This window comes from Hyperoodon ampullatus (assembly GCF_949752795.1).
Source record: "Hyperoodon ampullatus genome assembly, chromosome: 16".
Lineage (NCBI taxonomy): Eukaryota > Metazoa > Chordata > Mammalia > Artiodactyla > Ziphiidae > Hyperoodon > Hyperoodon ampullatus.
The window spans coordinates 63,324,338-63,468,516 of NC_136929.1; the positions used below are offsets into that span (position 1 = coordinate 63,324,338).

The window sequence follows — 144,179 nt, forward strand, 5'->3', positions numbered from 1 at the left end:
CCCCTTAAGAGAAAAAGGATTTGTGATAAGTCCACATGGACTTGACCTGGATCAGAGGCCCTTCTAGGAGCCAGCTCCTCTGCCTGGTCCTTCTTTCTTTCTTTCTTTCTTCCTTCCTTCCTCCCTCCCTCCCTCCCTTCCTTCCTTCCCTGCATTGGGTCTTCGTTGCCGCACGTGGACTTTCTCTAGTTGCGGTGAGCGAGGGCTACTCTTCATTGCAGTGCCTGGGCTTCTCATTGCAGTGGCTTCTCTTGTTGTGGAGCATGGGCTCTAGGCATGTGGGCTTCAGTAGGTGTGGCATGAGGGCTCAGTATTTGTGGCTCGCAGGCTGTAGAGCACAGGCTCAGTAGTTGTGGTGCATGGGCTTAGTTACTCCGCGGCATGTGGGATCTTCCTGGACCAGGGCTTGAACCTGTGTCCCCTGCATTGGCAGGCAGATTCTTAACCACTGCGCCACCAGGGAAGCCCGTGTCTGCCTGGTTCTTATGGTCTGCATGCTCTTGCTACTGCGGCCCTGGCCTCCTCTCCCTACCAACGAGCCAACTTTGTCTCAACCCTGTATACTTAAACTTGGAAGGAGCCCATCTGGCTGGCTTAGTAATAACCATAGTCCATATTGGCCAGAACCATCCTTTTAGGCCACCTCATGATCCTGTCTGTGGATGGCTGGCCCTGGGATCAGAACCTCTGATCCTTTTTATTCAATCCTGGTCAAAACTGCCCCAACCAGTCCAGGGCAGCTTCCCTGAGCTAGGGGCTGTAGGCAGGTCAGTTCCATCTAGGAGGAGAAGTTGGGTCTGGAAAGCACTGTCTACCCGACAGACATGTCCAGGGTACATAGTTTTTTTAAGACAGAAATTGAGTCATGGTACCCCTTTCTCATCATCATGTGTTTTTAATTCTTAAATTCTTCGGGATTCCCATTTTTTAAATTTTTATTTTGGCTGTACCATGCAGCTTGTGGGATCTTAGTTCCCCAACCAGGGATCGAACCCCTGGCCCAAAGCAGAGAAAACCCCGAGTCCTAACCACTGGACAGCCAGGGCATTCCCCCAACCCATCACCTATTGTGGTGGTTTTCAATAAGCAATATTTAGGATGCTTCTTGGCCTTACCCATAACTACCAAATCAGTGGCATGAAGAATAGAGCTAAGAGGTTGCTTTTTTTTTTTTTTAAGCAAAGTTGCCAAAGTTTCCAAAATGTGCCTTGTTCATTTTCAGTGAACAAGGCTTAGCATGCTAGCCGGCAGAGTTGAAATTCAATAAATGTTTGATGAAAATATAACAGAATGACAAGGTTTTCTTAAACTATCCCAATCTATGAAAACCTCCACCTACTTTCTTGTCCTAAAGATCTCCCCAAGCTCAGGTCAGTTTTCTTGATTCCCCTCACCTGAGGGACGGAGAGCTCAGCCTCGTCCATGCTGAGCCGCCCACTCTCCATCCAGTTACAGGTGGAGAAGGGATCAAACCCCCAGATCTCTCCCTCAGTTCCACCATCCTTGCAAACATCTGCTCGGCACATTTGTAAGATCATTTTATAATGTATAAGCATAGAGTGGGCTAAATCCAGATTCGGGGAGGAGGTGTTCCACTAATGAAAACATAATATACGGAACATAGTCTTATGAGAAGATAATAGTGGAGCACTTTGCATCTTCTGAAGCATCACTTTCCTGTCTTCCCCAAGAACAATGGGGTTGAATTCGCTTCTATGTGCAGGATTAAAAGAGCTAAAAATAGATCACACAATTTCTCCAGGGTGATCTTGTTTTAGAACACAGTGTTGATAATGATCATCTTCTTCTTCTTCTTTTTTTTTTTTTTTTTTTGCGGTACGCGGGCCTCTCACTGCTGTGGCCTCTCCCGTTGCGGAGCACAGGCTCCGGACGTGCAGGCTCAGCGGCCATGGCTCACGGGCCCAGCCGCTCTGCAGCATGTGGGATCTTGCCGGACCGGGGCACGAACCCGTCCCCTGCAATGGCAGGTGGACTCTCAACCAGTGCGCCACCAGGGAAGCCCAATCATCTTCTGTTTAAAAAGCCTCTCCCCACCCCTACCTACCCCCCAAAGCCCTCCATAGCCCTGCACTGATTAAACGGCAAACTTTATCCCTTTGTACCTTTCCATTTGCTCTTCTCCCTGTTTAGAGCACCACCCCCCCTTCTCTGATTGGGAAACTCCTTACCATCCCTGAAAGACACAGCTCAGCACTTGGCTGCTGGGGTGCCTCCTCCCAGGCGGTGCAGCACGAGCCCCGGACTCCCCGCTTGCTCCCACGGGGCAGTATGGCCCAGTGTCCGTGCAGCAAACAACACTTAATCACTGACACGGGTAGCCTGGCTCCATGACCAGCTGTGCCACTGTGTGTCAATTACTTACTGCCTCTGTGCCTCAGTTTCCCCAACTGACAGCGATTGTAAAACCCAGTTCCCAGCCTATAAGGTTGTGCTATGTTGTACAATATAGTGCTTAACACAGCGCCTGACACATAATTAGCGGGAGCTAAATGTTAGTTCTCATTCATAAACACTACGTAAGGAAGCATCAGTGAGTATCTTGTTGAACAACTATGCAATCCTAGGTTTTCTCTAAGTTAGTGGTAAGCACTCAGCATAAAGAAAATCAGGGCAACTGCTTTTTATATCAGGGTTTCCAACTTTACCTACCTGTAGGGGTTGTGATTTCAAAACAAGAAGCCCCACATCCCCATTCAAGACTGGATAAGCCATAATGTGTTTGTAGGTGACAGTCTATTTTTATTCTTTTTTTGAGCTAGGTATTTTAGTCTCGCTGTGGAATGCAGATGAATATGAGCTCCTTCATAATAAGGATCTGTACTTTAATAGGCTTGGTTATTAAAAAAAAAAAAAATTGTCCTGTCCCTTCCCTTCCCCTAGAGCGTGAGCTGAGATGTAAAGTTGAGTTAAATTTATAACGTGCTTCTGACCTTATGAGAAATAGGCCCTGGAGACAGTTTTCAAGTTGTCTAATTCCTGCGAAATTATAATGGGTAGGTTTGGTTTTAGAAGAACTGTCAGTTAAGGCAGCTTTTCTTCCCCTACAGTATGACTAATAATGGCAGTTATTAAAATTGAAGCTAAAATACCTAGAATTAAGATTTTGGCAGAACATACTGAGACATTCCATGGTTTTGGACATTTTAAGTATATGCCTTGATGAAATGTTCACTTCTCACTTAACAGATTTTAAAAGCAAGAGGTGGAAATAAGTGACAGAAATAAAAGTTATATGACAAATGTATCTTAAATGCTCCTCCAGTGAATTTTAAAATTAAAAGTAGGATAAGGGAAAAAAGTCTGAGTAGAAGGTCAAGTCTAAAGGATTGAAAACAGCTTAGAAAATCCTTGAGGAGAGTATTTCGGGAAATTTAAATTTCCTGCGAAGCTTTGCTCTCTGTGAGGATCTAATACTTTGAGAGTGGTTTTCACTGTCAGGGCTAATCTTTCAAACCTGGCACAAGATTATGAGTGAAAACGTTTCACTTGGCCCATTTTTGACATGAAGCTATCTCTAGTTTCCCTCTGGCTTTCAAAAACAGGCTCGCCCATCACTGACTGAAGTGGAAACCCCGAATCACTGCGTATCTTCCCCTCTTGGGCCCTTGGGACCTTTCAGCGCAGACCAGGCTCCAGTTGGCTGTGGAGCGCTCTTGGACGCCCGCTTACATTTTCTCCCCTTTAGTGTTGGCTAGGAGTAGACAGAGAGCTCTAGGCCATATGGGCTCCCTTTGCCCTAGTTGGCTGCACATTCTACCCAAATACAATGAGAAAAAAATGGTTTCTAAATGCAAATCGTTGTTCCAAAATTATTTTCCTATCTCAAACAGGGCTTGCTTTATCAGGGACAAAAATCTTTCCCCACATTTAATGAATCATCACTCCAGTTCCAACTCTTACCCCCCTCCCCACCTCTTTGCCTTACTTCCTGTCCCGTCTAGTAGTTCTTCCGTCTCCTGATCTCCTATGACATGGAGTGTTTGTCCTTTCTCCTTACTGGGATTTTGGATTTTATCATAACGGCTATTCAGCAATCTGCCTCCATAATTATTATCCATTGTTCATGAAAATCCAAGGCATAAATTTCCTTTAAAGATGGATCCATTCCCAAAGCCTACTTCCTCCCTTTTTCTGAAGTGAAACAAAGGTTCTATTTTAGACTAATAAGCAGCCTCAGAGAGGGTGTGAAGATCTAATGGAAATTCTCTCTTAACGAGTATATTTACTTATTAAATAAAAATGATCCAGTTCCCAAAATGAAACTGATAAAGTTTTTTCACCCCAACTAAATACTGGATAGAGTGAAAGATATAAATTAATCAAGATGTTTAATGTTAAAATATGCCTATACAATGAACAATAATAAAAATGGTGGAGCATCTATTACTCTTAAGTATTTATATAGTATAAAAATTAGACAAATTTTAAAGGCTCATAAAAGACTCTCTCTCTCTTTTTTTCTTTTCTGAGTTATCTTTTCTCAAAAAGGTAAGTGAACCTTTTTTGCAAATGGACCACTAATGTCACATACCAGTAGGGGGCACTAAAACATTGCTGTTAAACGTTATAAAAGTGTTATAAAAAACACTTTTATCAGAGTGAAAACGGGTTTTTGGGCAACTTATCTTTTGCCCCATCAGGTTAATTGGAAAATGATGGAGGAAGATGGCAAGGGAGAGAAACACAGTTCAATTAGAAGATCAAAGCTAATAAATCATCTTGGCTAAATTTGCAGAGAATCATTTTCTGTGTAAAAACTAACGTGACAGCTGTGTAATATGTTTGGAATCAGTGAACTTCTGGACACAAGACTTCATGCTGGCTCTCTGATGCCCCATAACAGCTGTGGACAATTACGTATGGGGATCCCTCAAACGGAAAGAAATGGCAAAACTCAACTGCACGTGGTCTACTACGCCTTGTGGTGGTCTAGGACATGTAACTTTAAAGCCTAGATTGTAATAGCTTTCAGTTAGATGGTAGTTTGGGCTTGGACCCTTTGGTCATTCACTTGAGGTGTGGCAAGAATATACCATGGGGAACGGCTAGATGACATTCTCAGGTGTCGGGTGCCACACTGATCTGGTCAGTCTGGACCACTGGGCTCCCTGCTCTTTACTGGCAGGGACAACCCACGTCATGAGGTGAATGAACATCTGGTCCTAAAAAAAGTGAGTGCGCTGGGGCTTCCTGGTGGTGCAGTGGTTAAGATTCCGGGTTCGACCCCTGGTCCGGGAAGATCCCACGTGCCGCAGAGCAACTAAGCCCGCGTGCCACAACTACTGAGCGTGCGCTCTAGAGCCCATGAACTACAGCTACTGAGCCCATGTGCCGCAACTACTGAAGCCCGCGTGCCTAGAGCCCGTGCTCCACAGCAAGAGAAGCCACTGCAATGAGAAGCCCGTGCACCGCAACGGAGAGTAGGCCCCGCTCGCCGCAACTAGAGAAAGCCCGCGAGCAGCAGCGAAGACCCAACGCAGCCATAAATAAACAAACAAACAAAATTTTTTAAAAAAGTGAGTGCTGTGCTTCTTGGATTGTTTATTTCCATGAGAGGGAAAAGCAAGCCCGTGCATGTCCCTTTGGCTATGCTGCACAGCTAGAGATTGTGCACTGAATTTAGCCTGGCCTGCGGCATTCTTGTCATTTATTTTGCAAAGTTTCGTAGTATGGAAAGGAACCAGCAGCACAGGGGGAAAACACTCCTACGGCTCTGACTATGTGAAGATGGCTGTCAAACACAGGGCCCAGCCCAGCTAGTGTCCAGTGGGGAGGGGGAGTGTGCTCTGTCCCTGCCGAGACGCTAAAAGCTCCCTGGGCGAGGGAATTCAGCTGCGCGGGGCACGAGAGGAGGGTTTAGATCCAGGCATGGGAGCAGCTGCAGTCATGTGAGCTGAGAGGAATGCAAGCGTGTGTGGGCAGTGTCGATTTCAAAAGCAGGTTCTCCGAACAGTGTTTCCCTCCCCATCGAGAGGCCCGGGCTAACCTTAGGACTAGGAAGGGAAATAATGAAATGTTGTCATCAGCCCAAACAGGTGGACGGCAGAGGCATGGACAATGCGGATGAGACCAAGTCTGAGAGATGGGGGTGACCACCGACTGACAACTCACCTTATCAGTTGTGATTCCAAAAGGCCCAGGCTGCGGAAGGCCTGCAAGGGAGCCACAGAGGTTATCTGCATGGCCAGTATTTACAATCTGGGTGGACCGGATCCAATCGCGACATCTGAGGCTGGTCTCAGGAAAGGCTGGTCTGGCGTTAGGGTGCCTTCAGCCACATGGGCCTGGAGGGGTTGGGGGGTGGTGGTGGGAGCTTGAATGCACTTTGGGTAGCTGGGTGTGGGAGGGTGGGACCTCATGCGGGTTCTGTAGGCTCCTGAGGGGACCACCAGAGGATGTGGTCTACCCTCGCCTTATTCAATAGGCTGGCCTTCCCATTCTTTCAACGAGCCGCACACAAAAATGCCTTTCATCCAAAGGCTGTTTTTCCTAAATGTGATATTTCTCAGGGCTCTCCAGAAGCCTAGTGCAGGTGGGAGAGAAGACCTCCAGGGGCTAGGGAAGGGAGAGTGGGGCCCTCTTTACTGGTTTACTGAGGTCAAGGGGTAGTGGACCTGTACGGTGAAGTGAGCTGAGAGGAATGCAAGCGTGTGTGGGGGTGGTTGAGCCCTCATGCACTACAGATGTAAGACTAACTGGAAGCGGAAGTAAGCCTTTGATGGAACGGAAAAGCCATGGTGGATGGTGGGTTGCCACTCAGCAGAGAGCCCCTCTGAATTATCTTTGAAAGGAATCTCAGACCTTGTAACCAAGTCTGCAATGCGTGGGGCTAATCCCACCTGCAGGCACTTTCATATAATTATCTCAGTGGAGCCTCACAGCAGCAGGTAGTCTCATTCCCATTATTCAGATAAGGAAACTGCCTGGAGGAATAAGGAGTAAGAGTTTGAATCTGAATTTAGGTCCTTCAACCTTCCAGGCTAGTGATCCTCTCACCACACTTCACTGCCCTCTGTTGGGTTGGTGCCGGAGGGGTAACAAGTATTAGATCTACTTACTAAAGAAGCCACATGGATCACTGTTTAAGAGCAAAGACTCTGGAGCAGACTGTTAGCTAGGTGACCTTGTGCAAGTTGCTCAACCTCCATGGGCCCCCATTCCCTCTTCTGTCAAAGAGCGCCTCCCCCACAGGGTTTGTGAAGATGCAATGAGTTTATATGGTACAGTGCTTGGAAAATAGTAAGTTCTAGATGAATGTTTTCCTCTAATGCTGACCATGCTTCTTGTTCATAAACCGTGCATTAGCAGCATGGATTTTGTTGAGACTTTGCTCTCAAGTTAGTGCTTTATTTGCTTAACTGCATTTTTGGGTTAGGGCCCTTTAGTCCCTCAGTGGAATGTTAAAAATCTACCCTAACCTTTGGAAAAACGTAACTGATCCTTTAGCCAGTGGATTAGTTTTCTAGGGCTGCCATGACAAAATACCACAGACTGGTTGGCTTAAACAACAGAAATTAATTTTCTCGTAGTTTTGGAGGCTAGAAGTCCAAGATTAAGGTGTTAGCAGGATTGGTTTCTCCTGAAGCCTCTCTCCTTGGCTGGTAGTCAGCCTCCTTCTTTGCTATGTCCTCACATCATCTCTCTTCTGTGTGTGCTCACACACCCCTAGTGTTTCTCTGTGTGTTCACATTTCCCCTTTTTATAAGGACACTAGTCAGATGGGATTAGGGACCACCCTAATGGCCTCATTTTAACTTAATCACCTCTTTAAAGGCCTTTTCTCCAAACACACTCACATTCTGAGGTTCTGGGGGCTTCGAAGTATGAATTTGGAGGGGTGGATGCAATGTAGCCCATAACAGTCAGGTTCTTCAAACCCCCCAAATCTAGATGCACTAACTTCAATCTAAGATTGTAACAGGTACTATTTAAAGGGAGAAGTTGCGAGCTTGGGAGCAGTGTGATGACTGGTAGATACCAGTGGGAGTGCCATGTATGGGTATCGCAGCACACTCAGGATTTTAAATCGCATAGGATATCACGATTTAAAACGTTCCCCTAGCTTTTCTCTCCTGTTGTCGTTCTCAGCTGCCTAAGAGAAGAACGCGGTGCAGGGCAGCAGATGGAAGTGAGTGTGGACTAAGGAACACAGGTGTCCCCTCACCTGGGTCCAACTCAAGAAAGGCCTTTGAATCTCTCTGGGAAACAAGAGAGAGTACTTTATCCATTAGGACCACCTTAATAATTTCTTCATCACGACCCATTTAAAAATAATATTTCCATTATGACCAGTTTAAGAATTTATCAGCAAATGTAGCTATGAAGGTCCTTCCTAATAAAAAACTTTCACACCTTTAAGTGTTTGGGGGTAACATTTACATTACAAATCCTTACCTTGACTGTGTAATTTTAGCAACTTCTTTTGTTTCTTAATTTCAGGTCTTCCTGATTCCTAATTTAAGAGGTTTCCATGGTTCTCATCAATTTTTGTTTATCAGTGACTAAATTTGTTGTATGTTTTAATTGGGTTGTGAAAATAAGGTGGCATTTACGATCTTTTAATAGAATCCTGGTGTGTACACATAGGAACGTGAGCGTGTACGCCCTCAGGCTTGCACATGCGCATGTGTGCACACGCACACACACACAGGGTGACACAGTTTTACAGTACCGTTGCCAAGAATAACTAATCTAGGAATAACTGCAGAATCTGATAATACAGGTGGTGTTTCTTGTTAAAATAATTTGTCTACATGAACAGACATGAATTCTTTTTAATTATAAAAGTGAACGTTAAAATTAAGCTACTGCCTTATTCCTAAATATTTCTTTTTTAACTATCAAAATCACTTTATTCTCTCTCATACGTAAGGCATTAAACCTGAGAAGATTGGAAAAAACATCATGAATTACTCTTCACATGACTTCCTAAATAAAAATAGTTCATGGTTCAAAGTTTGAAAGGCAGTTTATCTAAAAGAAAGCTTTAAAATTACTAAAGCTAACCTTAATCAATTGCCTTAACAGGTAGTTAATCAAGCATTTAGAAGCCAGTTTCTAAATAAGTATTTCAATAGTCTTAAAAAAAAAATCAGACCTAGAAAAAAAAAATTGGGGACCCAGAAGCCATTATATTCCAATTCCCTTTAAGTAGAATACTTTTTCTCGTTTCTGTTCTGTATGTTTTTGTTTTCTTTCTTCTCCTTTTTTTTTTTTTTTTTTTTTGAGAGCGCTAATGTCATAGGACTATTCTGTTTTCATGAGGAAGTCACTTGTCTCCAGTTGTTGTTTCTTGGAGACATCTAACTCTTACAAAACATGCTGTGGTGTTTGAGTGGGTTTAGTTTTTTAAGAATTTTGCCCCCCAAAAAGAGCCACAGAAAACCAAAGAATACACTGTATCAATTCTCTTCTGCAATTGTTTTAGAGAAATTTGCTCTATTGTTAAAGTTGTGCTGCTTTCTATGATAACACTATCTGTTAAATGAAGCTGCCAGAATCATCATCAGCTAAACTACCAAAATGAGTCAGCTAACTTTATTTTTAACTGCTTTTTAATTGCCTGCTGAGACTATCAAGCATAATGTAAGAGGATTTTTAAAGCCTTTATAGCAATGTTTTGGTATATCAGGCCATATAAAAAGGTGCATCAATGGTTCAGAATTCTCAAGTCATTTCCATGAATTTTTCCTTTTAAAACTCAGCTGTAGGGCATGGATAAGTAATAAATCCCTGAGATTGGAGACTTTTCCTAAATTCTTGCTATGACATTCCATGGATGTTATACATACTATCTCTGAATCCACAAAGAATCAGTTGGATTTGGGCAACCGATGTGCAAAACATTTGAACATGAAGGAGCCATAGCAGGATTTAGAACAACTATCAGTGATTTAGAAATCATGTGTTTACCTAAGCTGAAGTCATTCGTATAGTAACAAAGACCTACCCACGAGGTTGTACCGATGTCAAAGAACAAACATTTCATCCCTGTTTCAAAGCACTTTAAGACATTATTTTAATCCTTACAATACCTCTTTGAGGTATGTAGGTGGCAAGTAATATCAAGACAAAATTTCAAAATGCAGAATAAATTGAACACTACCTAGGGAATAAAAGAACTTCAGTTGATCGTGCTTTGTTGATTTTCTGCTTTTCTTGGAAGACCCATTGGTGATTTCATTTTATCATATTTTGCAGGTAGGGCCAACATCACAGCATACTTGATAAAACAGCTACTGTGATCTATAAGAGAGCCACTGTGTTTCCAGAGCTTTCTACTCACACTATAGCCTTGGCTGGAGATGAGCGAGGGACACACGTGATTTGCTTTCCTATCCAGGTGGAGGCATTCTGCTCCTTTCTCCACCCTACGTCCCCAGGCCTTGTCGGTCTGTGTCTGCAATAAGAAGTAAAACATCAAATCAAGTATCAAATATACAACTATTGAAGAAAAGAGATAATATAGTTGGATTATTATACTGATTTTACTTGACTATCATACAAAATTATGATTATCTGCTGACTCTCACAACTAGATGCACTGGCTGATTAAAACTAGGACATCTCCTGAGCATGGGAAAGCATGGAGGGGTGATTTTCCTTTCGTGATTCACTGGCAATTTAAACTGACTGGAAGGAAGGTAGCCACAGATAAGCTCTTCTGACTAAGAGCCTGTGGGTCTTCTGACTGTAGTCTGTGGGTCGTAGAGGCTGCCAATAGGTCTCTGTGATGGGAAGCTGAAGACAGGAGAACACAGCCTAAACGCTTAGCTGAAGTGTGTTTTATTCATGCTTTTTATGAAAACTGGGGGCATTAAGATAGGAACCCATCCCCTTCCCAAAGTAAGTTTTTCTAAAGGTGCTTTACAAATATTCCTGATATTTTATGCTCACCTGGTGGTGGAGAGGGCACTTTCCAATTCACTTTGAGGTGGAGGAACACAAGGGTTTTGTTTGTTTTGCTCTTAATTTTGTTTACTGTCTCATGAAAGTAAACCTTATGGCTTTGATCAATACCCAGCACGTTCAGCAATAGAGCTGGATTCAGTAGTGTTGGAATAACGTAAGGTCCCTCATTTGAATTGTAAAATATATGTTCACTTGTTCTAAGCTAAATCTGAGCTTCTGAAACTCATACGAGGAATGGCTTTTAGATAGAGATCCAAAGCTAACCACTTTCTTTGGTAGGGACAGAGCTCAGTAGAGCCGGTGAACTTGGTTTGATGTGCTTTATTGAGGATAAGGAGGGCTTCGGAAAGAGTTCCAGATGAGCCGACCTTTCTGGAAGGGCAGGTTGCTCTTACTGTAGAGGTCTGAGGCTGTCTGTTCAGATAAGCAAGTGCTAATGGCTTGAAATCCCCGACGTCATTTGTGTTATACAAATGCAAACGTCAGCATTATTATTGTCATTTATATTCTATCTCTAGGCTTCTTTCATTAACATAAACTAAACTGGTTTCAGGCAGAGCTGATTGCTGACAAAGATCCCTCCACCTCCCAAAATGTTCCAATGTCAATTTTCTGGAAAAAAACCTGAATCATCAAATTAACCTCTGGTTAATTTCTAGGGCTCTAGAAAAATCCCAACATTTCACAGAGGCAGAAGGTCTGTTAACCAGGAGATGAGCTCTGTATTTTGATAACAGTAGGGTCAAGTCTGATTACAATTACATAAGCTTCTAAAGTGCAACATTAAGTAAGTTTCTTAGCTCTCTGTACCTCAGTTTCAATTTCTGTAAAATATGAATCATAATAATTCCTACATTATTGGTTGGCTTTGAGGACTGATTCAGATAATAGCTATATAGTGCTTAGTCCATAATTACTGTTGAAAAATGGTAGTTTTTATTAACACTGGGGCATAAAGAAAATGTGTATATTCTGCTTCTGAGTAAAAAGTGATTTATGGCTTAGAAATGAAAACATTTTGAAACGAGAGATATATATTTATATTTATCAATATACATATCCTCTTGTTTCAGATGATACATAAATCTGAAAAATAGGAGGGCGAGATCTCACCGAGCCTAGTCTCGGATTGTGGGAAGAGTTTTTCCAGGTTGTAATCTTCTGGAGTGCAGGCATGCAATGTAGCTGTCAAATGTTCTGTTTTCAGTTTGTTGTTCAAACACAAAATTATTTAAAGTATATAACGGCATCATATGAGACAAATCAGTTTTTTCCTCCAGCATGGTATCAGTGATCAGCTAACTGGAAGTTCCATTTTAAAATGTTAAACCTTAGAATATAGGATATTTCAATGTGTTTTAAAGGCTGTATTTACCACAAAATAAAAACCTGGTATTATAAAAACCTGGTATTCCAGAGAAATACTATTCATCTATGTTTACTCTCTGGCATAGCAGACTTTGCATATGGGTGGGCTGTGTTGAGTGAGCCAAATCTGAAATTTGATAAACTCTTACCTCCTGTTTTTACACCATAACTGACACAGTCAGTGACTATACTATACATGTCATATTAAAAACACATGTACTCTGACTATACAGTCATTACCTCTTGTTATTGATTTTTATCAACAAATGACAAGCAACATGGTTAGTTACTATAAAATGCTGTTTCTTCTTCCTTCATTCTTTCATTACTGTCGTGGACTCCCAGGGGTTTACAGTCACATTTGACGCCCTTTCTGGACTGTAATGTTATGGAAATAGGGCAATTTGATTGGAAAAAACTGATTATAGTAAAACAGCAATTAATTCTTACCACTTAACTTGAACATTCATACATGTTAGTTTTCCAAGTAAATAAGTAGAACGCCTTGTTAAACTTCCTTTCTGCCAAAAATGTACTACCATCTGTGATCTACATGGCAGCTTTTTCTTATTTAATACATATGTCCCCCCTTTTTTGGGAAGCATGTTAAGAGCTTTAATATGACATGAAACAGAAATAAAATAGTGAAAACACATTGTGTTTCAAGCATGAGTGCAAAATTCAGATTTGTGATATTCAAAGAATTTGGGATTTCATGTGCCATCCATTAATTTTTATGGCAACTCTCAGTCCTTAATGTTAGAAAAAAATTTAATTGTAATGTGCAGGCAGTTTGGAGTTTGGGAGAGTAATTTTATTGTCTCAAAGATAGTTAAAGACCTAGTGTTTAAAATAGGCTGAATTTCATTAAATAGTCTGAAAACCTCCAGTTAGAAAGGTGAAGTGAAAAGCAATGCAATACAAAGAAAGAGTTTTGGCCTGAATGCCAGGAGGTCTGAATCCTGGCCCAGCTCTTCACTAACTGTACAGCCTCGGGCAAATGACTTAACTTCTCATTGTCTGTTTTCTTACCTGTAAAACGAGGGGTTTGTGTGAGACCTGTAACAATCACCTATAAATCCATCACCCAGATGTAACCACTGCCAAAATTTTTTAGCTGACAGTGGTACCTCCAACCTTTTAAATATTGTATCACCAGCATTGTCGCAATGCCATTATGTATGCTTGGTCCACTTTATCTTAAATGACTATATGTGATTCTACCTTACAGGCATTTAACCATTCTCTGTTGTTGGTCATTTAGATTATCTCCAAATACATTTTTAGTATTGTTGTAAGGACCCACAGGTAGTCTCTCACTAACACTTAAAGCAAAGGAATAGAGTTTATCGAAGCTGACACACATCTTCATAGCACAATAGAAAATGTTGGATCTCTGGTTTATGATTTGCCCAATGCTTCTCTCCAGTTACAGATTAGTCAGCATCATCTTTATTTGTGATAGACAAATAATCTGACATATTCCATGTCTTTTGTCCATTTGGAGCAAGATCATCCCAATCCCAAGGCCTGGTGGCCAGAGCTCATACTCCCAACACCTGCAGACATTCATTTATTCAGCTTTTCTACCTCATCTTATTATTTTTCTTCAAAATGGTGACTATGATAATACATCAATTCTTTTCTGCCTTAGCATTCCTTGTATCTATCAAATACTTTTTTGTGTGTAATTCCTTCAAATAAATATTGTCAATATGCATTCCTGATTATTTGAAGAGTGACATAGTCTTAATTCTGACATCAAATATCATATAAAGGAAACTAAACTATTTGTGACCTCAAGGAATTTGCCATCAAAACAATGTACTCTGAAAAAAAAAAAGAAAAACCAATGTACTGTGTGATGCATGGCACCTGGCCTGTACATAGGAGGTGCTCCACAAGTATTTGCTGAATGAATGACAAAATCCGAAGGAAATTACCCCTCGAGAAAAATAAATGGCTACTTCTGATATTGCTATAACTACCACTTAATAGGCCAGGTTTCACGACACTGGTTTAAGAAGCTGAAGCTGTGTTGTTTCATATCATTATTTTGTATGGGCAAGTTGAAGAAAGCCTGTTTTAGGTTGATAGCAATACCTCCTCATGATTTAGACAAAATATTGGAAATGGGCAGTTCTGGGGAAGGGAAGGTGGAGTATGAAGTTAAGTGCTGTGACTGAAGAATAAGCATCCAGGCTTTTTACTCATTAACTTGGACTTAAATTACCTATTTTTTGATAGGTAAGAATTTAAACCAGAGATCAGTGTGTTGGTGGTGAGGGGTAAATATAGAAATTTCTGCCTGAGATTTGATCAAAGGGAACCATCCCTCAGTCTTCCTGTCAAGGATGATGTAATAATTACCCTGAAAAGAGGAGGAGGAAAGAATACCACATTGGTTTGTGAGATGGGCTTTGTGAGGCTAAACTTCCTTTTTCATTTTAATTGTCCTTACCTGACAAAATGAAACATTTTTCTTCCCAGTTTGGCCACATGAACCGATGATAATGATTCACACTTACTTACTAATCGGTGAGAATCATTAGAAAAACCCTTCTAAGCAAACAGCTACCACAAAAAAAATACTGAAGGAGAAAAAAACCTTTTTCTCTTAAGCAGAACTAGTGCCAACCTAAATCCTTTGCCATGCTTCAAAGAAAACGTTTACATTTTTGACTAAAAAAAACCCCAGACCACTTCTTTTGTAATCTTTTTATTATCTTACTATCACTATCATTTTTTTGTGTGTCTGCTTTTTAAAAATCTTTTAAATCAAAACTTCCAGCTCAGTGGAGTTAATCTAAGTAAAATTACTAAAATCTGTGGGATTGGCTGGAGAGAAATACACCACAGTTTGATCGTGGTTATCGCATATTAGGATTACAGGGTATTTATAATTTTCTATCTGTGTGTTGAGAAGATTATGGATGGGAAAGCAAGAAATTGAAACCCTAGTTCTAACAGCACCACTGTTATTTGTGTGAACTCGGGCAAATCGGTTAGCTTCTCTGTGCCTCGTTTTCCTTACCTATAAATTAAAGGGACCACCAGGATGATCTCCAGGTTTACTTTCAACTTTATCATTCTCTAGATCTAGCTGAAAAGAAAGTTCAGCTTGATACAACCCTTAGGGAGGGCAATTCGGCAGTGTCTCAAAATTACAAATGCAGTTAACTGCTGACCCAGTGATCTCTTTTCTGGAAATTCCTCCTATAGACATACTTGCACATATGCAAAATGAGTTATATAAGGTTATTCACTACAGAAGGGCTTGTGACCGCTAAAGAGTAGAAACAAGCCAAATGTCCACCAGCTTGTATGAGTAGATTGATACATACCACGGTATTTTAGGCAGCTGTAAGAACCTTTAAATATATATTTTTAATTTTTTGGAACCGCGTGTCAGGGACATTGGTGCTTGTAGGTACTCTGGGCCTGCTTCAAGTCAAAATTTCAAAAAAGACCAAAGAAAAGCAAATATGTCACTTACAGAAACAATTAGGTAGGATAGCTCAGAAGATTTCAAGGATCTGGGGAGAAAGTTTGTAAGAAAACCCTCTTAACCAAATACTTTCCTCCAACTGAGGCCGTGAAAAACCGGAATTGAAATGAAGGCAAGGCCAAATTTGCAGCTGGCTTCCTCTGCCAAGAATGACCCACTAGGGCACCGCCTATTCGCAGGGTGCGGCCGTCTGAATGGGGGCTGCCCCTGCAGAGTGCAGTGGCAAAGGTTGAGGGAAGCAGTAGTTCTACATTACGGCCTTCCTTTCAGCTCGTCTGGGTTACTGAGGTCCCCAGTGGCGGGCAGAGGAGGCCCGAACAGTCCAAATTTCATAGTAAACGCAGAGACCGCAAAACGAGGGTGGGAACCAACCCTAGCTTCCATCTATCAGCCTCACAACCTCCACCCTGCCCCCTTATCACTGGGAAGCTGTTGTGATAAGCGGATTATGAAGAAATAGGAGTTTGGACGAGTGAGAATGTCAAGGAGGAATACATCTTTCAGTCTTTTCAAACTTTTGTAAACGAGGCCTCATTTTCTTTAGATGCCACTTTTTCAACTGAAGAACCACCTGTCAGAAAAAGGGATTTTTTTTTTTTTGGAATTGGGAGCTGTCATTTCGGACAAGATATTTTAAACCCTATGGTCAATCTTCCATCTTAAGTGACCCCATCCCTCTGAAAGGAAATGCCTTCCATATTCCTCCTAAAAAAAAAAAAAAAAAGGCAAAAGAAAACAAAACCTGACGACTGTTTCTTCTGCTCCCTGAGACACAAGGGCCATTGTCTTCTTACCTTTTGCCCCACCGATCTCTGCAGGACGTCCTGGACCTGGAGCCCAGATGGGGGAAGGTGGGGTGGGTTGATGGACGCACGGGGCAAGCGGCCTAAAGGAACACCTGGGAGTGGGGCAGGGCTGCACCCCAAGGCTTTGGTCCTCTCCCCTCTTCCATGTTCACTTCTCGACACCTCAGCACCTCCATTCTAAATAGCAAAGAAATGGCAAGCAAACAGTTAAACTGAACTAGGGTGAGTACTAAAGTGACAAGGCTCTCACCAAATGCTCCCCTCTGACCCCTTCCCCGTCGCCGCGGACTGACTCAGTGGACAGAGTCTGAGATTCCCGCCCAAGGGAAGAAGGCACGAGGATGAGAATGCCTTTGGGCCCGAGGGCGCGTGTGAGGTAGGACCATCTTCGGCCCGCGCCAAGTCCCCTTCTCTCATTTCTAGTTAAGTCAAGAATGGAATGAACCCGGCTGGTGGCTGCTGGGCTGGACAACTGGCCCCCGTCTACACCAACCGCAGAGCCTCAACCCGCGGGTGCGGACCGGTGGGTTCCCGGCGCGGAAGCTGCAGCGACTGCGTCCTCCGCGCGGACTTGACTGTCAGAGCCCCTGCCCCGGGGGGCGTGTGCGGCTCGCGCGGGGGGCCGGAGGACTCGACACGTCGCAGGGAAAGGAAAACAAAACAAAACAAAAACAAAACCCACCGACTTCCCCACGTTTCTCTGCAAAGAAATCGTAGGCAGAGTCGAGAGGGGGCGATTGAGCAGAATGCAGCGAGGCCGCCTCCGCCCGCCCGCCCGCCCACCCAGCGCCCCCGGAGCGCTGAGCGTCCCTGGCCCCCGCCCGGCCCGGCTTTGGGCCCCGAGCGGAGGTCGAGGCGAAGCGAGCGACTCATTCCACTCGGGCTTCCCGAGTACTCTCTGCTCCTCAGTAGTAAACAAAGTGTCGCCGTCGCCTCCACGTTGGTTTTCCTCATAGCAGTCAAAACACTGAGAGGACGAGAGACTCACAGAAACACTCGAGAATTACCAGAAAATAATAACAGAGAGCTTAAAAAAAACAGAGTGAGAGAGCGAGAGTGTGCGTGTGTGTGTGTGTGTGAGGGAGAGAAAAACACCCCACTACCCCCCACCAACCCACTGCGGCCTCCCGGTGGAAAACCGGGCCCCGCCCAGGCCGGCGTCCACTGGCTGCCTGGGCGGAGCCGCCGCACGCTCATTGGCCGCTCGGGCTGTCAGTCAGGGGCGGGCCGGCGCGCGCGCCGCCGCGGGCGGGGGACGGCGGCAGATCCAGTAAGTCGGGCGGCAGCGTAGTTGCTGCAGCTGCCGCCGTCTCCGCCACATTCAACAGGCAGCAGCGCCACGGTCGCGCAGCCCGGGAGAGTGAACGGTCCGCGGCGTCCGTCCGTCCTTCGTTCCGCGGGCCGTGTCAGCAGGAGCGCGACGCCGGCGCTGCCGGGGCCCGGCGACTCTGGCCTGCCGTCCCGTCCGTGCAGCGGACCCGGAGGAGCCTAGATGTTGATGGACCTGTGAAGTTAAGTTCTGGGCTCGCGCTTCCACTCTGCCGCCGCGCCTTCCTCCGGGTTTCCGTCCGCTCGCGGCACCGACATCAACCCCCGCCCGCCCCCCGCCCCCGGCCCCGGCAAATCTCGGACCGGCTCTTCTCGCTGTCTCCCCTCGGCCCCCGGTGCTGCGCTCTCTCACTTCTTGGCAGTCCCGCGGCTGGGGGAGGGGCGGGGGTCACCATGGCCGAAGCGCCCCAGGTGGTGGAGATCGACCCGGACTTCGAGCCGCTGCCCCGGCCGCGCTCGTGCACCTGGCCGCTACCCAGGCCGGAGTTTAGCCAGTCCAACTCGGCCACCTCCAGCCCGGCGCCGTCGGGCGGCGCGGCCGCGAACCCCGACGCCGCCGCGGGCCTGCCCTCGGCCTCGGCGGCCGCTGTCAGCGCCGACTTCATGAGCAACCTGAGCCTGCTGGAGGAGAGCGGGGACTTCCAGCAGGCGCCCGGCTCCGTGGCGGCGGCGGCGGCGGCAGCCGCGGTGGCGGCGGCGGCGGCCGCAGCTGCCGCCACCGGGGGGCTGTGCGGGGACTTCCAGGGCCCGGAGGCGGGCTGCCTGCACCCGGCGCCGCCGCAGCCCCCGCCGCCCGGGCCGCTGTCGCAGCACCCGCCCGTGCCCCCCGCCGCCGCCGCCGCCGGACCGCTAGCGGGGCAGCCGCGCAAGAGCAGCTCGTCCCGCCGCAACGCCTGGGGCAACCTGTCCTACGCCGACCTCATCACTAAGGCCATCGAGAGCTCGGCCGAGAAGCGGCTCACGTTGTCGCAGATTTATGAGTGGATGGTCAAGAGCGTGCCCTACTTCAAGGATAAGGGCGACAGCAACAGCTCGGCTGGCTGGAAGGTGAGTGGCCTCGGGGCTAACGGCCGGAGCGGGAGGGGGGCTCGGGCAGCCTGCCTGCCTCCTCCTGAGGTCGCGGTGGGGCAGATGAGGGGGCGGCTGGGCAAGTTTGCTTGGCCTGAAAGTGCAGAGCACGCGGTCAGTGCGTGAAGGGAGCGGGCGAGAAGCGCCAGGGGTGGGTCGTGGGCTTGCCCCGGACCCGTCGGGGGACCGGAATAAGTGTCTCTGCGCGCGCTCTAGTGAGAGTTGGAGCGGGACGGGGAAGGGGCTCGTTGAGACCTAAGGGAGTGAAAAAAGTACGCCAAGAAGTGGACCTCTGAGCGGGCAGAAAAGTTCGCCAGTGGAAGGAAAGGGGGTTTCACTGGGAGCTGCTCCGCCACGGCCCGCGCGGACTCGTGCAGCTGCTGCTTTTCTTCCAGGACCTCGGGGGTGAGGGCGGCTCTCCTTCGCCCCCGCGGCGCGCGTCCTCCTAGCCCCGGGACGCCCCGCGGAGCCGTTTCCGCCGCGCTGGGCTGGGGAGAGCGCGGCGAGGGGCCTCGGAGCCTTGCCGCCGGGGGACGGGGCTGCAGGTGGAGGGGACAGGCAGGGCGCGAGCCGGGAGGCCCGTCGGGGATGGCCGCGCAGATTTTGGAGGCCGGTGTGCATTTTGTTTTGTTTTGATTTTATTCGAAGTGGCCTCGAGTGCGGGGGGCCGGGAGCGCCCATCCCGAGGTAGCGCCTCCGACACGTGCGAAGGGACGGCCACCGCCTGCGGAGCGCCGGCGCCCGGCCGCGCGGGGCGAGCTAAAGTTCAAGTGTGACCCTCGGCGGGGGCGGGAGCTGGCGACGGCGAGGGAGGGGCAGCGGGCGCAGGAAGCGAGTGCCTTTAAAGGGCCAGCGCGCCCTGGCCTTGCGTGCCTCCGGGCCCTGCCGCGGCGCCGCGCGGCCAGTTCTTATCTGCGCCGGGAGGTACCCCCAAACTTGGCCTCGCCCAAGGTTCAAGGTCTTTAATTAGGCGAGGAGAGGACCCCCCCCCGGATGACCAGGGCCGGGGGCGTGTATATTCTCTTGCTTTGCCACCTCGGTGCCATCGAGCACGGAGGTACGGATCCGAGGGGCAAGGCGGGGTGCTTTGACACTAGTGTTTTGGGGGAGTTGGAGTGGAGGTTCGAATCTAGGGAACTCCTGCCTGCATGGAGGCCTGTAGAGGAGGTGCCTCGCCCTTTCTGCCTTTCTGAGAGAGAGAGACAGACCCGAGGAGAGACTCTGTGTGGGCAGGCACGTCCCTACCCCGAGGTGGAGAAGGCCCTGGGGCCCTCGGGAGGTCAGGCTCGGGGCTGGGGGTGCGGAGGCTTACGGGCCGTGCGTTCGCACTGCGGCTGCCAGAAGCTGCCAGTTTCTCACTGTCACAGGTGGAAGGATCGATGCGAAGGTTCTCTAGTTGAGCTAAACTCCTTCCTTACCCCTCATCTGGACTGTACAGCATAATCCAGATTTTCCTTTGCTGCGCACTTGTTACACCAAGGTGGTTTTACATACACTGTCATCTTTGTGGTTAATGTGTATAAAAACGGTTAAGTTAATCACATCGTATTAAAGTTCCTGGAGAAGGAGTCAGGATCTTATTTTTTTCCAAAGTGTATTTTAGAGTAAAGGCATCACTTATAACCTCATTACTAGGCATTACATGCAATTTTACCAAGTGCTTCAAAAAGGTAAAGTGCCTCCTTACTTTAAGCTAGGTATATACTCTTTTAAGTCAGAAAATCGGGGTTGCCTGCCAAATCCAATTTTACTTTAACATTTGAATTTAAGTACTTGACTGACTTGTTTATTTATCAATCCTACTTGAGCTGTTACAAAGCATTTGCTGTTAAAAAAAAACACTTTTTTGTTGTTGTTGGGCATTCAAAGTACAGTGTGTACTTACACCTTTTCTCATGTCCTTGGAAATGGATACAGCCTGCTTCAGCTTGCTGGAGTGGCTTTCTTTAAAGATAGGGAAAGGCAGAGTTTGGGGATTATTTTTAGTTTTGCCTCTCAAATGGCCTTAAGTCAAGGTATTCTTAAACTATTGTAGGAATATAACTTAAACGTTTAAGCTTTAGTGCTTTTTATAAAGATAGATTCTAAGGCCAAATCCTCCCCCCCTGCCGGCCATTTTTATTAGGTTCTTTACCTGTTCTAATTTTTTCCCCAAATGCAATTGTAATTTTTTTTAAAAAAATTACTGGTCAGAGCTAGAAGATCTATTAAATGTTAGTGAGAATTATCTGTCCAGAATTGGAGGCCAGGTAGCAGCTCCCAGTGGAAACCTAGTGGAGCTTTGGGAGAGAGCAGGCTGCCATTCTCAAGTGAGGAAATGTTTCAGGTGCAATCAGAGTCAGTTGGTGCAAGTCAGATTACAGCAAGCGCATTTTCACTTTGAGTAAAAGGGTATTTTAAGAAGAAAAGAAACAACCTGAAGTGTTTCTAACTCATAGCTAGTCTTCTGGTTGGAGTTTTCATAAAAATGAGTTACTTGTTAAAACGAAGTTTCACTCTCAGATCTGAAAAACTTGCTTGTTTTAAACATTCATAAAAAGGAGAAATTTTACTATGACTTTTAGCTTAAAAAAAATTCAGTTCTAAAATGCAAATCGACCAAAACTTAACTGTTTGAGGACTGAGGAGAGGCTGCTTTGGAACTAAATTATTTCCTGTGATTTACTACAGGGAATTAGACTGAATCTTTAAGTAAATATAGTTTCTTGTGCTTTACTTCCTGGGGCCTGCCTGAGAATTTGTAAGTCATTTGCATGGGACAAAATAGTTGGAAAGCTGTTAAAAAGTTCAAAACCTTTTAGTTCCTTCAACACTGGTAGTATTTGTGGAGTATGCATTTTGTACTTGTAGGAATGGTATGTTAAATCTGCTTTACAGTTGGTTAGAACTGTCATAAGGTTACACACAAAGTGGAAGGTGAGACTTTTGGAAATCCCGGGATCTTTTAAACCATGTACAGTACTTATACATAGTGAAACTTCATTTCCGTGACCTGTTATTTTTCCCCCCCCGTATAGAAAGCTTTCTAGAGCTTGGGAAGTAATATTGTGAGCTCTGGCTCTGTGTTTTGTGTTTTTGTTTTTTTTAATAGTTGTTTTGAGTTGACTCTTGTTTTGTGCTTTGAAATTATTTGGAACACAATGTAGATTAAAAGAATGCTTCAACAGTAAGACTTAACACTTGTTAAAATTTTAAATTGTTTTATTATGAGATATCACAGATATTCTTTATTTTGGAATAAGGTTTCTTTAATTTGGTCTGTGAACTGAGAGTGCATTTCCTCGTATTTAAAAATTCATATCTATTCTATTATTAGGGTTTGCAACCTGCAGGTGAGTAATTTAGCCACAGAGGTTCCATGGCAGGGATGATGGCTGCTTTCTTGCTGCACTGTCACGTTTGACAGAGTCCGGGTGAGGATTACTGAAATCACCTTACAGAAAACCTTTTTTACAGTTGGGTGAAAATGTCAATATATGTATTTGGGGAAAGGAGCATGAGGAAAGAGAATTGGGAAAGGGCATAATACAGCGAAGTATGCTCTAAGGCTGAAAGTTATGTGGGACTGATGTGACCATGTCTCATGCCTGAGATATTTTGTTCAGAAATTCCCAAATCGTTGTCAAATATGAATACCTTAATTGCTCCTCATAAGAACTTTATTTTTATTTTACTTTCGGTCTTGTGGCACATCCTTGGGGAGATGTGGCAGGAGGGGTGGCTTCTATTTTTGAATGATACTCAGCTTTGTTTTTCTTTTTTTAAAGTGGCAGACGTTTGAATACTGGAAAGAAGGCATTTTTAATTCTCATGTAAACTTCAAAAAAGATTAAAGTTTGTTGAGACACTCCCTTCCCGCCCACTACTGAAAGGCCATGACGTTGGCAATGGACACAAATATCGCCAGCTATCATGAGCTGCACAGGGGTCTTCTAAGTGGATGTATGAAATGGGGAGGGAGGAGCGAATACTGAGTGGTTGGTTAGAATCCCTAATAGGGTGCCAACTTTTTGCTTGCCCTTTCGCTGTAACCTCTTCATCCAAGCTTCTAAACTGTAATTCTGTGTGGCTTCCTAAGAGAACATCTGTCGGTATTGGCCTGGAATTTCTTTGGGAAGCCCTAACTATTTGCATTTTTCTGGAACGCTCTGCCCTTGGAAACTACCCAGTACCCTGGCATCATGGGAATTGACTGCCGGTTTTTTTGTCTTTGTGTGCCATCACTTTGGGGCTTCCTGGAATCCTCTCAGAAAGGCAGTGTAAACCCCATGGTGATGCGAGAGAGCAAAGGAGTTTGCAGTTGTGCTCTGCATGGAATGAGCAGAGTGGGTTCAGCCCTGCTTCTCTGCACCTCAGGACTTGCCTTGGCCTTCATAGTAACAAGTTGCAGAGACTTGCCCCCGCGCCTTGGGTCAGATGACCACCTTTTCTTGGTGCACACAAAATTCTGAAGTTGATGCAGTTGTTCCTCAGTTGTGAACCAGAGAAGACCAGATGAACTTGAAAGTGCTTATTTTGGTGTCTGAGGGGTAAAGGCTTGTATTCCAACGGATACGCTGTATGCGAACGTACAGTGTATACATACAATGCACAGTAAGGTGTAGGAGGAGTCCCCCTTTTCGCTAATTCCTGATAAGGACCAACAACACTCAAGTCAGTGGCACAGAACTTCTTTGCAGAGTATTACTACTTTTTTTTTTATTGGGGTCTTCTATAGAGCATAAGAAACATGCCAATGAATATTTGAACATTATTGATTTCATATGGTTCAACCTTTTTTTTTTTTTTTTTTTTTTTTGTGGTATGCGGGCCTCTCACTGTTGTGGCCTCTCCCGTTGCGGAGCACAGGCTCCGGATGCGCAGGCTCAGCAGCCATGGCTCACGGGCCCAGCCGCTCCGCGGCATATGGGATCCTCCCAGACCGGGGCACGAACCCGTATCCCCTGCATCGGCAGGCGGACTCTCAACCACTGCGCCACCAGGGAGGCCCTGGTTCAACCTTTAAGGAGAACTTTTTTTTCACTGGCATCCCAGTTTACTCCACCCAGTCTGCCTATGGTTTATTGACTTGTGGGTTAAGCAGTGCAAATAATGAATCTTGCCTTCCTTACCCCTTCCCCCCTGGCTCTTTTATCCGTCCTCATACAGCTTTGATATAACCAAAAGAAAAGAAAAGAAAAGCAAGCTAGTTTTGATATTGGGCCACGTAACATTGAAAAGCTAGATCTGCAGCGTTTTTCAGTTTATTTAGTGAATTTTCACCTTAAAGCATTACTTAAATAAGGACATACATTCAACTTGTGTCCTTTTTTTCAGGCCATATACCTTATAGAAAAAAAAAAAATAACAGAGCTGCGTGATGAGCTTCTGTAGCCCCCATGTCTGGGTTTCTGATGACTGCCGAAGCTGCACTCTTTATGGTCTAAGTTCTTCTCTTTTCTCAGTTCTCCCTTGACCTCTCTGTAGAAATCCTTTCTTACCTTGGGCTCAGTTACATTGTACTGTCCTGATCCTTGCCCGCATTCTGGCTTCTCCTCCAGTTGGTTCATTTTTCCTTCTATGCTCAATTGTAAGTATGCCTAGGACTAGGTGTAGACTTATTTTGATTCTTTCCTAGATAACTTACCCCTTTATTGTCCAAGTCTCCAATTAACTTAAGGCCATAAATGTCCCACTTTCACCTCCAATTCGACATGTCTAAACCCAAGCATACTATATTTCCTGTTCCTCTCAGATGAGGTTCCCATCTTGAGTTCCCTGATTTGGTTAATGGTCTTTAGCCCTTTCCCTCATTTTCACTCCTGGATGTCCTCTTCAGCACTTTCTTCTCATGGTGTTAGTGTCCCCAAGTCTGTTAGCTCTTCTTTCTCAGGGTCTCTTGAGACTTTCACTTCCCAGCTTCTAACCACTTCCCGGGTTAACTCTTATATCAGTCCCAGTCCATCCTATCCCCAGGACTTGGAGCATCCTGTGCGTCTACTGGAGCTTCCACAAATTTTCCTTAGTCTGCAAGGTTCAAGTAAGTTCCATCAACTTTCAACCTTGGCTTGTGTCTGAAGGCATTTTCGATTCTCTGAGTGAATGCCCGGTAACCTCTTAATTCCTGCTGCTGCGTACTTTTTTTTTTTTTTTTTTTTGCGGTACGCGGGCCTCTCACTGTTGTGGCCTCTCCTGTTGTGGAGCACAGGCTCCGGACGCGCAGGCTCAGAGGCCATGGCTCACGGGCCCAGCCGCTCCGCGGCATGTGGGATCTTCCCGGACCCGGGGCACACCGGGGCACGAACCAGTGTCCCCTGCATCGGCAGGCGGACTCTCAACCACTGCGCCACCAGGGAAGCCCAAGCCCTGCGTATTTTAATTTAACTTTAACATCTGCATGTTTTTGGCAGATCAGTTTTATTGTAAATACATGGGTGGAAAAAATGTTTTCTTGAAACATGGATCTTTTATGTTTCAGCTTCCTCTGTGTTCAAGATGCTTACATTCTGACATAGGGAATATAGCCAATATTTTATAATAACTATAAATGGAGTATAACCTTTAAAAATTGTGAATCACTGTATTGTATGCCTGTAGGTTATAACTTACATGATATTGTACATCAATTATACTTCAGTAAAAAAGATCACATTCTGTAATACTTGAGGATAATTTTATTAGTAGTATTACTAAAGAACAGTGATTATTTTCAGTCTATAGTCAAAGTATTTCCTTCCCATTTGTTGAATGATTATTGTGTATAAGTAGTATTGGATGCATTTGAATGATAGAAAAATGATTCAAGTGTGGATCCTGTAGGGAGATTAGATGTGACACATAGTAACTATGATACATGGTAGCATGGTTAAGTGCCTTCGAGAAAAATGGAGTTCTGGGTTGGCCATTTAGGTGGGCCTTGAAAATGGGATGTTATTCTCCCAGGATTTCATTATAAAATATTTCAAACGTTCAGCAGAGTTGGAAGAATTCTCACCTGAACACCCATATACCTACCACTTAGTTTCTACTTCTGCCATTTTATTATACTTGCTTTATCATATATTTATGCATTGGCACATCCATCTTCCCATCAATACCCTTAGTTTTTAAAATTTATTTTTGGAATGATGGAATGACATTCATAAAGGCATGAAAATAGGGGAAACAGTTTCTCTGAGTGATGGATGTATGCAACACACAGAAGGTTTGAAAAGTGTAGGAAGGAGAGTTTCTATTGTCAGACTGAACTTGGACTTTATATACATTATGAAAATAAAATTGTGTTATAGACCAAGTTTTTCTATGAGATTGTATGTTTGTTTTTGTAATATAAGAAATTATGAAAATAGGATTATATTTTTAGTTTTTTAAATGCAGTTTCTCAGAAACGTGTTCATGTGTAAAATATAGAGCATGGAATGCAGTGTAAAGACAATGTGCTGCATTTGATTTAAAACTGATACACAGAATGTGGTAATGCAGGGAACAGATTATGTAATTGACAATGCGACTAGTAGACATTTATAAAATGTTTAGATTTTTGCTTGGTCTGTTCCTTAAAATCAACTTTCACGCCCGGTGTCCCGGGGGCAGAGTGATTCAAACAAAGAAGGATCACTATTGATCGCAATTCTTACTGTTTTTTTTTTAAGTGAGAAATCTTGAAGTTGAAGTTAGCAACCTTTAGATATACTTAGGGCAATTATGAGTGAAAGTTATATTGACTTGAAAAGATGCTTTACAATTTAAATGTCAGTTCTCATGTTGTATTAGCTAAATATTAGATATCCTTGATAGCTTTCTCATTGTATTATATCTTTACCCACTAACCCAAGTACAGGATGAAGAAGGTTATAATGAGATGTTTTAACAGATCCAGAGGAGGTTAAATTTGGATAGGCTAAACCCACAATTGATGCCAAGCAGATAGACATAACTGCATGTATTCAGAATACTTGGAATGAGTCGGATTAGCTTTCGGTGAACTAAAAGGTTTAAACAAAAACTCTACTGTGGCACATCAAAAGGCAGAAATACAGATTTATTAAAACTTATTAGCCATTTTAGAAATGACGGGTGTTGAAGAAATGTAGGAAGCTATTTTACTAGTGTAAATAGTAAAATAGTAGCAGATAGCACTTTATTCAAAAGATACCCTGCTGTGGGGAGGGGGACAGTGAAGCAAAAATAGACTGCAAAACTCACCACTGTGAGGTTTTGTTAAATGAGTAAGTTACCTTCCACATGGATGAAACGGCTTTCAAAGCATGCCAGGCCATCACAGTTGCGTGACTGCTAATGATGTCAGGGTAAACTAGTCAAACGCAGGTAGGAAACAATATGGCACTGGCCAATCTAATTTTTTCCCGCTATTAATGTTTGTAGATTGAGTGAGGGTCAAAATTGCAGGCTGTGCCTTTGGTCTTTTCATTCCATAAGTAGAGAGAGATGTAAAACATCTTCATTCTTCAACGTGAGGGGTTTTACCTCCCTCTGGGAGGAAGTCAGAAGCAGTGTAGAGATGTGTGGGAGGATAGGTCATTTCTTCCGAGGTAGCCCCATTCCTGCTGACACTAAGTCATATGAGTTCTTTAACTCTTAGTGATCGTGGGTGGCACTACCGTCTTTTGAGAAGAGAATGTCACCTCTGAAGCATGTGGCCCACTGGTCTATACTGTGCACCTGTGACCTGGGCTGTGCTCTTACCTGCAACAAGCCCTGCCCCTCTTATGTACACCCCTGCTAGCCACACGCATGGAAATCCCAAGGCTGCCACCTTGTTTGATTGTGACTTGGTTCTGAAAATCTCTGTGTAGATCTTTGACCTAAAAAGAAAGTCTTTTTCTGCCTTGATTAATTTTCCCCCTAGATGATATTTGTGTTAATTACAGTGTCATTCTTTGTGTGGCTTAAGTTACAGAGCTGATCCTAATACTAAACTCCATGACCTTAACAGCTCTGGAGATGCTGCCCAGCTCACCTGATTAAAAGCAAAACTGTAACGAGAGAGAGGGTGGGAAGAGCCAGTGACCTGTGTCCATTTGTTTTTCCTCTGTTTAAGTCAAACAGATATTTCTCAGTTGCCATTCCTCCCAAATCTAGAAAATGGGTCATGGTTTTGTGAATCTCTCCTTTTGTTATATTAGAGATTTGCTAAGAATCAGGGTTGAGAAAAAATGTTTTTCTGTTTACAGCCATGATCCCGAAGTTGTTACACAGCTGCCTTTGCACTGCTAGTGAGGGGCCTGGTTTGCTGAGTTAAAACTTTGAAAGTAGCTAAAGGAACCTGGCTTCAGGAAGGGGGAGGGGACCTCAGTGGTTGCGTTTTGTACCTGCAGTAAAAAAGTCTCAAAGAGCATGATTAGCCCCCTCAGTCTTATTTGGACTCAAGCCAAGAGAGAGGCCTAGTGAAGGAAGGAGGGAGAGGAGAACCAGTTTGGGTTTTGTGGGAAGGTCTGGAGGCACTTAGCACCTTCTAGCACTGCCCCCCACCCCCAAATCAGTTTTTCTATTTTAGTTAGAAAATTAGTGCTTTTCCTCCACTAGTATCATGTCTCAGAAGCCCACCATGCAGGTGGCTTGAGGGGAGACCCATCTTGTCCGAGTTGAAAATGCCTGCACACAGAATTGGGGGTGGGGACGGTATCTTTGCAGTGGTGTTTGAGGGTAAGAGTGAAAAGGGTCTGTCTGAAAAGAAATGCATTTGAATTTCAAGTCCAATTTGGAGAGATAAATTATGATTGAGTTACATAATTCCTAGACTTGTAAATATTGTGTATCCTTCAAAGCTTGAAAACAAAATAACCACATAAATATCTGGAAATGGTCTATATAAGTAAATATATCATACCTCAGACAGTTTGGTTGCTTGGAAGCTAGGTCAAAGGAAATGGTTTGCATATGGTTTAGCTAGAGGCTCTTATTTTGGCAGATTCTTGAGGCAGTGTATTTTACTGGACTGCTATTTTGACATGAACTTTTTCACTTGTTAAGTGAAGGGTTGCATCAAGATAGGTGCATTGGAGATGTAGCTTCTTTATTCTGTGATGCTTAATTTGCGGAATCATCAATTTGTCACACCAGTGAGTGTTCCTTGTCAAGTTTCAGCCCGCCAAACTGTGATTTGAATACTGGAGAAACCCAGCTACCTTAAGGCAGGCGTTACATCACCTGTCTGTTCTGCAGGGCCAGCTCTGAAGGGGTCGGAGGGGAGGTAGTTGCAGAGGGGAACTTGTTGAACTTGTAAATATCAACGGAGGTTGTTTGTGTACCTGGTACCTCACTGGTTTGGTTGCATCTCTCTAAATTTGAATGTAAACGTATTTTCTCTGGATGGGTAGATATGCATGCCATCATGAAATTTACATGCAATGAATGTGAAAGCTTCCTGTGGACCATCCTACTGAGAGACCTTTTTGTAATCTGTGTGACTGTATTGGTCTCTCTCCTTCAGCCTTTTGGAATTTAACTTTCTCTTTAGTGGCCCATTATGACATTTGCATACATTGAATGTGAAAGATTCCTCCTATATGCTCACTCTCTTCTGTTACCTGTGTGCCCAGAGGGTTTCTTGACCCTTTTAGAATTCATGAAATAGAATTACTTATGTAGGGCCTGGATTTATATTTACTGTATACATTAACGTGCAGCCTTTCAGATTGTGATCTAATACTGATTTTAAACACAGTATTTGATGGCTTTACATTTTAGAAGAGGTCACCATAATGGTTTTTATTGCTGTTTTTGTTATCTTCTGAAATACGTGGGATAATTTAAAAAGTAATGCTAAAGAAATTTTTTAGGGTTAAAAATTCCTATAATTAGGCATGTTTTGATGCGATTTACATCCTCTTTTTTGCTTCTGTAGTGGATACTTCCCCAGCTGTGACCACATTGCTCTGTAATAGTCCTGTATTATTATATTCCAGTATTTCTGAGGTGCTTCCTTAAGGTGCTTTATGTTTCTTGAAATGCCATTTTGACGCCTTTGATAATTATACTGAGAACATATTTTTAAAAAGCAGAAGTCACATTAAAATTTTGTAAGAATGATTGTCAAAAGCTTCAAGAATTACTCTCCCCACACTTCAGTGTTTAGGCGGGTCCTTGTGTTGGAGGACTAGTGCCCCCCCCGCCACTGTCTGTCACCAGCCTTTCAGAGATGCTTTCAGAGACTGCCCTTCTTCATGATCTTTTTAGCCTGAATTTCTCACTGTGGTGTCTAACTCAGAAGTAAATATCCTTAAAGTAATCTGTTCAGCCTAGTTGTTACAAGCCATTTAGTGAGTAGCTTGAATATTAAAGTTTGTGCCATTGCATTCCTTAGTGTGACTGCTTTATTTTGAGCTAAAGGGTGGATAGAGAATAAAATGGAGAGAATATTGATACTGATACAACCCATATTTACGCTGAGTGTTTTTTCTCCACGAACAATGGGAGGGTGCATGTTTGAAGTCAGTCAGTTTCAGAATTTACCTTTCGATTGCATGCCTTATAAATTGTATTTCTAAGAAAAAAATTTAAAATACTGGTTATTGTGCTGTGTGCTCCCGTTGAATAATGTAAATGATCTTGGGTTATATCGCATGCTGAATGTATTCCTAGAAGGAATTCCTGCTTAATTTCTTTTGTGATGAAACTATGGAGACATTTTACTCAAAGACAAGCTGTTGATGGCTATGTTCTTAGACTAACCATTATTTCCGCCTGTATTTATATATAAAAGCCAAGAAGAGGAAAGGGAAAACACGTTCAATCCTGGAAGTCCTGAGCTGAGATCCATTCCACTGCGATTGACAACTCAGGGCCTGCAATTAAGCCTCATTTACACTCCCCACCTCCATTTGTGTTTCAAATAACTCTCTTAAAAGAGTCCTGGAAGGAAGAATTAATGAAGTCAGAGGATAACATGAAAACTTAAAACATTTCAGAGGGATTCCTTTCATGACTAAATTCTTTGTGATCCTTAACTGTATGAATACACCCCTGGGATTGGAAATGGAGACACCCCCCTCCCTTTAATCACGTGCCCCATTAAGCTCGTTTCTGGGTGGCTTGCTGAAACTGTTTCAGGGACTCACTTTAAAAAATGACATTGAATTTTATTAAGCAAGCATTCAAGTCCACCACCTGCCTTTTGCACAAAAGCTCACCTCTCCTGGTGAGCTATCCTTGCTCCCCTGGGCTGCTGTCTTGTTACACAGGCCTGAAACAAGGTAGCAGCCAGCTTTCTGCAGACCTGCACAATGGCACATCACCACCTCACGGCCCACCAATAAGAGCGTAATGACTTGTTAGACCACATTTACTGTGCAGATGAACTTGAATGTCACTAGGACAGCACACCCCTCTAGGCTTAAAAACGTTTGAATTTAATGTCCCTTCTGTCTTTCATCAGGTTATAGCTTCTGGATTTATAGTTACTCATTCTGGCTGTAATTATATTAGTAGTATTTTTGTTTGGCCAAATATGAGGCATGACCTTTGCCATCCTGCTTGACTGTGCTTGGGAATTTGACATCCTTCAATTTAGATGGAATTCCCTTGCTTTGTTTCCTGTGATAGTGTGGGGAATACGCGTTTTGGCTTTTTCAACAGAAGTGGAGGAAGACAGGAAAAAAGTAGAATTGGAACGCACAAAGAGGGTATTAATTTTTTCTGCTGGGCGTGGTTCACTTGGCATGCTTTTTATTAGGAGTCTGAGCCTATGAAAGGAGTTAATGCAGAATACTCGGAAAATGCTATACTCATCCCTAGTTTTATTTTCTCTGATCTGGATTTAAATTTCTCACTGGTTTGACATTTTAGGGTCTTTGAACTATTTTTCATTTAAGTACACTTGGTAAAAAGGACTAAAATTCTTATGTTTTTGTGATGTCTTTACCAGTCCTAAGTATGCCATCAACTGCAAAGAAAACTGCAAAGGGGGAACATATTTGCACCTCTCTCTGAGGGGGGAGTGTTTTGCTGCTACTGACTAAAAGTTTACATGTGTGATTCTGTTTCCTGAATGTAGTCAAAACCGCCGTCAAAAATTATCCCCTTTGAATTGTCATGAAGTTTTAGTATCTAAAATTTGGTGAAGTGAAGAGAAAAGTTGAAGCCAGAGTTTTACGATGTTTTCCTTTTAAAAGTTGCAAAAGTCACCTTTTGCTTTAAGTGCTTTAAACAGAAAATCATCATCTGTGTCCCCTGCCTCCCAATAACCCATTAATAGGCTTGCTTTTGTGTTAATTTTCTCATTTCCCATCTAAGGTTAATATCCGGGGTAGGTTAGTTAGCAGTGTACATTGTAGGGGGAGTCTATCTGTTCTGTTCTCAATTATCCAGTAAATGAAGAATGCCCGTGCAGCCTTCTGAGCTTTTGAGGGCACACATCCAAATGCCTGTATTAAAAGGGCACTTCTTTTTGATTATCTCCTACCCCCGCTCCCTACTTTTTCATCTCCTCTTTGCTTTCCTTCTCATTTTCAGCCCCCTCATTTATTTGTTTTGAATACGTTTCTCCAACTTATTGATGTAAATTAGGTGAGATCTTTCTTTAAAGGTTGTTGCTGGTTACTGGTGTGTTTTACTTCATTACAGCTACCCGATTGTATTTTCCACTGCCATTGGAAATGGTCATTAAATTATTAATAGATCTGATCCCATTAAGAAGTATTTACAAGGAGATTTCTGTCTAACAAGTTGTCTGTATAGAAGTTATCTTAAGTTGTTGGCATTCCCATTTATCTCCTAGTTCTTGGGTTTTGGCTCGAGGCCTTTAAAATTTACTGAACTGTGTGTAAGAGAAGGTATGAGGAATCATGAAGTTTTTAGTTGAACAAATTTTAAAACTGCTTGGTGTAGGAGCCTCTGCTTGGCCACTTGGAGATTCTGAGAATCACTACCTCGCACGCTGCTGAAAAGTTTATTTCTATATCGAGCCTATGTATTCACGTGTAATTCCCTTCCTCCCTGCCCCCCGCTTGCTTCTGGATTTTGGAGCTACATTGAATTAGCTTAATGTATTTCCCCTTCAAGTACCTGAAGCCAATTCCCATAATTATCCTTTTCCCAGCTTACCAGTCCTAACTCCTTAATAAACCCTTCCAGGGACTTAAGATTTCTGTACGTTGTCGAAACACAGAACCCCAAACCCAGTTGTCTGTGGATGGGGAATGACCAGTGAAGTACATGGCGGGGCTGGTAGTGCCCTTGTCCAGGGACAGCATGCTTCTGGTAGGGTGGCTTGAGAAAACCTGTGCTAGCTTTTGGATGCTGTGTCACCCTTTGGCATAGAACAGAGGTAAAAGAACAGGGCCAAGAGGCCTGTGGATTCTCGTCGGTGTTTGGTTAGGATGGTGGTCCTGTGATTCAGGTGAACAAGCTACAAGTCCCACATTAAGCAAGGCGTATAAAGAGAAAATCCTCGAGGAGGAGAGTAACTGAGGGGAAGAAGCTGAATGGAACAACTCAGTGTATTTTAGCCTTTTAAGCGAAATATCTGTTAGTATGTGTTTGCCTGTCTTGAAAGTTTTTTGTTTTTTTTTTTAAACTAACTTCAGTTTGTACTGGTAAGTAGGCAGGGTTTTGAAAGGAAGGAAACAGCTTTTTGGATGTTGGATAGTCCAAATGTATAGATGTAAATTTCCACTGAATCTGCACCACCAAATCCATCCTATTCAGTGATGTGTAGTGAACCTATATTTGACTTTTGGGAAGAGAGAACCACACCAAGGTGCAAGATGTGAGTAATCATAGCCATATCGGTGTTATGCTAGGTGTATATTGTCATCAGCTCTTCTTATTGAGCCAAAGTGTGTCGTCTTCGAGCTTTTCAGTGGTGAATCTTAAACTTTGTCTTTAGCCATAGTCTGGATTAGTGAAGTCTGCAACCTTCCTGCTCCATCTGTGTTAAATGTGGAAATTACTAATATTGAGATGGGTGGTGTTGGTTGATTTCACATTCTGAAGTTTTAAATTTTAATTTCTGGCCTAGAGAATATGAAGCCATAGGTGGAGAAGTCTCTGCATTAGTAAAAGCAATTAAAATCTCAGGGTTGTATGGTTTTTGTGCTTTAATGAGGAGAGAGAATGCCGCCCCTGTGTTTTGGGTGAGTAATTCCATAGATAGACATTTTATCTATTGATTACAGAGATTTGACCCAGTCAAATGAGGCTTTATGGGGTTGGGATCTGCAATACTAAGGATGCTAAGTTCCTGTAAACCACTTAGGAAGCTCCTGAGCCAATACTGTATGTGTGACCTGGTACATCCATCATGTACAGATCTTTTTACATCATGAGTGCTTCTCTGGGTCCATTGGATTTGATGCTCTCCCTTATCACTGCCTTCTCATTGGTCCTCCCAGTAACTTTTCCTTTTCTGTTCAAGGCAGCAGAGTTCCCACTCCTTGTCAATCCGAATGGAAACTTTGCTTACCTGGCTCCACTTGGGGTCAGCCAAGGTGGGAGAGGAACACTAGTCCTGTTTTAATCACAGATTGTTAGGAATAATTGGCTAGCCAGTGCCAGTGTCTACAAAACATGATTAGATCCATGGTTAGATATATTTTCTCACACGCCTGGGAGGATGCCCTTAGATCACCAGGGTGTTTGAGAATCGATGTTGGGGTCATTTCAGAGCTATAAGAATTCCCTCTAGCATTTGCTTTTTCTAATGCCCTCATGAGCCTAGCCCAGATCTGTGATTTTTCAGTGAATATTAGGAGTCCTGGATTTTGTTTCTAGATTGGTAACCTGATAATTCATATTTAGACAAGTCACATCACTGCTGTCTTAGCTTCTTTATCTGTAAGATGGGGTTAATGATACCACTGGGGAGTGCCTGTAGAGCAGGTTGAGGCCCTCAGAGTAGGGAGCTATGTAATTAGGCCGCGTCGTACATTTTAGTTTTAGCCAAGATACTTGGGCTTAAAATTCAGAGTAGCTGAGAGTCTGGGGCTTTCATTTTTTTTTCTGGGCTTCTTGATTATATAAAGTACGTTTAGGTAAAAAACAGAATAGAACCAAAGAAAGCTAAAACACCTAACTAGGTCTTTCTTTCCTAAACTTTCCTAGTTCTTCTGTAGCAAGTTTGATGAGGGTGCTCTGGAGACTTGTTTTGTGTTTTGGAAGAACTTCTGATAGTATGGGAAAATAGCTGGTGGGTTGTATTTGGATTGTATAAATATGGGTAATTTATTTTTTCTTTATATTTTGCCTTTTTACATTTTTTAAAACATCTTTATTGGAGTATAATTGCTTTACAATGGTGTGTTAGTTTCTGCTTTATAACAAAGTGAATCAGCTATACATATATATATATCCCCATATCCCCTCCATCATGCATCTCCCTCCCACCCTCCCTATCCCACCCCTCTAGGTGATCACAAAGCACCGAGCTGATCTCCCTGTGTCCTTTTTATATTTTAAGCAACAAACACTTGTATTAGAAGTATTAAGTTTTTTGAAATGAAAATGCAGTTTGGGGTTTTCCATCCCTCCTCCTCCCTTGAGAGAGAGAATATTGGATTCAAGCAAGTGATTGCATAAACATATAAGATAGCTATCATTACTATCCCCATTTCTTAGACAAGGAAACTGAGGCATAAAGTTAAACAGCCCAGTGTCACACAGTAAGTGATGGAACCAAGAAGCCAGTGGGTTTTTATTGTAGATCTCAGACTCTTAACCACTTCACTTTGCTACATCAGAGAGAATGATTATCTTTGGAATCTTGGAGGAAAAATTAGGACTTAAAGTTGGAAATATGAAGGTAAAATTAACAGGTAGATAATCAGTTAATTAACAGAATCTAAACAATTAATGCACATACCGACAATCCGAAGACAGAAATTTTGCTGACTTGTCCAGTTAGTTAACTAGACTCCTAAAGATGAAAAAGTACATTGGTATAGTGAGCCTTTGGGGTAGTGAATTTTCTTGTCCTCTGAGGAGAGGAAGGAGTGCATCTATGGTGATGATTAATGAGAGGTAGGGAGAAGTGACCCAGTGACCCAGTCGTGGCTCACAGTGTGGCAAAAAGGAGCTTTTGCCCCATGTTTTCCTCACCAGATGGACGAGTGGGTGCTAGAGTGTTCTGTGGGCTCTGCCACCATGTCCACACACTGCTTAGGAGGAGGAAATACTTCCTGTCACAGGGAGATGGACTTGGCCTGTTGATGCTCTGGGGTTGACAAATAGAAAGAACAAATCCTGACCCATTTGGACAGAAAAGACCTTGTTTGGGGTGAACTTACGCTTCAGGAAGGCTACTAAGCCCTCATTTAAGGGACAAAGATGAGGTGAAATTCTTAGCTAAGCTGTTACCCAAACTTTACTAAGTGCTGGTCAGTCTTCTTTACCATTTGGCCGTGTTTCCGTTGCACAGATGGGACCTTACTAGATAGTTCATCGGTCTGTATAATCCCGGATTCCCCTTGTTGAGAGAAAGTCTTTTGATTTTGCTTTGAAAGTTGCTTGGCGAGAGTATTGTGGTTTGGAGGAAATGATAGCCCGGGCTTCAGAGATAAATACTGCTTGGCTTTGGGTCCTGCTTCCAAAGTGTTCCTCCTCCCTACCTTTCCCATACAGCCTTTAAAAATCACGTCAACCTACAGTGATTATTTCTTCCAACTAGTTTTGTGTATGTTTCTTGTGTGAAGTGGCGGCATGTTAGATTTTTCCTGAATAGGTAGTTCCTAATAGATGGACAGGATTTGTGCCATTTTATTTAGCGTGGGGTTTTGTAGAAGGTGATTAATATTTATTTTATTTAGATAATGGAATTTCTGCTTACCTAAGTAAAAGGGCTCCTTTTTGGAGGAGTAGTGTTTAGAACCTGGAGTATTGTCACCAATCCATTCAAGCTTGTTGAACTTAGCAGAACTTTGGACAAGTTAACATTAAGTATAGGTTTCCTCATCTGTAAAGTGAGAATAATACATCCTGGGGTTTTTGTGAGGGCTAAGAGATTGGGGTTGCCACATAAGAAGACAAAGGTGATTGTCTCCTGTGTCCTCAATCCATTTTATCTGGAGAGATTTTTCAGATAGAAGAGAGAAAGGAAAAAATTCTCCAGACATACCTCATTTTATTGCACTTCGTTTTATTGTGTTTTGCAGATATTGCTTTTTTTTTTTTAATTGAAGGTTTGTGGGAACCATGCGTGGAGCAAGTCTATTGATGCCATTTTTCCAACAGCATTTGCTCCCTTTGTGTCTCTTTGTAATTTTGGTAATTCTTGCAATATTTCAAATGTTTTCATTATTATATTTGTTACGGTGATCTGTGATCAGTGATCTCTGATGTTACTATTGCAAAAAGATTACAACTCACTGAAGGCTCAGATGATGGTTAACATTTTTTAATGAAGGTACGTATGTTTTTTTTAGACATAATTCGATTACACACTTAATAGACTACAGCATAGTGTAAAGATAACTTTTATATGCACTGGGAAACCAAAAAATGTGTGCGACTCACTTTATTGCGTATGTGCTTTATCGCGGTGGTCTGGAATGGAGCCCACAACATCTCCGAGGTATGCCTGTATTTCTACATTCCCTACAAAAGACTAGGCCAGTGGTTCTCAACGGGGAGGGATTTTGTCCCCCAGGGGACATTTGGCAATTTGGGAAAGATGTTTGCTTGTCAGAATTGGGGGTGGGGGTAGGGTTGCTCCTAGCACCTAGAGGGGAAAGACCAGGACTGCTGCTGAACGCCCAGCCAAGCCCAGGACAGCCCTCCGACAAAGCGTGGTTGGGCCTCAGATGTTAGTACTGCTGAGGTTGAGAAGCCGTGCTCTATGCAAAATTACCCTCTATTATTCTTTTTCCTGCACTAGAATTTTGTTATTTATTGTTTACTAAGTGACTTCAGAACTTCTTCTGCCCTCTGCCTGGTGTGAATATGAAGTTTGCTTCAATTCTTCTCGTTACTGTCATAAGAGGGCATGGGTTTTCTTAGGACAGTTGCTGCCTTCTGAGATCCTAGGTCCCCCGGGGTGTGTGATGGCAAAGGCTGGTCCTCGCACGCTTATAGGGTGGGCATTGGTCGTGCCCCACTCCTTCTGCAGGGCTCCCTTCCTCCTCCCCCGCTGCCTCTTTTGCCCACCTCCTTTAGGAAGCTTTTCCTGATTCCCTCCCAGTTGAATGGGATCTCTCTCTTTCCTTTGATTCCTGTGATGGGTACGCTTTCTCATGGATTTGTCTCTTGCTTTCTGTCTCTCCATGGGCTGCAAGCTCTTTAGGGCAGAATTCTTTCCTTCTCTTTCCTGGTCCCTGGAAACACCTGAGTATAGTTCCTCCCACATAAATGGATATGAAACAGACATTTAGAAAATAATACATTACATTTTTTTGATGAGGACAGAAAAACAATTTCTTTTATTCTTTCATATTACATTTTCATGCGTCACTTTAATATTCCTCTGTAAGTTAGATGATGGTGATGCCAGAGGTTCTCATCTGGCTTGACGTGTTTTTCTAGAGCAGCTTTTTAAATTACTGGGTCCTTAAATTATCTGGTTCACTGTCATTGTACTAACCTAACCTAAACCAGTCCATGCTGTTCCTAAATTTAGGAAGGAATGGAATCCTCCACAGTATTCCAGTCTTCTCTGCCGCTGAACTATGCTGGCAGAAAAAGAAATTCCAAGAATTAAAAAAATAGACACAAAGTGGGCAGCCATGTCACTCTTAAATAGACTGTTGGTAAAAATGTGTATTGCAACTTGAAGTGATCCTGAAGTGTGGTGCTTCAAACATTTTATTCTCATCTGTAGTTAATTTACAGATTAAACATACAATTTTTCTGAAATTCTGTAGTTGGTTATCTGAACTATAGATGTGACAGTTATTCTTATAAAGGTAATTGTTGCTGAGGAAGTCCATATTCTAAAGTGGTGAGAACTCGGGTTTGCTAGTCACATGCTTGGGTTGACTCCTGCCCTTAGCACTTAGCAACTTTGTTACTTGGGCCTCACTGTGCTTTAGTTTTCTCATCTGAAAAGTGTAAATAGTAACTCTCTTATAAGTTGTTGTGAGAATTCAGTAAAATATGAAATATTCCAGGGCAGTGTTTGGGATGTAGGAAGTGTTTTTTTATAAATGGCAGCTATTATTACTTTAGCATAGAACAGAGTATATATAGAAGGCAAGAAAGATGAGACTGACATTTTTTGAGTTGGTTAAAATGTGACAGATAGGAACACCTGGGTCAAGGGTGAAATCCCCATGTAGACCTGTTGTAAGCTTTTACACTAGGATCAGTAGCCGTTGCATATACCCGCCACTGCTAGAAGGGCTGATGACTGTCGAATTGGGAATCTTGCTGTCTGATTTTTGAATCCAGACTTCCTGACTGGTGAGCGAAATTAATAACCTCTTTGCCTCATCTATAAATTTTTCTCATCTATAAATCAGGGTAATAATGACTGAGGGTTGTTTTGAGAACTGTATGAGTTAATATGTGTGAAGTGCTTAAACAACAGTGCCTGGCACAGTCATCGTTCAAGAAATGTCACAGTTTATAATCACTGTCATTTATTCAGCTTGTACCTGGTGGCAGGGACTGTACTTGGCTTGTGAGATGTTATTTGGTTCTCACAGCAACCTTTCAAGGTAAGTATTATCCTCAGGAGACCCCTAGAGTTAGAAGAACTTGCCCAAGATTGTGTAATTTGTTGTGGCAGAGGTATAACTGACCCCACAGCTTTTTCCACAGACATGTGCTACTGTGGGACTGTGAAATGCATGTATTGGGTCCCCTAGCTAGACTGCAGCACATCCCAGAGGCCAGGGCCACTCTCAAGCCCCTGAGACTCGGCAGGGTGGGCCCCCAGTGGAAGGCGAAGAACTCGGTGAAGCCATCACACTCATCAGGGTGTTCCTGACCGCCAGAGGCCCTTCCTGCAGAAGGGACCAGCCCTGCCCAGTTGTAGAGGGCAGTGGTTAGAGGTGAGAAATCTAGTCCAAGGAATTGCCCAGACATGACATCTTATACATTTCTTACACACAAATTCTCTGCCAGGATTGTTGTAAAAATATTTTCATTATAGTCTTAACAGGGTATTTGTTTAAGGATTATAAACCTGATTAACAAAAATTTCACTGGTGTCTGACAAGCAAATTATGAAGCTGAGTAAAAACAAAACTGACCATGGTAATTTCTTTTTTTCTTTTTAAACAACCTTGGCAATGTATAAAGTGCCTCCTCCTCATTCCAATGTGTCGCAATATTAAACTGTAAATTAAGTCTTGAGAAGTTGCCCTTCTGTGTTAAAAGCCTTTTTATTAGAAACAATTAAAATTTTTTCTTAGTATTAAGAGAAGCTTGTAATGTAATGGTTCTGTAAAGCTACAGATATTTTATAGCCTACAGAAAAATATTATCTTGAATTCACTCCTTATCTTCTTCCTAGGAAGAATTGAAGAAGCAGAATGAATGGGAAGCAATATTTTTCTAAACTTTTTATTGGTTAGTTAATGTGGAAATAGGCCTTAAGATTTCTTGATTGAAAGGCTCTTCTGTAATAAGCATTTCAGATGTCTAATATTTCGTTTCAAGCATGTAGAACAATGCCAGATGCCTCATAAGGTTGGTTATGACTTGTAAATGTCATGAGTTAGGTTTAGAGGCTTAGATTTTAGTGAATGATGCTAAAATGATGTTGCAATTGTACATTTTTTTTTTAAGAAATTAAGACCAAAGTCACTTTTCTTAGTAATTATACTCAGAGTGACTTAAAAATTATATGTTTTCTACTACAACTTTTTAGGTTTGTATTCAGTTTTTTGAACATGGGACTTCTTTGTTAATGTCTAAGTGAGATTTGTTATTGCCTATATAGCAAGACAATTAAATATGTACTCATGTAGACATGAACCAGTTAAATTGCTGAGTCTTCTGAAGATTTCCCCAACACAAAGCAAGATTTTGTGGTGTCATTGGGAAAACTCTAAGGTGACTTTGTCATGGGCGGTTTTATTAGAAAAGTGAGGCTTCTTTATCTTTTGCTGTAAAATCACATAGCTATGGAATATCAAACCTTGGTATCCTGTCATACCTGTCTATCGCGTGGGCAAACGCTTTGATGTTCAAGAGCTTCCAATCTTAATAGTAAGTGCTTTACTCGGTATTGTGCTTTGTAACTTTATTTTTATGACCCTGGTTGCTCGGCTTAATACATACAACAGGTATTTCTACTGATGATGTGTGCCCGGGCCAGGGTTAACCCAGGGGGCTGCTGAGGTAGTTTGAGTTCCTGTAACTGATTATAAGGAGACTGTGAATTCTTTCCTTTGCCATTCAGAGAGTTACTGTGTCTCAGTATCTTTTAGGTAAGGAATGGATAGACGTTCACATTTATATTTTTTCATAATAGCTTTATTGAGATATAATTCACATACCATACAATTAACCTATTTAAAGAGTATAATTCAGTTTTTAGTGTATCCACAGAATTGTGCAGCCATTACCACAATCCATTTTGAAACATTTTCATCACCCCCAAAAGAAATGGGTAACCGTGGCTAGTCACTCCCCATTGCCCCCTGCCTTCCAACCCTAGGCTCCTAACTGTTCATCTGCTTCTGTCTTTATGGATTTGCCCATTCTGGGCATTTCACATAAATGGATTCATCTACTATGCAATCTTCTGTGACTGGCTTTCACTTAACGTAACATTTTCAGGGTTCGTCCATGTTGTACATACGTACTTCATTCCTTTCTATTGCCAAATAGTATTCCGTTGTGTATGAATAGACTACGTTTTATCAGTTGATGGACATTTAGGTTGTTTCCACCTTTTGACTATTATGAATAATGTTGCTGTGATCATTCATGTATAATTTTTTTGGTATGTGGACATACCTTTTTATTTCTCTTGGCTTGGATATATATCTAGGAGTGAAATAGGTGGGCCATATGGTAACTCAGTGTTTCGCCTTTGAAGAACTGCCAGACTTTTCTAAAGTGGCTGCATCATTTTATATTTCTACTAGGAGGGTATGAGGATTCTAATTTCTCCATATCCTTGGCAGTGCTTGTTACTGTCTTTTATTTTAACCATCCTAGTGGATATGAAGTGGTACCTCACTGTGGCTTTGTTTTCCGGAATTTTTCTGATGGCTAATGATGTTGAGCATCTTAATGGCCATTTGCATATCTTCTCTGGAGAAATATCTATTCAGATTCTTTACCCATTTTATTTATTATTTTTTAAAAAAGGTTTTTGTTTTTATTTTGGCCTTGCCACATGGCTTGTAGGATCTCAGTCCCTGACCAGGGATTGAACCCAGGTCACGACAGCGAGAGCTCCGAATCCTAATCACTAGACCACCAGGGAACTCCCTAGGTTCTTTACCCATTTAAAAATTGTGTTATTGGGCTTCCCTGGTGGCGCAGTGGTTGAGAGTCCGCCTGCCGATGCAGGGGACGCAGGTTCGTGTCCTGGTCTGGGAAGATCCCACTTGCCGTGGAGCAGCTGGGCCCGTGAGCCATGGCCGCTGAGCCTGTGTGTCCGGAGCCTGTGCTCCGCAACGGGAGAGGCCACAACAGTGAGAGGCCCGCATACCGCCAAAAAAAAAAAAAAAAAAAAAAAAAAATTGTGTTATTTTTGTATTTTTAAATTGAGATTTAAGAGTTCTTTATATATGCTAGATACAAACCCCTTATCATATATATGATTTGCAAATAATTTCTCCCATTCTGTGGGTTGCCTTTTTACTTTCTTGGTGGTGGTGTGATTTTTTTTCTTTTACTTTTTAAAATTGTGGTAAATACACATAAATTTACCATCCTAATCATTTTTAAGTATCTAGTTCAGTGGCTTTAAGTACTGTCATATTGTTGTGCACCCATCACCACCATCCATCTCATACAATATTTGTCTGTTTGTGACTGGCTTTTTTCCACTTAGCATAATGTTTTCAAACAGATATGGTTATGTAGAACAGAATTTCCTTCCCTTTTGAGGCTGACTAATATTCCCTTCTATGTATGTACCACATACGTACAATTTATACGTCAGTGGACACTTGAATTGCTTCTGGTTTTTGGTTATTGCGAATAATGCTGTGAATGTGGATGTAGAAATGGCGGTAGTGTTCTTTGAAGTACACAAGTTTTTAATTTTGATGAAGTCCAGTTTATCTATGATTTTCTTTTGTTGCTTGTGCTTTTGTTGTCATGTCTAAGAATCCATTACCTAGCCCAAGGTCACAAAGATTTACGCTCACATTGTCTTCCAAGAGTTTAATAGCGTTAGTTCTTACATTTAGGCCTTTGATCCTTTTGAGTGAATTTTGGTATATAGTGTGAGGTCACATTCATATTTTAGGGAATGGGGGCTCTAAACTTATCCTCCAGTTGTTACGTCTACTTTGGTTCTGCTGCGAAGCTGGAGCATGAAAGCCCTTCTCCACCGCAGTGCTGCCGCGCCCACCTCCAGCAAGACCCCCAGCCCGGCCCCTCAGCCCCGCGGGATTGCGAACTCTGGAGCAAAGACTTCGGCCGTAGTTATTTTTGTATCCTCTTCATTTTTCTGTATTCGTCATCATGGATTCATTCTTTCTCGCTTATCCACCCTTACAACATATTTATGTCAGGCAGAAAATTCCCCGCACTTCGGCAGGCCTCTTTGGGAGTTGGAAGTCACATCTGTGTTGGAGGTACTGCCTCTTCCGTTCTTCTGATCTCCTTCTGAACCACGTTCCAGCAGAGTGGTGCCAGGAGGGAATCTTGGTGTTATATCTCAAGGCAACTTCCCTCCCATTTAATAAACATAGAAGATTTAAACAAAGAAAATGACAGAGTGGTGTTGCCAAAGTGGGTAGCCTTCACAGTACTTCGAGGGGATAAATAGATCGTTTTAGGCCCTTTTCTTGTTTACCAGACCGACCATTAAATGACAAGCCTTTCTTGGTTTTTCTAGTGTTGACACATAATTTTTGTTCTTCAGTAGGAACAAAGGTAAAACTGGCCCAGGCTGTTTTGAAGGATTCCCCTGGCTGGCATGTGTATAGACTACATGCAGATTTTCTATATCATCAGATTCGCGGGGTTTTGGTTCCTCTTGCTGTTGAAATTAATAGTACTTGAATTCCTAGAACAAAATGCCTAGCATTTTGTCAGGTCCGGGGTTCCTGGTTTAGCGAATTACATTTTAAACCTCTCTCCCTTATTTTGTGGCGATAGAAAGGTAGATGATACTATCAACGTTTTTAAAGTCGTGGGCATCAGTAAGTTAAAAATCCTAAATGTGACTAATTAAAAGTTCTTGTCACTCCACATGTTGATGAGCTTGAGTGCGGAGCTTGAGAGAGGCCTGAGCCCGGCTACTTGTTCTTTCTGGAGGCTTCCTGACGGCCAGTTCCCATCTGCCTTCTAGGTCCCCTGGTTTCAGAATGATGCGTACTCACTCCACTAGCGCTTGTTTAATCATCCTGAGTCCCATCATCTGTAACTTCCTCTTACAGAACTCAGTACCCCAGAAGGGCCCTGTGGAACCAGATGGCCGCAGGGAAACTAGATCTGTGGTGTCCTCTGAGGTTTTAGCCCAGGCTCACAACTCAGTATGTAAAAAGAGGGCCACGGGTGGGTGCGCCCCACGTCCGGCCACTTCATACATCTACAGGTTGTGAATGAAGTCATAGGCAGTTCAGAACTTACTGTTGTAACTACTCAGTGCCATTTATTGGTTGGGCCCCTTCAGTGATTAGGTTCTAATCGTTGTAGTTCAGTATGTTATTGAATTCAGATATTGAGCTCTTATGATGTGCAAGGGGGGCACGTCAAGGTGAGGCTGTTACCCTTGGGGAGTTGAGATAGGTTTACCTCATTCGCAGGGTACGCTGTGATGAGCCTGGTGGACCGTAGGTGGTCTCTAGTACTGTGTGAATTCAGGGGAGAGGTGAGTCTGTTTCAGGGAAGGCGCCCGGGAGAAAACTTGGGGAAGCAGGTTGAGCCTGCAGGCTTTAGATGTGTGGAGGGAACGACACTTAACACTGTTCTGTATTACTTCAGCTTCCAGAGCGCTCTCACACTTCCCACCTCACTCAGCTTGAACCTCAGCCACCTGGCCTGGTCGCATCTGCACCTAGACTGTAGGTGGTCAGAATCCCCACTTCACAAGTGAGGATCAGGGCTGCCAACCGAGCATGTGACTGGATACAGCTGAGGGTTGAGGCTAGGTCTTGTGAGTCCAAATTCCACTGTCCCCTTTCCAGGAAGTCGTAGTAGAATGAACAAAAAAGAGGAAGAAAGGCAAACTCAGCACAGTGAGTTTTCCAGGACCGTGGCAAGGAAGGATGAAAAGTGCAGAAAAGGGACGAGAGGGCCACGGGCACAGGGTGTGTCGAGATGCTTCTGTGAGAGTGCCCACGAAGGCCGAAACCCTCAAAGGGCCGTGCATGTGTATTTTTTAAAAACTGCTTTATTGAGGCATAACTAACATTCACTGACTGCATGTATTTAGTGTGCCATTCGATGATGTTTTTGTTTTTCTTTTTTTTTTTTTTTTTTTTGCGTTACGCGGGCCTCTCACTGCCGTGGCCTCTCCCGTTGCGGAGCACAGGCTCCGGACGCGCAGACTCAGCAGCCATGGCTCACGGGCCCAGCTGCTCCGTGGCATGTGGGATCTTCCCAGACCGGGGCACGAACCCGTGTCCCCTGCATCGGCAGGCGGACTCTCAACCACTGCGCCACCAGGGAAGCCCTCGATGAGTTTTGACACACGTATGCGCCTGTGGAATGTCACCACAGTCAAGATCATGAACCTAGCCATCACTGTGAAGTTTCCTCATGTCCGCTCAAAAGATAAGCTTAAAGAATAAAGAACTTCTGCACACCCTTTACCCAGATTTACCAGTCTTTAACATCTGCCACATTTGCTTGCATTCTTATGTGTATATGCATGGGTGTGTGTAAATTTGTATAGACATACGTTCATTTTCCCCCCAGTTTGTTCAAGAGTAGCTTATATAAAGAGTGGCTATATGTATATGTATAACTGACTCACTTTGCTGTATAGCAGAAACTAACACAACATTGTAAATCAACTATACTCCAATAAAAACAGTTAATTTTAAAAAAAAGAGTAGCTTACATAAGTGGTGTTGCTTTATTCCGTAATGTTTCAGTGTATATTTTCAAACAACAAGTGTAACCTCTTGTGTATCTGTCGTACAGCTATCACATTCAGGAAATTTACCATTAATACAGCCTTTTTTATCCCTTTTTCCCCCCGCCATGTTCCAGTTTTGTCAGCTTCCCAGTAATGTCATTAATAGCAGCTTTCTTTTTCTCGTGGTACAGGATCTAATGCAGGATCACACATGCATTTAAGCATTACCTTCTTTAGTCTCCTTTGATTTGAACAGTTTCTCAGTTTTCATCTTCCATGCAATTGACAATTTGGAAGAATACAGCTGTTTTATAGAGTGTCAGAGGGTTTTGAGCAGGTGGGTGAATATGATCCTCTGGGCTTTGGGAAGATAGGTGTGAGATGGACAGGGAAGGCGGAGAGCGTCAGGGGCAGTGGCCTTGTTGCTTGGTTTCGAGAGGCCAGGTGGGTGGAGGAAGTACTGATAAAATTGCTTGGCTGTAGATGGCCCTGGACAAGAGCAGAGCTCATTGCAGGGTCCTAGTAAGGCTTTTGATCTGGAAAATTAAAGAAATAATGAAAGAGGAGGGAGGAGGAGTAAAGAAAAATTGGGAAGGCATTTTTATGTCCCTGAATTGTATATATACATTTCTAAATATTTACTGGACACCGTGACACCTCTGGTTTAGAAAGAGGTTGTGACATCTTAGGAGTTTTGGATCCTGTGGCCAGATCGAAGTTCTTTGCATGAAGAGCCTGTGCCAGTGAAGTCACCCATGGGCGCACGTTGGTAGCTGGTAGCCCTTTAGCCTTAGATGGAGGGAAGTTTGTCCTCTTGAAGGAGTCAAGGCTGGTGTCATCTTAGGCTGAGTCTGGTGTACCAAGTTTTAGGGAAGCTCACGGGCCCTGCAAGTGAAACTAGGCATCTTTCCCCAGCTGAGACCACACGGGGAGCGTCACCTTGAGGACGGGCTTTGAAGGGGCAGAAAGGTATGGGTAGAGTTGACAATTGTGTTCGGTAGCCTGCGGAGTGTAGTTACATTTCTGTGGGTGCATAACAGTCCACTAAGTGCAAGGAGTTACCTCTGGACTTGCTATATAGTAGAGCCAGGAAAATTTGGGAATCTTAACTGACAAGGAATTTTTTTTATTTTTATTTTTTTGCGGTACGCGGGCCTCTCACTGTTGTGGCCTCTCCCGTTGCGGAGCACAGCCTCCGGACGCGCAGGCTCAGCGGCCATGGCTCACGGGCCCAGCCGCTCCGCGGCATGTGGGATCTTCCCGGACCAGGGCACGAACCCGTGTCCCCTGCATCGGCAGGCGGACTCTCAACCACTGCACCACCAGGGAAGCCCAGGAATTATTTTTATAACCCTTGTGACGCAAAGAACATTGCCGGGTGTGGGGCAGGAGATCTTTCACTGATAGGACAGCTTTAGAAACAGTGTTAGGTTTTCCATTTGGTAAAATGTTTTGTCACTTATGTTAAACTATCATAACTACCTAAAATGAGTGATCTTACTTGGTTCCTTTGTCGGAAGACTTGGGAATACTGTATTCAGAGTTTTTACAATGTTTTAAGGGTGGGATTAGATTAAAATACATCCTATTAATCAGAATATCTGCTGGCTAGGATTTTTCTATTATTCTGTCTCCTTAGAACATATCATAGAACCAGGTATTTTCTAAAATAGTCTTAGGTTTTAAAAGAGTAGTAAAGCTGGAAAAGACTTTTCACCCAGGTCCCTGATCCCTGGTCAGGTTTATCATTTAAACACTCGTGTTTCAGTTTCAACATCTCTAAAGTAGAGATGATAATCTCTTCTGTCCTGGATTGCTTTTGACAGTGTGCATGCAAAGATGTGTCTTCAAATGGTAGTGGGAAGGTTGGTATCCATACAGTGTACTTATCGTGAGCCGTATTTTCCTTTAATTTGCACCTAAAATATTTTAAAGAGGCAGTTGTCTTGTGTAGAATTATCACAAGATCATATAACTACGTTCTCCTTCTGTGTGGAAAATTAGACTTTTTAACTGAGTCTGAGTTAATGGAAATTTAAGTATTATAAACTCTGTTTTATAGAATTTTCTATTAGGCTACATTTGGATTTGTGCTCTTCCGTCCTAAGTTTTTAAATTCTAATTAATTAATTTTTTGTTGCATTGGGTCTTAGTTGCTGCACACGGGCTTTCTCTAGTTGCGGTGGCGAGCGGGGGCTACTCTTCATTGCGGTGCATGGCCTTCTCATTGCGGTGGCTTCTCTTGTTGCGGAGCACGGGCTCTAGGCATGTGGGCTTCAGTAGTTGTGGCACACGGGCTCAGTAGTTGTGGCTCGTGGGCTCTAGGGCTCAGGCTCAGTAGTTGTGTTGCATGAGCTTAGTTGCTCCGCGGCATGTGGGGTCTTCCCAGGCCAGGGCTTGAACCCGTGTCTCCTGCATTGGCAGGTGGATTCTTAACCACTGTGCCACCAGGGAAGCCCCCTAAGTGTTAATGGTGGGAAATTGTGGATACTTATTGAGTAATAGTCAGAATTTGCTGGATTTGTTGGAAAAGTAATCCATTAGCATTGGGGACTATAAGCAGTATAAATTGCTGACACCATATTTATTTTATTTTGTTTAAGTAGGAAGGAGACCCCTTGAGTGAGAGTTTTCGGGTGACACATTTTATACTTAATCATAAGTGCATTTGTGCTATGTCAAATTAGTTCTAGGTCATAATAAACAGTTTATCAACATGCCGCATTTATCGTAGTCACGGCAATGCTTTTATCTCCCCACCCCGACCTTTGTTTGCTTGGATCCAGATTAATTTACTACATTTTGTGTTTCTTTTAGTTCACTGTGGTAATTCTATTGCGTTAAAGCTTTAATCAGTTTTATCTTTACTAACAGTTGACCTTATCACAGTAAATAGTGCTTTCATGAATTCTGCTGACTTAAATTTATCCAATGAAAACTTTATCTATTACTAGACTTTTTGTTACTTTTCAAATAGCATTTAAAACCATGTTTTATAATTGGTTGGCAAAGGACTCTAGAGTATACACACAAATCTTTACTGCTGAAACCGGTATTATTAAATTTTCTACCTAATGGATTGCCAGAAATATTCTTTGCTGTATACATGAAAAACTATTACTCATACTCAATGAGATAGTTATTTCCATTATTGAAACAACCTCACTGAAAGTTGTAATCATATGTTCCTTTTCATGTTTACAAAAAGATTTGGAGAGTGGGTAATTCCATACACTTCAGAATTTTCCGGAAAATAATTTAGAGTGGAGTTGATAAGCTTTAAAAAGTATTAAACTCATACACAGTGTCCTCCTGCCATTTGCCCGGCTAACCCCCGTTTAATTTACGATGAGACGGTTGCTTGGTACCTGTGATTCCCCACCCCCTCCTTTAGTCAGAGTACCACCCTCATAACACAGCATGAATCAGTGCTAGAATTTTATAAGTGGTAGGGTAGGGTGGGTGATACCCGGTAAATGAGATTTGGCTGTTGTTCCTTTTTGGTACAAGTTTTAGATGTTAGGCAGTAGAGCATTGCTGTGGGTTCTGGTAAGTTTGGGGGAAGCTCCTGTAGTTCATTATTTCTGTATGGTCTTAGGAGCTTCATGAGTGGTCTGCTTTTGCAGCAATATTCGTTGCTGACAGCTTTGATCACATTACTGATCTGTTTTTTTGTTGATGGTGCTATCAGGCTGTGATATGGCAACAGTTCCCAGGTGCTTGAAATTTTAGAGTTGAGACTAGGTCACATCCCCTCTCAGCATCTCCTGCAGAGGGTCACCTAGTCCCTGTTTTTCTCCAGGGGTAGGAACTTCATTGACCCAAGTTGGCAGAACTGGCTTCCATTCTCTTTTTGGGATGTGCTCTCATTTATCAGTGTCCTCCTTAAAGTGTGATAATAAAGAGCTCACCTGTCCTCTAGCTGTTACGTGGCCTCTTCCGAGCACATGGGACTTTAATTTCCTGTGATCTGGAAACTACACTTTGGTTCTGCAGCCTGTGTCTTAACAGCTTATTCAGGATCTGCATCACTCTGATAGTTCGGCTGAAGCCTGCAGTCAGCAAACATACCTCTGACTACCTCCAAACACATTTCCGCCAATTTCTCACATCCTTTTTTAAAAATTTTTATTGGAATAGAGTTGATTTACAACGTTGTGTTAGTTTTTGCTCTACAGCAAAGTGAATCAGCTATACATATACATATATCCACTCTCTTTTAGATTCTTTTCCCGAATAGGTCATTATAGAGTATTGAGTAGAGTTCCCTGTGCTATGCAGTAGGTCCTTATTAGTTATCTGTTTTATAGATGGTAGTGTGTATATGTCAATCCCAATCTCCCAGTTTATCCCTTTCCCCCCTGGTAACCATACGTTTGTTTTTTACATCTGTGACTCAATCATTTTTTATTTTTTTTTTATTAAAAAAATTTCTTTTGGCTGCACCGCGTGTCTTGTGGGATCTTAGTTCCCCTACCAGGGATTGAACCTGCACCCTCGGCAGTGAAAGTGCAGAGTCCCAACTACTGGACCTCCAGGAAATTCCCGGTTATTTTTATTTATTTTTTTTGGTGTTTTGTAAGTAAGTTCATTTGTACCATTTTTTTTAGATTCCACATATAAGTGATATCATATCTCACATCTTTTTTTTACAGCTCTGTTGAACTTTCAATTTTATCTTGATCTTTAACTCAGCATTCTAACCTGTCACTGTAATTTAATTCTGTTGTTGATTTTCTTGCTTATCTCATTTTGCTGCTTGTCATTGGCAGGTTTGCTCGTCTGCCTTCTGGGTTATCATGTGATACACAGGTATGCATACAGAGTAAAAAGAGCTTTATTAATAAGTCAGCACCAGTAAGAACTAATGTCCCACATGATTCCCAGTGCCGCTTTAAAAAGCCTGTGTTTGTAGAGTGGCCTTCCAGTGGATTAATGTTTTATGGTCAGATTTTTGATAGTTGGAAAAATGTATTTCAATATAATGGTTGTGTTATTTTTCAGAAGCCAGTTTCCTGTTTCCAGTGTTCCTTTTCCCCTTTACCTGTAGTTCATTGTTTTTTAACTCTCCCATTGGAGGATTAGAGGAAAGGTGAATCAGTGCAAATTAGGTTGTTTTGTTTTGATTTAGTGGTACTCTCAGCTGAGAATTAGACTGTGTAAATGTGTCAACCATCAGCATACTGAAGCCATAAGAAATGATTGGCATAGGCTTAGATCTGTGACTCTAACCCTCCAAGCAGATGGTGCCCTGAGGAGTCTCCTATCTGGACACGTAGCACCCTTCCTCCTCCATGTTAACTTTTACCCCTAGGAATTCTTGGGGAATGGGCAAAAATAGGTGTAAACTGGAAAATAATTTTTACAGGATTGGAATTTTTCATTAATATTAATAATAACAACAAAGAGCTGACTTTTTGCTTTTCATCACTCTGTGTGCCAGGCATACACTTTGCGTGTATTATCTTCTTTAATCATCACAACAGTCCTGAAGTAACTACCTGCTACGTAACCCTGTTTCATAGTTGAAGAGATGGGTGCAGGGAACAGTGGAATTATGTGGAATTGGCAGAAGGTTTGGATATTTTTTGTTTAGATATCTTTGACTTGGGAAAGGCACGTTTGCCTTCTGCCAGAAAAGAAACTCCATAGGTGACCAGGCACCCCAAGGAGTGATATCTCAGGGTGTCATGTTGAGACTCAGCCAGTTCAGTTAAAGGTTTTGTTTTGTTTTAAACAAACACCACCCATTTGTAAGTCTAGCTCTTTCCATAGTTGTGATGTTTGAGATTTTTGTTTTAAAATGAAGGATAAGTAATGGAATATAGGCCATTACATAAGAGAAATGTCAAGCTCATTAATTAGGAGAAATTATACAAATCATATATAATACTGTATGCAAATAATTATATAATGCTGAAGAATAATATTTACTATCTTTTGAGGAGCTCAAACATATGTAGATAAGCACCAGTCTCTTTTTCAGGACTTTAAGGAGTAAGAAGAACTCCATTTTTGTACAGCTTTCTACTTCTGGAATGGCAGTAGAAATAAAAATCAAGCTTAAGTTAGAGACAAGCTAATAAGATAGCTGCCTTTTACTGAGTACTACGTATCTTGTGCGCGATTCTAATTCTTAATTCCGTCCATGTAAGGTAGATAATGTTGCTGTTCTCCTTCTTCCAAGTGGAAAGTGAGGCTTAGCTATTTTAGGTAGGTGACATAGTTAATGAAAAGGACAACCTGGAATCAAATCCAGGTCTGTCTGTCTCCATGGCTCTTAGTTTTAACTCCTGCCCTTTTCTCAGTTTTGTCACTAAGCTCTTCAATAAAATGATAGTCACTCTGCTTCATCGACCAGTTTAGCAAAATCACCCATCAAAATCTAATCCTGTAACATGGAACACAGCTCTTGGGAGATTGGAAGTGTGAAGAGTGTTTATTTTATTATGAATTGGTATTTGTACATGTACATTGAAGGTTCTTAAATCTTGAACTACTCTGGAAGGAATATCTAGAAATACAGATAATGTAATTTTTTATATATATAAATTTATTTATTTTATTTATTTATTTTTGACTGCGTTGGGTCTTCATTGCGGTGAGTGGGCTTCTCATTGTGGTGGCTTCTCTTGTTGCAGAGCACGGGCTCTAGGCATGTGGGCTTCAGTAGTTGTGTCATGCGGGCTCAGTAGTTGTGGCTCGCTGACTCAGTAGTTGTGGCTCGCTGGCTCTAGAGCGCAGGCTTAGTAATTGTGGTGCACAGGCTTAGTTGCTCCGCGGCATGTGGGATCTTCCCGGACCAGGGATCGAACCCGTGTCCCCTGCATTGGCAGGCAGATTCTCAACCACTGCGCCACCAGGGAAGCCCCAGATAATGTAATTTTGACAGGCATGTCACCTGTTGGTTTCTATTTTGCCAATGAAAGAATGAGGCTGAAGTGGTTGTTTTTTGTTCAGTGGCCTCAAGCGTGTGTGAGGACTAGACTTCATTTCTTGTTCATTGTAATCTTAACTTACCCTCTAGAGCTTTTCATTCTCCCCAGAGAATTTCACGTGGAATGCTTCTCATTTATCGTGTCCATGTATGGCACAGAATACCCATGTTTCAATTGCGTAGGAAACTCTGAAGTAAAAATTAAATACTGCTTCTGTTTTTGCTTTTTTCTTAGTTGTTCTTTAGCGTTGTTACTTGACTCTTTTTCTCCTATTTGAAAGATCATGGTCCCTGCCCCCCTCCCTGCCAGCTGAGCAACTCATTTGATAGTGTTTCTCTTGTTCCTTCACCCAAATATAAGTTAGGACAGCAGGGGTGCTGGCCTGCTGAGGCTTGTGTACTGTGGCTCCGTGTCTCCGTTGGCTGGAACTGAATTCCCACTCGGTGACTCCCGTTACCAAGTGCCCTTTCTGCTGCTCTAACCCGTGATTTTACTGATAGACTGACTTCCTGTCCTTGCCCACGTGCGTTTTGCCGTCTGCTGAGCCTTCGTTTGAAATTCTTTTTCGCAACCGCCTCATTAAGCCTACATTGTCTCATCCTCAAGACTCATCTCCTCTGCAGAACTTTCTAGAAGTACCTGTTTGGTTCTTCCATTTCCTTCCTTCAGACGTCCCTTCAAACAGTAGCCCCTCTGTAGAGCTCTCTGACTTCATCATATGTCACATGTGCAGTTTTCTTGTCTCAGCATGGTCTGCTGAAGATATTTGTGTTCTATTTAAGTAAATATTTCAAGTAACTTCGAAGCACCTTTGAATTCAGAAGACCTTTTTCCTTTCCCATCCCAACCCACCCCACATGCAGTTTGTCAGCAAATTTGGTCATCTCCCGGAATTCCCTGGCGGTCCAGTGGTTAGAGCTCTGCGCTTCCACTGCAGGGCTGTCCGATCCCTGGTTGGGGAACTAAGATCTCACAAGCCGTGTGGTGTAGCAAAAAAAAAAAAAAAAAAAAAAAAATTTTTTTTTTTTTTGGTCATCTCTACTTTCAAAATATATCCAGATTTCCTTCCACGTCTCACCTCCTCTGCTGCTATCCCCTTGATCCAAGTTGTGTAATTTCTCACCTGGTTGCTTGCTGGGTCTCCTCACTGGTTTCCTGCTCTGCTTGCTTCCCTTCAGCCCTTTCCCAGCAGCCCCAGAGTGATCCTCTGCTCACAGCCTTCCCCCAGCTGCCTGGCTCCCTCCGTGTAAAAGCCAAGGTTCTCCAGTGGTTCCTCCCCCTGCCTGACCCCCAGTCATTTCCCTGAACTCATTTCCTTCTTCATGTCCCTCTGGTCACATTGACCTCCCTGCAGGCCAAGCATCCTCCTGCCTCAGGGCCTTGGCACCATCCTTTGCCTCTGCTTGGACAAGCATTTTCTGTGTGTTTCTGTGTGTTTTGTTTGTTTCTTCCTTTGAACCCAGGACATGTAGATGCCCAGCAACTGTTTGTTGCACGAATGCACTTTTCCTGTACCTCTGATTTCACTGTATGCTCTCTACCTTCGTGACTTGGGGTGATCATTGGGAATATCTACTTTTCCACTTCCCACCTGTGTCATAATGTCTTCTGGGGCTATTGAAGCATCTCTTCTCAACTGTGCATTGACTGGTCTCTCAGCTACTTAAAAATGGTCTTCTAGCTAGGAAGGAATGAGGATCTCAGGAGAACCTGCATAATACAACCTGCATAATATGTTAAGTAACTGACCTTATTTTATACGAAGTTTAGATCCAGCAGGTGCTGGAGGGTCTCAGAGAGTCTCTGTGCTCTGTGGATTAGTACTCTGCTTTCTGAATGGTTGAGGATTTTGGAAGGCTGACCACCAGATATGAGGCGTATTGCTGTATTTGTACTTTTTCCTCTGCAGGGTCCAGGCCTGTGCAACACCAAAATTCTTCTAGCATCATTCTCAGTAACAAAACCCTCTACATGAAGATTTGTCCCCTCTGTTCCTTAGTGTTCTGTCTGCAAAATGAGGTGGACTGACTGTATTTTCAGGTCTTTTACAATTCCAGTGACCTTGACTCACGTAGGCTACTTTCTGGGTATCATTTTCAGATGAATCAAGTGTGGTGCCATCATTTGCAGGATCATGCTTTGAAACAGAGAGTCATACTCCCGGCAGTGCTCTTGCCTTCCTAAAGCAGATTTAGCTCATATCATATCCTGGAAGTTAAGTGTATCTAGCCTCAAAACTTCCAGCCACTGAAGGAGATGGGGACAGTGGGGATCAAGCCTATAGCAAACACTTAGACTTTGGGAAGCATCCTGGCATGGCTGGGTGAACTTGCACATAACCACCGGCGCCAAGTCAGTTCTCTGGGACTTTTCCAACATTCGTCTCTGTATTGAATTTTGTTCTTATTCCTGAAACAGAGTGGCTACTGAAATCAGGAACTAGAACTGCTGGAAAATACCTTTGGAAGCCACTCTGCTGCTTGGTAGAGGAAAGGTAACTGCTAGTAGTTCAGATACTGGGTCAGATGCTAGTTTTTTTTTTCTCCATCCCTCTTTTTCTTTTTAAAGAGGGGCTTGATTTCCTGTCCCTTTTGTCTGTTAAGGCTCTTCTCGGGCTCTTAGAAAAATGAGCCATTTAATGGTACCAGCCATGAGGGTCCAACTTCAAATCCTATGAGAGCTGTCCCATCAGTCCTGGTCACGGGACCCAGAGGGAAGACTGTACAGCTGAAGAGGCGGGGCTGCCAGGCAGGCAGTCAGATGGTTCTGGTGTGGCATGTTTGTTCAAGTGACCTGAATGTGCTTCCTCTTTGGGGACCTGTTTTAAATGCAGATGCTAACACCCCACAATCACCTACTTAAACTCAACCAAGGGAGAGTCAGGAAATTCAAATTCACAGTGTCTGTGACTTGGCCACGCTGCCCACACACACATCAGGGTCTTCAGTCAGAGATACTAGCGTGTACGGTAACACTCACATTGCACATGGGAGCCGAGTTGCTGCTGCTGGGGGAACTGCAACTTTGAAGTTCCAGGCTCTGATGTGATTAAAGTCCCTCTGTGTGTGGTAACTTTTTCTCTTTGTTTAAACACCGAACTGAAAATAAAAATTGATTTAGATTGGGGATGGGTAGAGAAGCAGATCCTAAAGGGAGGAGACCTCTTGCAAACCACATGTCACTATGTCACATCCTTAAATGCCTCAGGAAGAGAGAGATGACAGACCCCTGACCTTTTCACTCTCTCTTTGTACTCACAGCCGTTCCCCGCCCCTACCCTGCCCCCAACACACATACCACCCCACCACCCGCCACGGAAAAGGACTCTTACACTTGGCTGTGTTTCATTGACCTAGTGGTAATCCTGATGGGGAAATAAGAGTTTATGTACGCTAGGTACTCTTCTTAGCCAAGATCCAAGGTTGAAATACTTGGGGTCATCTAGTAGGTTTCTTAAAATTGTGGCTGGTAAACGTTTGGTTCTTTGCCTCTATGTTGCTGATGAAAGGAATATGGGGAAAGGGAAAGCAGAGTTTGTGGGTCATTTCCTCTTTAGAAAGTTGCCATTAAAATTCTAGATCGATTGATATACCAGTCATGGAATTGACTTAAAAAAAAACAACCACAAAACCAAGAAATTTTGTGCCTGGGAGTTTAAGATTTCTTGGCCACATAAATCATAGGGTCAGCTTTCTTTTTGAAAGAAATCTTGTTAGGTACGTTTGCACTTATGTATGTGTGTGTGTGTGTGTGTGTGTGTGTGTGTGTGTGTGTGTGCTGGTATTTGTGTGTATGTATGTATGAGTAACCCACGCAACATATGTCAGGAATCCCTTCTGGGGGATCCCTGGCGGTCCAGTGGTTAGGACGCCTTCACTGCTGTGGGCCAGGGTTCGATCCCTGCTCGGGGGACTAAGATCCCACAAGCTGCGTGGTGCAGCAAAAAAAATAAAATAAAATAAAAAAGAATCCCTTCTGTTTTTTTTTTTTCTTTAACGCTGAAAACCTGAGGTATCATCCCGATACTTAATTTTACAGGTTCATGGAACCCCTGTAACACTTTTTCCCCTCATAAACGGCATGATCTCTTAATATTTGAGCGTCTGTGATGTGCTGTGTGCCTGCCATGCTCTATCCCATTTGAGCTTTATGGGACCCAGTGGGAGAGGTGGTGAAGCCAGATTTTGTCAGTCTCCATGGTGTGACAACTAATAAATAGAAGAGGGAGAACTGGAATGCCCAAGTGCAGTGCCTTTTTTCCACCAGGCCTCTACCAACCTGCGGATCCTGTCCTTGGTAATCCCTGCAGGATGCAGGGCGAAAGCTAGACCCCTGGTTCTTAGGGTTTTTTTTTTTTTTTAACTGTAGATAACACTACAGTTGTGATGGCAGGAGAGCGACAGTAGGGCTTGTGACAGACAGTATGTAGAGTTTCTGCCTTTTAAAACTCATATTTGAAAATGAGAAGAACGGCACACAAGCAGCTTCTGCTGTTTGCCTTTATGTCCCTTTCCCCATTTCCCCATCCGTGTTCAGGGCCACAGGTGACAAGGGAATGGGCAGGTAAGTCAATGGGAACTCCTAGCAGGTTTTTCTACCTCTCAGCACCATTTCAAGGAGATGGAATGGAACTGTGATGGCTTAACTCTCTCTCTTCATGTCATAAGTCAGCAGAGCTATGAACTCGTTTGTCTTCAAATGTAGTATATACACGGAGTACTTTATATGTAATTCTCAATTTATTGGTCAAATCCTGAGATATACACTGTATATACCTAATATTGGCTGCAGCAGTGTCATCTTGTTAATTTTTTTTTTTTTTCATATACTGAACCTACTCTAGCACAATTTTGGGTAACAAGCAAGATTACATTCTGAAGTGGTGGCATCAATGATCTCTAGAACCCCGTAAGGTCATGTAGAATGTGTTGAAATGGCAGGACAGAGCAAACTCATTGTTCCTAGAATATACTGCTCACTCACTGTAGTTATTTTATCCACAGACAAGATGGATTTTACAGTCTGTGTGCATTATAGATGTCATTGAATAAGCATTCACCTTTGGTGAAGATGTTACCTTTCCCTTAACTTCTAGCTGAGCGGGTGCAGTAGCTAAGACTTTGGGTTCTGGAATGTATGTCTGTTTTTGTGTATAAATAAATGTAGTTTTATAAAACCTGGCAACCGTAGCAAATGGTGGTGAAAGATTTTGGCTGTCATTTAACAGCATTATCACATGGTTGACAGTTTAAATAAGCAGCACTTTATCTTGATGAAGTGAATGCATTTAATTGGTTATCTTGGCCCACCAGGGTATTTGTTGTTCAAAAACTTAATTTTCTTTTTGGATTGTTTATGTTATTTTTCTTTCTAGATGTTTGTGGGGCATTGTTTTTATAGCTTATATTGAAAACATGCCTTTTCTTTTTAAAGTGGATGTAGTAAAGAGCTCTGTTAATAAAAAATTAAAATGGTCAGGCAGAGTGACTTTTTATATTTTCCTGTAAAAACAGCCTCAGTTAAGTGAGCCACAATGAGCCGTGATGTATTTCCTCCATCAGGATGGAAAATAAGCCATTTATTATTTCAGGTCTGACTCACAGTGAACCTGCTGACACTGTGATGTTTTAAAAATCGTAATCATAAGGAACAGGTTAGGGCAGAAACTTGGACGCTGGGCCTAGGATTACCTGCTTATTACAGTGCTTTACAACTTGGATGCTTTAGGTTTTCTGGTACAGTGTCCTAAACCTCACACGCTAAACACCCCCTTGTTGTACAATTACTGCTTGCTGGTTTTAGATGGTGCCAGATAGACAGATGCCTCATCGTAATTACCATTTTTTAATTTCACTGCTATAGACACATATATAGGTTGTTATCTCCTCTCCCCTCCGCAGCGTGCGTGTCTTTCTCCCTGCCATGGGCTCTTTGGTTCACAAGGACTGGGGAGTGAGATAGGTGGATGCAGCGCATGTGATTGCAAAGCAAACCAGTTATAGCGGATACAGTTATCAAAATTGTCACTTGGTAAGACGTGTGCTTCTTTATCAATACATTAAAATAACAGGATTTAGTGGCAAATCACCGTAATTTTGAGGTAATTACTCATCGCAAGTAAAAAAAATCTTTTGAATTTTGACAGATCCATCTCCATTGGTGTCAAAGTCACAGGCACTGCTAATACTGTGTTGCGCTGCCTATTTTCATAATTGAAAGAAATGCTAGATTTCAATGATTGGTTAGTAAATATCAAAATGTATGTCTTCCCCCCTCCCCTCCCAATCTAAGTTTCTTAAATCCCTTGAGTTCTATACATAGGCTCCAGGTTAAGAACCCTTGGCCTTGAGGGATTTTTTTAATACATATATATATTTATAAAGTGGAAATTACATCCTTTCAAAAGGAAGTATATCCTTTTCATTTTATAAGACAGAAAGAAGAATATAGAAAGGAAGCAAATTAACTTTGTCATGGCAAGCAGAAGGAAAAATAAGCAGTAGATTCTCAGTTTGGTATTCTACCCTCCAGATGACTCTGTTGCGTGATGTGTTTTGTCATCCAAACATAATTTTATTTCAAGTCTACTGAGCTTTAAAAATTACAAATGATAATGATAATTAATTAAATTGGAGTAGTTTTAACAATATCGGGGAGACTTCCCTGGTGGCGCAGTGGTTAAGAATCCACCTGCCAGTGCAGGGGACATGGGTTCCATCCCTGGTCGGGGAAGATCCCACATGCCGCGGAGCAACTAAGCCTGTGAGCCACAACTACTGAGCCCTCGTGCCACAACTACTGAAGCCTGCGCACCTAGAACCCGTGCTTCGCAACAAGAGAAGCCACTGCAGTGAGAAGCCCACGCACCGCAACGAAGAGTAGCCCCCGCTCGCCACAACTAGAGAAAGCCTGTGCACAGCAACGAAGACCCAATGCAGCCAAAACCAACCAACCAAACAAATAAATAAATAACAAAAAACAAAAAAACAATAACAGCGTTGGGGTATGTGCTGGAATAAGCAAGTGCCTAAATTAAAGGACGTTTACGTTGAGTGTCATTGTTTAATGTTACCCTGATTTTGGAGGACCTTTAAAAATATTAAGAAAAAAAAATCAGTGTTTTTAACATTTATTCCAGCTGAGGGCTTTAAAGCAGCCTTTAAAAAATTTTTAGTACCTGCCCTGAAAGATACAGGTATTCCCTTCCCATCTATCTGTAGGATCTATCACATGAGCTGAAAATTATCTTTACTAAATTAATGGTGATGGTGACAAATCTTACTTCTTTGAAGGGAGAAGGAGGCATTTCATGAGATTATACTGAAAGGATACATTTTTCTCTCACTTATATAATATCTACCATAAGAATCAGTGAAGCACTTGGAGATGACACTTTAATTTGGAGACAGGTTCTTTTCTGAAGATAATTCAAATAAGAGATGGCCTCAAGAAATTAGCAAAATGGAAGTAAAAGAGAATAAGTCAGTTTCTACTTATGCTAATACTTTCTACTTACGCAGATACTCTGAGGAGATGCAGTATTGACAGATAACCACAAGTATGCATTCTTGGCTTGAAGGATAGATGAGACATTGTGTCAGCCAGCTTTGCTGCATAACAAATCACCTCAACGTCTCAGTGCCATACACGTATAAGCATGTATGCTTATACATCTTGCTCACATGTATGAAGTTGCCTAGGGCAGCTCACTCTTTCTCACTCTGAGGCCCAGGCTGGAAGGGATACGTTCTTCTCAGGATGATGTCAGATGCACAAGAGGGGGAGCCTTACTGCGCAAGTTCACTTCCAGCCTCTGTTGGCCAAAATAAGCCATACGGCCAAGCCTGAAATCAGGGAGGAGAGAAGTGCACTTTAGCAAGGGGCCATGGAAATAACCACACCGGAACAATTGGGACCAACAATTCTATTTACCACAAATTCGAAAAATGCTGGCAGCTGGAGGAAGCGTTTGGTTATGAGATTATGTGGTGCTACTTTGTTGCCTTTGGCTTTTGTCCTTTCCTGTGCCCCAAGAAACACCAGTTCAGCTTTTCATATGACCGTGATCTGAATTTAACACATCACAGGGGACACGTTACTGTCAGGTGAGGGCAAGACAGAGGAAGAGAATGGAGCTGAGACAGGAGATCTCGATTCTAAGTCAGGTTTAGCTGTAACCTGTTGGAAGACCCCAGGCCGTTGACGTAATTTGTCTTGGGCTGCTTGTTCTGTAAAATGAAGTTGTTGGGCTAGTCTGTCTCTGTAGTTACTAACACGACTAGAATTGAGATTTCGCTCCCTGTCTGTAACTGCATGTTTCATTTATTGGCACCACCAGTGCACCTTTATGTTGCCATGTGTCATAAGGGTGTAGAACTTGGGAAACACCCAAGGGCAACAGAATGACTTTAAGTAGCCAAAGGAGGTTAAATACTGGATGAGAATAAAGGCACCGAATGTGTAGTTACTTATTATCTATGTGTATTGTACTAAAAAATGTGCACTAGTTACTGAATGCTGTATTGGACGGTTATAGACTCCTCCAGTAGGCTCTCAATTCCCTGGGAGTGGAGACAATGCCTAATCTATCTTCCTCCCTCCCTCCCTCCCTCCCATTCTCTCTCCCTCATCCATTCATTCATTTGTAGTGCCTAGTACAGCGCCTGACATGTAGTAGAGCACATTTGGAACAAATGGATGAAGTAAAGAAGCCTCAAATGGGAAATTAGTGAAGGCGTAGCCTAAAAGTGTCTTCAAGAAGAATGTGGGTTTTCTGCACTCACATGGAGTAACTGGGATGGACAGTTGTCCACCTCGGGTCATTTGGGATGTTACAGTAGTCCAAGGATTGCACCACTGCTGAGACGTCATATACTCTCAGCCTCCTTGCTCTGTCTCTGGCATTTTGCTGGGCACTCAGGGTGCAGGACAAAACAACACAGTCAGTGTCCTCCGGTTTTTCTGGAGTTACAGCACCACGTGCCTCCTTCTGTAACAGAAGCCTGGACATGGCGCAGGGGAGATGTGCAGGAGGCAGCAGTGCAATGTGGCTCTAAACCAGACAGCTCTGTATTTGCTCACATACTTGCAGATATTACCGTCATCCCTAAAAACAGTCCTATATAGAACAAAAAGCCACATACTACTAGGTTAAGATGTTTATTAACTACTAGGTTAATAAAGGCACCATATCTCCTGCAGGAGGGACAGGGAGCTCTCGGGAGAAACTTGAGGGCTTTATGGAGAGCCTCTGGGAGGCATGAAATGACACAACACATTTTGGGAGCCCAAGTACAAAGTCTGAAGGGAGAGGGCAGGGTGAAGTAAGGCTGCAAAGGCAGGCAGGGTCAGATCTGAGAGTGTTACATGAACTTGATCTTTACCTGATTGAAAGAGGAAGCCAGTTTTAAGCAGGGCCAGGTATGTGATCAGATGTGCTTTTTTAGAAAGTGGGGAATAGGAGTGGCTGCGAGGAAATTGCATTGGCAGGGATGCAGGACCCTCAGGTGGAAGTGTGGCTTGGGGACACCTGACATGTAGAGTCTCCCAGGGGCAGACTCCCACTTCCACAGCCTTCCTCAGTCCCTGTTGGCACCCTGCCTCTCTCCCCGCCCTTCCAAAAAATAGAGAACATGATGTGCCGTCTTTTTTTTTTTTTTGCGGTACGCGGGCCTCTCACTGCTGCGGCCTCTCCCGTTGCGGAGCACAGGCTCCGGACGCACAGGCTCAGCGGCCACGGCTCACGGGCCCAGCCGCTCCGCGGCATGTGGGATCTTCCCGGACCGGGGCACGAACCCGTGTGCCCTGCATCAGCAGGCGGACTCTCAACCACTGCGCCACCAGGGAAGCCCTGCAGTCATTTTAAAAACCTTTTCCTCCGCTGACAGAAACTGCTGTACTGCTTCTGAAGTGTTGCTAGGCCTTGAAATCATCTGTTTTAGACTAGATAGCTTCAGGTGACAGGATGGGTGTGGTGTAGTCTCAGTGTTGAAGGATGATATAACCTCAGTTTGGTAAAACGTCAACTTGGGGTGTTTGAAAACCACCTTGGTCACCAAAGTACGGCTGTTATTTTGATCTTCAGTTTTTACATTTGCTTCCTCTTGCTATCTGACATTTGGAAAAAAATGGTTTTTACAATATTTTGGTTAAGTAGAACATGCCTTTCAGTAAATTCCACCACAGCATTGTGTCAGAATATCTTTTATGTTGGTTCCAGATTTGTTGATGTTTTTATTGCTCGGTCCACGTACATCTTCTAGATTATTAGGTTCATACTTACTAGCTTTAAACACTCGTCAGCTGATATTAAGAGGCATCTCTTAGCGGTTAGTGTTGGCGCCACTGTTGGTGTAATTTGTGGCATCCTTCCACACACTAGTTGGTTGTTTTTGCCAGCCTGCATCTCCATTGATCACCAGTGGTATTATTCCTTCGCCTTGTGCAGTGGTGATGATCCAGCTTCTGCCTTAAGAGGCTAACAACTAGTCAGGGCTTAGATAGCTGCTGATACACAGATATTAAGGGCAAGTGACTGGAGAGAAATGTAAAAGGGAGTACTGGGGTTTCAGGGGCTAGAAAGTTCACATCGGGTTGGAAGCACCAGGAGAAGCATGGCCCACGCTTAAGATGAGTGCAGAAGTGTGGGTAGAATTTCAGCGGGCTGACACTACTTTTGGGCCAGTCAGGGAGGAGATTCGGGGTGGGAGAAGCAGCCTGAACACAGGGATGTTGGTGGGAGAGGGTCGGCATGTTAAGGGAATTGAGAAGTGTAGTGTAGTTGGAGGTGGATTACTGGAGATAATGCTGAAGTGGGGGCCTTGTCCCCATCATTTGTAATTGAGAGTTGGGAGCTATTGAGAAGGGAATTTTTCATATGTGTATTGCTAACAATGATGCTGTTAATTAATTTTTTAATTGCCAATTATGGTAACCTGGACTGCTTGGATTTGTGACTTGAGTATCTGCGAACAGATTGGAATTATCCTGGAAATACCCACTTATTCCTTGATCAGGGAATAAAATGATATGATCACGCAGTGAATTTTAAGTTTTATTTTTCTATTTAGTTATTTACTCCTGTAGTCATGTATTGGTAACTGATTTTTAGTATCTTTTTTTCTACAGTGTGGTTTTGCTCACTAAAAATGAGGACTGGATTACAGTTTATCAAGCAATATGTATATTAATTATCACGTTGGAAATTTTGAGTTACCAATTTCGCCCACCTAAGCATGTTAAAAGGACTTTGACATAACTGAACGTAATAACTTCCTGGGGACGCCAGTTCCTTTACTATTACAAACTCAGAGTGTACATTTCACAGTTTTAAAAAAAATGTTAAATCTCATTTTTAAAAAAATCATGCTTTTTTGAGTAAACGACAAAGAACATTACTACCCAGTTTTATTTGTTTTTTAATAAATCAAGAAATACATAGCAATTTTTAAATTTTGGAAACAAAGACTTCAGGTCTCTATGGTGTTTAATAAATGTGATTATTCATAGCAAAAACGGCATTCCTGAAGCAGTTTAAGAACCAGGAGAAAGAGTTTGTGTCAAATAGGAACCAGCTGGATTTTAGAAGGCGTTAACATGTAGCTGTTTTGCTCTCTATTATGTTAAGTGAATACACTTTAGGTTTCTGTCTAAAAAAGAACATCTTAACCTAGTAGTATGTGGCTTTTTGTTCTATATAGGACTGTTTTTAGGGATGACGGTAATATCTGCAAGTATGTGAGCAAATACAGAGCTGTCTGGTTTAGAGCCACATTGCCTGTTACGACATTTCTAAAGAAGAAAGTTTCCAGCAGAGAAAGGCTGATGGTGATTAAGTGGCGTTACCTTTCAGTATCTGCAGTATAGACTGTGTGTCTGTCGCCTTTTCATCCACACTGGCGTCTTGGTGTCCTTGCCTACTACCAGTATGACACTGGGCTAAAGGCCTCTGAATCAGTTCTAATATAGAGAGCACAAAGGAAAAGAACTGTGCTAAGAGAACTCCGTAAAGACCATACCATGTATTCCAAAGCCGAGGAGAGTTAAAAAAAATCATCTGGCACCCAGCTAATTATGAGATAATTGGGCTACACGCAGTCATATGTGCACGTTAATTAGCATGTACATACATGCACATACATATACAATATCACTATTCAGATTATCCAGAAGATGGACTTGTAGGAACAAGTAACATTCAACTCTTAACACATTTAATGTGTTAATATTAGTACTTCTTGGGTGGCAGGTTTTTTTTTTTTTTTTTAAAGGAAGTGAAACATTTCAGGTTAATTCAGTCACATTTAACAGAAATCAAGGGTTAAAAAAAAAAAAATCCTGTAGTCTTCCCTGTCTTTACCCCTATCTGGCAGATAAATGTTTAAGGCACACTTTGGTGGTAGCACCAGCATCCGCGGGAGCAGCTCTCCTGGTCGACCGGCGCTTCACCAACACATGTGAACACAGGCTCTCCATTTCCTTCGGGAAATACCCTTCTGGTTGAATGCCTCTCTGGCTGCTTATGCTACCCTCTAGTACACCAGCTTAGTTGTGTTTTTCTTGGAACTCATTTGTGTTTTTTCAGACATGTTTGTGCAATTGTACTGCTTTCCCAATTAATAAAAAATTAATTAAATGTTAAATGAATCCATTCAATATGAATGTGAAATAATTATCTTTACGAAAACTAAGTTGAATACTTTGGAAAGACTTAAATTGCTGATAAATTAGGTGTGGTCAGACCCTATAAAAAATGAGGGGAAAAGCATGAAGAATTCTGTAGTTGGATTGCTGTGTGCAGTGGTTGGGTAGATTCCTGTCCTTTAAAGAAATCAGCGTTGTAAATCCTCAGTGACAATGCATTGTGGGTTTATAAGAAAGACTGGACCTTGTCTCAGAGGAAAGATTTTACCTTATCTCAAGCACATGTACATGTATTTATCTTAAGTTTAATGTTTAAGCCCTGTATATCAATTTTTAAAAATTCTGTACTTTAACTTTCCCTTTTTTAAAATTAATTGGCCAGCTAGGGTTTTGATCTGGTTTGGATTGTATCGGGTAACAAATGTTTTTTAACCTAATGGTCAGTGGCATTAAAAATTTTGACCACCAAAAGCCGTATTTGTTTGGGATATGTCTTGTTTCTCTTCATTACCTTGTGTTGGAGTGATAGATTATCTCAAGAACGTGCTGGGAAAGTCTGAAATGCAAATAAAAGGCATAGGCATAGTAAGAAGTTCAGAGACTAGAAGGATTATTGCCAATGCCTTCAAGTAAAACTGGGGAAATGGCCCTAACAGTGGTGTAGCTGCTGAGTGACTGAGGCAGTGAGTGGGTGAGCGTGTGTGGTGTGTACTTGTGGGTGGGTGTTCACATTCATCCCTTACTCATCCTGCACAAAATTGCCTCTCCACTGGGACCTTGAGCTCTGTATCAGTTTTATGGTGGTGTGAGTGAGGTTCAGAAGATTTTGCTTATGAAGTGGATGAGTTTGGTAGTGCGGTTTTGGGCTTTGTTTTGCATTTGGGACCATCTTTACTTCTGTCAACTAAAAAGGATAGATTGTTAATCTACTCACAAATCCTGGAAAAGCCTTAAAATGATTGCCAATTAGTAGCCAAAGGTGTGGTGTGTTAGGGGCTATGTAAACCATGCCTGCTAGATAGAATGCTCTGTGTTGGGATGAAATTAAAACAGCAGTCCCCCCCCGCAATTCAAATGATTTTGTGTAGAAAAACAAGAGCATTAAAAAAGCTCTATTAGGGCTTCCCTGGTGGCGCAGTGGTTGAGAGTCCGCCTGCCGATGCAGGGGATGCGGGTTCGTGCCCCGGTCCGGGAAGATCCCACATGCCGCAGAGCGGCTGGGCCCGTGAGCCATGGCCGCTGAGCCTGCGCGTCCGGAGCCTGTGCTCCGTAATGGGAGAGGCCACAACGGTGAGAGGCCCGAGTACTGCAAAAAAATAAAATAAAATAAAAAAAAAGCTCTATTAGCAATTGAAGGTAAGTATCTCTCCATTTGGTGTTTGAAATAATCTTTTATATTGCTGGTATGGATTTTATTCTCTTATATTTATAACATGTGCATTGGTTATGCATCTTCCCCCATCCTCCACATTTAATCCCTGAGAGATCTGTATTAATGAGTTTTATGCTTTGAACTTAAAAATTGTTTCTTGTCCTCAAAAGTGAGACTGGGGAGAAAGAGAAGGAAGGCTTTTCAAATTTCCTTTGAAAGCTTTTATTTATCTCATATACTTATTCCTTTTGAAAATTTCTCTGTGTACAGCAGCCTTAGGTTTTTGCACATGACCGATTTAAATGCCAGAGTATGTGCAGATTCACTGTCCCTTGGTTGTTCATGTCCCCATTCCTTTGCTCAGATTCATCTTCAGAGAGTTAAGGAGAGGAAGCGTAACCTGCCTACACTTAAGGCATAGGTTGGTTATTTAATTTGCACTTAGTTAAAAAAATTTTTTGAAAGAAACTGTATTTAATTTGTTCCTGCCATGATGGAACTAAAAATTAACTAAAAAGAAAACCGGAATGCCTGTCTTTTTGCAAAGGTCTATGTGAATTTTTCTGTGTGCTCTGAAAGCTATGTGTGTGTGTGTGTGTATATATATATACATATATATATATAATTTCATTATTAGTAATAATATATGTACCTCTGTAGGGTTCCAATTACCTTACTTTTTAATCTCTAATATTTGAAAATGTAGTTAGATCTTCTACTGGTACTAATTTTAGATTATGTAACAGGTCTGAACTGAAGATCTTTGGTGATACTTCTATTTCAAAGTATTTTTCAGATGAAGATATTAATGATTAAGCTGTACTTGTACAAAGATATGCCTGGTTATTGCTCTATATAGCAAAGCAAAGATGTTATTCTTAACATTTTTGAAAACGTGTGCCAAAAAGTGAAAGTCTGACAGAAAAGCCATTCAGCCACTGAGAATTTTAATGGGAATTTCAAAATCATATTTTAGTGAAGTGTCAATGTTTAGTGTGTTGGGCAGTTCAGAAGAGTGATTTGTTCAGATTTGCTAGGAGACTTGATGAGAACTAATTTGACTTTAAATTTGTATTTATAATTTAAAAAACATAATCATAAAAGAAAACTTGAAAAATAGGGAAAAGAGCCATATTTCTTTAATGAAAGAAAACTTAATGTTTTAGCAATGTTCCCCTTTTCTTTTCTATGTAGTATCTTTTTAAAATCACTGCTTAATGCTATGTATAAACTTGCCAACTTGCTTTTGATTAATAAAGTAAGTTTAATCAGAGAATAATGTAAAATACGATCATTGGCAGCATAACTGGAAGTGACTTGGGCAGATAAAAATTAGCTTTTTAAAAAAAATCTTTTACTCCCAGTACTGTTTTTTAAAAAAATATTTTTATGTATCTTATTTATTTATTTATTGCTTGCTTGCTTGCTTGTTGGGTCTTAGTTGCGACACACGGGATCTTTGTTGTGGTGCACGGGCTTCTCTCTAGTTGTGGTGCGTGGGCTCTCTCATTGAGGCGCGGCCTTAGTTGCCCCGCAGCATGTGGGATCTTAGTTCCCCCACCAAGGATCGAACCCACATCCCCTGCATTGGAAGGCGGATTCTTTACCACTGGACCACCAGGAAAGCCCCCTAAAAATTAGCTTTAGATCAAAAGCTAAATTCCTCCTTTCATATTATCTGTTGTCATCGTTTAGAGAAAAGAAACATACCTTACCTTAGGAATTCTCTCTTAATATCTCCTGAAGACTGGGCTTTAACAAACAAATTTACCAGCTGTCTTCTGGTGAAGGGGGAAGATGGGATTGAGCTGTGACCCATGCCTGTGGGATAATTTTATACCTCGACTAGACCCACCTCAGGCTCATGCTTACAAACACCATTACCCTGCAGACATTGATTTCAGCTTTTCTGTTTTTCTGTCTCTTTTCAGCTTTTATTTGTAGTAGATTGCTTCATGAAAGACCACTGTTGATTGGTTGTTAATCATCTAAACGTTGGTTGTCATGATGACTAGCAAGTCTAAATAAAAATCTATTAGCTTCAATTTGGACAGAAATGTGAACGCCCAGTTGAGTGGATTGCCTTTAAATCATCATTGGTGATACGTGTATCGAGGAGTAAATTAGACAGTTTGAAAGCCCCATTAACTCTTTCAGAGCACTAGGCTACTATCTAGTTCACCCAAACAGTAATTTACTAAGTTTAGCATACCCAGACAGTAATTTGCAAAGTAATACCTTGAAGATGCTAGAAAGAGTTAATGAAGCTTCTGAAGTACCTTGCACTTCCTTGGAGAATCTAATTTCAGCATTTACAATGGTTATACTTGAGAAAAAGATCTTTAAATTGAGTGCCTGTTGCAGGCATTGCTACTAAACGTATTCTGCCATCTTTAGGTTTTTATCCTACTCCTGCCCCGTTCCTGTCCTTGTTTCGCATACTCTTTTTTCTTCTCTCCTGTGAGTATCCCCCAAGGTACAGTCCTGTTCCTCCTGCTGTTTCTTGGTGGTCTCCTCTCTTCTCACTGGCTTCAGCTGCCTTGATTCAAAGACATGGGTTTCTGGACACCGTTTAGCTCTTGCTGTCTTGTTCTTCATCTCCCACGCGACATCTTCGCATCTCTTTTTGCTGAGCTTTAGTCTCATTTGTCAACCAGCTGGTGACCAAATGGCCTTAAACTTAACTTATTTTCCTCCCTAAAACTGGTTTCCCCTCCTGACTAATTTAATTTTTGAGTAGCACCTACCACTCTTCTTTCAGTAGTCTTGTCCTGGAGCCGTGGAGAAAACTCCTCCCATCAGCTGCAGCCCCTACAGTGGAGTGGCGAGTGCAGGCTCCCTTGGAGTGTCTCCTCCCTCCCCTTCCCTGTGGTCCTTACCATCTCGTTCCTGGATCACTACACTGGGCTTGTTGCCTCCAGTTTCCTCCTCCTCCACTCTCCTCTGGGTGAGCTGAGACATCAAATTCCTTGACATGTCACTTTAATTATATCATTAATTGTATCATTCATCCCTTCAAGCACCTTCAGACACTCTCTGTTGGCATTCAAGGCCACCCACCATCTTTCCAACTTCCTTTCCTATGAACTCCTCTAGCAGCTCCCCCTTCCATGCTCTAGGGCAGTCTCCTCCCTCCTGGTTATTTTGCTCATTCTCTTCCCCTGGCAGGGCATTCATTCCCTTTCCCTATCCACACTAGATAGATCCTTCTAGAACTACATTCTGCACAGTTTCACTTATATGAATTTCAGTAAACAAGCAAAACTAGTGTATCTGCCAGAAGTCAGAATAGAGGTTACCTGTGGGGAAGGGGCTGCTGACTTTGTGGGGCACGGGAGCCTCCTGCTGGGGTGCTGGGAATGACCATGACTGCCGTGGTGGTTACACGGGGGTATACAAATGTAACAATTCACTGAGCTGTACGCAGCAGATTTCAGTGTTTGGCTACGTGTAAGTTAAACATCAATAAAATGTAGGCTAAAACGTAACCACCTTACAAGACTGCGGTATGGCTTAAATTCAGTACTGTATTGAAAATGCTGAGGACAGAGACTGGCATGTGGGGAAAATCCCATTTCTTTCAGTTAGAAGAAAGTTGTCATTCTCACTCTGAATTGTATAGCAAATATTCCCCAGCAAGACGAATTTGGCAAATAATTTTGTCTTGGAGACATTTTTGTACCTTCTTCACTTGAATTGCCATCTTTATTGCTGAGTTGATATTGTTGATATCATGTGGATACCTGCTTTTATTTTTGTTTATTGTGTTTTTTTTTTTTTTTTTTTTTTGGTTGCGTTGGGTCTTTGTTGCTGCGCACGGGCTTTTCTCTAGTTGTGGTGAGTGGGGGCTACTCTTTGTTGTGACGCGTGGGCTTCTCACTGTGGTGGCCTCTCTTGTTGCATAGCACGGACTCTAGGCACACGGGCTTCAGTAGTTGTGGCACGTGGGCTCAGTAGTTGTGGCTCGTGGGCTCTAGAACGTAGGCTCAGTAGTTGTGGTGCATGGGCTTAGTTGCTCTGCGGTATGTGGGATCTTCCTGGACCAGGGCTCAAACCCCTGTTCCCTGCATTGGCAGGCGGATTCTTAACCACTGCGCCACCAGGGAAGCCCTATTGTGTACATTTTTGATCATCAATAGAAATAGTGGCAGTATGGTGTGTCATGGAAAGCTTATAGTGAACTTAGAGATTTTTTTTTCCCCTCAAACATTGCACACAGTTAAAAAGAACTTTGAGTTTATTTTGAAAGTATTTCACACAACAGGCTTAAGATTGGAGTTCTTTCCCTGAGTATTCTAGTTACCAGGGAAGCATCCATAAATGGGCTTATGGGAGGGCATATTACAGGTCAGTATAAGGAAGAGTTTTTAGTAGAGCTGTTAAAATGGGTTTAAATGATTTTTAAATAAGAAACCATCTTCTGAGATGGTGGTTAGCAAACTTCAGTATGTGTATGAATCTTACACACCCGGGGATCTTATACAGACATAGGTTCTGACTCATCAGGTCTGGGGTGAAGCCTGAGGTCCTGCATTTGTAACCAGTGCCTAGACGCTGCTGCTGGTCCCCAAACCACACTTTGAATAGCACAGAGTCAGGGGTGTATTCAGGTTTAGAGATGTGACATTTTGAAGGGCAAAACAAGAACAGCTTAGCCCATAAAAACCACTCCTCAAATTTGGGTGGTTAGTGGTCACGTGAGCCACGTTTGTGTAAAAATATTCCTGAAAGAATCCATTCAAGAAAGTATTGACTCTTTCTTTTAAAGTTTTGGTGTTACAGGATTTTTGTTTTTTCGTGCTAGTGGGCAAGACTGGTTGATTTCATTAGTTTGTTTTTGTTCCCTCTTGCAAATAATGTTGTATCAGTGGAAATGGTTGTGAATTCGACCAGAATTTTTAGGGGAGGAAATTTAGAAATAACTCGGAATTATTTGTGAATGCCCTTCCTTAAAAACAAAAAAAACCAGACAAACTAGAAAAGTATCACCGTAGGCCACAGCCCTCGCCGGTTTGTGACTCTGCTCCGTGCACAGTACTTGGCAGGGTCACCACCGCTGTGCCCTGTGCCGTTGGAAGAGCCAGCTTCACTACTTCACGCTCTGCCGCTTGTGTGGTGGATTTCCATCCCCTTCTCCAAACGGGGGCCTCTTTTATCCTGTTGTTTCCTTTTGCTGGTCATATTCTTGACTCGCTACACAATGATTTTATACCCTGTCAAGTCTTCAACCTCTGTCAGCCTGTGATTTGAAACGGAGAAAAATCCAAGTTACAAATTGAAGACGCGACCTGACCCTTTGATGTTGGGAAAGCGGTGCCGTCAGAATACTTGTCCCCAGCGCTGCTCCAGCCCCGTCTGTCCGCCTGCCCGCCCGCAGTAGCAGGGTGACAGGAGGAATGTGGCTCTGCCTGCTGGCTCCCGGGCACATTCCTTTCTGTTTGGGACTGAAGTACCAGACGCTCATTATTAAATTACTTAGCGGAGGTTTTGTAGCACCTCTGACGCCTTTGAAAAGGCCCTTTCAGCCAGAGAAAGGGTGTGCGGGCAGATGGAGGGAGAGGGCAGCTTTCACACTGCTGAACAGGCCCTCGGACGGCGCTCAGGATGCCTGTGAAGGTGCCGAGGCTGGCCGTTTCTTTTCAGCTCTGATTCGGCAGGAGAGACTTTCCCAAGCTCGACGGAAGGTTCTTCACAGGGCAGGGCCCTTCCTTCACCGAGGGAAAACGTAGGGTTTCGGCTTCAGCCTTGACTCAGCGTTGCCATTTACATTCCAACACAGGAGACCTTGTTTAGGCTATGACTAAGGGCCCACAGATGGTGGGCTGTGGTTTACAGATCCTGATAACTTAGAGCGGGGCGCAGCCCGGGCTGATAAGATGGGCTCCAGTGGTCTCCGTCAGAAAGATGTGTGTAACTGAATTACGTAGGTGGTTCTGGAATGTCCTCACCACCATCTTCCTGGGGAGATCGCTCTGTCTTAGAGAATGAGAGAAGGTGCAAAGGCTAGGTGGCCATGAACTTGTCTCGTTTATCAGACTTTGTAAGCCTTTATCTGTAATGATGGTAATAAAAAGAGCAGTCCTAAATACTTCACGGGGTTATTGCTGGGATTGATTGAGATAATGTACATGGAAAGACTGTGGACTTTAAAACATTAATCACACGCACTTATTTGTAAACTGTGGTCTTCCAGGGTTTTGCTTTCGTAAGTAGCCTTCCTGTGTGACCAGTGCTGAACTCGCAGGGAAAGGCGGTCTATTCTTTCTCACATGCTGCTGGGGAGACCAGTTGCTGTTGGCTCAGGAAGGACACATAGTGGGGAGACGGGGTGACGGGACAGGCTCTCTTCCTCCTCTTTGGGGTGCTGTGCTGTCTTCAGACAGAATGAGGATGAGGGGATGTGGTGGGAAGCAGGGAGGTTTAATGACGAGATGGCATTGGGGACAATAAATATTACAGTCTTTCTCCTCTGTGTACCGCTTAGGTGAGTACGTAGAAATCAGGAATTACCAGTGATGTTTAAAAAATCGGTGTGACTATACATGTTGCTTGCTGAGAACGTAGGCTCGCTGAGGACAGAGCCTGCCAGTGACATGTATGTTTAGTAGAGCGTGGATTGGGGTTGCTTGACTCAGCTGGAGACGGTGGCCGTGATGGTACCGGTGACACTTCTGCCGTTGAGCCTCGCTGGGCCGACGGCCGAGCTGCTGGGAGCTCAGAGTACCTGAGCTCGTGGGAACCTCACTCGGTGGCTCTTGTCCTCATTTTATAGTTGAGGAAGAGACTTAGAAGGCTTAAGTACTAGTGACTGTCAGGGATTTGAGCCAAGATCTCCAAAGCCACATTGCTTCCTAAGGCTAGTTTTAAAAATTTGATTCCTCAAATGTGCAATAGCCCACAAAGACTATAAGACAGTCTTCAGTAAAGCTTGCATTTCCACTAAGGCACACGAGACCATGGAAGGAAATGGTGTCAGGTGTTGGAGAAATGATTGTATGCCTGGGTTAGAGCAACCCTGCTCCGCGGTCTTAGCCCAGGCTTTCCCGTGGGTTGTCACAACAGAAGCCTCAGGACTCCTGGAAAGCACACAGGACCCATTCTGAGTGCAAATGGGGAGGATTAGCTTTTATGCAAAAGAACACATGGTCCGTTTGGCCACCCAAGAGGACTTAAATCAGGTTCTATTAACTTCGGCCTTTACTCTCCCTTTCTTGTCTGACAAACATACAGGCTATGATTTTTTTCCCCTCAAACCCGGAGCCACTTCTGTTGTATTAAATAATCACAATGCCGTGTACTGAATGCTTTTATGTTTACTTGTTGGACTTGGAACCCGCCCCCCAAGAAAAAAAAAAGTTATGTTGACATTTCTGCAGAGCCTGTCACTCACCAGAAGGAAAAAGACTCACATGTCACTGTTTTATAGCCAGCAATCCAAGTTGTGAGATAAACATGCCTTGAAATGTGGTTTTCATACCTCATGTTGTTTTATGGCCTTGCTGCCTGAAGTATGGTCCATAAACCGGCCTGGTGGCATCAGCATCACCCAGGAGCTTGTTAGAATCTCAGGCCTGACCCTAGGCATATGGAATCAGAATCTGCATTTTGATAAGACCCCTGGTGATTCCTGTGCACATTTAATAGAAGCACTGGATTTTATGGCACTCACCGCCCTAAGTTAACGGTTAAACTTATTGAATAGAGTTTTTTTTTTCCTTTTCTACGAAGCCTGTTTCAAGAATATAACCTTATATTTTTAGAGCCAGGCCCTAAAGAACAGAAGTCTCAAGTATAGCTGTTCAGCACCAAAGGGGCATTTTGCCATTTCTAGCAAAGTCTGACATTTATTAAACCTCTTAATCACTCCATCTCAGTTTTCTCCATTTGTAATGCAGAGTTGCTAGTGTTCCTTTATTTGGCGAGAGGCGTTGACCTTGGCTTCCTAAGAGTATAAAACCCACAACCCAGTTACAGATGTCTCACGTAGGCACCACTGAAGATCGAAGCCCGTAACCAACCGTCCGGTCCAGATGGCCCCTCCCCCTGCTGCACACCTCTTCTGCCACCCTCTTCTTGTGCTCTTCCTTGGAGGGGAGAGGGTGAGGTGAACACGTAGAGAGGTGCTCCACACCAAGCGGTTTGAACCTCTTCGTTCATTGTCCACGCATCTTGCCTTCTCAGCGGTGGGACTAGCAACCCGGGCCTGATTCCTGTCGCTTCCTGGCTTTGTGAGCACAGCCTCGGTTTCCTCAGCCCCGAAATGAAGGTGTTAGATCCTGGTACTCCCAGAGATCCTCACCAGCCCACTTCCACTGCCTGCAGCCAGCTCCTCATGACCCGGGGCCACTTCTGACGCCCTCCTTTCTGCTCTTCCTCCTCTCCGCTAAGTGCCCTGCCTTCTGCTTGCCTCCTGCTGCCCTCACGGGCCTCCTTAGACTCCAGAAGAGCATAGCGGTGACCGCGTGGGCTTTTTGTGCACTGTCCATTAACTGTTCAAGGACTCGGAGATGAACTTGTGAATGTATTTGAATGTACATTACTGCTCACTGGATAATGGTGCAGCTCTCTTGGGGGCCCTTCAAACAGAAGACACCCATGTATGAAATATTATCTCTTTATTCCCCCATTTTTAGGGAAGAGGGTTCCCTAAATCCTTTCCAAATTCAGAGGAATTAGGAAATCTTGGATCACTTCAGTATTAACAAATTGTGGGTTGTAGTCAAGTGAGCCTTTGTCTAAGGGGACCTCGTCAGGCAGTGCTCTATGATGTGACAGGGCGGCTTACGATGTCTCACTAAATGTAAGTGATCTCAGAGCCAATTGTTAGGTTCACTTGAAAGTCTATGAAACATCTAATTAAGGAGCAAAGAAGGATGTCAGAGAAGGATCCAAAGTCCTGAATTTTTGTTATATTGGGGTAGATTTTACTGGAAACTAGAGGACTCTTTATATAATAAATTGCTGTTTGAAAAAATAGCAAACAGCAGAAAGCTAAATCTTCACTTTTCTTTACCTGTGGTATAAGTTAGAACCAGCTTATAGGTTGGGATGTCCAGTAGTTTAGTTTGTATTATTTATTACCAGAGTTCAAATTTGAACTTGAAATATTTTTAAAGCACACTGTACAGTGGTAATAGCTTTTCTTTGCAGCATGTATAATTATCTTGCTAAGCTTTTTCATATCACCTAGGTAGAAAACAGTAACGTCTCGGAATGATTGTACACCGGGGCTTGAGACCCCGGAAGTGAACTGTTTTCTAATGACTGTATTATGTGTGTGATCCAAGCTTCAGTACCTCTCCGAGTCTTAGATGTTAAATGATCTCATTCAAAATGCCTCCTTCTATTCTTGAGGCATAGTTGGTATTTTATCAGTGTTAAGTTTTACAAACATAACTGCTATGTAGGTGGTGAAATGATTGCTTATTAGATTGGTAATATCATAAGCCATGTACCTTTTTATTGTGTTTAATAATGTGAGACCCAGAAATGCCCCCAATATATTTCTTTAATATTTCATGGCAAGACAGTAGGGGCCTGCCATCCCTGTTAAGCAGTAAAGTATTACAAGGAATTGGAAAATAGGAATTACGATGATTGAAATTGGAAAGAAGGAGGGAGTAACTTGGATTCTTCTCAGTTATTAGAAGTCTCGTTTCCTGACTGTGCTAAGCACTGCAGAAAGACAAGAGTCAGACAGAGCTTTAGTCCCTCGGGAGCCTACATCCAAGGCAGGGGTCACCTGATGCTGCATTTCCAGTTGTAGAATTGGAGCTATTCAGAAAATGTTCCCGAGGAATGTAGGAATCAGGGCACTCTTCTGGTTTAGTCTTGCTTCTTCCCTGCTTTCACTGCTATTCAAAAACAGAATGTTCTTTGTTCTGGATCTTTGAAATACAAATTGATCTGCTGCTTTTAAAAATTTAAGATAATTCCCGGGAAGACATTGTAGGCTTAGTTCACAAAACAAATTGTGCAGTGGGCAGGAAGCAACTGGCTCTGTGTCCTGAGTTTTGATAATTTTTTTTTTTTAATGGAGGGCAGGTACACAGGTTCTTATATTAGTATGTCCGTAGCTTAGTAACCTGAGAGCCGTTGGAAGTGGAGATGAAAGTAGCATGAAGATGAAATGAGATGGGGATGGCACACTATGATAGACCCAGCTGGGAAGAGTGAAGTGTATGTAGCTATGGAATGTTGATGGGTGAAGATGCCAGTGTGTGAGAATTCAGCCTAATGATTTATTTCGTTTAATCTGCTTGCAAAGTTTTAACTTATTTACTGAGCTATAGCAACCAAAAATTTCAAATAGTCTTTGCTGTAGTTTTAAGTTAAGCGCTGCCCCCAGGAAATAACAAGCAACCAGCAGCCCACAACACCACGGTGTGCACAGCCTCCTGTTAATTGGAAATTTAAAGTCTCTTCCATAAAAGACTTGATTAAACAATAAAGTGATTGGGAAGATGATGCAGTCACACCTTGAAGTATCTGTGTTGATTCTGACTTAAGGTGAAGTATGCATTGAAACTCTTATCAATAGAATTTCACAAAAGTCACTGAATGAAAAGGCCTTCACTTTCAACTGTTTTCACTCCAAGATGCAGCAGGGCCGCATTCAGTGTTTCTGTACAAGTCGTCTTTCTTTTGGAGATCTTGAAGAGATCAAAAGTTAACAAATCCAGGAGGAAAAGTATTGTAAATTCAGTTTTGTATATGAATTCCTATGACAGTAGCCATGCCAAGGATATGCAGAGACTTTTCTTACTGTTTCCCTTTATTATGCACCTGGTCAGTGTGTACTGAATATCTAATATGTGCCAGGTACCATCCTGGGGACTGGAGACCCACCGGTAGACAATACTCACAAAATTCATGCCCATGCAGAGTTTACAACCCCAGCAGGAGAGACTGCAATAATTGTACTAGTAATTAGATAAGTAAAGCGAAAGAAGTGTGTCATGGTGCTAAGTGCTTTGGAAAACAGCCAAGCAAGGAAAGAGGGCAGATCCTGAGTTCCAGGGTAGACTTATTAGGGTAACACTTACGCAAACACCTGAAATGGTGAGGTCTTCTTTCAAATCTTTTGAATTTTGTACCGCATACATATATTTCCATATTAAAAATAAATCCTCAGGAAAAGAATATATGGTGTCAACTCTTGGCTGTGCCATGTCATTCTTTCATGATCTTGGCCCGAATGAAGTCTTTGAACCCAAAGATGGGAAAAGTCGCTGAATATTGGCTTTGTCCTTAAGGAGATGCTCGTTTCAGTTGCCTCAATTTTTATATTGAAGGTTTTAATGAAATAGGATATTTTTGTTATCAGTTGCTGATTAACAAAGTATTCCAAAACGTAGGGGTTTAAAATAACACACAGCCCCTATTTCACAGTTTCTGTGGGTGAGGAATCCTGGGCGCATTGTAGCTGGGTGCCTGTAGGGGAGGAGATGACACAGGGCCTGAATATCAGGAGGAGAGCCTGTGACGTCTTAGAGACCCCTTCCCACGTGGGGTCTCAGGTACTCTGAATCTCTTTAGACTGGCCCTGAGACTGGAGGGACAGTTGGATGGAAGTACCTTTCTTTCTGCCCTCCAAGGAAGGAGAAGAAACTCTTTACTTGTTGTTTTTTTTTTTTATCCAGTTTTTTAATCAAATATAACACTTATCACAGAGAAACAGTAGTAGAACTATGAGGTGACTGTCCTCTAATGGTTTTACGCTTCCTCATTTATACGCCCCTTTGGGGGTTTGCTCTGTCCTCCTCCACTCTGCTCCCTGTCCTACCCAACCATCCTGGGTGCTCTCCCTGGTGGGCCTGCTGGGGAAGGGTGAGGATTCCTGTTCTGGGCCTTTGGCTGGCTGTACCAACCTCCTCATCACTCCCTCCACTTCCTGGCTGTCTCTGGCTCAGTGGCTCTAAATTCTTCTACCTCCGTCTAGTTTGCAGTCCTGCCCAGTTTGACTGAAGCTCAGTGCCAATGACGATCTCTTCTTTTTGGGATGCTTGCCTTCTCCATATGAGCCACTGTCTGCTGGACCCTGTCTTGACCCTGTCATAGCGCTCTGTGTCCGGAAGGTGGGAGCTACTAGGAAACTGTCTACATCAGCGCCATCCCTCAGCAGCAAGCTGCCAACTTGCCCTCTTCCAAAGTCTGCGTGCCCTCTTGGATTTCTCACTGTCCCCCCTCCGTCCTCCTGACTTGTTGGCAGAAGGGCCTCTTTGATTCTCAGTGGGTTTGCAGAGCAGAAACGATGGTCTCCTGATGAACTCCCTGAGTGGTCATCCTCTCTGCCTGGGACTCTGGTCCTCTTGGCCTCCGCTCATCCCGCACCCATCAGTCATGCTTCAGCCCTCCAGGGGTCTTCTAGAACCTACGCATGGTGTTTTTAGCAACACCTACCACCTTGAAAACCAGAAGGGAATAAAAGGAAGAGGGGAGTGGACATTAAGTAAAAGAGCGTTTTGCTGGGCAACTTGTGAAGTGGAATGTTAAATGAAACACTGCCATGTGCCAGGCAAAATGTTTAGTTAAATTTAAGTCCACTCCACTCCTCAAAGTAATTTGATTTTCTTTAAAAAAAAAAAAGCTGCACAGAAGGCATTAATATAGTTCTCGGTGTGTTATTTAAACAGGGTTGGCATTTCAGCATGTCTCCTCATCCTCATTGCGATTCCATTCACAGCAAATCTGAGCCAACGTAACAGATCTAGACTTTGAGACTGTTGGGATTAACCTACGCTGCGGAGATGGAAAACTCGGCTTTATCTGCTGAATTTTCTGGGTTTGTGCTCTTTTGGGTTCATCTTTAGGTTTCCCTAGTTCCGGTTTTGAGTATCTATATTTTAGTCCTGGCTAGGTTCCCACTTGGGATACAGGTGTGTGCCTTGTTTTACACTGAGCTTCACAGATACTATGTTTTCACCGGTTGAAGGTTTGTGGCAACCCTCTGTTGAACAAGTCTACTGGCACCATTTTCCCAACAGCATTATTTTTAAATGAAGGTATGTAGACTGAAGGCAATCTCTGTCTCCATTCTACACCCTTGACAGACAAATGCTTCTCTCAAACTTGAGTCACTTTAATTCTGGAAGGGGTGGGTATTTGGATAATGGTCATTTTGGAAAGAAAGCTCTTTCAGCGACAGTAGCAGCCAGGAGTTATTATGTAAGAAGGGACCCAGGAGTCTCAGCAAGGAGCAGATTTCCCCATTTGTGGCATTTATGCTCTGGTGTAAATTCCTCTCATAGTGTTTTGTTTGCATCCTTTGGCTTAGATGTTATTAGATGTTACTAGTCGAATCCAATCCCTTGTTTTGTGAAAACAGGTTTTCTCTTTATCCGAGAGAGCCTCTTCTCTGACACTGTCCTGGAGTAGTCATTGTGGGACAAATGATGGCTTTCGAATCTGTTACATTTTCAGACTTGCTGTAGGCTTGTAAAATAACACCATTGTTACTGGGAGGAGTTGGGCAGGGGCCACGAGCAGTAGGGAGAGGAAGGCTGCCACAGGACAAAATTGCAGACTTCTGCTAAAACTTCCTGACTGCAAATTATGGCAGAGAGAAAGACCTCTGTCACTCTCCAAGTTACTAGTCTTTGCGTCTTCACCTTGTTGTTTCCAGGCACCCCTCAGACACCTGCTGCTTCTGGTCTTGTCCAGTCATGCCCTGGTGACCAGCCCCAGAAGTCTGGCGGCTCTTGCTGCCAGATCTGAACAGCCGAGCTGTTCTGAGCACCCGGGAACAGTGGCACTCCTGAACACCTCTGCTGCTGACATACAGAAGCACATGCCTTCTTTCTTAACTTCCAAGCAGAGTCACCGTGATGGCTTTGAAACGTGTTCTGAAACGGAATAAACTCAAAGGATTCTGTTAATCTATTCTGATTTACTTAGGAAGCAGCAGCGTTCATTATTTGACTTATGTTACTGGTTAATTAACCAGACTAGAACATGTTTCCTTTTTACAAATTGAATGCTGAGGGAGTAACAAAGACCAAATATTTTACAACACGGATCCTTGAGTTTGACTCTGAAATACCATATTTTATTTTGCAGCAACTTCCGGTTTTAGTGACAACTGAAATACTTTCTATTATTAGCAAGTTTTGAATTTTAAGTAAATTGAAATGGAAATGAAAGTTGTTTCTAAAAATAATACTGACTGTGCTTATGTGATTTTTTTTTTTCTTTTTTAAATTCCATGTTGTTGGTGAGGAAGGTCTTGATTGGGAAGAAAATGTAAATTTTATGCCAGTCTCTTCTTGTTTAGAATTAATGAGAATAGATGGGACTGTTTGAGGGTTCTTTTAGTGTCGGATACTCTTGCGGTCATTTCGTGGTGATCTACCCCGACAGACGGTCCTATGGGCTGCTGGCATCAGCGGCATTTTTCTAAATCCCTGTCTTCTTGACTGTGAAGGACCTGCCCTTTATTGTACCAGGGAAGGCTCCTTCGTTGCTTAGTCTGAATTCTCTAGAGAAGGTTTGGTTGAGGACTGCTCTAATGAGGCTGGTGCCTTCTACCAGTAAGGAGGTTCGATGGATAACGGGGAAATGAGCATATTGCTTCCCGACTCCTTTTTAGCGGGGGGCTTCTTTAGGTGACTTTCTGGCTTGGAATAAATTCCCCTCCAAACCTGATACACTCTTTCAAATATGAGGATGAAGATATATACCAAAGCTTAAAAGTATTTTTTTCTGGACTTTGGGATTCTGTGAACATTGCTTGCTCCTGCTAGCGGCGATTGTGGAGGGTTTAACACCCTCTTTTTCACTAGGATTTTAGATGACTCAGTGGAAAATGAAAAGGAAGGCAGACAACTTTGTTTTACTCATGGCATCACTTGGCTTATCCAGCTTCAGCTGAATCAAGATGTGATAATGAAAGTAGAGGTCCTTTCTCCAGATACATCTGACCTTCACGCTGAGAAGTACAGTTCAGGGAGTTACCACCAGAGCCTGTCTTGGGAACACACAAGTCATTCTGGGAGGAAAGGTGGGAGATGTAGCACTCCCTTAATCCTCCACTCTTGGTTTCTTTAGGATGAAATTCACAATTATTTAAATGTAGGCCTCGGTTTGCCTGAACTCCTAACCTTTTGTTAATTGAGTTTAATTTGTGAGATTCCAGGCCTCCTACACCACCTGTACCTTAGGATGTGGGGATATGGAACACGATGCAGTATTCTGTACTCTGCATTATATAATTTGAAAAGCACTGTCCTAACCTGAAAAAGTTTGTATGTTTGTTCTCTTTTGTATGGAGGACCCTATGGTTTGCTTGGAGGTCAGCCTACATAGCACAGAGGCAAAGACCCATTTCCACTGCCAACCCCTTGGCCATTTTCAAAGACAGGCAAAGGATACTGTGAATGCCAAAGACAGCACTTTAATTGGATGGGTTTCATAACTAATGTCTCCTTAAGTGAGGACTTCTGTTTAATTTGCTTTTCCAGACCATTTGGTAGAAATTGCAGAGGAACGGAGGGAGAACAGCACGTTGTCGTTGGCAGGCGGCGGTGAGAGTAGCCGTGGAGGCGCCAACTCCTTTGTTTAAAGGTGGCTGTTTTCTTCAAGTCCTTGAAGGAGATTTGAGCTGTGCTGTAGGTGCAGGAGGGTAATTCCTACGGTCAGTACAAGTTTCCCCCTCAGTTCTCGAGTCTTTCTTTTAACAAAAATGACCAAGGTACCCAGCCTTGGAGAGGAGATGAAATTTGGATAAATACTTTAAAATTTGTATTTGAAGGGCAAGATGAAAACTATTCATGTAAACAACTGTTGGGCTTATCTGGACTTTTCCATTGTTTTTGTGTTCCTGCCTCTTGTGGATAATTGACCATTGGCCACCAGTTGATGCCTGGGGACCTTTTCACTCTAGTCTGCTCTCTCTCTCTCCTTCTTTTTCTTCTTTGTTCTGAGCCCTGCTTCCCAGGCAGAGGAGGTCAGGCAGGTACACGTGCATTTGGGAAGGAGGAGGTGGGAAAAATATGCAATAATGAGCCCTTCTGACTTTGGATTCAGCAATTTAGCATTGGTGCAGTAGGTGGAGTTATTCTTGGAGCCCCATTTTGAAGATTGCTGTGCAGAAACCCATCTGTGCCGCTGGTTGCCAACATTTCTGGTACAAATATTGTCATTTGCTCTTGAGGCAATCTGCTATTTCAGTCCTAGATGCAGTTTTGTAATATGCTGGGCAAAATAGTAGAGAAAAAATATCTTAAGTGGTGGTATAATCTTCAGTTTAAAAACACTTTAGCAATGTTTCCAGTAGAGGATTTGTTCAACGTGTCTTCTTTTCTCCTTTCCTTGGCTTGTAAACATAATCTAAATTCATTTTTCTCACTTGCCCGAGCCATGGTTTCATTGTGCTGACTCTGCACCCACCCAAAGGAAAGATGGAGACCTAAGTAATAGTTCTTTAAAATCACACTTCTAAAATGTGAAGGTTTAGCATACCACGTTTCTTCTCTTGACGAGAAAGTAACTTGGCCAGAAGTTACCTGGTTAAAAAAAAAATTGTCCAACATGATAGTCCACAACCCTTTCCCAGCCTGTATCCTTCCCTGTCCCAGATAGTGAGTCACATCTGCCTCACAGGACGCTGAGCAGAAGGCCCCCTGTTGCCTGCACAGAGTGGGCGCTCCCTGAAGGTTTTGGGGTATCTCCGGAAACCCTGGGGATGGAGCTGTGCTCCGTTTCATTGGGCTTTGTCATAGGCCTTTCCTAGAGAGGGAAAGCATGTCCTCTAGGAAGTAATGCGTTTCTTTCTGTTTCTATGGCTTTCTCATTTTTGTCCCCAGCCTGATGCATAGTAAGAAATCCATTTTCCAGTATGACTCAGTGTACACGTGCACAAACGTGATACAAGAGTTTTACAAAATAGAAAAGCTTTCTATTTTGTTAATAAAAAAAAAATGCTGGCCTCCACCCTCTAGATTGATTTCACTGCTTTATGGATTGTGATCCAGAGTTTTTAGCATGAGGTTCTTTCCCACATTTATTCTTAAAAGAGCTTCATGTCACAGTAACCTTGGAGTTAGGGGAGAAGTGGATGCCTCCATATATGGAAGACTGGCCTTCAGTCATGGAATGGAAGGAGGGGGTTCACACTTCCCTTGGGTACACACTGAAGGAAGTAGCCCCTTTTTGGATTGGTCTTGTCTCAAACATGATCTTGTTAAAATTATGTACTAAGTTAAACACCCTCAAAGATGTCTGATGCCATGTGAGCCCTTACATGACATACTAGCCAGGATAATTTTGCACTTTTCTGGACATCTTTGTCATTTAGATTCTGCTTTTGACCCTTGAAAACTGGCGGCTGCTTGGATCCACTTTGCTGGATAGGGTTTCACTCTCCTTTCCTTCTGCATTAACCTGGGTCAGGCTCACCTGACCTATGGTCAGCTGTGTTCAGAACCTTTGATCCCATGAAAGTACTTTCCACTGTTAATTTCCAGAGCAGATGTGAAGTCTCCCTCCATCCTGGAGTCAGATGGCTTGTCAGAAATGTAAAGGAATTTTAGGTGATATCAATGTTTGATAAGAAATGATTATCCTTTCTTGGCCAAAGCAGGAGCAGTGGAAGCGGGTGCAGTCAAGCTGCAATAGTGTTCTTCCCACTGAGTCCCTGGCTGGCCTGTTGGTATCTGGAGCCGTGATCTTGTAAAGACTTCATTGTGAAGTCAGCTGTGTGTGTGTCCAAAGGAAATACTATATATTAAAGAGGAAAGCGGGGGAGGAGAATTCCAGGAAATTGAAAGGTGAGGTTGACACGTCCTCATTCCCTAACGATGCTTCTGTTTTTCTTTCTGAAAAACAATGATGGTTTAAAGTCTGATCTCAGAACAAACTGGCTTTTATCCATAATAACCTTATAATTATATTTTTAAACATCCTTTCTTAACTACTTGTTAAATAACATCATACTACTAAGTTGCCTTATATTATTTGGTGTCAATGCCCCATACAAGTACCACTAACGCAGTGTTTCTCAAACTTGCCTGTTAGATGAGATACTTGTTAAGAATATTCTGGGACTTCACTCTCCTCCTGTTGAGTCAGACTCTATATGGAATAAGACAGTTGAGTTATTCTCTTAGAATATTAGAACTGAAAGGAATATTGGATGTTAAGCTACTCCAGGTGTTCCCCAAACTGGTGACCCTCAGTATTATTATGACTTTTTAAAATATGGAACCCTGGGGCTTCCCTGGTGGCGCAGTGGTTGGGAGTCCGCCTACCGATGCGGGGGACACGGGTTCGTGCCCCGGTCCGGGAAGAGCCCACGTGCCGCGGAGCGGCTGGGCCCGTGAGCCATGGCCGCTGAGCCTGCGCGTCCGGAGCCTGTGCTCCGCAACGGGAGAGGCCATGGCAGTGAGAGGCCCGCGTACCGCAAAAAAAAAGGAACCCTGGGCCACACTCCATATGTGCTGTGAATCCCAGCCTCCAAGCCAAGGGCTTTAGGGTTTCAGTTTTCACCACACTTCCCAGAAGATGCCGATCATCAGTCTGGAATGGTAACCACCCATCTCTTCAGACTCCTTCAGGAAAGGGAAATTGACCGGGTGTGCTTGGTTATTGGGCCACGAGATAGCAGCACAAGAAATCCTCTTCGGATAGCTATTGATTCACTCAAGTAATATTCATGTCTCAGGTCCTGACTAGGTAGGTGAGCGCTGGCAGTTTCGAGATGAGTGAGTGGTGTCCCTGCCCTTGAGGCGAGTGGACTGGTACTCAGCCTTCCCGAAGGATGAGCTTGGGGGTGTGGCATGACAATTTGGGGAGCTTTTTCAAGCTGTGTCCGGTGCTGCCCCAGCTCTCAGATGGGCATGCGCCTGGGTGGGGGTCAGAAAGTCTAGGGCACTGATTCTCCTTCCCTCTTGGCTGCTGCCCTGCCCCCACCCCCCGTCTTTCTCACACAGCTTTATGAAATAGTCCCAACACCTAGAAGCGCACAGAGGCTAGTACAGTTGGTACGCACATGCTACCACATGGTTTTAACAAATGTCACCCATCTTGCTTGAAGCCTTCCTGTCTCCCCAGAGGCAGTCACTGACTCAGAGGTGGGCTGTTGGGGGCTCCTTTCCTTAGAGAAGCCTGCCCCCCGCCTCAGCTGGGCTGATACAGGCGGGTCCATAAATCCTATATAGTCACCCTTTACATTTATATAAGTGTTGTCAGTGTAGGTATCATTCTGCAACTGTTTTAAAGTCAGCATGGTGTTTTTGAGTTTTAGCCATTTTCATTACATGACCTGATGTGGCCCCACACTTAACTGTAAAGTCAGGAAATTGAAGCCAGACAGCTTGAAAACCTTCTTAATGGAAAAAGTGCAAGAAGATGTGGGTGGGAGAGAGTTTCTGTTGAATTTTAGTATAGAACTTTGTCATTTATGGGAAAATCGTTAATTTGAATCAGGCACTGTTTTGAATAGCCCACTATCAACTTAACAAGAATTAATTGCACGTTGTATGAGTTCATTGTTTTTATTTACTATGGGTGTAGTTATTGCAGTTTGGTTCCAGACAGGTGAAAGTTAAGATTTGTGGCATAAAACAGGAAGCAGATGGGGGCTAATTAAAGTTCTGTTGATGATAAAAGGATGACTGATCAAGGAACAGCTGGTTTCCCAATTTAAACACAATTTGTCCTATTGTATGAAGACAGCCCTCTGCAAGTTCTCATGATTGTCTTTCAAAGGTGAAGGCATGTGTTTCAGCAAAGTGTGAAGGCTGTTGCACTCTATTTTTGTTCACCTTTTTTGCCTTTCAGCGGTTTCTCTTCCGGGTTTATCCACGATGAGGGAAGGAGTCACAGAACACAGCTGAGATTTTCAGTGGTGCCCTGTCCACCCCAGACACCTTTTATGCCCTGGAAAAGCCCAAATTCCCTTCTGTATTCTCCAAGGACGTGCCCAAGCATTTGCTTTTATTCTGGTTTTTTTTTATTTTTTATTTTTTTATTTCTTCCGACACCCTCTCCTGCTGGGTTTTAAAATGTTGGTGCCCGTATCTCCCTAACTGCATCACCCTTGTATGTCTGTGTGTAGATGAGGGCTAAGAAGTGCTTTAGACACGGTCTTGAGCTGGTGTGTCTTTGAGCTTCTGGCTGAAATTATTTTGTTTGATCGTGCCCGGGATGACTTTCATCTTCAAGTGGCAGCATCTTTTGTTGCTACTGCTAATAATGGTTGGATAAACATTAAGACCCAGTGTCCAGGGATGTGTTTTGCCTAAAAAAAGGTACCAGCACTCGGTTCTCTTTGAATCTGTGCAGGGCGGTGACATGAGGTTTGCTTTGCCTTTAGTCAGAGGCTAGACGTTTGCTTGACATTTTGTGTTTATAAGTGCTTTGTGTGATTATCTCATTTTAATCCTTATAAAAACTTTTTAAGTGGCAACTGTTGTCCCCATTTTGCAGATGAGGTGATTAAAGCATGGGGAGTTGAAGCACCTCAGCCAAGGTCACATTCACTAAGTGCCAGGACTGGGTTAGAATCCAGGCTTGTCTGACAACAGGCTTATGTTCCTCAGCCACCATATTCTACTGGTTTTGTGTAAAACTATCATAAAACTATTGTTTTTTCTACTTCTGATTAAGGAAAGAGCTATTTCCTGAAAAAATAAAAAATCAGGATATAGTTTGTGAACTTCATCTTATTTGATTATGTAAATATTTATGTGTGTGTGTGTGTGTGTGTATTATATGATACAGGTCCTGGCACTTGGTAGGAAATCAGTTTTTTGAATGAACACATGAAAGAGGAACAGGCATAATTTTTTTTTCTTTTTGGGTCTCTCCCCGCCAAGGAAGTAGCTTTATTCTGATTTTAAAAGTTATACGTGCTCTTTCTTTTAACAACAGCAAGAAGGACAGCCTACCACTAGAAATTAAAAATCCCCATTACCTTCACCACCGAGAGACATCATCATTATATTCAGTGAGGTTGTCTTGTAAAAGAAATAATTGACCATATAGATCCCATGTAACTGGTAATAAAGGTCACCGTTTATGTTAGCTACAAATAGCATGCACCAGAGGTTTCGGGGATGTGATAATGGACATTCATTGTCAAATGTTGTATATAAGTAACCTTTCCAGTCCTAGCTGCTGTTTGTCCCCAATCTGGTTCTACAGTAGCTCTGCTACCCATTGTGCTAACGAGGAGCGCCTGTGTGCAGGTTCCTCTCCTCCAGGCTCTGTTTCCGTGACCCTAGAGAACTGTCTCCCTGCTCACATCACAGCTCTTACAGCCAGAGCCGGAGTATTTTCCTGACCTAGGAGCTGTCTCCAGAATCATAGTCATTTTTTTCATTCCGCTGTCTGAGCAAATCAACCTACCACACTCTTCTCCTACCTTCTCTCCTCCCCTTTTCTTCTTCCTCCTGTACCTTGCTTGCCTTCCTTCCTCTCACAAAAGCATTAAGGGAGGTGGGAGAGATTTGGAAATGAAATGAGAGTGGGCCCATTCTTCTCCCCTGGTAACTCTGCCTTGTGTATTTTTGAAGATACTGATGTTGGCTCTTACTGTGAGATCTCGGGCGAGAGGCCTGTGCAGGACCTGCTTCATCCTGAGTAACCTGACCTGCTCGGAGAGTCTGCGTCTCCTTCGTCCTTCAGAGAGTGAGAGGGCATGGTGCATGGTTCGCAGAGCACCTGGGCTTTCCAGGGTACCTGGGACAGGTGTGTTCTTTGGTAGGAAGTGTGGATAGCTCTGCAGCTTTCAGGTAGCCTGCGCTTCTACCCTGGGCGTAATCATGAAATCTCACAAGTGCACAGTACTCTATTTATGCTTTTTGAAGAGGTTGTATCCATTACAACTCCTCTGTGGAGTTAGGACAAACGTTATTTTTTCCACTCTATAGGCAAGAAAGCGGAGATACACAGGACATAAAATTTGTCCAAAGTCATACATACAAAGATAGAGCCAGACCTGGGTCTTCACTCTCTTGACCACTGTCTTGCCATTAGACCAGCATTTCCCAAAGTGTGTGCTACTAAACGTTGGTTCCACAGTGTGGTCTGTGAGGAAGTGTCAGAGACGTGGTGGGTGCATGGGATCACACCCACAAAACAGAACAAAACATCTTAAGTTAGTGAAGGGTGTTGTGTTTTGCTTTGCTTTGCTTTTGTATGTTAACATGAAGTTAGTGTATTAAAGGCTCTAAGAATCCTGCAGTTGGGAGTCCTGTTTGAGTCGGTGTGGCCAGATACCCCGAGCATACTTCCTCAGTGAACTCCTTTCACCCTAGGAGGAGCCGTTATTCTTTGGAGCGCATGTTGGAGATGCTGTCCTCGGCCACAGTGTACCGCCTTGGCCTGGATTTACTTTGGAGGTGCTCCAGGAGACCTCAGTGGTTAGAGGAAAATCTAACCTTTGGCGACCTGGAGGGCGAATCCACGTGGGCAGTGGTTGGAGATAGAGACTACCCTGGGGGTGGGGTGGGAGGCTGGCCATGGGGAATCCTGTCATCATGTCATTGTCGGCAGTTCAGCAGGAGCTTTGTGGAGTAGGATTTTAACCGGAACGCAGGAAGGTTCTCAGTCAACAGGATCAGCATTCTAGGAATGGTTGTCAGAGTTGTTAGGTAAAGATTCATGAACTATAGCCTGAGTGACAGCTGCACTGTTTGGCAAGGATGGACTTAAGAAGTTTGGACCCAGAACAGCACACTGCTTCCTCTTGGCAGGCGCTGGACCAGGCACATTCCCCGAGCGAGGCCGCCTGTGTCAACAGCCCTCCCCCCAGCTCTTGTTTAATATTTAATATTCAGCTTTGCTGCTTTTGTTGCTCTCATTAGATTGCTTGATTATATGGTAGGGGGGCGTGGTGAAGGTGCAAGTGGCAGATTCTGAATCCCTCTCATCAGTCAGCCCTCTGCTTTGGGGGAAGCAGAACCTCTTAACAAAAAAAACTCTTTTATTTTGAGGTGAATTGTTCCAGCCAGGCAGAAAGGATTTATTATTTTGCATTGAAATCTCAAACTAAGGAAGCACGTCCAGCTTCTCAGAACTGATCTTGGGCATTGCACTTGATGTTCCCTTCTCTTCTCTTCTCTTCTCTATTCTCCTCCCTCCCTTCCTTCCATACCTAAGCTAAGCTTTTCCAGGAGTCGAGTGTACATGAAAAGTTCACATAAAGTATTTTCTATCCAGAAGATACAGACTCTGAATTAATGGAACTGCTTTGTTTGGTTTTGTTTGCTTTGGTGGGGAGAACAGAAGGATCCTAAAAGGAGCAATGGTTGGGAGAAAGCGCTGTGAAATAGATGGGAGGTTAATAACCTGTGGTGTGGTATTTCTCTCAGCAAGTGTTCCTCAGCGCTTCTCTAGATAAGTGACCAGACCAAGTATTGGACTGTGAGATCTTCCTTTTACAAAATGTTTGAACTGCCTGCTGTTGTTTGTTTGTTTGCTAGTAACTTTGTGACTTTTAAACCTGGTTGTAAGTTGCACGGCACTAACTTATTTTGGGGGCAGAAAGGAAAGGAAGCAGATAGAGGCCAGGGCTCCTGGGCTGTGGAAGAGGAAAGGTCGATGGGATCTGCTGAGGGTAGGGTTTGTACCCACAGTCATGCTTTTATAATCAGATTCTGATGGGATAGTCAGCCGTTAAAAATTAAGTTCCCAAGATTTAGACCTCTTTCCTGTGTGTGTGCGTGTGCGTGTGTGGTGCCTTTCAGGATGATGGAAGTGTGTATGTGGTGGAGGGAATGTTGTGTGTGGGGGCGGTTACTGGGGAGAAAATGCCATCTCAGTTTATCCTCATACCACTGCTGCCCAGCCATGGGCCAGTCTTGGCCCTGGATCTCATGCATCTTCTAGGGTACTGAATAACTGGGTGATTTGTTGTAGCTTTATCCCTGTTTATGTGGAACAGTCCATGGTTACATTGTAGGGCATTATTTCCTTTAATTTCCCTTTAGCCTTTCAAAACAACCTGAAAGATGTTATGGTTGAGCCTAGACAATGACCTCAAGAAACAAAAATAAACCTTTCTAAAAGTAAGAATGGGATTTGTATGCCAAATGTTGTGAACGGTGGATAAAAGTATGAAAACACACCAGCCTTCACGAATTTTAGAATTTGTTTTCAAAACAAATGGTCCCAGTCCCAGTCTCCTGCCCTCCTCTGACTATGAAAAAATCAGATATTATACCACGAGTTTCAAAACAACCAAGTAGCATTTGAATCATGAGACAAAAGCCCGGCAGCAGCTTTAATATAAAACCCCGTCATTTTCAGCGAGAGATGCATGAAGCCCTCAAGGTGACACTTGTCATCCGCCTCTCCACACAAGCCGAGGCAGCCTCCTGTTGGGGGAGTGATTTGAACAAAGGGCACCTTTCAGGGTGGGGAAGAACCATACTGAAGACAGCACCTCCCCTAGGTGCTTTTTTTTTTTTTTTTTTTTTTTGCAGTACGCGGGCCTCTCACTGTTGTGGCCTCTCCCGTTGCGGAGCACAGGCTCCGGACGCGCAGGCTCAGCGGCCATGGCTCACGGGCCCAGCCGCTCCGCGGCATGTGGGATCTTCCCAGACCGGGGCATGACCCGTGTCCCCTGCATCGGCAGGCGGACTCTCAACCACTGCGCCACCAGGGAAGCCCCCGAGGTGCTTTTGCTTATCAACAAACATTTATATGCACATGAAAACACAGACGTCGCACATCCTTAAATTTTTGGATAATCAAAAATATCTGCTTTCCGAGCAGGACACAGTCTCTCCATTTTTCCCTGCTGTCTCGTGGGAAGACAGGTTGGCCCTTTCCTCTAGGTTCCACGTCGTAACTTTATTCTGATCTTTTCTCGCTCTCCTGAGTGTTGCGTGTCGGATAAAATACAAGCTCCTGGCTCATTTTTAGAAGTCCCCTCCCACCTTGTTTTCCCCTCTTTCTGCGTCTGAACTCAAATACAGCCACTCTTACCCCTTCTTTCTTCTCCAGACACGTCTTGTTAGTGCTTTTAACAAACTTTTTTGCATGTACTGATACTAATATTTGTTGGTCACTTTGTACGCACTGAGCATTTAGTACTGTGGTTCAGTAAGGTAAGTACTGTTAGATTGTAAGTCACTTGCCCAGGATTACTCAGGTTCGGGTTTGAATCCAGGTCTCTCGGGTTTTAGAACACTTTATGTAGTATACCCATCACCTTTTATTCGTGTTCTGCATTCACATCGACAATTCCCTTCCCTTTTATCCGGCGATCTGAATCTTGCCTTTCCTCAGTTCTAGGTTAGGGTCTTTCCTTTCTTGTTGTGAGCATGTGCCACCTTTCATTTTCGTGTTGTCAGCCATCTGTATATGACCCTGGGAGGCAGGAAAAGAGCCTCATGTGACTTAGTTGTTTCAACAGTACCTAGTATACAGTAGGGGCCCAATGAGTACCTGTTGAATGAAAATGACATTGATTGCTTTTCATTAAAAGACCCTGATTTATGTTATTGAAATGTGAATGGAAATAAATTAATTTCTGAGATTGTCTGGATTTAAATAGTTTACGTTAGACCCACTTCAACTAAGCTTTGCTTGACTTCTTGATTAATTTTGGATGGATTTTTCAATGATAAAAATGAGGGTAAAAGTTTATCTTCTGTTTGTATTCCCAGTAAAAATGACTGACTCAAGATTCTGTGAGATCCTTGGTACCTCCGCCCCCCTCCATCCCCCAAGAACAGAACAGTGCTCTGGTGCTGGCTGGGGCAGTGCTGATGGGACATGTTCTGCTCCAGCCCTGACTGACCCTGGGGTCCTTTTTTTTTTTAAATTAATTAATTAATTAATTAATGTCTGTGTTGGGTCTTCGTTTCTGTGCGAGGGCTTTCTCTAGTTGTGGCAAGCAGGGGCCACTCTTCATCCCGGTGCGCGGGCCTCTCACTATCGCGGCCTGTCTTGTTGCAGAGCACAGGCTCCAGATGCGCAGGCTCAGTAATTGTGGCTCACGGGCCCAGCTGCTCTGCGGCATGTGGGATCTTCCCAGACCAGGGCGCGAACCCGCATCCCCTGCATTGGCAGGCAGACTCCCAACCACTGTGCCACCAGGGAAGCCCCCTGGGGTCCTTTTGGAACAGTTGGGTGTCTTTATAATTTAAATAAACAAAAAACTAAATAACCCAGCCTTCAGGACTCTTCAGAAGAAAATATTTTGTTCTCAAATTGCATGCTACTCCAGTTTAATTTATAGTTGCTTTGAGGACTAAAACAGTTATACAGCGTATTGGTGTCTGTCTTCATCAGTTGTTTGATAGAGTGTATCATGGACTTTAAAAATGGTTAAAATGTAAAACTTCTTACCTTTGGGGGTAGAGTTGTAGCGAAGAGCGATTGTTTGAAACTTTGTTCACCCACTAACAATTCTGAATGCTCCCTTACAGTCTTATTTAGGTTGTCAGAATTTGTCTCTGTTACTTTTCGGAGTAATAAAAAAGAAAGAAAATAAATTAATACCGAAGAGACTACCTGTTGTTTAGAACAAAGTGAGAGGAGTTGAAATTAGACTGACCTCGCTGCTCATAGTTGTTTAAGTATCTGTGGTAATAGGGTTAACAACTTCTTCCAGAAGACTCTGCTTTTGTTTTAGAATATCAAGGATTTCTAGAAATTGAAATTGTTAGTGTCTTTAACATTTTTAATATGCTGTGTGGTTTCCAAACGCACCCTCACTTAGCTTTCACCGTGCTCCTTTGGGTTATATGATGGTGAGGCACAGGGCATCATCTAAATAAGCCCTTACTCTTCTGGGAAGACCCTTAATACTGAACCATTTGGGCAAATGCATCATTTTAAGGAAGTGGAGAAAAGGCACCCCAACTGTATATTCTAATATATTGTGGTGGAAATTGTGGCAGTGGTTCAGAGTATCCTTGAATGCAGTAGCTCGGAAGAGATACAAAACATTTGTACCATGTGCAAGGTTCCAGCCACAATGGTTGCTATTCACAGTTCCATTTTGGACAAAATTCAAAGTGATAAAACTGAAAACAGTGAGCAGTGACGTTTCAAAGAGGAGTTTAACGTGTACCATCACAGACTGTGGGCTCAGGTGAGAAGTTGTAATTCTCCATTGGTTTGAATCATCCTAAGAAATGGTTCATATAGTTATTTATTCATTCTTTCTTTGTTAATTTCCCTCTAGTATTTAAAATAGAGCTTAACAAAACTCTCTCATTGTTTTCTCAACCCAGAACAATGAATGTGTGTTGTGTGTAGCCGGTGCATTGACAATGTTGTTCATATTTCTAAAGAGGTTATGGGTTCAAACTGCAGCATTAGAGTAAAAAGTTTAATACAAGGAAAACTTTCCAGATGGGGAGGTTTGCTGATCGCTCAGTTGGGGATCCTCAGGTGATTTGGGGATCCTTTTTGTCCTACTTGGCTTTCTTCCTCTCTTCTCTCTGGAATGTGGACCAGCCTAACCCTGGGGCTAAGCTCAAAAATAATGGAACCCACAGGAGTCATAGTAGATGTCCCCAGGTCGTCTAAATCTGGTTCCAGGGCAAACTCAGTTTGGAGCCTTCCAGCATCCCCTGAGCCCCGGAGTGATCGTGGCGAAGCATATGCTCCCAGAGCTGGCCTTAATCTTGACCTGAGACCTGATTTAGGCTGCAGGTCCTGTGGGCATCACTTAATAAATGTGTTACTTCTGGTGGAGTGTCAGTGACTCTGCAGGAGTGAGGGGGCCGTTCTCAGGCTCCTTCCTTGTTCAGTTGATGCAGTTTTCAGAGGTGAAAATGCTGTTCATAGCATGGGTGACAAACAAGCACAGCACCATGTTGTCGTGACAGCGCCGTGGACAAATACTGCTTGAGAAGTTAGGTGCGGGACAGGGGCTGTGCTGGTGAGGAGGTGTGGTTTTAAGGTGGACACATTCTGAAAGGCCTTAAGAGACATGTATATGTAGGCTTTTAGGTAACTTAATAAAGCTGCATTTCTGAAACATTTGGGGGGGGGTTCTTTTGGAGTCCCTGAACTGGCGTGGGTCCCGGTGGTACTGACGGAGCCTTTGTTGTTTGGAAGGAAGGTGTGGAGAGTAGGGCTGTTGTGCAGCAGACCTGCTGTGTCTGTGGTCTGTTCACTGAGGTGGATCCCTGCCATCTGCAGGACGCTTGGGGACAGCTCTGGCTGGCCCAGTCTCCCACGGTGGGGGGCGCTTTGCTTTGTCATGAAGTAAATGGGCCCAAATGGTTTTGCTAGTATTGGGTCAGTCAGTGAATATTTGTAACTATTTGACTTGGGACAAACGCTGAAGAATTTTTGGGGGTAGCCCTAAGACAATGTGTACTTAACAAATCATTGTTGCTTTAGGTTCCTTAGCCAGAATGATGGGCAAGAAGGCTGGTTTCAAGATTCTGTGTAACCAAGAAAACCGTACATTGCAAATAATGTGTAATTCAGAGTGTTGTGTTTTATTGCAAGTTGTTGTTGTAATCTGGATTTATCATATTTGGGTTCCAAAACAGAAAAAAAAACCCCACATAAACCTAGACTTTGTACTTTTTAATTCTGTTGACCATGAGTAGCAGTTTTTGGTAAATAGCTTATGCATTCAGTGGATTCATCTTTCCCTAGATTTTCCAGACAGTGAACATATTTAGGATAAAAAGCAATTATAGATAGTACGTCCTATGGGTGGGATCTTATCCTAGAGATTCTAATCTGTCCAAGTTTCAGCCTTACTGCCTTTACATTCATAAAGCTTTTTGTGGCTCTTGTAAGCAGTTTGGTTGCAAACCTTGAATAAACATTTACTTAACATGAACAGGTTTTGTTTTGTTTTGTTTTGTTGTTGTTGTTTTTGCTGTACGCGGGCCTCTCACTGTTGTGGCCTCTCCCGTTGCGGAGCACAGGCTCCAGACACGCAGTCTCAGCGGCCATGGCTCACGAGCCCAGCCGCTCTGCGGCATGTGGGATCCTTCCGAACCGGGGCACTAACCCGTGTCCCCTGCATCGGCAGGCGGACTCTCAACCACTGCGCCACCAGGGAAGCCCCATGAACAGGTTTAACGGGCTCATCACTAACTCTGACAGAATACTTTAAAATTCACTTTAGTTCTCTTTAGAAAACTTTAAAATGGATCAAACTATTGATATATTCTATGTTTCATTTTATGCCTGATTTAAGTTCTTCATCAGAAGAGAGTAAATCCTAATGTGTTCTTTGTTTTTGGCTTTTATTTTGTTTTGCCTCATTCCGGTAGCCAAATGCATAAGGTAGTTAATTGCATTGTAAAGCAGTGCGTTTCTAAAGCCACTGAAGATTCGAAAAATGGTATGGCCTATAAAATAAACAAAGATTTTCATTAGGAAAATGGCAGAATCACTTCAACAAATGAGTTTCCTCTTAATATTCTGCGCTGGTGAGGCCTTCTGTGTCTGAGGCAGTCATTAGGCAAGAGCACAAAAGAGTCTGTATTCTGGGCAGTTAATGAAAAAGAAGTTTCGCAAAGGATAGGCTCCTTCAGGTCAGCTGATGGGCAGGGTGGGGAGTGGTGGCTCCTTGCTGTGGGCTTGGCAGTGCCTGCCGGTCTCTGTGCCTCCCTGGGGAAGGAGTGACTGGGTTAAAGGGTGTCCAGGGATGCCTGCTTGCCGCACTGGAACTAAATCCCAGGAGAACAAGCTCCACTTTGAAATCCTTAGTAGCCGACACATCCTTTTTATTAAAAAAGAAAAAAAAAAGGCATTTAAAAGAATTTTAGCCAAGTGAAATTTAGTCTCTGTATATCCATTACGGGGACCTTCCTAGCCAGGGTTGATGACATTCACTTGAGAATTAGCTCTGTGGCTAGTATATGGCAACATCAGGCCCAAGCGTATAGCCGTGGGAGGTAGTTTCTGTTTTCCAGACTTCACTAAGCAGGGCTCCACAGTAGCAACTTTCACGGAGATTGTACAAGGACAGTGATTCAGATAGATGCCTCATGATCTGGAACAGAAGGGAAGATGCTTGCATCTAAGGTTTCAGCCTCACCTGGGTTGTTCTGGGTTTTGTCTTTCGGAGTTCCTGGTTTCTGATAGTGTGTAAAACACAGGGCATGAAATGGTATAGGTTTTCACATCTGAAAATTAAGGACTTCGCCCTTCCTCTCATAAAATGTAGCTTTCTCTGATACGGGGTTTTCCTATGGGACACAGCATGGGGAAACATGGTGCTTCTTTTTTTTTTTTTTTTTTTTTTGGTACGCGGGCCTCTCACTGTTGTGGCGTCTCCCGTTGTGGAGCACAGGCTCCGGACGCGCAGGCTCAGTGGCCATGGCTCACGGGCCCAGCCGCTCCACGGCATGTGGAATCCTCCCGGACCGGGGCACGAACCTGTGTCCCCTGCATCGGCAGGCGGACTCTCAACCACTGCGCCACCAGGGAAGCCCTGGTGCTTCTTTTTTAATTACAACCTTCTGAGAAGCAAAAGCTTGGGATACTTTTAATATCATTAAGTAAAGTTTCTCTTCCATCCCTGAAGATTTTTTCTTAAGTCCTAAATGTCTGAGGTTGTTGGCTGAAAATTTACCCTGAAATATGGAGGCTTTTGGCCAACAGCAGAGCTTATTAAAGACCAGGCGAGCCGTGGAGCATCGTCTGTTTCTCTATCACAAGGTTTCCTCCTTGGCCGTCCTTCTAGGCCAGGGGTGCTTCCGTCTGCACGCCTTGTTTCCTGATACCACGGTCCCGTTCACTTTGTAACCCACCCCTTTACCCAGCACTCTGCCCTGCAGTCTGCTCTAAATCCCCCCCACCCCTCGGGGGCTCTTTCAGGGTTTGCTGTCTGTGAAGCAGGCGGCGGTGGGTGGCCACCGTGCGAGAAGAGACGAGGAAGAGCGTTGTTCTCGTAATTGCCTTCCTGGATACCAGTTGGCTGACTGGTGTATGTCCCTCTCCTTGAACAAGCTCGTGGACACAGGTTATGACAGGGGTCGCCCCCACAGCTGACGGAACACGCTAGTCAAACGATCCAGACTTTTACCTTTGAAATCCTCTTAAAGGGCGAGAACAATTTCTCTGTCAAAGAAGGGTTTTGCAGCTCAGTTGTGAGGACATGGAAACAGCCTCAGGAAGGCTGGCTGCCTGTTGAACAGGAAGTTTGTGATGAATGGTTTTTTAATCAGGTTGTAACCATTCATGATGGCTAAAAAATTCCTGTTTATACCTCTCTTTACTCCCCATCACAAAATAGCCAACCTCTGTTCCCTCACTTTGTGCCAGGTGATGCGCTGAGTACTTTCCATGGAGGTGATGCCGTGCCGCCCCTAACGATCCCGCGTAACAGTTGGTATTGTGTCACGGACGTCAAGACTGGGGCTTGGGGAGACCAGCTGACTCAGGGGTCCCACGGTCTGACCTTGGGATCCGCCTCCCCACTGCCTTCTGAAAACACGAAGGTTCACATGAGATCTTACATGTGTCTTTCTGGTTCTGTTGTACATGAGAACATAGTCTCCGATACGCTTTTTTTAGTAGAAGCTGATTTAATGTAGTCATCTTTTCCTTCCTTTGGAATTATTTGAGTCAGAGATAGAGCTGCTTCGAGCCAAATGTGTGTCTGTCTAGCCGCTGGAGAAATCTGTAGCTGAGTATTGGTTTGGTTGGGGGAGGGTCATTGCACGTCCTTGACACTTGTTCTTCTAGGACTAAAGCCCCATGTGATTCTGCTTTTTGTAAATGAACACCCATAAGCCTTTCACACCTGCATTTTAATCTTTCTGAACTCTATTTTCCCTAATAAAAAATGAGGGTGTTAGGCCAGGTGACCTTCCCAGGGTTTTCCAGCTCACAAGTTTTATGAGGCTTGCAGTCCTCTGTCCACAGGGGTTCCCAGGGAGGCCTGAGTCCTAGTACAGACTGGGGGTGAGAGTGGCCTTTGGGGTCACTGATGTGCAGGCAAGAAGGCCAGGTTTCGGGGAAGTGAAATCAGCTTTACAGAAGAAGAGCTGGATGCCAGGGCCTAACGTGTAAGCACGCAGATCAAGCTCTTCACGGCACATCTTCCATTGCAGCACTTTCTAAAGTTGAATTTTTATGCTGTCGGTTGGTAACATACGTCTTTCGACATCACCTGTAAAAAAGAAGCACAGGCAAGAAAGGTCACATGTTTCCTTCTGTTTGCAAGCAACATGCATTATTTTACAAAGTTGTTGTTTTATTAGCACCTCTAACGGGAACTCTGTTGAACAGAGATTATTCCTGCTTTCTCCTTAGTTTGTTTTCATTCTTGGAACTGCAGGAAGGGATGTGTAAAACAGAGGAAGCAGGAGGCGGGGTGAGTCCATGCTGGGAGCCTACGAAACCATAGCACACATTGACAGAGTTCACAGAAATTAGATAAAATGCTTTTGGAAAAACCTAGTGTGTCTAGCATTTTGAAAGAATTTCTAGAATTTCTAGAACAACAAGTTCATTTAGTCACGTGTTCCAGCGCCTTAGTTTGGAGCTCTTTTTGTTTGGCTTGGTGACTGTAGCTCACACCCACCCTCTCACAGGGCGACGGGCAGTTCTAGGCTGTGGGACCTCTGAGGGCCTTTCCATTTCCCTCGTGGGTCCTCACAGCCCCTTTGCACAGGCTTTCCCTGGGCGGTGCTCACATTTGAAATTCACACTGCAGCTGCCCTGCTTTCTTTCCACAAAGAGTAACCAATTAGAATTAAAAGCAAATCATATTTTGTAAATTTATTACCCATTGAGGCAGAAAACGAGCTTTCTAAACTAGTGTTTGTAAACAGAATTATTTCCGCTCCCTCAAGATGCACATATGTAACCTCAGTCTTAAGTATGTTCCTTTGATTCTTCTTCATGATGGTGACGGCAAAAAGTGGTTTCTCCAGCTGGCAGTGGTGTTGTGTGCAGAGTTATTTTGCATGAGATTCATTTTCCGAGCCTCAGTTTTCCTATTTTTAAAACGGGGCCAATAATACCTGCCTTATATAGGGCTCTTGCAAGGATGGAATGAGACATGATGTATTGAAAGCCGTTTGTAAACCGTAAGGTAAAATCCACGTGTAAAGTACGAAGGCCAGGGGATCCTGAGCAGGATGTATTCAGCTTAAGTTGCTGGTTTTGTTTTATTCTTGGTTAAACACAAAGACCAGAGTAGTCTTAGAATGCCCAGCAGAAAGTAGGGTGCAGCAGTGATGGGTAGAGTGGTGGCTGAGAGGTGGTGGTCTCCACGTACACTCGTGGGTGGGCTGGATGGAGCCAGGTGGGAGCTCAGGTCTGAAGGCGGGATTCAGGAGGGCGGGGGGGAGGGAGCAAACTGAGGGCTGGACCCCCAGGCCATTTCTCCAGCCCAGGCCTTGGGGGACCAAAGAGTTTGTTAGACTTGACGGAGGTCTAGTTCTGCTCCCTTGGTTTTCTTTGTTGGGGCTTCTAGTAGCCTGGAAGTTTACTGTAATAGACTAGTGCTCTCTAAATGTTTTTGTAAAAATCACACCCTTTTTGATGGTACATTTATTCACTTACACTGTACCAACATATTGTATATATTGTATAATGCATTTGCTCATTTTTATTTACTTAATTTTTTTTGAGGCTGGAACAGACAAACTTTATTCAATGGCTAAAGAATGGAGAAACGGAACTTAGTTCTCAAATCAACTTCTCCATGCTCATTTTAAAAAATGAGATAAAAATGTAAAGTAGGTGAAAAGTGTAAAGATTTCTTCTTGCACGTCGACGGCTGTCCGATTATTGCTTTAGACATCCAGGCTAAGTGCGTCCAGGGAAGGGGCAGTTCCTGCCCTGTGTCTTCAGGGTCTCTGGGGCCCAGCCTTGGAGCGTGGCTTCTTGCAGCCAGGAGGGCGGTGGGCCCGCAGAGCTCAGTCACAACCGTCCCCCAAGGAGACACACCAGCCTGTGGCCTTGGCAGTGGCCCTGCTCTAACACCTGCCGCTGCTTCCCCGTCACACACCAGCTGAACTCAGAGCGCGGAGCCCGCACACAAGGCTCCGGCAGCCACCTTGAGGATTCTGAGAACGCGCCCAGCAAGCGCGTAGTAGTATCTAAATTCCTTCATTAACACCTGCCCACAGCAGACACTGTCTAGTGCAGAGAGAAAATATCTTAACTACTACTGCAAAACTGGTCTATTTTCCCAGTAACTAACATGTAAAAGCCTCGTCTTAGTGGGAACAGTACAAGGTACGATTATAAAGAAAGGAGACCAATGTTTGTCATATGGGTGAGTCTCTAAAACACGGACATGTTATCTTATAGGTGCCATTATCTTAATAATAACAGCGGGTGATATCGATTGAGGTAAGGACATCTGTTGTCTCATTTAATCTTCACGACAACCCCGTACATGTAGGACCTATTCATCCATTCAACAGATACTTGAGTGTCTACTTGGTGATGGAGCTGCGAGGATACAGCGCAGCTCCAAGAGGACAGCCCAGGTCCCCGAGCTCATGCAGCTCACAGGGTAGTGGGGAGCCAGACATAGCAGAGTCATGATTGTGGTGAGTAAATCAGGTCCTGGGTTAGCTGCAGGCTGGGATGGGCTTCTCAGGAAATGCTTCCGGAAGGAAGGGACACTTGGGCTGAGACAGAAGGTGGGGGTGGGGTGACCTTTGGCAGGAAAAAGTCGAGGCTCCTGGACAGTCCTTTGTACATCATTTTTTTGTCCTGAGAGGCCATTTAGGTGGACTTGTTCCTTTCCCAGGTAGATCATAAAACACCCGGAGGGCAGACTCTGTGACTAATTCCTTCTGACGTCCTTCACTGCACCCAGCATAAATCAGTCCCAGTAAAAGTTCCTTGGCATGAATTGGTACACGAATGGATAGAGAAAAGATGTGGAAGGCATTACACCTTCCCTGTGATGTTTTTGGGATGTCCGTCAACAGACGTTCATTGAATGTATCGTGTGTGTAGAGCATCTGTTAGGGGCTTTGCGATTAGGAGATAAAAACACACGCCAGCCCCTTGCCCTTTAAGAAGCTTGGAATCCGGTCTGTAGAGCGCACAAAATGAACACCCGAGCGTTCGAAACAGCTGGCAGAGCAGGTTGAGCAAGCCAGGGCACACCGGGTGCAGGCTGCCCCTGCCCCCAACACGATCCACGGACTTCCATTGGGTCCGGCTTCCCAAGAACTCGCTGCCCTGCTCTGGGTGGCCAGGCACGCAGGAGGCAAGGGAGAGTCGAGGGACAGGCAGCCGAGGGGCGTGTGCAGAGGAGAGGCAGCCCGGCACCAGCGGCAGGCCCGGACTGCAGAGACTACGGCTAGTGGAGGAGAAAGTTGCTGAGTGGTCTTTTTCTCTGATGGTCTCATGCAGAACCTTGGGATTTAGGTATGTGGTTTGCAGTGCACGAGTCTCCTGTCCTCTCACCCTACCTCTCTCCTCACGTGATATTTATTCGTTGGTCAAAGAACTGAACAGCTCAGAGCACTGCTGTCCGCGTGTGGCTCTCCGCGCAGGTCACGGGGAGCCGCACTTTCCCTGCCTCGGCTGTGTCCACCGCATCCGGCAGAGATTTGCAGACATAACATCATTAATAGCGACACGTATTTTTACAAGCTTTACCTCTTCAACACTCCACTCCGATATCCCCCATTGGAAATCATAGCTTCTTTAATGTCCTGCCGGCTGTGTGAAAAACAGGAATTTATGTAACAAGCCCTGCGCAGCAAACCTTTTCCTGTTCGGAAAAAAATTTTTTAATTGTTGGCAAAGTTAGGAGACAGCTCTGTTGCTCAAAGAGCGACCTGAAATGTCCTCTTAGGAAAATATGTAGCATAATGTTTTGATAAGTAAGGGATTGTTCTACATCCACTCCCCGCCCCCCGCCCTTTTTTTTTTTTTTGGTAAATCTAAGTGGTAAGTCAGCGTATGTCCCATCCGAGCTAGTGAATGCTTCCTGAACTTTTTAAAGATTTCATCATGACAGATTCTGCAGTCTTGTTAGAAATGTCCCCCAGGGACTTCCCTGGTGGCGCAGTGGTTAAGAATCTGCCTGCCAATGCCAGGGACACGGGTTCGAGCCGTGGTCTGGGAAGACCCCACATGCCGCGGAGCAACTAAGCCCGTGAGCCACAACTGCTGAGCCTGTGCTCTAGAGCCCGCGAGCCACAACTACTGAGCCCATGTGCCATAACTACTGAAGCCTGCATGCCACAACTACTGAGCCTGCGCTCTAGGGTCCGCGAGCCACAACTACTGAGCCCGTGAGCCACAACTACTGAGCCTGCACTCTAGAGCCCACGAGCCACAACTACTGAAGCCCGCGCACCTAGAGCCCATGCTCCGCAACAAGAGAAGCCATCACATTGAGAGGCCCGTGCACCACAACGAAGAGTAGCCCCCGCTCACCGCAACTAGAGAAAGCCCATGCGCAGCAACGAAGACCCAACACAGCCAAAAAAAAAGAGAGAGAAAGGAATGACTTCCAGGCAAAAATAAGATTAAAAAAATGTCCCCCAATTGCAGTTGCAAATGATCTGATCTAATTATGTGAATCATAGAGCTGTGCCACCTCCTCCCCCAGGCAGTGCAGACAGCCAGGAAGCCACTATCTAGGAAGATCTTCCCCCTTTATCAGTTACTAAATGTGACAGGGACAGGAGTCAAGCTTCCTTTCCTCCAGAGATTTCATCGTCACTTATCTGTGTTTCTGTTGTGTTCAAAGAACAAAATAGTCATGATGGAATATTGGGAGCACACAGTATGTGTGTGTGTGTGTGTGTGTGTGAGCGCGCGTGCGTGTAAGTAAAACCTTCCCATAGGGTTTGGGGAATCTTACGGGGATGTATTTCATTGGGGAATTGCAGTGCTCGGCCTCTTTTAGAGGGTTCTTGTATGTCCACAAAGTCCTCATAGCCGGTCTTGAGTTGGGGATAGATCTGTAGGTGAGAAGGAAGAGGAGAATCTTGGCAACAGAAGAAAACCCTCACTGCCATCCACTTACACACCTGCCCAGCGTCCAGCCTGGAAGTCCCATTCAGGGCCGTGGCTGACCCACACTTGCCTGGGCCTGGCAGAAGGGCTCGTCACATAGCCGCTGTGTTGCAATCCTTGGGTGGAGTGTAGTACAGAGGGTCAGAGGGCGTTCTGAAATGTGGATTTCTCAGCCTTGACTGTCCGGCCTCACTCTGACTTTTGCATCTCCTTTTAGAAAGTGAGATTTTTTTCCCTTTGTTTTCTGCCTCCTTTTAATGAGGAAAATTGTGAACTCATAGTCTGTGTTGAGCCCTGCCCTGCCCTGCTGTGTGCCAAGGCTTTGTTCTGGCGCAGTGATTGGCACTCAAGCATCTGCGTCCCACGGCGATGGCGTGAAAGTGTGGGTGTCGTGGCTGCATCCCGGGCGACCACAAATCCAGCCGGAGCCTTTCCGTGGTCAGGGAGGGGGGCCGCAGCGGTTCGGGGGGCTCGGTCGGCTGAGCCTTGCATTCAGTCAGCAGAGGAAGCCAGGGAAGTCTGGGGGCCACATAGCACACACAGCCCTGCTCCAGGTCCCCAGGTCCCCGTCCCTAGACTTGGGATCAGGGCCCTGATGACGGAGCCTCCTGCGTGCCCTGTCCTGTGCTGGGGCAAAAAAATCTATCAGAGAAGCTCCCTCCTCCTCGGGAGCCCCCTTTTCCTTGTCCACGCGTCCCAGAGGCTCTCCAGATGCTGTCAGTCTCGCCGTGTGTCCGTGTAAGTGGCAAATGTGCCATCCGAAGAGAATTTGCAGTAGTTCTAGGCGTGATGGAGTGGAAAGGGGTTTGATAGCACTTTGTTGTGGAGTGCTACTTGCGTAGCAAATCCAAGTGGTTTTAAAACCAGTTCCTGTAATTTCCCTGCAAAATAGAGCTATATAAAAGAAGGTGTTTATAATAATGCTCATTTAACTTTGTCCCCTCGTTAAATTAAGGCAGATACTGTTTTTAAGATACGATACTGTTTTCCCTTTACTGATTTGAGCTCTCACGTAGTGACTGTACAGATTGAAATCTATACCGTAAACTCTTTCAAAACTTGACTTGTCTTCCATGTGATACGTGTCTGTATTGAATAGTGGGTTTTCCAATTGGAGGAGTATTGTATTTCTAACATGGTGCTTTGCTTTACAGAATTCAATTCGCCATAATCTGTCCCTACACAGCAAGTTTATTCGAGTGCAGAATGAAGGAACTGGAAAAAGCTCCTGGTGGATGCTTAATCCAGAGGGAGGCAAGAGTGGGAAATCCCCCAGGAGAAGAGCCGCCTCCATGGACAACAACAGTAAATTTGCTAAGAGCCGAGGCCGAGCTGCCAAGAAAAAAGCATCCCTCCAATCTGGCCAGGAGGGTGCCGGGGACAGCCCAGGCTCTCAGTTTTCTAAGTGGCCTGCAAGCCCTGGCTCTCACAGCAATGACGACTTTGATAACTGGAGTACATTTCGCCCTCGAACTAGCTCGAATGCTAGTACTATCAGTGGGAGGCTTTCTCCCATCATGACCGAGCAGGACGACCTCGGGGACGGGGACGTGCACTCTCTGGTGTACCCGCCATCGGCTGCGAAGATGGCCTCGACTCTGCCCAGTCTGTCTGAGATCAGCAGTCCTGAGAACATGGAAAACCTTTTGGATAATCTCAACCTTCTCTCATCACCAACGTCATTAACTGTTTCAACCCAGTCTTCGCCGGGCACCATGATGCAGCAGACACCATGCTACTCGTTTGCGCCGCCAAACACCAGTCTGAATTCACCCAGCCCAAACTACCAAAAATACACGTACGGCCAGTCCAGCATGAGCCCTTTGCCCCAGATGCCTATGCAAACGCTTCAGGACAGCAAATCGAGTTATGGAGGCATGAGTCAGTATAACTGTGCACCGGGACTCTTGAAGGAGTTACTTACTTCCGACTCTCCTCCCCATAATGACATTCTGACACCAGTTGACCCTGGGGTGGCTCAACCCAGCAGCCGAGTCCTTGGCCAGAATGTGTTGATGGGCCCTAATTCGGTCATGCCAGCCTATGGCAGCCAGGCATCTCATAGCAAAATGATGAACCCCAGCTCCCACACCCACCCTGGACACGCTCAGTCGACGTCTGCGGTTAATGGGCGTGCCTTGCCCCACGCGGTGAGCACCATGCCCCACACCTCGGGTCTGAGCCGCTTGGCCCCAGTGAAGACAGCTTTACAAGTGCCTCTGCCCCACCCCATGCAGATGAATGCCCTGGGGGGCTACTCCTCCGTGAGCAGCTGCAACGGCTATGGCAGGATGGGCATTCTCCACCAGGAGAAGCTCCCCAGTGACTTGGACGGCATGTTTATCGAGCGCTTGGACTGTGACATGGAGTCCATCATCCGGAACGACCTCATGGATGGAGATACGTTGGATTTTAACTTTGACAATGTGTTGCCCAACCAAAGCTTCCCACACAGTGTCAAGACGACGACACACAGCTGGGTGTCAGGCTGAGAGCGAGCGAGTGAGCAGGTAAGAGCACCCTGGTATCAAAAGGCCTTCTGAAAACAGGACTTAAAAGAGAGGAAAACCCAGTACCTTGCCTTGTATCTTCCATGGTCGGGGAGTTTTGGATGGCAGCTGGCCGCCCCTTGCCGAGAGGCATCTTTTATCATTCATCCTCCACCCCTTTTGCAGCTTATAAATTTTCCTCTGGAGCTTAAACATAAGGAAGCTTTTCCTCTAACTGCTTTAGAGAGTTTCTTTCGACAGTTAGACTAGATGGCTGCATCTTTTTAGTAACTCTTCAATAAGTGAATGCATTTGATACAAATCAAACGCTGAAGGGTTTTTTGAAGTGGAATTTTCTCCCACTGAGTGATTTCAGAGCTGTTTGAGAAAGTCCAGCCCCCCTGCAGTTTGTCTGTCACCCTAATATGTTGAGTTGAGTTGATTTTAATTTGGCTGTACATTCAATGAGTGTGTGTGTGTATGTGTTTTCTTTCCTAGGCTACACTTAAAAGTACTTCAGATTGTCTGACAGCAGGAACTGAGAGAAGCAGTCCAAAGATGTCCTTCACCCTACCTTTTCGTTTTCTTGATTAAAAAAAAAAGAAAAAAAGTGTTTCTTTTTTCCTTTCGTCAGACTTGGCAGCGAAGACACTTTTCCTGTACAGGATGTTTGCCCGATGTTTGCAGGTTACGTGCTGCTGTAGATAAGGACTGTGCCATTGGAAATTTCATTACAATGAAGTGCCAAACTCACTACACCATAAAATTGCAGAAAAGACTTTTGGATCCTGGTGTGCTTTCAAGTTTTGTATATAAGCCGTAGCTACAGAGTTGTATTTGTGTGCATTTTTGTTTTTTTAAATATTCATTTGGTCCAAGGAAAGTTTCTACTCTTTTTGTAATACTGTGATGGTCTCATGTCCTTGATAAGTTAAACTTCTGTTTGTACGACCTGTGTTCTGCTGAACTGATGAATGACAAAGAACCAAGCTCTCCATTCTGCACCTCCTTGAACAGCTCTGGACCTGTTCACATTGCCACATAATTCACAGGAGAACCAATAGCCTGTTGTCCATCTGCTGGATTAATGGACTTATCAAAACTCTTTTGGAAAAAAAAAAAAAGAATAGAAAATAGGTTAAACGCCAGCCTTGTACAAGTCTTTTCTATTTTTTTGTTTGTTTTGTTTGTTTATTTTGTTATTTGCAAATTTGTACAAACACTTAAATGGTTCTAATTTCCAGATGAATGATTTTTGATGTTATTGTTGGGACTTGAGATCATTTTTGGAATAGATATTGAACTGTAATGTTTTCTTAAAACTAGAGTCTACTTTGTTACATAGTCTGCTTGTAAATTTGTGGAATCCCAGATATTTGAAGCAGCATCCGTAATTTTCATTTTTTATTTCTAACTGGATTAGTACTAATTTTATACGTGCTTAACTGGTTTGTACACTTTGGGATGCTACTTGGTGATGTTTCTGACTAATCTTACAATCATTGTAATTAGTACTTGCACACTCAACATTTCTGGCCCTATCTTGGCAGGAGAGTGCTGTATAGTTATGAACATTTTGTGTTTCACGTTTAGGAGAACTTGATATGTTTTTATGTATGTGTTTTTAAAAAATTCCATCCGCTTCTACTATCCTGTGAATTAAGCATAGCACCCAGCATCGACTCTTCTGATGGATGCCTGTATTCTCTTTGTTTCCAATACTCCTGGCGGGGGGCCTCGTAATATTTGTAGACCAGAAGGGGAGATCCACATCTAAAACAGTGCTCCTTTCTCAAGCTGGGGGTTTGATCAACTTAACCTTTTTGAGCTGAGCTTCAGCAAAAGTTTTCCCTCGTTAATACTGTGCTCTTCCTGGTCTAGGTGGAGGTTGGTTTTGTAGCTCTGCCTTGAAGAATTAGGTCCACACTCATGCTTCATCCCTCTTTCCCTCTGTCCTTGGGCTACTTGGCACATTGTGGAAGGCTAAGTCGGAGCGGGGAATTTTTAAGTGGCACTTGAGTGATTTTTATAATGTTTTGGGTTCATGAGTGCAGATGGCTACCAAATGGAATAGAACTTGTTTAAAAATTGGGGCAATGGGGCTTCCCTGGTGGCGCAGTGGTTGAGAGTCCGCCTGCCGATGCAGGGGACGTGGGTTCCTGTCCTGGTCCGGGAGGATCCCACATGCCGCAGAGCGGCTGGGCCCGTGAGCCATGGCCGCTGGGCCTGCGCGTCCAGAGCCTGTGCTCCGCAGCGGGAGAGGCCACAGCAGTGAGAGGCCCACGTACCGCACAAAAAAAAAAAAAAAAAAAAAATTGGGGCAATGAATTTGAAAACCAGCAAACCAGCTGTAAGTGGTATATTTTAATTTATTTTAAAAAGCCTTAGCGTAAGTTAAGAATTGGAGAGTTTCTTCTGCCTTTAGCAATCCCAATTATAATTCTGATCATTATGTTGTAATACTGATATTTTCCAATTACCTGTACTGATAGACCAAGTTAATTGGCTTTGCGTGCCATTTAATCCATCGGTGTGTTGAAGTCATGTGGAACGCCCAGAATCCACACAATAAAAGGAACAGGTGCACAAAAACGTTCCTCTGGCCTTCTTGAGAAGGCTCTGATTTCTGTGAACCCAGCCCACTTCACACTTGCTGTGTCTTGCCTGTGAGTTGCGTCTCTGTTGGCTTGGTTTTTCCTCCGTGTTTAACAAGAACACAGGTGTGCTGATGGCGCTCTCCTCCAGGAGACAGGCTCTACTGTAAGCTCCCACAGTGACTTCTGTGCTTCTGAAGATTCACTAAACAGCCGCCTCTCTAGCCATCTTCATTGTTGGCCACTCCAAAGTAAGTCTGGTCATAGAAAGCCTAGTTCTTCTGAGCAGTGCCTCCTGCACGCGTGCTAGAGCTCGCTGGAGCCGGAGTACTCATGTTCCCCTCTGGGTCCACCTGCCACCACTCCCCGCCTCCCAGGCATCACACGGTGAGACTCCCCACCGCCTTCTTCATTGAAGAGGCAACTGTAGCTACAAATCACTGTTAAAATCTTACTACTTTGTAGAGTGACTTTTAAAAAGATGTTGCTTCCTCTTGAGTCTGTGTAAATATCTTTTTTTTTTCCTTCAAATTTTTCTTTGTGTTGAAATTCTAACAGGAATCCTGGGTAGCTCTCCGGGGTACAGTGAAGTCCAGTGAAAGGCACCTTGTCTATTTTGAAAACAAACATTATGTGACCTCTAGTAATTCTTTTTCTGTAAGAATACTGACTTTCTGGAGTAATGAGTATATCAGTTATTGTACATGATTGCTTTGTGAAATGTGCAAATGATATCACCTATGCAGCCTTGTTTGATTTATTTCCTCTGGTTTGTACTGTTATTAAAAGCATATTGTATTATAGAGCTATTCAGATATTTTAAATATAAAGTATTGTTTCCGTAATATAGACGTATGGAATATATTTAGGTCATAGATGTGTTACTTGGAAAGCTCTGCTTTGACAAACTGACAAAGTCTAAATTAATTAGCAAATGTTGTACCCCAGTGAGCAGTAAATCAGTGAAACATCCCCAAAAGAGGAGAAAGACACTTAAAATGGAAACAGTTCCCCCAAAATATGCGATTTGGACTCGTTCAGCTGCTGGATATATGTTACCAGTCCTCCCCTCCCACCCACCATTCCCCAACCCCCAACTGGAAATTCTTACATTCAGCTCCTAAGAGTTCTTAATTTATAACTGACTTTTAAACAAGAAGTTTCTCTTGTGGTTTTAGTTTGGGAGTAACCATTCAGTAAAAGTTGCAGTGTGGTTTATGCAAACAGAACAGCCTAGCATTACTCTTGGCCTCCTCCCTGACGGGGGCGGGGGGCTGACAGCCTGGCGGCGTGGCCAGGTGCGGCCACGTCCATCCCGTCGGGACGCAGTCACTCCCGCCCATATTTCGCTACTCGAGTTTAGTACCAGGTTCCACGTTCCCGTTCCCATACTCTCTGAGAAGTGCCTGATGATGCTGATGTACTTACAGACACAAGAACAATCTTTGCTGTTACTGTATAAAGCCATAAATGTACATAAATTATGTTTAAATGGTTTGGTGTCATTCTTTTCTAGTTGTGCAGAATAAGCTCTTTATTAGGTTTATGGGGGGGTTGTTTTTCTGTTTTTTCATGGTTCGCTCTCACATGAGTTAAAACCTTGTCAGCCACAGTGCCGTGGTTTATTCAAATCTGGTATTTCTTTGGGGGGGGGGGGGTGGAAACAGTCCCTCTGGGACCACACTGTAGTCCCCAAGAATTGAGAGCAAGTAGACTCCCTGGTAACAAACCACCCTGGAGCACTTCATCCGTGGAGCGTCTGACACTACGTCTGCCACAGAAATGACCAGGCATATGAGATCTCGTGTTGGAATAGGTGGAGCTGAAGGTAGAAACACCTGAAGGGCCGGCTGGGGAGGGCCCTGGCTAGGAGGTCAGCGAGCAGGCGTGGGTGGTGTGGTGGGAGCAGTGGCTTCCCAAGGCCACATGAAGGGGGCGCTGTGCCTTCCACTCAGTGGCTGCAGATGGAGGTTTCTTTGTTCGCTTTTTTTCAGAAAATGCCCGAGGAATGAGCTGGGATTAGATTAATGATGGTTAAATCCAGGATTAAAACCAGGATTAAGTCCCGTCTCTCCATGCTTCTGACTCTTTTGCTAGGCAAGGGAACGTCCAAATGAGTTGGAGTAGGAAAAGGGAAATAGGTCATTCTAATGTTTGTCTGTTTAGACACTGGAAGATCAGTCCAGCTTCCAGGGTTTTTGTTTTTCGTTTTTTCCTTCCTTCCTTTCAGCAATGGAACCCTTGCTTTAAAAGACACGATAGTCAGAAGCCCAGAGTGTGGAACAGATAAAAGCATCTACCCCCAGAGCTGGGTCTTGTGCATAGATCACTTTGAAAAGTGATCTAGTCCAAATGCAGAAAAACGCCTTGATTGCACCACCAGAACTCAAACCAGCAGGCTCCTTTCAAAATCCTCTGTACATATACATAAAATCACACACCTGGTGTCATTCATTAAGACCAGTTCCCACGTTTTAACATCAGTTGATGAGAGGAAGCAACACAGTGGGAGGCGACAGATCCCATGGTTGGAGCTTGATGGTTAACGTGGAGGGAGAAACCTCCTTCCTCGGACAGTATCTAGGCCCCTGCTGTGACCAGAGACCGACGGACTGTTTCTTGACCTGTGGACCTGCCACACTGAAGGACTTTGCCTTGGCTATTGTTTCTCCACGTTGGGGCTGACCTACTGTAACAATGATGGTGCTGGTTAAACTTACACCCGTTGGTGTGGTTAGGTAGGTGGAAGGCTGTTCCAAGAGACGTATTGCACTAAGTGGCAGTCTTGGCAGTAGTCACTGTCACGTAGACATTGAACCTTGTATCATCTGTTAGTGTTCCTTGTGGGTCATGAGCCTGCAGCCAGGCTGGGCCATGACCTCTACAATGAGAGCGTGTTCACGTTAGGTTTCCTTATTCTCATTTATTATTTCGTGTAGAAAATTACCCTGGTGATCACATGGATACATGGTCTCTAGGATGTTTTCCAGTTTAAGTAACTGGAAAATGAGTGAAGTTAGTGTGGAATGGAAAGGGAGGTCTGTGCTGGCATGAAAGAATGAGGAAGGCAGGTAGTCCTGGGTGGTGGTGGGTAATCCGGATGTGAGATGGAGACAGCCGAGGTACAAGCTGCAGGTCAGGGGCAGGCCTTTGGATCCTTTGAGCAGAGGAAGCTGCAGGGTGGCATTGGGCATCTAGAGGTTCAAGAGAGAACTTCGAGTTTTGCAGGTGGCTGGGAGAGGAGGCTTTCTATGCAGATCCCAGGCTTCGCCAACATGGCTGTGAGAGGGAGAAGCTGCATCCTTGAGAAGGCATTCACCTGTTAAGGAGAAAAAAGCGAGATGGAGGCCAACTTTCTTAGGCCAACTTTCCTCAGCTTGACTGGTAGCAGGATACTGTTTTCAACCCTACTGCCCATGAACTCAAAGGCACAGTTGAAACTTCTTGGCATTAGTACTTTTATCACGTTCATGTCTTCGAAAAGTGAAAGTCTTGTTTGCACTGGCAGCCACTGGTGGAAAGTAGAGATTTACATCCTCCAGGAAGAAAGAGGGCAACTTTTGGGGGGCTTGTTAGTCATTCTTCACATTTCCTTCCACGAGCTCCAATCCCCGACAAGCAACTTTCAGAGTGCCCATAAAACTTAAAATTGCCTAAGATGGTAACCCACTTGCTGGAGTTTCTGCAAACCCACTCTGGGGATTGTAACGTTACTAAAATTGCTGCTCCAGTGAGGTGATCTTAGCTGCTTAGAACAGAGCTCACAGTGGGCCATTTTAACACAGATTTCTCTCTCTGGTGAATTGGGATAGAGGACGGTCCGCTTTGCACTTTGGTTGCAAACTGGTTCGAGAACAAACCAGAGATGCCCACGGCTTAGTCTGTGCTGGTGGCAGGGACACTCGGAGTGTTTGCAGAGCAGTGAGCTTCCCTGATGCGTGGGCAGTGATTTCCCCACAGATGAGGTAAGTTGAGGATACCTTCTACGTGCCTCACCGGTTTGATGTGAGGATTGGAGGATGAGGTAATGTCTGCACATGACTTCCCCTGTCAGGGGAAAAGCCTCAACTTAGGAGTTGGTGTCAGCATAGGTAATGGTAGGCCTTGGAGATTGGTTTCCTTAGTGGGGCTTCTAGACAGTCAGCATTTCCCTGCAGGGTAAGTGGAAGAGCTGCTTGGCTCATTTCCATGGTTTTCCTGCATTCCCATTTGCAGGCCTCCATGTCTTACACAGGGGAGTGGGTAGACATTTTACCAGACCCAAACTCCAGGAGAGCCCATAACCTCTCCTTGGTAACTCTAGAAGCACTTAGTAAGTTGTAAACCCATTATGTGCCCAATACAAACTAGGCGAGATACTTGTTTCCCAAGAACAAGTGGACCTATATTAAGAAAATTGAGAGACATTTGTAGACTATTTGACCTCGACCTCACCCTACTCATGTTCACCCAGAGGCTATGGAGGACGTCAGCGCCATGTGCCCTTATAGGCTAACCTGTAAGATGGGGAATGAGGAGAGGAGAGGGCTAGGCTGAGGATGAGGGGGCCTCGTGGTGTGCTGGAGCCCGATCGCCCATTTCACAGGAGCTGACGCCTAAGTGTGCAGGAATTTTGTGAGCCGATTTCGGGTAGCACCATTATTTGCAATTAACTTAGATAAACTTACTAAGTTACATTTAAAAACAAAGGCAGTAAATACTCAAAACTCATCATGTCCTCGTGAGCTACAGGTGGCTCTTGTCTGCCCTTGAAGTAAATATTTGCCCTGGTTGTATCTTATGATGGGGATGCTCCCACTGCTGGTGCTGAAGCTGAGCAAAGTTTCAGTTTCATAAATAGAGTTTGAACGAGGGTGGGAAATGGCTTAACAATAAATCATATCAGTTGTTTGTATTTTTTTGGCGGGGGGCCGTGCTGCACAGCTCGTGGGATCTTAGTTCCCGACCAGAGATCGAACCTGGGCCCTCGGCAGTGAGAGCACAGAGTCTTACCACTGGACCGCCAGGGAAGTCCCATGTCAGTTAAATTTATTGAGAAAACAAATTTATTAAGAAAAGAGTTAGTGGATTGGGATGCAAGTCCCTTTGTCAAATCCTGGCTAAATTGCCATCACCGCCATATGTTGGCTACAGATGAAAGAGTTTGCCAAAAATCAATTGGCCTGATAGAGTTTACAGTAAAGACTGTTTGTATATTTTGTTATTTATAGATTGTGTGCTGCATATTCTTTATATCAGTAAATTCGTAATAAACTTATATACATATATGCAGGCATATGTTACATGTGCAGCTCCATGCTGCCTCCACGGAGCAGGTTAAACATTGACCAGTGCACCACTGACGGGTGTAACGAAGGCATTAAAGGACTGGCAGTTTGGATGACACAGGAGAACAGGTGGAATGGCAGTGAGAGAGGGAGAGAACAGGAGGTTGTCTCAAGGTCCAGGGTGTGGTCACGCCAGTCAGTGATTGACAGGCAGTGAGGATGGGGCCCTAGAGGGGAAGAGGTCGGGGAAGAGGAAGCCTGAAGATCGCATGGGGCATGCAAATTAGAGCCAACAGAAGAGACAGCAGGGCCGGGGTGGAGAGGAAGTCTCAACTCCAAGTGCCCAAGCCTTTAATCTGGGGGAGGAACCAAGTTGCAGGTAGGTGTCAGTGGCTAGGAAAGGTACACAAGGGAGTAGCTGAATGCCCTAAGCATCAACAGAGGTTTTTAATTTTTAAAATTTATTATTATTATTTATTATTATTATTTGCCATGCCGCATGGCTTTCGGGATCTTAGTTCCCCGACCAGGGATCGAACCCGGGCCCTCGGTAGTGAAAGTACGGAGTCCTAACCACTGGATGGACAGGGAATTCCCCAACAGAAGTGTTTTTGAAACAGGAGGGTGGAAGGGGAAGATTCTGGAGCTGGGAAAGGAATACAAAAGGATGCCAGTTCTGCTTTGGGGACTTGTGATGGTTTGCCAAATGGAAATAATCACACCTGCTCAACTGGAGTTACTGAGGGAAACAAATGACCCGAGTTAAGACCCTATCACAGTGCCTGACACATTAGAAAGGGCTCACAAAATAGTGGTGACCAGACATGCTGGTTTGGCTGAGACAGGCTTGGGCTAATTGTGCCCAGCACAATTATTATTAGCTGTTCTCGTCAAGTGTTTGGGTGGTTAATTATATGTTCGACCTATCAGCAAATGACTGTTTTCCAGTTAATTACTTCCTAGAACCCTCACTTCACAGTGGACATACCAAGAGTCCCCCCTGGAAGAAGCAGTCTCTGGCTGGAGGGTTTTTCTTCTAAAGGAATGTTAGCCCGGTGTCTGAATAGCATAGGTTAATCTAAGGCGTACAAGGTCTTTCCCTACCTTCTTCCGCATTCTCATCTCTTCCACCCTATGTACCAGTCACGCCCAACAGCCATTCCCTTTTATGCTTCCAGCTGTTTCACATGCTGGAAGATTTTGTCTGGAATGCCTTTCTCCTCCTTTCCTTGTCAACAAGGTACAGCTCAAAGCCTCCTCCTACCCTTCAAGGCCCTCGTAGCAGAGTCGTTCCTTGCACAGGTGGGCTAGATGGTTCTCAGGACTCCTTTTCCAAATGCAGGCACGTGTCTTTGTTTAGCTCTGGCTCCATCATAATAATCCTCAATAGTCCTCCCTAGGTAGCCCTCTAGCCATCCTGCCGAGAAGTTCAGAGCCCAGCCTGACTGACTTGGGTCATCACCAGGCTCCCAGTGAGGCTAAAGCAACTGGTCAGTGCTTGCCACTGGACACAGCCAAAGGCATTCCTCTAGGGTGAGCCCGTCTGCGTCGGCCTACATTCCAACAAGTTAAAAGCAGACCAAGAAGCCCAAGGTATTTGGACAAGTCTGGAGCTGCTGTTCACTTTCTTCAACCAAGGAAAGCTCAAAGGCAAGAGAGGGGATGTGACCAGTGATGAAATGGGATCATTGGCTTTCCTTCCAGCCAGCCATCCCCACAGGCTGCTGAGTCCTCCCTTTCCGTATACCTCTTCTCTGGGCTCAGGAACCAGGGTCAGTCCCCTTTGCTTAGTTCCCACCTCCAAAATTGCCAATAACAAGACTGAAATGCCAGTTTATCTGCTTACCCTCCGGAGGGTTGTAGGTCTATAGAAATGGCTAGGTTGTGTCAATCCTGGAACAGTCCTAGCCTCTCCACTTAAAAAAACAGGCACAGCTGGTCACCCTGAGATAGTTGCTGACTTGTTTTCACAGAACCTGGCCGGAGAAAGACACTGTCATTTGTAATTTTTGCCTTGGTGTTGTGTCATTGGATTGTCTCCACTTTTCCCCTACCGAAAGGAATTAGACAAAATAGGTGGGTTTTGCATTCTGATTATAAAATAATATATTGAAATTAATTTGAAATATTCAAATATTTTTTGAAATACAATGTTATTCTGAAAGGAATGTAATCATTCTCCTTTACAAGATAACAGTTTTTTCTACCTCAATTCACCACATGTACCAAAGCAATGACTTGGTAAAAAGGAGACATTTCCTGAAGTCAGGCAATTCTGTTTAGAAGTACGTGTGAAGTTGTGATAAACACACCCTGAATAGAAAATTTCATTTATTCTTAAGTATCTTATGAGATCTCAACAGTTGTGAGAGCCCTATGGGCTGTATTTTAGATTAGTATTATCTTTAATGTTCCAGTTCCCTTTTGACTCCTTTTTTTCTTTGTCTTAATTGATATTCCATTAAAAGCATGAATAATTTTCAAAAGCCTGGATTGGACTGGCTGGGGGCATTTAACAGCTGTATGGAATCTCATGTAACTATCATGTGCCTTTCTTTGGAAACAACAATTGTCCTTGTCTTTTGTAAGAAAATCACATGATTAAAAAAATAGATGGCTAGCAATAATTCTCTTGTCACTTGGTTACTGGCAGGAGTAGGAATAGGGAGGAAAACGTAAGAAAAATGCATTCTTGGATCCCTTAGCCACACCAATCTGCAAACCTTCCTGGAGTAAATAATTTCCTTTGTCATTTCTGGGTAACTAAAAAAAGGCTTCGGAATGTTTCCAGGCTTGGGCATTCAGTTGTGTAATACTTTTGGAGTCTGAGTTACCTTACTTTGCTCCAAGAGTTGGCTCAAAACCCAGCCATCGTCCCCCCTGCTGGATCTGAGTGTCAGAGAAACTGATATCAGCTGAATGAATGAAAATTCAGTCTTTATTATGGACAATAATACTCCCTCTGGGATTAGACTTTCTTAATATTCTTGACAGCAAAAAGAAGTTTGTATCAGCTTTGGATCCCACAGATGCTGTTTTGACCTAATCGTCTTGAGATGAAGCCTGACTCTGTCTCAAATGTCCCCACCTGGGAAGGGAGCTGCCGGCTTCCACTGCAGAGAGCCTGCCCACGTGGGGAAGGGGAAGGCCTCCTGCCACCTTCTAGATTCCAGAGAGTGAATGTTCCAAATACGGAGTGTTTGAAAGCTGTAGGGCTGGTCATTGACCAGCACAAAAAAAAGTGTTGGAATTGAGTGCTTCTCTGAGAAATGAGCCAATGTTATTTTCCAGGGCAGTTCCAAGACTTATGGATGAAAAACTATAATTAAGGAAAGTGGGTGGATTATTAGGAAAGGTTTGTTTCTTCCAAAGGTTTTGTGATCTTAGTAGCATTTTGCATGTGCCATACCTAGCATCTGCTGAAGTTAGTTCCTCAGCCTCCCTTTGAATTAAAATGAGCAGAGGAAACCCACTCTGTATGGATCACAGACTAGGGAAGATGTCTAGAGACCCCGAGGAAACTTGCTGAAGTAAGACACGGTGTTTCTCAAAGTGTAAACTACCAATTGTGGGCAACAGAATAATTTGGGAAGATTTGTAAAAATGCAAATTCCTGGGCTCCTCCTCAGACCTGTGGATTCAGGAATCTGGGATGGGAGGAAGGGGGGATATGATGGCTGAGAAATCTGCATTTTAATTATTCCAGGTGATTTTTGTGAACACTGAAATTTGAGAACCACCACCAGTCTCTGGAGATACTGCAACATTAACTGCTATTCGTTCATTCATTCAGCAGTTAAATGTCTCCTGAGCACCTGTGTACCTGGCCCTCTGCACAGTGCTGGGATGCCCTGTGTGGTGCACAGGACAGACCCGTCATCTGCCTTCATAAGGCTTTCTGTTTCCTACCCTCTTCAGATGTGTAGTGAGGTTTACCAGAAAGACGTCATGAAGTATTCTTTAAAAATAGGCTACTGGTGGGCTTCCCTGGTGGTGCAGTGGTTGAGAGTCCGCCTGCCGATGCAGGGGACACGGGTTCGTGCCCCCGTCCGGGAGGATCCCACATGCCGCGGAGCGGCTGGGCCCGTGAGCCATGGCCGCTGAGCCTGTGCGTCCGGAGCTTGTGCTCCGCAATGGGAGAGGCCACAACAGTGAGAGGCCCGCGTACCGCAAAAAAAAAAAAAAAAATAGGCTACTGGGGTCAGGTAGAATACTGGCCCGATAACTGGTTCTGAAATTCTAAAATTTCCAACGTCCATCAAAGGCTTTTACCTGCCTAACCTGCAGGGCATGCTGAGTAAGCTAGTTGAGGAGACTGGCCTTCTGTCCTGGAGGTGCTAACAAATCCAGGCCTGGTCTGGCCTCTAGCCAGCACCAGGATCCATCCCTGAGTAACACTGTGGAGTGGCACTGAAGTAGCTTCAGCCAAGAGGCAGACCTGGAAACACAGCCAATTTGATCCCTACTGACCAAAGGGCAGCGCTAAGTGCATCCAGGTCTGAGGAAAATAACCCAGTCTGTGTAGGGTCTGTTTTCCATTGGAAATGAAGCTTTTTTTTAAAGCAGTTTAATTTTATTTTTTAATAGCTGCAGGAGAGAAACAGCTCATCTTGCAAGATTTTTGAAGGAATGTAAGCTGGACCCAGATGTCCCGGCTGAGATGAGATGAGCTTACAATACCGAGCTCGAGCTCGAGCTCGAGAGCCAGGCTGGGCCGACACCGCCTTGCCCCTGGGCCAAGCCTGCGCAGCTCCAGGGCAGAGTGCTCCAGGGTGGAAAGCCTCTCTTCCAAACCCTGGTGAGGAACAGCAGCCACGGCCCTGGGGCAGGGTCAGTGGCCCCCGTGATGATAGCACCTTGACACTTCATTTGGGTGGCGTCCTCAGGCTGAGCTCAGCCCCAGACAAGGGAACAGTTCCAGATCACTGGAAGTCTCCGCCTCTGTGGTTGCCTGGATTTTTTCTATTTTGTTTGTAAAATATCCTCCAAAGTAGGACATAAGTCTCTCTTGCAAAAAGAACCATATCCAATTCAGCTTGACCTTTTCAGGGTCATCACAGGCATATCTACGATTGAGTCAAGTTGATGTCTGGAGGTGTCCTCGATGCCAGAGACTTGGCCTCTGTGCACCAGTGCTGAACTGAATTTCGGAGAAAGAGTTTTGGGTGAAATAGAAAAAAATAGCTTTATTGCTTTGCCAGACAAAGCGGGGCACAGCAGGCCCATGCCCCTCAAAACTGTGTGTCCCAACCTGGGAGGATTTGGTGAGGAGTTTTATAGCAATGGTTCAAGGGCAGGGTGGCTGATAAGGATCAGGGTGCAGGGCCTGCAGTTGTTTCATCTGGCTTCAGGTGGTCTCCTGATGAGCTTCTCAAGGTTATCAAATTGTGATCTTCTGTGGAACGAAGAATGCTCACATCTTCCATGTCTTGGGGGTTTTAGTTCTGTAGAAGAGCTCAAAGATATTGTTTTATGTGTATTCCTTGAGGCGGAACCAGGACCCTGCCCCAAGGCTGCACTATTGTTTCTTGACTGCTCCTCCCTTGTCCCTGCATCCCCTCCCTTCCCTGATTAGCAATTGTTTGAATCTGCCCTCTGGAACTCAGGGATGGTCATGGAAGCTGGAGTCTATTCCCTACAGACAAGAAATGGGGGACACAGAAAGGCTTTCATGCCCAGGAGCCCCACAGGGTCCTGCTTGGCTTCATCCTCAGCGCTTTGAGGTAGAGCTCATGGTTGGACCCTTCCTCCTTCATTCCCTCCCTCCATCTCTCTCCCTCATGCCCTCACCCCTTCCCTTCTCTTTCTCTCACTCACTCTTTTTTTTTTTTTTGCAGTATGTGGGCCTCTCACTGTTGTGGCCTCTCCCGTTGCGGAGCACAGGCTCCGGACATGCAGGCCCAGCGGCCATGGCTCACGGGCCCAGCCGCTCCACGGCCCGTGGGATCCTCCCAGACCGGGGCACGAACCCGCGTCCCCTGCATCGGCAGGCGGACTCTCAACCACTGCGCCACCAGGGAAGCCCTCTCACTCACTCTTTATTATGGAAAATTCCAAACATAAACAAAAGTAGGAAGCATAAAAAGTATCATGAATCTCCACATACTCATCACCCAGGTTGAATAGTTATCAACTCATGGCCAAACTTGTTTCATGTATACTCACCCTTGAATCTGGATTATTTTGAAGAAAACCCCATATATCATATAATTTCACTTGTTTAAAAATATATATATAATTATATAGATAAGAATTCTTTTAAGTTTAAAAAAATTTTTTGGCCACATAATTTACATACATTCAGATCCTTAGAACTTGTGTACCACTCAGTTGGACAGCTGCAAATCAAGCAACAGCATGTTTTTATCACCCCATCCCTTCATGCCCCTTCCCCGTCCGTGCCCTGCATGAAGAAGCAACCGTTGATCTGATTTCTGTTGCTACCGGTTATTTTTCGCCTCTTCTAGAATTTCATATATATGGGCTCATATACTGTACTTTTCTGCTCCTGGCTTCTTGCATTCAGTGTGTTACTTTGAGATTCATGCAGGTTGTTGCTTGCATCAGTGGCTTGAGCCCTTCTATTTTTGAGGAGTGTCTCATTGTATAGATATGCCAGTTGGTTGATCCATTCTTCTGTTAATGGACATCTGGACTGTTTCCAGTTTTTGACGAGCAGGAACAAAGCTGCTGTAAATGTTCTTGTACAGGGCTTTTTTTATGGACATATATTTTCATTTCTGTTGAGTAAATATCTAGAAATGGAATTGCAGGGTCATAGGTATATTTTCCTTTTTTTGTTGTTGTTTTGGGTTTTTTTTTCTTTTTTTATTTCAGTATAGTTGATTTACAATATTGTGTTAGTTTCAGGTGTGTGGCAAAGTGTATATATGTATTCTCTCTCAGATTCTCTATTTTCCTTTTTAAGAAATGCCAAATGGTTTTCCAGAGTGACTGTCTCCATTTTACATTCCCACCAGCAACATATGAAGAGTTCTGATTGTTCCACATCCTTTCCAAAATTTAGTATTTTTCATCTTTTTAATTTTAGCTATGCTAGTGTATGTAGTGGTATCTCATTATGATTTTAATTTTCATATCCCTGATGATTAGTGATGGTGAAACCTTTTTCATGTGCTTATTGGCCATTTGTATGTCTTCTTTTGTGAGGTGTCCATTCAAGTATTTTACCCATTTTTTAATTGGGTTGTTTGTCTTTTTATTTTTGAGTTGTAGGAGGTCTTTATGTATTGTGGATACAAGATATAGGCGTTTCAACCAATCAATACATAACCTCGTTTTGTGCATGACTGTTTAAAGACACCTTATTAAAAAAAAGATATAGGTGTTCTATCTATGTATCTATCTATCCATCCACATGTACGTGTTGCATGTATTTTCTCCCAATCTGCTACCTATTTTTTTGATAGTGTCTTTTGATGAATAGTACTTTTAAGTTCAATTTATATTCATTTTTTCTTTTATGGTTTGTGCTTTCTGTGTGTTCACCAAGAAATCTTTACCTACTTCTGTATTCTCTTTTTTCTTTTTTTTTAATATATATATATATTTATTTATTTACTTATGGCTGCACTGGGTCTTCATTGTTGGGTCTTCGTTGCTGCGCATGAGCTTTCTCTAGTTGCAGCGAGCGGGGCCTACTCTTCATTGCGGTGCGTGGGCTTCTCATTGTGGTGGCTTCTCTTGTTGCAGAGCTTGGGCTCTAGGCGCATGGGCTTCGGTAGTTGTGGCATGCGGGCTCAGTAGTTGTGGCGCACGGGCTTAGTTGCTCCGCGGCATGTGGGATCTTCCCAGGCCAGGGCTCGAATCCATGTCCCCTGCATTGGCAGGCGGATTCTCAACCGCTGCGCCACCAGGGAAGTCCTCTGTATTCTCTTATGTTTTCTTCTAATCACTTTGTTGTATACATGGGATCAAGAACTAAGACAATAACAAAAATATAACCATAGTACCATTATTACACATAAAGAATAAGAAAGTTCTTAATATTATTAAGTATCCAGTCAGCATGATGTTCAAATTTTCTCAATTATTTTCTGATTTTTCCTTACAGTTTTTGACATTTACATTAGAATGCAAATAACATTCATATATTGCTATTTTTATATGTTTCTAAGAATCTCTCTTAAGCTATATATAGCTCCCCCTCCCACTTTTTTTGCACTCTGTTGAAGAAACTGGGTCACTTGTAGAGTGTCCCACGGTTTGGATTTTGCAGATTGCGTCTTCATGGGGTCGTTTATAATATTTCTTATCCCCTGTGTATCCTGAAAGCTAATAGATCTAAAGGTGTGATCATACTTAGGCTCAATTTTTGTCAGGAATACTTCATAGTATTCTGTGAATACGTAGGGCTGGAAGTATATGGTGTTTGATTCTCTTTTGTATGATGTTAGTAGCCATTGACGATCGTTGTTATTGTGATTATTTCATTAGGGTCATAAAATGGTGATATTCCATCATCTCTTCTGATTATTTCATTAGGGTCATAAAATGGTGATATTCCATCATTTCTTCTAAATTCACTAGCTGAAACTTTCAGTGAAGAGACTTCCCTGAAGTAATGATATGGATGTCCTGTGGACTTTCTCTTGAGTAGTTCTGGGAATGCCAGTGTTTCTGGAGTTATTAATCTGCTTTGTATCACTAGATTTAAATTTTCTGCAAGGCATTAGGCTGAAGTTGTTGCTTATTGATAGTTACAACAACAGCAATAATAATCACTACCTGCTGAGCACCTTGGGGGCAGGTTCTAACCTAAGCACTCAATGCATTTCACTCATCAGATATTCTGAGTTGGAAATTATTACTCATAGATCCTCATGGCTTCTACCACAAGATAACAGACTTATCTAATGATCTCTGATCTTCCAGGCCACCGTCTCCACTATGGATATGTGGAAGACTTTCCTCCTCCTTTAACTTTATAGGTTTGAAAAGATTTATATCATTAAATGCCTTTCCCTGTGTGAAAAAATATGAACTCAGGACAAACACTCACATAATAGGATGTTGACTATTCCCATTAAAGTTGAAAGAGAAGGGCCGTGGCTACAGCATGAGTAATCCCAAATCTGGCTGCTTACTGATTCAAGCCAGAAATTTAAACACATCATTTGCCCCTTACAAAGGCTCCATTTCCTCCTTGGTAGAATGGGAAAAAATAATACTGGGTCATGACTTGTTGCCAAAGAGGTGTTTCCCACTAGAGACCAACTGGAGACAGCTTGGGTAGATGGTGAGGTCTGTAACTGCTCCCAAATGAATATAGAAAAACATCCCAGAGAACACACCTTCCCTGGTGAGAGCCCCCATTTTTCCTTCTTTATAGCTTCGTGTCTTTTAAGAGGAAATGATCTAAGTGACTAGATGTTTGAAGGAAATTATTAAACAGAATACTTAGAATTGGGTTTGACTTGAAAGAAGAAAGTGTTTAAGATTTGAAAGACTAATGAGTTTATGCTACATAGCAGTCTGTTCTGCTGGGATGTACCATTCAGCTGGTTCATAGGCAGAGAGGTTTACATTCTCTTTCTTTCTTTTTTTTTTTTTTTAATGTGGTACGTGGGCCTCTCACTGTTGTGGCCTCTCCCGTTGCGGAGCACAGGCTCCGGACGTGCAGGCTCAGCGGCCATGGCTCACGGGCCCAGCCACTCCACGGCATGTGGGATCTTCCCGGACCGGGGCACGAACCCGCCTGCGTCGGCAGGCGGACTCTCAACCACTGCGCCACCAGGGAAGCCCTACATTCTCTTTCTTGATTTGAGGAGCAGGCTTATTTCTTGTGTGTTCAGCTGCTTGTGCCTCCTTCTGTTTCCTTGCCTTTGAGTCCCTTCCATAAAAATATCCTCCACATAGCCAGCAGTTTCTATCCCTTTGCACATTTAACTCCATTATAAGACAATCTGTTTTCCCTGAAAACTTCACTGAGCATTGCTGTTGGCTTTCCTGAAGATATAGATACGTTTAGTAAAAGTTTACCAGTCTCCATTGCTTTAAGGGTGGGATTCTGTTTTACATAGAATGAGGATACACCCCAGTTCCTCCAAGATAGCCTCAACTTATGATTGTCACCCAGTTGTCATTATTAATAGTGTCCTCTTTCCCTTTCAAAAGTGTCTTGGTGTAGATGAACATCATGTGGGCACGTTACCTGTACTCACTAGCCACCCATTACTTTTCTTTAGGCCCAGCCATGAAATGGTGGAAGTGAGCCCAGGGGGAATGAAGAGTAGAGTCAGCAGGTTGATCAAAAGACCTCCTGGCTCTTCTTGAATAAAAGAATCACTAGTGTTTCATGACTGTTCCTCTGATATGGTCAACGAGACTGAGAATGCCACCTTATTCTTCTTTAGACTTGTTACTTTTGATAACTAGGAAACATGTTTTTCATCTGAAGCCACTTCAAGTCAACCACGATGCAGCATATTTCAAGCCAGTTTAGCAAGAAGATAGCAACGAACATGCTCCACGTAAGGCTGTCCACCTGGATCTGAGTTGCCGTCCTACAAAATGAGGCCAGATGTTCATGGCTGGGTGTAATACTCCAGAAGCTTTTGCCCAGCAATCGAGAACAATATTAAGAGGGTGTGATGGCTGGGGATGCTGTCCACTTCAGACAGGTATCTCAGTACTCTCTACCTGTGTACCATAGCAGATCAGCATCGTCCAGATGAGCAGAGAGGCAGGGGAAATTCAGCTTGATTTGAAACACAAACATGCAAGCAAAAACAACCTAAGATCCACTCATAAGAGCCCTATACAGAGTTGGTCTGAGTCAGAAGTGGACACAGCTGGACACAGCTAAAATAATCAAGCGTTTTGCCTAATAGCAGCTCTAGACTCAAACAAGGAAAGACAGATAAAAGTTGAGCTCCTAAGTGAGTTCAATTTAGGTAACTTTTGGGGATATACACAAAAATCATTCATGAATTAGTCTGGTCCTTACTCATTTATACGTTCTTCTAACAATGTAAGAATCAAGATAATTGACCTGAAAACATTTGAAAAACTGAAATGTATATAAATATTAAGTATTATTATTGAGAATCAGCTATATTCATGATGTTGTGTTTGGGACTATGGGAACAAAAAGACCAGTAAGACACGATTCTTATCTTCAAAAAGCTTATAATCTAGTAAAGCAAATTATAGCAATCCAGACGAGCTCGCCCTGACCAAAGCTAGAACAATTTGAGCAACAAAATAAATCACGATAGTATTTATATTTAACATAATTTATATAATTTAATATAATGTATAGACAATACATTATACATAATTTATAATGACGGTAATTTAATATAATTATATATTCTATAATGTAATATATAGCACAATTATATTTAATATTAATTTTATATAAAGTAAGCATCCTTGAGTTAATACTGATAAGTACAATATAAGTGACTGAAATAAATAAATATGTGAGGAGGAGGGACAGCTCTTCTTTACAGAAAAGTCCTAGTGAATAAATGTGGAAGGAATCAGGGAAATAAAGATTACTGATAGAATATCGTCACAGTAATTATTGTAGGAAGATCCACTGATGAATAGTAAATTAGAGGGCCAGCGTTTAAGGAGAGACAGTTCATCCCCCCTGGGGTGGAGGGATGGAATTACCTGCCGTCAGGTGGGAGGTATGGACCTGGGTGGAGGTCGTCGATGGGGAATCAGGGTGCCTTCTTGGGCAGGGAGTGTTTGGCTGGGCCTTAAAGGCTGGGACAATTTCGATATGCATGTTTGGGCTGGGCAGGTGAGGCTTTTAAGGTGGATGGTCTTTTAAAAGTCTGGGCCAAAGCACAGGGCAGGAGAGGGCAGGAAAAGAGTGAGTGGGTAACTTTGGCTGGAGGTCAACAGCCTCGAAGAGGAATGGCGGAGGCCAGGCCCCTCATGGCAGTAGGTGGAGGGCCAGAAGCCAGGCCAAGCTTGTTGAGAACACTCCTTGGCCGAGCATGGGGAGACTTCACCCGCTGAAGGGATCAGGGACACAGTCTGAACCTGTCCCCATGGCCTCGAGAGCAACTAAAGGTGTGAGGGAACAGATGGTATATATATATTTTTTTAAAGAAGATGTTGGGGGTAGGAGTTTATTAATTAATTTATTTATTTTTGCTGCATTGGGTCTTTGTTTCTGTGCGAGGGCTTTCTCTAGTTGTGGCAAGTGGGGGCCACTCTTCATTGCGGTGCGCGGGCCCCTCTCGTTACGGAGCACAGGCTCCAGACACGCAGGCTCAGCAGTTGTGGCTCACGGGCCCAGTCGCTCCGCGGCATGTGGGATCCTCCCAGACCAGGGCTCGAACCCGCGTCCCCTGCATTAGCAGGCAGACTCTCAACCACTACGCCACCAGGGAAGCCCCAGATGGTGTATTTTAAAGGCCTTTGTGGAGGTTGAGGCCTCCATGGGGGCATGACCAGGAGACCAGTGTGTGCAGAGAGGTGGGTGAGATTCCCATTGCACAGGGGGTCTGTTTGTGAATGCTGGGTCACTTGGGAAGCAGGTCTGGCCCCAGGTCTTTGTCCTTGGCTACTGTCTGCTCTGTGACTCTCTCATAGTACCAGGGGTTGCTGCTGTGACGTGGAACCTTGCCTGCTCAGACAGACAATCATGTCCTTGTCAGGCTCTTTCACGTTCGGGGAGTCAGCTCGTTGGCCTGACAGTCACTGGGTCCAGGGGTGTCGGGGAGGTTCTGTGGGTATGCTGAATGTCTGGAGCATCCCCCGGGGATGTGTGGGTCTTGGCTTAGTTCCTCTCACTCCCAGTGGAAACGCTGTCTCTGGAGCTTCCCACACACACCTTCCCCCGCAAAGGCGGGGGGTGCTTTGGGCATGAATGTTCCTCTGAAGAAACGTGCTGGCTTCTTATGTCACGGCTAGACAGCCCCCCGCTGGGCCTGTTTGCTGTCCCTTTCCTTTTGCTCCCTGCGGGTGTCAGGAGATTTGGGGAACTTGTGACTCATCCTAGCCGGTGACTGTGGCCATTCTGCTGAGAAGCCCTGTCTCAAGGGAAGAGGCAGGGGTCACCCAGGTAGGTGCCAGCAGTCACTTGGCTCCCAGGGTTGACAAGCTCAAGTGGGACTTTATGGCTGGGCGTGATGGAAACCATAACACATGGCTCTCTGGAGCGGGGCCGCGCTGGCTGGGAGGATGTTTGGCTCTGCCTGTGTTTGAACGGTCTGACGACAGCTATAAAGCTTAGCAGCTGTGAGGTAGATCAGGTACCGCAGGACTTTTGGACTTAGGTTAACCCTGGGGTCTTGAGACTAGAGCTGCAGCTTTGGAAGAATTCAAGCAATGAGACAGCACGTCCTGAGAAAAGTAAACTCTTAAGCTCTCTGTGTGTTCAGTTCTGGAGGCTCTGCTGACAGCAGCCCTTCCATTAATTAATTTTCTGAAGAGATGAATTACCATTTGTCTCCTTCCAGGAGCTGACGTCTAGATGCCAAATACATATCCCTTTATCTTCTGGGAACCTAGTGTTTTGACTTGGGCCCACTGTAGACACTAGAACTAACTCCATGGAGAGTTGGTAGCAAAACTAGGGAGGGAGATTAGGCCAGCGTCTGCCACCCCTTCGTCCGTGTCACTGTGATAGGGAGTCACGAAATCACGGGGATTAGTGTAGACCTAAAAACACCGCGTCCCGGCACGAGTGCGGTCCCGGCATGAGTGCGGTCCCGGGCCTTTCTGTGTCCAGAGCGGGAAGCTGAGAGGCAGGCGGTAGGGAGGACTGGTTGGAGGGCTGGGATCTGTTCTCAGACTCAGCGTCGAGCCCTGGCGCCTCCACACACAGGTATGTAACCTTGGGCCCGTGCCTTCTCCCAGCCGGGCCTTTCTTTCCTCCCTGATAAAATGAGATAACGATGCGTTCTTTTCCGGGTTGTTGTGAGGCTTCAATAAATAACAGTGACCGTGAACTCCCTGTACAGAGTCTAGTCCCGGGCAGCGTGAGCTCCCACCCTTCCTTCTTTTAACCTCCTTAACGAGGTAGATGTTGCCAGCTTCACTTTCAAGGGAGGAGGCCGAGGTGAAGCAGCTCGGCCAAGGATGCAGACGCCCCGTCCATCACGCCAGGCTCCCTCCGGAGGTCAGCAGGCTGTGTGGGCCCCGGGAGACCAGAGCCGACCTTTGAAGCTCTTTCAAGCGTCTTTGCCATTTGCCGAATCATCCCTGGAAAAATCTGTTCATCAGACATGTGCCCTGCCAGGTCATCCAGCAGACCAAGCGCTTTATTTTTTTATTTTTATTTTTTGCCAGTGAAACAGGCTGCAAGGTCCACCTCCAGTTTCATCTTCCGCAAGTCTGGGTGTTAGGAACCATCACAGCAACTGCTTTTGGTTAAAATGTCTTATGTGTCAGGCGTGGCGCTAAAAGCGTTCCCTGCGTTGTCTCATTTTATCCCGTGTCGACCTTGAGAGGAAGGTGTTTTGATTCCCATTTCCCTGATGAAGAGTGTGAGGGTTAGAAAAGGGAAGAATTAGCTCCATCCTGTTGAAAAAGAGCCCAGCTGTCTAACCCGGAAAGCCGTGTTCTTTACTACCTAACTCAGATGAATCCAGAAGAAATGTCAGTCATTTTCTGTAGCTGAGTGTCCAGGGCAGGTGATGTTCAAATATGGAAAACCACGTTACACACCTGCCAGGTGTGACCCAACACAGGCCACACTTCAAGCAGCCCCTGGGAGGTAAAGATGGTTTATCATACTAACACTGTTATGGGTTGAATGACATCCCCCAAACCCGCTCCTGGAACTGATGATTCTGGAACAAATAATCTAGGATTCAAGGAAAAAAAAGAGGTGGGGGAGTTAGAATGAAATAAACTGTGTACACCAATACGAACCATTACTCAAAGCTATTGTGAGGCCTTTATACTCTGCAGGGCTATTTTACCAAATTTTGTGGGGAAAGCTCACCTCTACTCAGAATCTTCCTGCTATAACGTTACTCATGGATACGTAAGCTCTGACTTCCATGAAGTGTGAAGTATTTTACTTTATAAAAAGCTGTTGAATGGATCTGGGGATCTTACTGCATCAGCCTGACTATAGTAAATCATATGAAGTCTGTATGCGGCATTGGGACGCGTGTAAACCACGACTAAAACATACTCCGATCACTGCCCATCATTTGTGGGTCAAGTCCACGTACGTGGCTTGTTTCCAGTGTCCTTGCAACATCCCTGGGGTGAGAGGCAGTAGTTCCATGCATTATATAGTTATGAAGATACAGCACCTGGTGTACAGTGTTATTATTTATATGCCATTCATTCCCACAAGGCATTTGCATTAATATCAAAGGTGGAGGGGCTTCCCTGGTGGCGCAGTGGTTGGGGGTCCGCCTGCCGATGCAGGGGACACGGGTTCGTGCCCCGGTCGGGGAAGATCCCACATGCCACGGAGCGGCTGCGCCTGTGAGCCGTGGCCGCTGGGCCTGCGCGTCCGGAGCCTGTGCTCCGCAACGGGAGAGGCCACAACAGTGAGAGGCCCACGTACCGCAAAAAAAAAAAAAAAAAAAAAAAAAATCAAAGGTGGAAAGATAAGAACTAAATAATTAAGGAAGAGAGAACTGATTTACTAAAAGACCTTCTCTTCCTCACTTTTTCTTTTTTCCTTTTTGTTTCTCACTCATCTTTTTATTCCTCACTCGTTTTATTATAGAACACTTCTAACGGCACACATGTAGGATAGTATTGTTATCCAGATTTGACACCTATAGCCCTCATTCACCCCACACCAGAGAGCTTTGAATTCAAATGCTTCAAATTCTCTGTATCTGCAAATACTTCAGCATTAATCTTTAAAAGATAAGGCCTCTTTATTTAAAACCACGATATGATGATCATGCCTTAAAAAATCAACAATAATTCTTTATTATCCATTGGTGTTCATATTTCCCTGATAGTCTGACACACTTTTTTTTCAGTTTTATTGAGGTATAATTTACAAACTATAAACTTCACCCATTGTAAATGTACAGCTTGATTTTTAGTAAATTTATACAGTTGTGTAAACATCGCCACAATCCAGTCCTAAAACACTTAAACAGTTTTAATGGTGTGTTTACATCATGATTTTATTAGGGCCCTTATACTGTGATTGGGTGATGTCTTCTAAGTCTCTTTTAATGTATAGGTTTGCCCTCTATAACAGTTTTTTTTTTTTTAAGTGAAGAAATAGGTCTTTGCCTTTAGAATTTCCCGAAGTCTAGATTTTGTCAACTGCATCGTTGAGATATTATTTAACATGTTTCTCTCCCCCTGTATTTTCTGTAAGTTGGGTTTAGAGACTCATTCAGGTTCAAGTTCAATTCTTTTCTTTAGCATGATTACATCATGAATGGTGTAGTGTACTTCCAGCAGGGTGTCATGGTGTGTGATTAATCTCTTTTCTTGATGTTAGCAACCTTTGATAATTATTGCCTAAGTCTATTATTTCATTAGGATTGCAAAATGGTAGTTTTCTACTTCTGCCTTTATTACTTCTGTAAGATAAACTTGTCCTCTTAAACCATTTGGTCTCCTAAGGATGAATTTGAATATGAAAGGCAAGATAGAGGCTTAATTCTTTTGCTTTTATTATTTTTCAAAATAATGAGTTGATTCCCTAGCATCGTCCAAAGACAACCATTGAGTTTTGTTTTGTTTTTTAGTGTCATTATAAAGTCAGAGATTCAGACTTCCTGGAAGTGTTTCGATTTATTGTGGTAATTATCCTCTTTGATGCTTGGTTGTTCCATTTTGTGCAGATTGGAATCTAATCAACTTGGCATCTCCATTCTTTTGGACATGACTCTTGTAGTTGTTGGTAGCTTTTTCTCTTTTTTTTTTTTTTTTTGGTGGTATGACAAAAATTTCCAGGCTCATCTGGTACATTTTGTGCCACAGATCTGGAGTCAGTCATTTCTTCAAGGAGTACTTGTTCTTTTTGGTGGAAAATTGTATTCAGAGACCATAATCTGGGCGCTAGGAGGCTCATTAATACTGGGTAGGTTATTTTTCACTAGGATTTTTAGTGGGCAAAGCTAGAAAAAAGTGTTTAAGATAAAATACATCTTAATTCATACTGTTTAAGATAATATACATCTTAATTCATGCTGTTACTTCCAATTCAAACTCAAGAGCATAAAGTTTTTTAACCTAATTTATTGTACAATTATATTTCCTTCCTCCTCTCTATCAGTCGTTTGTTCCTTTTAATTGCTGAACGGTATTCCATTGTACAATATAACACATTTCGTGTATCCATTTACCACCTGATAGACATTTGGATTGTTTTCAGATTTTGGCCGTTATGAATAATGCTGCTATGAATAGTTTCATCCAAGTCTTCATACCAACATATGTTTTAATTTCTCTTATGCAGATACCTAGGTGTGGAAACTGTTTTCCAAAATGGTTGTACCATTTCACACTCCCACCAGCAATGTATGCAGGTTCCAGTTTCTCCACATCCTTGCCAATGCTTGCTTTGCCCTGTTCCCAGCCTATCTTTCTGATTATAACCATTTTAGTGGGCGTAAAGTGCTTTCTCATTTTGGTTTTAATTTGCATTTCTCTAATGTTGAACATCTTTTCAAGTTCTTATTGGCCATTTGCATATTTTCTTTGGTGAAATGTCTATTTAAATCATTTGCCTAATTTTAGAAATTGTTTTTGTCTTATTATTGAGTTGCATAAGTTCTTTATATATTCTGGATGCAAATCCTCTGTCAGATATAGGATTTGCAAATGTTTTCTCCCAGGTTGGGGTTTGGCTTTTTGTTTTCTTAATGGTGTCTTTCGAAGAACAAAAGGTTTTAAAGGTTTAAAGTCAAATATAATAATTATTTTATGGACCATACTTTTGATGTGATTTTTAAGTCTTTGCCCACTCCAGGATCATGTAGATTTTCTTTTATATTTTTTCCCAGAAGTTTTAAAGTTTTAGCTCTTTTTTTTTTAAGTTTTGGCACTTATAGTTAGGTCTTAGATGCATTTTTTAAAAGCATTTATTGACTGATTGATCGATATTTATTTATTTATTTTGGCTGCACCGCGCAGCATGCGGGATCTTAGTTCACTGACAGGGATCAAACCCTTGTCCTCTGCAGTGGAAGTACAGAGTCTTAACCACTGGACCGCCAGGGAAGTCCCTTATATCCACTTTTGAGTTGATTTTTGTGTATGGTGTGTGGTAAGGGTCTAAATTAATCTTTTTTACTTGTCAGTATTCAATTGTCCCAGCACCATTTGTTGAAAAAACTATCTTTTCCCAGTTGAATTGTCTTGGAATTTTTGTTGAAAATCAATTGATTGTAAAAATAAGGATTTATCCTTGACTCTTAATTCTCCTTCATTCATCTATATGCCTGTCTTTACAATAGTACCACACTGTTTGCACTAGAGCCACACTTAGCTATATAGCTTTATAGTAAGTATTGAGATCAGGAGATGCAAGTCTTCAATTTTGTTCTTCTTTTTAAATATCGCTTTGGCTACTCTAGGCATTTCACATTTCCATATAAATTTTAGAAGCAGCTCATTGTTTTCTGCAAAATCATCTGCTGGGATTTTTTTGCTTGGGTTTGCATTAAATCTAGGATGAATACTCATTCTTCTCAAGTGCACATAGAACATTCTCTGGAATAGATCATATGTTGGGCCACAAAACTAGTCTTCAACTTTTTTTTTTTTTTTTTTTGCGGTACGTGGGCCTCTCAGTGTTGTGGTCTTTCCCGTTGCAGAGCACAGGCTCCGGATGTGCAGGCTCAGCGGCCACGGCTCACGGGCCCAGCCACTCCGCGGCATGTGGGATCTTCCCGGACCGGGGCACGAACCCATGTCCCCTGCATCGGCAGGCGGACTCTCAACCACTGCGCCACCAGGGAAGCCCACAAAACTAGTCTTAATAAATTGAAGAAGATTGAAATCATATCAATCATCTTTTCTGGTCACAAAGATATGAAACTCAAAAGCAATTACAAAGATAAATGTGGAAAATTCACAAATATGTTGAAATTAAACAACAAGCCCTTGAACAACCAATTGGTCAATGAAAAATCAAAGGAAATTTAAGAAATCTTGAGACAAATGAAGATGGAAGCACAACATGGAAACACAAGATGCCAAAATGTATGGGATGCAGCAAAAGCACTTCTAAGAGGGCAGTTTATAGTGATAAATACTTTCATTAAGAAAAAAGAAAGATCTCAAAGAAACAGCCCACCTTTACCCCTCAAGGAACTAGAGAAAGAAGAACAAATTAAGCCCTAACAAAGCCCAATAAACTAAACGAGGTTAGAAGGAAATAAAGATCAGAAAGCAAATAAATGAAATAGAAAATAAAATGAAAATAGAAAAGATCAATGAAACTAAGAGCTGTTTTTTTGAAAAGATAAACAAAAGAAACAAACCTTTAGGTAGACTTGCCAAGAAAAAAAGGGAGAAGACTTAAACAAATATAATTAGAAGTGAAAGAGGAGACATTACAACCGATACCACAGAAATACAAAGGATCATAAGAGACTACTATGAACATTATACACTAACAAACTGGACAAACTAGAAGAAATGGATAAATTCCTAGAAACATATAACCTACCAAGACTGAATCATGAAGAAATAGAATGCTTGAACAGACCAATTACTGGTAAGGAGATGGAATCAGTAATCAAAAACTTTTCAACAAAGAAAAGTCCAGGACCAGATGGCATCAATGGTGAATTCTACCAAACATTTAAAGAATAATTAATACCAATGCATCTCAAATTCTTCCAAAAAACAGGAGAGGTGGGAACATTTCCAAACTCATTTTATGAGGCCAGCATTACTCTGATACCAAAGCCAGAGAAAGACACCGCAAGAAAAAAAAAATTATAGGCCAATATCCCTGATGAACACAGATACAAATTCCTCTACAAAATATTAACAAATTGAATTAAACATTTCATTAAAAGGATTGTACACCATAATCAAGTGGCATTTATTTCAGGGATGCAAGGATGGTTCAACATCCACAAGTCAATAAATGTGATATGCCACGTTAACAAAATGAAGGATTAAAATCATTATCATCATCTCAATAGATGCAGAAAAAGCATTTGACAAAATTCAACATGTTTCATGATTGAAACTCTCAACAAACTGGGTATAGAGGGAATGTACCTCAACAGAATAAAAGCTATATGAGACAAACCTTATATCTCTTATAGATATAGGTCTATTTAGATTATCTATTTCTCCTTGTGTGAATTTTGTTAGTTTGTGTGTTCCAAAGAATTGGTCCTTTTCACCTAAGTTATCAAACTTGTGGCCATAGAATTTTATATAATATTCCTTTATTCCTTTTAATGTCTATGGGGTCAGTAGTGTTGATTCTCACCGTTTTTAAATGAACTTCTAAATTTTATCATTAGTAGTTGTAAAGAATATAACTTTAATTCAAATATCCTTGGCTAATATAATGTTGTTTGAATGCTACAAGATTCGATGTCAATTCTGTAACTATTTTTGATTTTTAGAGATGTAAGTGCTAAGAAATCTTGTCTGCATACGTACATAGACAGGAGTGGAAAGATTCTGTTAGAGCAGTGCCACCCAATTCTCTGAACTCCTTCTGAGTTAAATGCCCAAATCACTTGGGGATCTTTCATCAAAAATTATTTTTAGACAAATATAGTGAATAAATCTATTAGGAACTTCTTCCATTTTGTTAAGAACAATGCATTAGAAACTACTTGAGCTGCAAGAAAATATTTTATTTACTCATTAGTGTTGTGCACTTTCTCAGATGCAACCTCAACCTTCCAAGTAAAACTTTGCCTGGCAACCTGGAGGTTTTACATGGACAAGCCATCATTATAAGATCTGGGATGAGGAAGAGGTAAATATTTCTTTTGTAAAGTGAGGGAAGGATCGATTTTGAAAGAGGAAGTAAGAAGAGGGAACTTGTAAGATACTTGACCCTAGTCAAGTCCAACAGTTTAGGAAAGATTGAAGGTAGAACTTGAGGCTCCAAAAGGTATTTTCCTTAAAACTATATAAGTGCCTAGGTGTTCCCTGGGAAGATTTCGTCTATCTGAGGGCATGTTCCCTATTTTGAAGATCCTCCTATGGAAAAGGCAGGAAGGCATCCTTAATAATGTAGCATTTGATAAGAGACCTGAAGGAAGTGAGGGTGGAACCATGTAGCTCTCCAGGGGAAGAGCACTTCGGAAGGAACCACACAGGCAAAGGCCTTGAGGTAGGAGTGGTCTTGGAATGTTCTGGAAATAGCAAGAAGGCCAGTGTTCATGGTTGCAGAGTGAATAAGGGAGAGGGTGGTAGGATATGAGGCCAGAGAGGCAATCAGCATCATGTTAGACCTTAGAGTCCAAGGTAGGAATGTGGGATTCTATTCTGAGTAAGATGGGAAGAATGGCTCTCCTTTGGAGGGTTTTGAGCTTGGGGGTGACATGACCTGATTTTTGCTTTAAAAGGCTCAACCTGGCTGCTGTGTCAATTATTACATAGAAATATTGCTGTCTTTGTCATTTCTGGGCAGTTTTGTTTACAACTCTTTCTGGGTTCACAATTGAGGATGACAGTTGTAACTGCGTGTGATTGTGCAAATAATCTGACCTTGGAGGAATTTGGGCTGCCAGCTCGTTCTGAGTGTGGCTTTCTCAGCCCTATGGCCTTGGAACGCTTGTATTCAAAAGGGAGCCACCTCCTTTCTGGCTGCCACACCATTGAACTTGAACCATAAATGTTGGGATTTGAGAGGCAGAGAAGCTCACTAGGGTCCCAGCTCATGGACTCACAGATACGCTTGTAGGTCAGTTCCCAGGACACAGACCCTGATGCTCAGGCTGGTGCAGGGAATGTTTACTGGGGAGTGCTCTTGAGGACATTACCTGTTAGGGGTAAGGGAGCCGGACTGGGCAGAAAGAGATGCTGGATTGTGAAGCATTTGCAACAGAACTCTTGGCCTTCCTTACAAGAGGAAGGCGCTTCAGAGTCTTCTCAGTTGAGGCTTGGTCCTGGGCCTTCATACCTTCCACATCCACTCGTCAATGGCCGTGGGTAGCACCTAGAAAGGGAATGTGAACTTGGGCCCAAAATAGTTTCTGTGTCGGGACTCATCTGGAAGCCCCCGGCAGCCAAGATGCCAGGCAACCTGGGGAACGAGTGTCCCAGTGTTGAAGGTGGGGGGGGCCGGTCTCCACCCCAGCTGGTTAACGGGAAGCACCTTTTGAAGCTCATCATCTCCCTCCTAGATGCCACCGTCGTGAAGCTAACGAAGCTGAGGCCCAAAGGGAGTGCTAATGTGGTTCATCCGTTCCTCATTTTCTTTTATGTGAATTAGAAAACACAAACATGACTTCAACACCGAGGCCTTATTTTCTAAAGGAGGGAGAGTGTAAAACGTATTCTTAATTTTAAAAAGTATTTCTGTATTTCAAAGGGTAGTTTGCAATGATTGTTAGTGCTGCATTTATATATTTATTTATTTTGAAGAAAACGTTCTTTTACTTCCGGACAACCACATGGGTTATTCAGGCGATCACCAAGTTCACTTCTCACCCGTGCTCCACACATTCTGTTTCCTTCATTGGTCCACACATTATTCATTACAATAAAAATACACTCGGGCTTCCCTGGTGGCGCAGTGGTTGAGAGTCTGCCTGCCGATGCAGGGCACACGGGTTCGTGCCCGGGTCCGGGAAGATCCCACATGCCGCGGAGCGGCTGGGCCCGTGAGCCATGGCCGCTGAGCCTGCGCGTCCGGAACCTGTGCTCCGCAACGGGAGAGGCCACAGCAGTGAGAGGCCCACGTGCCGCTAAAAAAAAAAAAAAAAAAAAATACACTCTGTGCCCACAGCTGTGACAGGAATCGATTCATAACACTGAGATAATTTCAACCAATGGGAAGAACACTGCTCAGATAATGTCGTTTGCTTGGGTGGTTCTGTCTTCCTGAGCTCGCTGTGAAAGGAACATCTTTGACCACCAAGCAGTAAGATTCCCTCGTTTGTGAAATATTTTTCCCTAAAAAAAGAAATCGGATAGGACCGAAACAACCATATTTTGTAAGGTGTGGACTGAATTCAGTAAACCAACTATAGGGAATTCCCTGGTGGTTCAGTGGTTAGGACTCCGAGCTTTCACTGCCGAGGGCTCGAGTTCAATCCCCGGTCGGGGAACTAAGATCCCGCAAGCTGCGCTGGGAGGCTGGAAACAAAACAAAACAAAAAACCCACAACTGTAAGAAGACATTTCGGAGACAATTGGGGGAAAATCAAATACATTAAGAAATATATACACTAACTAATATGTATAAAATAGATAACTAATGAGAACCTGTTGTATAGCACAGGGAACTCCACTTCGCTGTACAGTAGAAACTAACACAACATTGTAAAACAACTATACCCCAATTAAAAAAAAAAGAAATAGTATTAAGTAATTTTACTACTTTTCTTGGGAGTGATAATGGATCTGTCGTCATGTTAAATTTAAGTCTTTATGGATGATGATCAGTACTGAAATTTACAGGTAATATAATATGAGGCCTGGGACTGGCTTAAAATACTCCAGAAAATAAGAGGAATAGATGAAATAAGAATGGTAAACTGTTGATGGTAGTTGGAGCCGGGTCATGGCACAGGGGGGTTAATTTCTATCACTTTCTTCACTTTTGTGTGTGTTTGAAATGTTCTGTAATAAAATGTTAAAAATATTTTTTCATGTCTGGTTTTTAAATTTTCATTTTACTGGGTAGAGGCTAAAATAAGGGGTTGTCTAGCTCAGTGCTGGATTTCTGGCAGTATGTGTCCTAGTTTAGAGAAGAGGCATAGCCCAGCCCGCAAAAATGCCCAGCTGGACCCCATGGGATTATGCTCATCCTCCAAGGCGAGCGGTGCCACACACTGTGGGTTTCACTGGGAACGACCTTAAGTGTAGCAGAAGGAAGGTTGAGCTGACAGAGCACAGGGGCCTGGGTTCAAAACCTGAGCCACCTTCCATAGTATAATGATCTTTCCTAAGTATAATAAACATAAATATAATGATCTCATATGTCTCTTGTGCCCTCTCAACCTCATTTATAAACTGAGACTTGTTTTGAGGGTTGGCAGTAATGCACAGAAAGTGGCTTGTTTTGAGGGTTGTTTTGAGGGTTGGCAGTAATGCACAGAAAGTATCTAACGCATAGTTGATGTCTGATAAAATGAAAATCGTTATTAATGAAAAGCCTGTTCGTTCTCCTGTCCTAGGGAATAGTCCTTTGTCTTGTGTCACAGAAGTCACTCAACCAAGAAAGCCAGAGCCATGTTGTGGGAGAAGTTTTCCCTGGGAGCTTATCTTTGGGAGGAAAGAGCCCTTATCACTAGATTTCTTTCATGAAGCCCCTCAGCGCCCTGAACTTCTACCCTGTAATCCTTTTATGAAAGTTTATTTACTAGTCTGTCTTTAAGAATTTGAAATACATGTTTATTTAAAACATGAGGATATGGGAGGAAGCTTAAAATGTCTCTAACACATTTTTTAAATTGTTGGGTTGGCCATGTATATTTTTGCTCCTTTGGGCAGCTAATCAAATAAAAAGTACCCAAGGACCTTAATTCCTTGGCTGGGGCTCCATCCCCTAGAATGAGGGAACCTGTTCCTTGGTGCAAAGTGGAGGCTAGTATAATAATATTCATAATACCATGCATAAAGATTTTTCAATAGTATTTTTCTTACAATTTCTTTTTGCTTATAAAAGTAACACAATGTGAAAATCCACCCAGTTCTCTTATATTTCATTTGTCTACTTCATAAGTACTTTTTCAGTTTTTAAAAATATGCATTTATCATTCCATCTTATTTATACTAATGACATTCCTGTGAACTAGAGAGGTGGGAAGTACTCTCATTTGGAGACAGAGAGGGTCAAGGTGAAGGACTTCATTCCAAACACAGATCTCGCTTCCACCCCAGTGTTCTATCCGTTCATTAGACCCGGATTATAATCCACCCATTGATCTGGAAGTCATGCCTGGTTAATTTCCCAGCTGACAACTGCCCTCCGCTCCCCTCCCCCTGGGACTTTCCCAAGGGGAACGTGACCAGCACTGACTCAGCCAGCCCACACCTCACAGCCTTCTAGCAGCCCCCCACTTCACCCACCTGGATCGTACTTGAAGGAAATCAAAAGTAACACCTAGTTGGGAAAGGGCTAGGTCTCTTGCAGTAGATGATACAGCCTCCCACTCATCAGGAGGTGTCTTGTTCATTTGGACACACAGATCCGGCTGAGGTTCAAGAGCTGCTGTGTGGACCAGAACTCGGGGCAGAAGTTCATTTCCTGGTGAACTGTGTGGGCGGTAGACTGCGCCTCTTGAATCCCCTGCTTCTCTGCTTGGAGGTGGCAACAGAGGATACAATACTCGTTCCTTTTTCATGGAGTCCACTTACTCTCTCAATACCTCCTGAGGTCAACGGTCTCAGCAGATAGCCTTTTGCTGACTAGCCATGTGTCCCTGTTTTTATCAGTTTGAGCTGGATGTTAATAAGAGCTATCACTTATCAAGCCCATACCATGCACCAGGCACCGTGCTGAGCAAGACATTCTGTCAACAATTATAGAGCCCCTGGGAATATAGTTGTCAATAAAGCTCTCCGGAAGCTTATGATCCACTGGGGGCGACAGCCACTGAACAACTGCTATTTGAATGAGTACAAGAGAGCAAAGCCCGATGCAGGGGGAGGCCAGGGCACATCGGGCATGTGCAAGTGACTTTACTTCTCTTTTATTCTCACATAGCTGTAGGAGGTAGGTATTGCTATGCCTCCTTTTTCAGACAAGACAACTGATGCTGAGAGAGTTTAAATAAATTTATGAGAGAAAAGGAGTGCCGGGCTTTGACTCAAGGTCTATCTAATGCCAAGGACTTGGTGTCCTCCACACCTGTACTTAGTGCTCATATACAGAAACAAAGCTACTCATCATTGCAGGAAGTGTACATCTTCTGTAAGTTCCAATTTAGCCATATCATTGTTGTATTAGAAATCCAATCTTCTTACCCCATGGAGGGGCTTCAGGGGACCTGTGAAACTGCTGAAACTCTTTGCAAATTTGAGGGGATATGTGCACGTATTTCTTGGGAGAGTGTCCTTAGATCATACTGTGTTCTCCAAGGGATTCATGACACCAAGAGTTTACTAGCTACTGTATTAGTCTGTGTATTCATAGCCCTGATCCTGACTGACTTTGGTCTCAGCCTGCCCAGCAGGCAGCTGAACAAACCCACTGCAAAAAGAGGTGGATGTTCACCCATTGACATTTTTGCAAGGTGTCAGTAGTGATGATTGAGAGTTCACCCAAGTCTCAGTCTTACTCCTTCCCCTCTCCTGCCAAGCCCCGTGGTTGGCGCAGGTAGAACAGGTGGGGTAGGTCTCTCCTAGGGCACTGAGGATCTTCTCCCAATATATCTCTCCCACGGGTTCGCTGGTGCCTGGTAATCCAGCATTTCAGATGGTTTTCTGGGCTGCTGTAACCAAATACCTACACAACCTCAGTGAATTAAATCAACAGAAATGTGTTCTCTCACAGTTCTGGAGTCCAGAGTTCCAAAATCAAGGTGTTGGCATGACCATGATCCCTCTGAAGGCTCTAGGGAAGAGGACTTCCTTGCCTCTTTCTAGCTTCTGGTGGTTTCTGGAAATCCCTGGTATTCCTTGGCTTGTAGCTGCTTCACTCCAATTTCTGCTTCTTCACGTGACTATCTTCCCTCTGTGTCTGTGTCTTTCATGGGCTTCTAATAAGGACGCTGGTTGTTGGATTTAGGGCCCACCCTAATCCAGTATTACCTCACCTTAATTTAACAATTACATCTGCAAAGACCTTTTTTCCAAATAAGGTCACAATTTGAGGTTCTGTGGGGGGGGGCATGAATTTCAGGGGGATATTATTCAACCCAGTACAGATATATTCTTTGACTTTGTCTTCCGCTAACAAAATAAGTACTTCTCAGTAAAAGGGCAGTTCCATCAGAAGCCTTCTCAGTAGTTTATACAGTGGTATGAATGAATTTATCAGATCTTTTTCCCAAAGCAGGTTCTGTCTGGGCATAGGTCTGAAGTACTGGGTAGCTGGGTAGGGAGGGCTTAAGCTCCTCACAGGGAAGGGCAACTGGAGATACCAAGGACAAGTTTTCTTCACTTTATAGTTTTGCTGAGGGTAGATCTTGATGTGGAATCCATTCATTATATGATACATTCATTCTAAGAAGATTGAATAGTTGGTATGTGTAGGGAAGTGTGAGGACAAAAAAATGAATCAGATATGACCTCCACCCTAAAGGAACCTGTGGTCTCACAGGGGAGGTGAACAGACCTGACTTACCCAATAGCGAGGCTCTGAAAGTGGTAACAATCCCACTTGACAACACTGAGTGTCTTACCCGAGTTGAGAGGTGGGAACACCTGTGCGTGTGACTAACCCGGGGGGTGGGTCGGGAAACGCCTCATGTCAGTGGAGGTATTTGAAGTGGGATTTCAAGGATGGATGAATGGGAAATGGCCTGGTTTGGCTGGAGCTTAAAGAGCATGAAGCAACTGGATTGTGGAGGCCTTGAATGGCAGGCTAAGAAAGTCAGGATCTAGATTTTAATGCCAGAGCCACGAGGAGTCACTGAGGGTTATTGAGCTGCAAAAGGCAGGTTTAATTCTGCTTCAAGAAGGCTCACTGGACCGCAGTGGGTTTGATGGGAGGGAGGTGTGGACCGGGATCTAGTTGTGAGGACTCAGCAAGGGTCCTGCGGAGAGGGGACCAGGGCTGGAAACTGGACAGAGTCCATGTGAATGGGGCAAGAAAATGGGTAAATCAACATGAGACAGAATATGTAGTGAGGGCAGGACTGGGCCACTCATTGGGCATGATGCCAAGTGTTTTGCTTTGCTTTTATAAGTTGGAAACATTTATTAACCTAACATTCTTTTTTTTTTTTTTTTTTTTTTTTTTTTTTGCGTGGGTCTCTCACTGTCGTGGCCTCTCTTGTTGCGGAGCACAGGCTCCGGATACGCAGGCTCAGTAGTTGTGGCACACGGGCCCAGCTGCTCCGTGGCATGTGGGATCCTCCAGACGGGGGCACGAACCCATGTCCCCCGCATTGGCAGGCAGATTCTCAACCACTGCGCCACCAGGGAAGCCCAAACATTCATTGTTTTTATTATGCAGTATATCATACACAGAGGAATATAGGTAATGTATATGTAAGTTATAAAGCGTAACATTCAAGTAAGTACCCTTGAACCTACCACTTACCTTCCACTCACAATCACACCTGTGTGCCCGATCTCATCCCTGGTTCTACCCTTAATTTTGTGTTTCACCATTTTCTTGCATTTTTCTTATAATTTTACCTTATCTGTTTGTATCTCTAAAATGTTATTTTGTTTTGTTGGTTTTGAGCTTTATAAAAGTGGTATCATACTGTATGTACTCTTTCTCTCTATTATATTTTTATATAGTAGATTATATCATAGATTATATAATATATAATACATAGAATATATAATAGATTATATAATAGATTTTGCCTTTAAAAGAAATGGGAAAGATGATGAGTGCTATTTGTTTTTTTTATTTTTAAATTACTTTTTTATTGGAGTGGAGTTGCTTTACAATGTTGTGTCAGTTTCTACTGTACAGCAAAATGATTCAGCCATACATATACATACATCCCCTCCCTTTTGGACTTCCTTCCCATTCAGGTCACCACAGAGCACAGAGTAGAGTTCCCTGTGCTCTACAGTAGGTTCTCATTAGTTATCTATTTTATACATAGTATCGGTAGTGTATATGTGTCAATCCCAATATGAGTGCTATTTGGACATTTCCATATTGTGCGCAGAAGGCACTTCCGACTGGAGACTTCCAGGAAGGGAGAAGTCTAATTCCTTGGACGCCCGCCCGCCCCCGCCCCCAGAAGGCATTTCTGAGGAGCTAGCTTAACCTTCTCTCTGTCTATCCCTGCCCTGAAGAGCAGCTTCTGCCTGGTGGTAACTGAGGGGCAGACACCAAAGTAACACATTCTGTGCCAGGAGGCTCCATAAAGAGAACTTGCTGGTTTAAAAACGACAACAATATTTATTTTGCTCACAAATCTTCAGTCTGGGCAGGGATAGCTCATTTCTGTTCCACTCTGTGTTCAGCGGGGCGATTTGAAGCCTGGGGGCTGGAATCATCTGGAGGCTCACTCATTCACACTCTGGTGCCTGGGCTGGCAAGACTCATACAGTTGAAGGTTAGAACAGCTGGGGCTCCTTGGGCAGCACCCTCTCCGTGCGGTCTCTCTGCAGCTTCAGAGGGCTAAACTTCTTATAGGGCGGCTCATGATTCCCAACGTGTGCATCCCAAGAGAAGGAGAGCCAGAGGGAAGCGGCATTGCCTTTTACGACCTAGCCTCAGAAGTCCATTAGCTGTACTCTACTGGTAGAAGGGTTACAAAGGTCCACTCAGGTTCAAGGAGATGGAACATAGACCCTGCCTTTTAATGGGGAAGTGTCGACATCACATTGTAAGGATGGAACATAATAATGTCATCTTTGGAAAATACAGTCTGCCACAGACTCTGACCTGGAAGAATGAAATGCCTTGATGTGTTTTCACAGGAGACTCCTGTGAAGCAATAGGAATGTGCATATAAAGAATAATGGCCCGAGAATAACCAGTTAGACATCCAGGTCCAGGGTCTAATACATACCTCTCCTGCTTCATACACCAAGGAAGTGGCATTGACGCACAGAAATCGGGCTTAACTTGTGTAACTAACAATCGCTGTGCAGTAGCATTTAATTCAACCCACAAGAATTAATTTCGAGCTCCCGTTTCTCATGAGGTGCCGTGGTAGGTGCTGGCATACAAAGA

At 43.6% G+C, this 144,179-nt stretch overlaps 1 protein-coding gene across 1 annotated transcript; it reads left to right on the forward strand.

Moving 5' to 3' along the window:
- Nucleotides 1-18,336: 18,336 nt before the first annotated feature.
- On the forward strand, nucleotides 18,337-107,023 carry FOXO1 (forkhead box O1; the record flags this gene model as incomplete). Its single annotated transcript, XM_079721709.1, has 3 exons — nucleotides 18,337-18,990; nucleotides 105,091-106,446; nucleotides 106,924-107,023. 2 exons carry the CDS (start codon nucleotides 18,337-18,339, stop codon nucleotides 106,426-106,428), a joined length of 1,992 nt encoding a protein of 663 aa, XP_079577835.1. The 3' UTR covers nucleotides 106,429-106,446; nucleotides 106,924-107,023.
- Between the last annotated feature and the right edge of the window lie 37,156 nt (nucleotides 107,024-144,179).